Below are 144,179 nucleotides of genomic sequence, written 5' to 3'. Positions count from 1 at the left end.
CAAAACAACGAGACTAACCCGAATACGCAGCCCGTTCGTCTGCCACGCATCCCTAGCATAGCGAACACGCAACTTTCCCTCTCCGGTTCACCGGTCCGAAAACGCGAAACACTGGGGATACTTTTCCGGATGTTTTCCCCCTTCGCCGGTATCACCTAGTACTGCGTTAGGGCACACATAGCACCGTGTATTGCCATGTTATTCCTTGTGTTGCTTTGATTGCTCTATTATTTATTGTGTTCCCCCTCCGTTACTTCTTTCCGGTAGACCCCGAGACTGCCGGCGACCCCAGTTCGACTACGGTGTTGATGACCCCACCTTCTCGGCTGAGCTTCCAGGCAAGCCCCCCCTTGATCACCAGATATCGTCTATTCTTCTCTATACTGCTTGCATTAGAGTAGTGTAGCATGTTACTGCTTTCCGTTAATCCTATCCTGATGCATAGCCTGTCCTTACTACTACTGTTGTTACCTTTACCTGCAATCATAATGCTTAGTATAGGATGCTAGTTTATCATCAGTGGCCCTACATTCTTGTCCGTCTGCCATGCTATACTATCGGGCCGTGATCACTCGGGAGGTGATCACGGGTATATACTATATACTTTATACATGATACATGTGATGACTAAAGTCGGGTTGGCTCGAGGAGTACCCGTGGTTGATTCACGAATTGGGGGCTGGAAGGACATACTTTCCCAACGGCCCTCTGTGTGGATCTTTGTGGCGAAGCGACAGGGCAGGTTGAGACCACCTAGGAGAGAGGTGGGCCTGGCCCTAGTCGGCGTTCGTCGTGTCTTCAAGATAACACGTTTAACGAGATCTTGGTATTTGATCTGAGTCTGGCCACTGGCCTATACGCACTAATAATCTACACGGGGACAGTTATGGGTACTCGACGTCGTGGTATCAGCCGAAGCCTTCGTGACGTCAGCGACTGAGCGGCGCGCGCCGGATTGGACTGGAACGCCTGTTAGGCTAGGTCTGCTTCCGGCCGCGTTCGCAATGTGCAGGTGTGCAAAGGGCGATGGGCCCAGACCCCTGCGCCATAGGATTTAGACCGGCATGCTGACCTCTCTGTTGTGCCTAGGTAGGGCTGCGACGTGTTGATCTTCCGAGGCTGGGCATGACCCAGGAAAGTGTGTCCGGCCAAATGGGATCGAGCGTGTTGGGTTATGTGGTGCACCCCTGCAGGGAAGTTAATCTATTCGAATAGCCGTGATCTTCGGTAATAGGATGACTTGGAGTTGTACCTTGACCTTATGACAACTAGAACCGGATACTTAATAAAACACGCCCTTCCAAGTGCCAGATACAACCGGTGATCTCTCTCTCACAGGGCGACGAGGGGAGAATCATCGGTTAGGTTTATGCTATGCGATGCTACTTGGTGAGCTTACCATCTACTCTCTTCTCCATGCTGCAAGATGGAGGTGGCCAGAAGCGTAGTCTTCGAAAGGACTAGCTATCCCCCTCTTATTCCGGCTTTCTGCAGTTCAGTCCACATATGATACCCTTATTCCATTTGATACCAATGCATACATATGTAGTGTAGCTCCTTGCTTGCGAGTACTTGTGATGAGTACTCATGGTTGCTTTGCTCCCTCTTTTCCCTCTTTTTATACTCGATTGCTGCGACCAGACGATGGAGCCCAGGAGCCAGACGCCACCGTCGACGACGACTACTACTACTCGGGAGGTGCCTACTACTACGTGCAGCCCGCTGACGACGACCAGGAGTAGTTTAGGAGGATCCCAGGCAGGAGGCCTGCACCTCTTTCGATCTGAATCCCAGTTTATGCTAGCCTTCTTAAGGCAAACTTGTTTGACTTATGTCTGTACTCAGATATTGTTGCTTCCGCTGACTCGTCTATGATCGAGCTCTTGTATTCGAGCCCTCGAGGCCCCTGGCTTGTAATATGATGCTCGTATGACTTATTTTATTTGTAGAGTTGTGTTGTGATATCTTCCCGTGAGTCTCTAATCTTGATCGTACACGTTTGCGTGTATGATTAGTGTACGGTCAAATTGGAGGTGTCACATCGAGGTAGCCGTGCGAAGAACGCCGTGGTCAATGTCGAGTCGGGGTAGCCGATGTCGAGGGAGTCGCCGTGGAGCCGCGGGCGCAAGGAGACGCCGAGTTAGCATGGGCGCAGTGGTGTCGAAGTAGGGGTGCGCCAGGAAGAAAATGCCGTTGACGACGCGCCGTGGCGGATTTGCCAAGTCCGAGGACACATCATGGACGAAGGCACGCACAGGTGTTGCCAGCATCGGACATGCGTAGACGGACGAAGTTGACGAAGCGCCGACCAGGCTTGCCAGGCCCGGGGACACGTCGTGGATGAAGGCACGCGTCGGTGTTTCCAGCACCGGGCATGCGTAGACGAGGAACCTGCACGAGCTGTACGCCATGTCGGAGAAGTCGGAAAGGCCAGCAGAGAAGGACTCGATGACGGTTGCGGCACCAATCGGCGCGGGGCCAATGTCGCTCGCGGTTGTCGGAGTAGATGAAGCGGTCGGGGTAGATGACGGCGACGCTAGCGACGATCTGGTGCTGGACGAAGATGAAGGGGGTGGACGGGCGGCAGCGGCGGCCAAAGAAGAGCGGCGGCGGCGGTGCTCGAAGTAGCCGAAGAACCCTGACAGCATGACGAAGACCGACACGGACGATGGCGTTCCGCGCCAAGGAAGACGGCGCGGCGCATACCACGAGAGGTCGACACGCGATGACGGCGGAGCAGACCGCGGGCCGCGGCGCTACGGCCCGAAGGGGCGACACAGTGGCGGCTGGGGGGTCGGGGCGACGGCGGGAAGACCTCGAGGCGGCGGCGGGGACCGCGGGCCGCGACGCTGCGGCCCGAAGAGGCGACGCAACAACGGCTCGCGAGTCGGTACAGCCGCGGGGACGACTTTAGGACGGCGGCGTGGACCGCGTGCCACACTCGCCACGGCTGGATGAGGCGATACAGCGGCGGCGCGAGGGTCGGTGTAGCCACGGGACGCCCTGGAGTGGACAGCCTCGGGGCGACGGGAACCACGGGCCGCGACACTATGGCCCGAAGGGGTGACACAACGGTGACGCGGGTCGGTGCAGCCGGAAAAAGAACCACGGGGCGACGGCGCTGCGGCCCGACGGGGCGACGCAGCAATAGCCTATTGCTCGATTGGTGGAGAGACGCGCTGTACTCGGAGTTGATTTTCACGGAACCTGCGAAGGCGGGCGTAACGGACAGATCAGATTAGTCGCACGGTGTAGATGAGAAGATTGCATGCGCTCAGGTGATCAATCCAAACGTCTGCAAGTCGAAGCGCCCGTTCCTCGGTGTGCATCGTCGGACTTAGTAGCACACGACGGCCGGCCAGGGATCACACGTTGTGCCAAGCCACAAGTCCAAGCATCACGTTTGACCAAGCCAACTAGACTCCTGTATGCCTTGACGTCCAAGTGAATAAAAAAACGCGTGCTGGGCCAGCGTAGCACGCACGCAGGCACGGGCGGCCATGGTCGTTGCGTCCAACGCAAGCGTTGGACACGCGGTGACCTGCGGTTACACGGCATGGCGGCCACGAGTTGCACCAAGACGCGCCATCTTGCAGGAAGAAGCATGATGCAGCCGAGGTAGATGGACGTGGGGGTTGATGAAGAAGTCCCGATCCGATTGAGGTGACGACGGTTGGCACAGTGACTTGCGAACGGAGGCACGGACGGCGGCCGTTTGAGCCGCCGTGTGCCGCGTGAGGACGCTGAGTCGAAGAAGACGTCGGTGGAGTCGATGCCAAAGTCGAAGTAGAGGCGCGGGGGTCGACGACGGCGGCGGGCGATGCAAACCGATCGTAGATCGGAAAATCAAAAAAAAAATGTCGATCAAAACGATCGGCGAAAGAGAAAAACCCAAAGCAAGAGTTCGCGAAAAAGACTTTCTAGGGCAGCCGATCAACATGACCGGCGGACGAACCCTAGGTACAGGCAACGCGGCCCCCGACGGCGGTCATGAAGGCGGACTGCCCCGGGGGCGGCGTGGAGCGGAAGCGTCGGGCGGCGGCTAGAGTTTGAATCAGTTAGGCTAATACCATGTTAGAAGAGAGAGAGAGAATTGTTGCGAAATATGATGGATGTATTATTGAGTCTTAAGGATGAGTATATGATAAATTACAAATTCTAGACTACCAAAACATATGTAATCTAAATATCTCTACTCCTAATGGAGCAGCTGGTAGTCTCGCTTTCAGGTTTTTTTTGTTCCACCACTTTCGTCCGGATTTTTTTCGCCGGTTTTTTTCGTCTCCTCGTCCCCACACCCACCCAACCCCACCCACACACACGTAGCCCAAAGAAACAGCGCCGCCTGAGTCCATCAGGATCGCACTACCGCCGATCCCCTCGAGCAGACCCCGCCGGATCTCGCCTCCGCGTTACAGGATCGCCGACAGTTCTGGATCGCCGCCGTCGCGCGATCTGCGCACTCGACAGCGCCGCCGCCGCGGAACCCCTCGAGAAGACCCCGCCGGATCTCGCATCCACGTTTCTGGATCGCCGGCCCTGCTCACTGCCCTTGCCCCTCTCTCTCATGTTTCCTACCCCGCTGGTTGTTCCACGCTGGTCCTCGTCTTCCCCGCCGGTCGCCGCCTTGGGTTTGCGAACCTAGCCACCGTGGGATGGGATTCAAACGCCACATCAGTTTGGGTACGCGGCGACGACGCCTTGGCCTGATGCCTGCGATTTGGGGGAGCTAAGGCAACATGGAACTGCGCCGCCGCGCTGTTCGCCGTGACGCGCGGCCGCGCTGTGTAGATGGAGGACACGGGCCCAAGCCGTGTTGCGCTTGTCTTCCTGTGCGGATGTTCGCCAATAGTCAGGAGCTGGACGTGATCGGGGTCGACTTCGACGCCACCGAGCTCGGGCTTCCGGAAGACCAGGCACCTCCTCATCGCCCGTCGCACCAAAGGCACGTGCAGAATTCAGCACACCATCTACGCAAACATGGTGGTCGCTCTGGTTCTGGTTCTGTCATCAACATGTACCCTGACAAGGTATGTGCTACGGGCTGTACTCTCGATTTTATCTTTATTTTAGCTGTCGACTTCATCAAATGCTTTCCCGTTCCATAGGCATTGTCGTCAATCTGTTTTTCTTTAGTTTTCAGGAGGGTGCTGTTAACAATTTCAAGAACCTTATAGTAGGGTATGGCTATAGCTATTGGTCTTGCAGTATCGCGACTCGCGAGGCTTGACAAACATACTTGTTCTGCATAACATGGGATCTCACATAACATATCATTCAATGAAGAGTAGATCATAAAATGGTTTTGATTTGTGCTCTCGTAGGTTAAACCAATCTCTGTCAATGCGAAATTGGCATAGCTGAACATGATCAAGACTTCAGGAGGGCAGGGTTATTACTTTGACATTTCAGAACTCGTACTTTATGTGCCAAAATTTTGGATGTTGCACTCCTAACATAGGCTGGTATGGCTAATCTTTTTTGCTTTTCTTTCATTGCTCTTCACGGAATCTTCAGGTTTACAGATTGATAATTGTGATCTATGTTTCAAGTTGACTTCCCAATGTTTTACACTTTTACTTGATGAGAAAAGGTTCTAATTTTATTTTATTTTCTCACTTGATCTTCGGGTTTACAGGGTTAACAATTGGGGTCCATGTTTCAGCGACTTTATACAAGTACGTTTGCTTAGCTAGATTTCTGGCCTCATTTTCTATTTGGCATCCCTCAATCATTTTCTGCAGATTCACTTTGTTTGTATTATATATTGTTGTAAGTGCACCGGAGGGATATTATAGTAGTTCTTATCTGGCATTTACTACAACTGGTGACCACATCTCCATATTATCTTTGAAAGGTACTTTACAAAAAGTAAACTAACGTTAACCTTCAGTTCTGTAGAAACCACACATTTTAAAGCCAATAATCACTTTTTAGTGGAAAGGCAGTAATCAGTGATGGTGATTTAAGATGTACTCCTTAGAGTATTGACATTCACAACCCGCCGGTAATTTCTTGTTCATCTTTGAAACTTCTTGGCCAAAATGTTATATCCTTATGTATACATTTCATCATTGGTTGTTAATCTCCTCTGTATGGAATATTCCACATTCTTACCTTTTTTCTGTGATATGGAACACGACTTGTTTAAACATGTATGATTCTTTATTTTATAGAAAATATGAAGCTAACAAAAAAAGGACCATGCATTGGTGCATAATCCAACTTATGAATTATGTGAACATAACATTTTCATAGCAGCATTGATAGTTTCCAACTTGCCTGCTTTAGGATCGGATGAGAACATGAATGCTCTAAATTAAATTCATGGCCAATGTACACCGTGAGAGCTACAGAATAATATTTCTCAATAAATATGGATGGTTCAGTTAATACCGAACATGACTACAAAGAAAACTGAATTGCCATTGCCAATATTGTTAATAACAATCAACAACAAATGTCGTCGAGGAGGTCTATGGCCTGAGCGTCAAGGCGCTTGTCATGGACGAGGACCAGCAGGACCTCAAGAAGCCCATCGTCGCACCGCCCGGCGTCATGATGTTTGAGGTCGGCACCCCAGCGGACACAACCTCAACCCACATCTCCCATTCATCATAGCTAGAAGGTAATGACTAATGAGCATGTCATCTCTCCCCTTCTCAATTTCATCTTTGTGTTGTTTATTTTTCAGAGAATGTGGTATTGTGCAGAGTAGCCCCTCTTCGTTGATGAATCGAGTGTATAGATTATATATTACTAAAGGAATCCACCTTAAAAGGCGTTCCACTAAAAACGCAGTAGGGCCCTATTTCAAGTTCCTTGCACTTAAACTGCAAAAAAGGAAGGGCACCACTAGCCATCAGACTATAGACACTTTGCTTTTACCAGACTACTTGATGACCGTCGGATGAGGTGCATGGTGGCCGTCTGATCTATTAGTTAGGCCCGCGGGAGATTTGTTGACTTGGTTTATTAATTGATTGCGTCCTTACTTAACTGCATCCGCTTCGCTTGCCAGACTATCCCGCTAACCTCTCCCTACTCGTGTGATGCGAGCTTATCCAGAACGTGAAGCCCACACATGCAACTTGTGCGCTTGCTTTTTTTTAGGGTCACTTGTGCGCTTGCTAACAAGACTTTGTCCGATGTCTTTTGCTTCCTATTGATTGCATCGCATATTTGCATCGTAAATTTATTCAATCTAATATAAATTCATGTTTGATTTTAACACAAATTAGTGTTCATTATAATTGTTTATTTACTGCCAACTCTGTTTCCATGGACTAGAAATTTGCTTCCATTGCAACTTAAGTTTGCTTCTATCGATAACAATTAAATTTATTTTCGCTGAGACATAAATTGTACATTGTTTCCAAACAAATGAAAGTTTGCTACCAAAGATAGGGGGATATTCTTCCATACAATAAAAGCCTAATACAGTTAGAGCAACAAAAATTTATTTAGTTACAACAAAAAGTGTTACAAGGTCCATGTCTAAGATGGCTGGGAAGCAAGGTTATTGTTTTGGGTAGCAGCGAAATACTGCCAAATGAAAATTGACGCCATTGCGATGGCAGAAAACAGTAAGAACAATGTTGCCAGCACGTAACCGCGATATCGTGATATCCTGGTCGGTTTTGTTGGGGAACGTTGCAGAAAACAAAATTTTTCCTACTCGTTTCACCAAGATCCATCTAGGAGTTCATCTAGCAACGAGTGATTAGATGCATCTACATACCTTTGTAGATCGCGAGCGGAAGCGTTCGAAGAACGGGGTTGATGTAGTCGAACACGACGTGATTCAAATCACCGAAGATCCTAGCACCGAACGGACGGTACCTCCGCGTTCAACACACGTATGGAGCGGATGACGTCTCCCCCTTTCTTGATCCAGCAAGTGGGGAGGAGAGGTTGATGAAGATCCAGCAGCACGACGGCGTGGTGGTGGATGCAGGGCGTCACAGTAGCAGGGCTTCGCCGTGTACTACGAGGGAGAGATGTAACAGGGGAGAGGGAAGCACCAAAGGCTGAGGTATGAAGTCCTCCCTCTCCTCAACTATATATAGGAGGGCCAAGGGGGGTGGTGCGCCAGCCTAGGAGATCCAATCTCCTAGGTGCGACAGCCAAGGGGAGGTTTCACTCCCCCCCAAGGCACCTAGAGGTGCCTTCCACCATTGGGACTCTTCCCTTAAGTGGAACCCTAGGCGCATGGGCTTTTGGGGCTGGTGCCCTTGGCCCATCTAGGCCAAGGCGCACCCCCTATAGCCCATGTGGCCCCTCGGGACAGGTGGCCCCATACGGTGGGCCCCCGGGACCCCTCCGGTGGTCCCGATACAATACCGATAACCCCGAAACTTGTCCCGATGGCCGAAACAGCACTTCCTATATATAATTCTTTACCTCCGGACCATTCCGGAACTCCTCGTGACGTCCGGGATCTCATCCGGGACTCCGAACAACATTCGGGTTGTGGAACCCTAGGCGCATGGGCTTTTGGGGCTGGTGCCCTTGGCCCATCTAGGCCAAGGCGCACCCCCTATAGCCCATGTGGCCCCTCGGGACAGGTGGCCCCATACGGTGGGCCCCCGGGACCCCTCCGGTGGTCCCGATACAATACCGATAACCCCGAAACTTGTCCCGATGGCCGAAACAGCACTTCCTATATATAATTCTTTACCTCCGGACCATTCCGGAACTCCTCGTGACGTCCGGGATCTCATCCGGGACTCCGAACAACATTCGGGTTACTGCATACACATATCTTCACAACCCTAGCGTCACCGAACCTTAAGTGTGTAGACCCTACGGGTTCGGGAGACATGCAGACATGATCGGGACGACTCTCCGGTCAATAACCAACAGCGGGATCTGGATACCCATGTTGGCTCCCACATGCTCCACGATGATCTCATCGGATGAACCACGATGTCGAGGATTAAACAACCCCGTATACAATTCCCTTTGTCAATCGGTATGTTACTTGCCCGAGACTCGATCGTCGGTATCCCAATACCTTGTTCAGTCTTGTTACCGGCAAGTCACTTTACTCGTACCGTAATGCATGATCCCGTGATCAACCACTTGGTCACCTTGAGCTCATAATGATGATGCATTACCGAGTGGGCCCAGTGATACCTCTCCGTTATATGGAGTGACAAATCCCAGTCTCGATCCGTGTCAACCCAACAGACACTTTTGGAAATACCTGTAGTGCACCTTTATAGTCACCCGGTTACGTTGTGACGTTTGATACACCCAAAGCACTCTTACGGTATCCGGGAGTTACACGATCTCATGGTCAAAGGAAAAGATACTTGACATTGGAAAAGCTCTAGCAAACGAACTACACGATCTTGTGCTATGCTTAGGATTAGGTCTTGTCCATCACATCATTCTCCTAATGATGTGATCCCGTTATCAATGACATCCAATGTCCATAGCCAGGAAACCATGACTATTTGTTGATCAACGAGCTAGTCAACTAGAGGCTTACTAGGGACATATTATGGTCTATGTATTCACACGTGTATTACGATTTCCGGATAATACAGTTATAGCATGAATAAAGACAATTATCATGAACAAAGAAATATAATAATAATACTTTTATTATTGCCTCTAGGGCATATTTCCAACAGTTTGATGGTGCGGAAGCTGGAGCACACAAATTACGCCGAAAGCACATCCCCGGGGAGGGCCTCCATCACTATCTGCGCCCATGTCTCCAGCACCTCCTTTGCGCCTTCAAATCGGCGCCGCTCACATTGTGGGGATAGGTCAATCCAAGGCGTTTCAGAAACGAATGATGCATGATTGGCATCATGTGGCACAAAACATCTGTAGAAGCACACATGAGAAAACGAGATAAGGTATATATGAATCTATCGAAACAAAAATAATTGGCAGTGGAAGCATAGAAAAATGAAATAAGGCTTACACGAAGCAACAATTTGATCTACCATAACATACATGATAGGTAGGGGAAGCATGGAAAACTGGGATAAAAAAAGCATTGCTATCGGAACATATGTGAAACGTAGAAGTAGAAGCCATAGCTTACACAGAGTCGTGATTTCATCAATCAAAACATACATGATAGGCAATGGAATCATATAAAATTGACATGAAGGAAAAAATCAAGAGTATAGGAAAATACTCAAAATTAGGAAGCACGGTTGACACAAACCAATGAATTGATCTGTCAGAACATACACTGAGTTGTGTTTCTATTAAAATGGTGTTGACAATGACAACTATAGAAACACAAACAAACAATAGATATGGGGACTATGGAAGCAAACTACCTAGACCAAATAATAATACATAATATAATATGGGGCAAGGAATATTAAAATAGTGATAACAATGACAGCAACAACTTTTGTAAAAAAGGAGGAAATATGGAAGCATTCTATCTAAAACTAAGAGGAGCATATGAAGTATAATTTGGAAGCCCCATCAGTATGAAGCATCAAGTATGGAAGCATTCTATGTAAACTAGAGGAGCATATGAAATACAATTTGGAAGCCCCATCATTATGAAGCATGAAAATATGCTATCTCAATCTGAGTCATCTTAATTTGAAGCATAGAAAATTGAATACATGAATTAACTAAGATTGCCACCAACATGGGGATGCATGTGTCACCTACATACCAAATTCACAGAAATATTGGTTGAACTATGGATGCTAACTTTGTAAACTAAAGAAGCATATGTGGTATTATTTCAGAAGGTCCATTAGTAGGAAGCTTGAAAAGAGCGATATCTCAACACAAGTCATCTTAATAGGAAGCATATTTGTCACGTTCATGTAAATTTCACAAATATTTCATTTATGATTTGGTGATCCAGTACACAAAGGACAGAACAAAATCGGACCCAATAAAAAGGAATTGCTCAAGATGTGCACACAAGGATATGAATTGATACTCATAACATAAAACAAGAAAAAAGATCAACAAGTATTGGATCAACATGAGAGAGGACTCAATACCTAGATCATACGAGGACAGTGCCTTAGGGCGGATGGAGACGAATCTACAGTGGTCGACATGTGGTGGCTTCGTTTCCCAACCGAGACGGCCCTCCGGCGTGGTGGACTGGAGGTACCGGGCCCAAAGCTGGCGAAGATGACCAGGAGGACAAGGGGATTGTGAGCTTGTCTGTGCCAAATCATGGATAATGACAGCCACAATCACAAGATGATACGACACACCATCATGGATAAGAATGTAGGAAGCATGAAAAATAGCAAATAAAGATGCATGTATTGTGCCGGCAACATACTAACTGAACGAATTGCAAGTAAATATCAGGATGGCATGGAAGCATTTTTCTAAAGGATCGTAGAAAATAAGTATACAATGTAGAAGCACAAAAATATGAGTCGTAGGCACAGAAGCATTTTTCTAAACTACCGTAGCAAAACGATAACAATGTAGAAGTACAAATCTATGCAGCTGGCTATTAGTGCAAAGGGTGCACTATTAGTGTCTGGTGGAAGCATTAAATTTTGAAAAGTGTAACAAAAACAATATGCCGCTAACTATGGTCCATGGATGCATATTTTTGGAAGCACTTTATACAGGAAGCAACGAAACAATGTTTTCCTCAACATATTTCACCATCATTCGAAGCACTGCATATTGAAAACTAATTAATTAAGGAATAGCCACGAATGTCTGCCTACATATGTATAATTTATCTAATTATCTAAAAAGCTCGACTTGCAAAAGGATTGATGATAAAGGATCTAAAACATCACCGAACAATACTAGGCAGCCAATGAACATACAAACCCAGTGAGTACTTGGCTGTGGATGAAATATAAATAAAATCAAACATTTACAGAAATTACAAATGGAATCATCAAAAAGGAGCTGGTAGATGCAGTACAATACCTTCGATTTCAAGATGGGGTGGGGTGGGATTTTCCAATCCACATCAGGTTCTCCGACCGGCCGGTGCTACTCCGGCAACCAATTCAGCCGATGGAGCGGGGTTGGCCGGTGGGGTGACCATCCTGCTCGGCGACAAAGAGAGCATGAGGCTGTCCGAGGCGGGGGGGGGGTGGAGGGGAGTGATCTGGGCGAGGTGGGTGGAGGGCGGAGGCTAGCGCGTCTCTCGATTGATTGGAACGAGAGGGATTAGGGATAGGATTTTGGGCGGGGGTTGCGGCAGCGTGGTTAGCGTCTGCTGCTGTTTTTTTCTTTAATAGAAAGCACAATTTGTGAGGCGTTAGATTTCAGATGAATCGACGGCTTTGGATTGGTTTGACGCTGGACTTCTGCCAGACTATAGATAAGAAGCGTTTCCCAAAAAGGAAAGGCACTTTTCCTAACCTTTCCCGTTAAGGCCGAGCAGTCAAGTAAATAACAGTCTCCCGGTCTCCAGCCGCTGCCGCAGCCAACGCCCCACCCCAATCCTCGATCTGGCTCTTCACCTCACACCAACAAGGTGTCTCCCAGCGATGACCTCTTCCTCACGCCCGCACCCTCATCCTCCTCCTCAACACGTCATCGTCGCCTCCCTAGCCCGTGGCCATGATGACCGATCTGGCGTTGGCGTCGTAGATCACCCTGTGGTCCATGACCTCGACCAGGTATGAATCCCTCCTCCGCTTCTTCTGGTTTGGTTTATCTTCGCGTCTGATTCGGGCGTGCGTGCAGTTTGCTACGATCTAGCGACGGATATGCAAAGAGAAGCTGGTGCGTGTTCAAGGGGCCGTGAGGATGCCCACTATGAAGGTGCTCAACATCAGTTTCCGCCTCTCTCTCTCTTTTGATTTGGTTGGTGTGGTTTGCTGATGTTTCGATTTGTCTTCTATGTGCTTCTATTCTGAATAATGCTACTTATCTGACTGTCTATTTTTCTATTCTGGGTGCAGCATCTGTGTGCATATATGCAACCAATGTTTTTCTCAGGATAAGGTTTCAGAATGAGAACAGTGATAACTCTCAGCTGGTACAAAGTAATACATTCTCTCGGGATACTTAGGTATACTTTTCACATTTGAACACAAAACTGTAATTTTGCTTATGTTAATTTATCTTGAAAATGTGGAGTCAATATAACTGGTTGTCTACGAGTCCATGTTATGTAGAAGAGCATTCAGACTATGCTATAATACTATGAAGAGTAGAGCATTCAGAATATGTTTCCAAGTGTTAGTAAATGTATTGCCGGACTATAGTGCAAACATCTTCTATATTGGTTGCAGCAATTTCAAAGCTTTCAACGTATGAAGTGCTGCAGCATTTTTAGATCAATGAAGTGTTGCAGTTAAGAGTTAACTACAGAGTGCCAAGATACTAAACTCCAATTTCACATGGGCCTCATATATTTCATCAACTATTTTGCATACTAAGCATGGGAGGATCTCCTGGTGGATTTTGGGAGAGGGGATGCACTAGGAGGAGGAGACGTCATGGTGGCCAAGCCTGGATGCAGCAAAAGAGGTAGGGTCGTTGCCATAAACTATGCGGGTCAACGAAGTCTGTGAGGCAGAAGTACCATAGCGTACAGGTGAGTCTGTAGGTGCTCTTTTCTTATTTTTCAGTCGGTTCCGATTTTGTTGATCTTTTTGCATTCAAGTACAATGAATATTTATATTATTATCCCTTCTTTTTGCACATCAAGTTGTTTTTGTCCAAAGTACTTTGAAGATATAGACCAAATTGTAGAAGGCTATAAACGGTCATGTGTTATTGATGTGATTAACGTTTTAAAACTACAAATCTATAATCTGAACCGAACTAAGTTTTCATTCAGTAAGTTATAATTTTAGTCTAAGCATTGATTTTTAACTTCTCTCCAGCTATATCTTGGTTTTAAACATGAACATTACTATATTTTGATATGTACGGTAGTTACACATGACCAGACTGAGGATTAAGTATATTATCATGTAACCGATGTGATTAACTCTGCAATCTCATGTAAAAATGTAGCGCCATGACCCGCTTGAAAGAAAGAAGGAGAGGGGTTGCCTCCAGCCAGTCTCATTCCATCCCTTGTGCCAGCCATGAAAGAGAGGAGGGAGAGCAGAGAGCAGCGCGGTGGAAATGCGCTGATGCTCGTCGGTTGACGCATGGTTAACGTGTCAGTCAAGGGGTCCCTGCATCTGTGGTGGTCAGCTCGCTGTGGTGGTCGGCCATGGAAAACTTCTGAGGGAGAGAACCCCTTTAGTCCCTCTTCGCGTAGTTCCTCCTTCCCCTGCCACCGGTCATAGTACGCGATCCTCGTCCAATGCCGGTGTGCACAGCTTAAGCCTTGTTACCATGGATGACAAAAGTCTGCCTTGTCGTTACGACCATGTGCGGGTACACACATAGGCATACTAAGAGCGTTATTAATTAATCCATACAGTTTCATGTCCAGGCCGATGTTTATTTTGGGGAAGTGTTGTTGATTTTTTTTATTCAGCCACGAGCGTCAGTGTTGATGTTGAGGGCATTGTTAGGTGTTTTAGTTGAGCTAGAAAGGGGGCGTAGTGGATCTGTCATTATTTTTTTGAAATGGGTCAAAGATGTTCAGCGTTGGCTCTATATTTTCAAGGGCATGTGCTTCTCTGAAGATGCTTTAGCTGCATTTCTTTTTTACACATCATTAGGTGGCAAATCACTGATTCCTCACAGGCTGCAGATGATGATTACTCACATTTTTGGTCTTATTGATTTTGTCAGACTGATGGGTGCACGGCAATTTTTGGTCTTACTGATTTCGTCTGAGAGATAATCAGATAAAACGACACTTGACTCCCACGAACCGCACCTAGCTTAGCTTAACTAGCCGCCATTAACTAACCAGTCACTCAACTTGTAGCTTGGTGTCGTTCTGAATGATTCCATATCCGTTATGTAGATTCAACCGGATGCTCTTACTTGATCCCTAAATTATGCTCTACTCCTACCAAATTATTAGCAAGTACGTACTTGATCATGGAATCTGTCTAGAAATGTATGCACCTTTTCCTTGTATATCTATACTAGAGGCATCATTTTGAAATTAGTATTCATTCCGTGATACACTACATTTTGAAGTTAGTATCCATTCATTCTGTTCTTGCAAAATATTTATTTATATAGCTTGCTGTCATCTAATTTAAGGTTCATATGTGGGCAGCATGGACCTGTTGGGGAACGTAGTAATTTCAAAAAAAATCCTACGCACACGCAAGATCATGGTGATGCATAGCAACGAGAGGGGAGAGTGTGATCTACATACCCTTGTAGACCGACAGCGGAAGCGTTAGCACAACGCGGTTGATGTAGTCGTACGTCTTCACAGCCCGACCGATCAAGCACCGAAACTACGGCACCTCCGAGTTTTAGCACACGTTCAGCTCGATGACTATCCCCGGACTCCGATCCAGCAAAGTGTCGGGGAAGAGTTCCGTCAGCACGATGGCGTGGTGACGATCTTGATGTACTACCGTCGCAGGGCTTCGCCTAAGCACCGCTACAATATTATCGAGGATTATGGTGGAAGGGGCACCACACACGGCTAAGATTATGATCACGTGGATCAACTTGTGTGTCTATGGGGTGCCCCCTGCCCCCGTATATAAAGGAGTGGAGGAGGGGAGGGCCGGCCTCTCTATGGCGCGCCCTAGGGGAGTCCTACTCCCACCGGGAGTAGGATTCCCCCTTTCCTAGTCCAACTAGGAGTCCTTCCATGTAGTAGGAGTAGGAGACAAGGAAGGGGAAGAGGGAAGAGAAGGAAGGAGGGGGCGCAGCCCCTCCCCTAGTCCAATTCGGACTAGGCCTTGGGGGGGCGTGCGGCCTCCCTCTCCCTCTCCCCTAAAGCCCAATAAGGCCCATATACTTCTTCTCCCGTATTCCCGTAACTTCCCGGTACTCCGAAAAATACCCGAACCATTCGGAACCTTTCTGATGTCCGAATATAGTCGTCCAATATATCGATCTTTACGTCTCGACCATTTCGAGACTCCTCGTCATGTCCCCGATCTCATCCGGGACTCCGAACTCCTCCGGTACATCAAAACTCATAAACTCATAATATAACTGTCATCGAAACGTTAAGCGTGCGGACCCTACGGGTTCGAGAACAATGTAGACATGACCGAGACACGTCTCCGGTCAATAACCAATAGCGGAACCTGGATGCTCATATTGGCTCCTACATATTCTACGAAGATCTTTATCGGTCAGACCGCATAACAACATACGTTGTTCCCTTTGTCATCGGTATGTTACTTGCCCGAGATTCGATCGTCGGTATCTCAATACCTAGTTCAATCTCGTTACCGGCAAGTCTCTTTACTCGTTCCGTAATACATCATCTCGCAACTAACTCATTAGTTGCAATGCTTGCAAGGCTTATGTGATGTGCATTACCGAGAGGGCCCAGAGATACCTCTCCGACAATCGGAGTGACAAATCCTAATCTCGAAATACGCCAACCCAACATGTACCTTTGGAGACACCTGTAGAGCTCCTTTATAATCACCCAGTTACGTTGTGACGTTTGGTAGCACACAAAGTGTTCCTCCGGTAAACGGGAGTTGCATAATCTCATAGCCATAGGAACATGTATAAGTCATGAAGAAAGCAATAGCAACATACTAAACGATCGAGTGCTAAGCTAACGGAATGGGTCAAGTCAATCACATCATTCTCCTAATGATGTGATCCCGTTAATCAAATAACAACTCTTTGTCTATGGTTAGGAAACATAACCATCTTTGATTAACGAGCTAGTGTAGTAGAGGCATACTAGTGACACTCTGTTTGTCTATGTATTCACACATGTATTATGTTTCCGGTTAATACAATTCTAGCATGAATAATAAACATTTATCATGAAATAAGGAAATAAATAATAACTTTATTATTGCCTCTAGGGCATATTTCCTTCAGGACCACCAGATAGGTAAGCAAGAGAAGGAACAGTTCATAATCATCTTATTTGTTCTACTTGGACTATCGTTGTTACTTGCAATTGCCTCTGCTACCATGTGGCAACGCGCAATCACGAAGGGCTTGACGTTTTGGCTGTCAAGAAGCACTAGGTTGACGGCAGGCAAGGCATCCAGGAAGCCAGAGCACGAGAGAGCGATGCTGCTCAAAGGGTGAGGTTGCCAAATGGTGCGGTGACACTAGCTCGCTAGCCAAGCAGACTACATTCTGGACTATTTTACACATCATGGACTAAAATTGGACAATTTACACATCATGGGCTTAAATTGGACTTCTTTCTGGACTCACATCATTCTTTTATAATACTCAAGTCTGATATGTCTTATATTTATTCTGTAATTAAGTACAATCTTTTACAAGTGCTTCATGATTTTACCCTATCTGCAGAAATCTTTTAAGTTGCTATTGAAGGAAGAAGACATGGGGTCAGAAAAATGTTAAGATTGATTGATGTGTGGTAAGGAAAATCCAGTCAAATTTTTTTTTGATGCTTGAGCATCCACTACTCAGTTATTATTTTAGGTATGCATAATCTTCCAAGTTATAAGCAGTTCCTTTTATTTGGGCACGCACAATGACCATTCCGCAGCATCAGGTTCAAGAAAAAAGTTTTTCAAGGTTAGTAATTTTCTCAAAAAAAAGTTCTTCAAGGTTAGTAATTAATACTCCGCTCCCATATGGATATGCATGATGGTTGTTCATTTTTTGGGATAACTTACCCATCTTATGCCTTGAAAATTGAGCTACCTCCATGATTATGCATTTGGTCTCAGTAGAATTTTTTTTCCGCCAAAATACAGTTGTGAAGAGGAGTTCCTGATGATAGCTGAATATACCAGATACTTGCCTACAACCAAGGCAGAATTATCAGCGTGTATGTGAAACAGTCAGAGCTGGTGACTGGAGAAAGCCTGCAGATAGCGAGAAGACGCAGGTGCACGATGCATTGCATACTACAAAGTAGACATGTCTTTACAAACGACATGGCAGGAATATATATACTACGGTGGAAGCAAAGCATCCTATATCCATGAAAATAAATAGTATTCGGATTCAGACATCAAGGAAGAAAATGAGACATTAACATTTTCTGAATATGCAACTTCTTGATAGAAAGCAGGGCTGCTTATGAGGGGTGCTGGCGGTAATCAGAAGAAATTTGCATGTGGTGAAATAACCACCTTATAGACGAGTAATTAGTTTTGATGTAGGAAAAATCTGCAGCTGGTTAAGCTTTGATGTATAAATAGTAACACATCGCTCTGTGAAAATGTTCTTGTTAAGGTTATTCAATGGGCTAAGTTTTCTAAACAATGTTGACTTGATATTACACTAAAATCTTGAGAATACTTGATGGACCAAGGCATGAAGGCAAGTAGTGTTTGTAATGACTTGGTTTATGGTAGTGCAAAATAAATTATAAATAGAGTTCATAGATCATTGTTATGAAATCTTTTAAACTTGTAGATATTCTTGTTCATATCATCGCATCCACAACGACCTAACTATCTTGCTTACTATGCTTCACACAAATACTTTTTGTAAGTTTTCTTATCAAAACTGAAAAATTACATCACCATGTGTGTGGAGTGTGTTGTAGCGCTCCACAAAATATTTTCCATGACTCCAGAAAACTTTTAACGAATAAGGATAGAGTGAGTCACCCACAACAATTTCCACGAAAGTCCTTCTATTGTGGTGGCAAATCTAATTAGTCTTGAATCATTACATTGAAAAATATTATTGTGTGTATAATCAAACAATAACTGACTGAGGGAATTACAGAGGATGGAGGTGGAGAGAGAGAGAGAAAAAAAATAGGGAAATGGGTGGAGAGAGAAAGAAAGATAAAGAAGAGAGCTCAGGGATGAGAGACAGAGAGTGAGAAAGAGGGTCTTTACATCGAAAAAGGCTGACAATGGGCATAAGCATGATTCTAAAAGAACTTATATTTAGGAATTGAGGGAGTATTATATATAACTGAGGTTGAACCATTGTCATATACAAGGAGCCCGTAGCAGCGCACGGGCGTTCTACTAGTATCTCTAACACTCGAGAACAATGAGGACCAAGAAGGAAGGTGACACGGTCACATGTATAGGGTAGGAGACCATCGAGACCGTCCACCCAAAGCCGAAGAAGCTTCGAGCGACGACCCAAGCCTGCCCATAGATGCTGACGCGATGCGACCAAAAGGTACCTGGGCTCTATGGGTGGTGACTTAAGTCAGAGAATTTTCGTCCAGAAAAAACACTGTAATCACAAAAATACCACTTGAGTTATGAAATAAAATTATTATTATTAAAGTGATAGAGTTCATTAGAACTATTCCCCCATTAGCATTCTGAAAGTAACATAACCGTGTCTTTCTTTCCACCCTCACAAGGCGACTAGGGCAAAGCCTTCCTCCCCCTCGATCTTCATCGGCAAGCCCATGGATCCGCCTCCCTTTCACTTGCCACTCCGACAATAGGTGGCGGGAAGGGACATCTTGTGCCTCGGCTGGACAACTGCAAAAAAAAAGTTTGGAAGGTTGAGAAGTGTTTACAAAGGAAACACAACATAGTTCATGTTGCAAACCCCAAACCACGGCGGGCCAATCAAATGGCCATTGTGGGCGGGATCTAACGGCTGGGAAGTCAGCGGATTTTATCCTCACACCAGCCAACCAACGTGTAGCATCACTCATTAACAACACACACACAAACGACCTTTAGCATAGATTTTTTTGGATTGCCTATTTTCTCAGTCACGAGAAGTGATTTGCCTATAGCCTCGGAGAAAAGCTGATTTTCTCGCAACAAAGACGTAGACAGTTTCATGCCTCCTCTTTCCCCTCCACTCCACTCTCTTCCTCCGCCTCCCTCTTTTGAGGATCATTCATGGCTACGCGGCCCGATCCAATGCCTCGTTCGACGACATTGTCAGCCGGAGATGACTAAGGAGAGGTGCTCGGGCCTTCCTTGTGCATATTAGGGTAGCCGTAGTATTAGTTAGTCTTGGCCTCATGCCGTAGTCTGGCGATATGCCATCGGGACGCAAATCACCGGAGCTCCGAGCAGCGTCTGGTGGTTGCCGCCGTCGTCTTTTTTCCTTTGCCCCCATGGTGGAGGGAAGTGGAAGGCACTAGATTTGGCAGGATCCCCTTGAATAAACTCGGTGTGGCTCGGGTGTTCCCTGTTCTAAAGGGCATCCATCTGCTCTTGCTTGTTTTCTCGGGCCACCATGGTGGTGGATGAGGAGCAGAGAAGGCGTAGTAAACTGAAGCCCGCAAGTCGAGTTCGAGCCTATCAACATATGCCATCTTGGTGGAGTGACGACACACATGGATGGTTGCTGGTCTTCGTAGGTGATCTGCTTCTTCTAGTCGAATGACGGCTGACTCCATTCCTCTCGGCTTGCATGCCTAATGGGAGGCAATTCCAGTGGCGAGTCAGAGACCATGGTGAGCAGGTGATGCTTCCATGGCGATTTCGTCACGCCAAGTGGTTTGTCCCCCGCGGCGGTTGTCAAGGACCCGGTCGTGTTTCTTTCTTTCAGCCTGGGGTTCTCCTTGTAAATTCAGGAACTAAGTTGCAACACGCTTTTTTATTTGGGTCATTCTGTAATTTGTGCTTTCATGTTTATCCAATGAAGTCTGGGTCCTTCAAGACCCTTTTTGTGTTCAAGAAAAAAAAAACATTGAAGATAACCAGGACAACAAAATCACATGGCATTGCCACCCAAACACAAACTTATGCACCCCCTCTGATCCATATTAATTGACGCACGCTTAGCACAACTTTTATATAGATTGAAAGAAGCGCATTTTTCTTAGGGACCTTCTTGACATAGTTTGATAGCCAGCACACGGCAACATGGATCAGAGATACCCGCAAAAAAAAAAACATGGATCAGAGATGAGCTGCCGAGGGGACAACTCGTGCTCCACCTGTCTATCCTCTTCTCTTTCCCGCACCGTCGATGAGAGATCAGATCAGAAGAAGCCGCCTGAAAGTTGGACACTCCTGCCTAGCCAGCTCGACGATGACAAAGAGGATAAGGCAAACTAGTTAACGGATCACATCCCACGTGCCGCTTCCATTTAATCACACTCCCGCACCAGACACAATCACGCAAGTGCACCGAACGACGATCGTCGTGGCCTGTTCGGGCTCGCAAATCCCCACACGCCACTCCTCCTCGTCCCCGTAGAAAAGGACACGCGTAGCCTTCGTCCACGGCTCCACGAGGCAGAGGCAGCAGCCGCGGCACTCGAGCAAGCAAGCTTTTGTACTCTGCTCCAGTCATCCGTCGTCTCCCTTTCCGGCGAGCGAGCGGGCGAACGATCGCCGCCGAGATGCAGCGCCGGCTCCCGGCGCTCCTCCGCCGCGCGGCGGGCGCGGGGCCCGCGCGTCGGTGGCTCTCCGCCTCGTCCTCCCTCCTCTTCGACGACACCCAGGAGCAGGTAATTAATCAGCTAACTAATCAGCCCCGCCGCGCCGCGAGACCCCCGAATTCGCCGTTTGCGTTCCGCCGCCGCGGAGAGGGGCCGGCTGGCCCGCGATTCGCGCCCTCGCTCACCGCGGCTGGTGTGATTTTCCCTTTCGCAGTTCAAGGAGAGCGTGCACCGGTTCGCGCAGGAGCACATCGCGCCGCACGCCGCCGCCATCGACGCCTCCAACCACTTCCCCAAGGTAGGGAAGTCTAGGGTGTGCGATTCCTCGTACAGTACCGTTGATTGATTCTCCGTTCGAGTTCCGGTGTCTGTTAGTAATTAATTTGGTCTGTGCTTGGGGCGGGCGCGCAGGAGAAGAATCTGTGGAAGCTCATGGGGGACTTCAACCTGCACGGCCTCACCTCGCCAGGTAAAATGCCTCTATATTCCAACACCATTTCGGTCTTACAAGACACAAGCAGAACACAGGGTACCAGTACTACTAGTAAATGCTACTCCCTCCGTTCATTATTATGAGATGTTTTGCATATTTCAATATGGACTATATACGGACTGAAATGAGTGAACACATACATTAAAATGCATCCGATTCAGAAGAAAGTTAAAATATCTTATAATAGTGAACAGAAGGCCTGGGTTCACAAATATAAGATGTTCTACTCCCTCCGACCCACGTGAGTAACTTTTTTCTGAATCGGATGTATATAGAAACGTTTTAGTGTGTCAGTTCACTCATTTCAATCCGTATGTAATCCGTATTAAAATATCCGAAACATCTTATATTTGTGACCGGAGGGAGTACTATGTAATGTTTCTACCCTGGGCCATGTTTGAATATTGAATCTGATCCCCAATGCGTTAGTACTCCTTTGCTTGTGCCGCAATTGATAGGAACTAGTCAAATACTACCACTTACTACTACTAGTACACAATGTTTAAGTCCTCAGTAAAGTGAAAGTGCTACTCCTTTAATTAAGACAGGAGTAGGTGGGACTTCAGGGGAGGTTAAGGGAATAGATTAATCAAGACGGATGACGGATGGTCATCTTTGTTAAAGCCTCAGTGGAGTGCATTAACATAACTGCCGTTTTCAACACTGTCTGGCTCTGTATTGTCTAATGTTAGTTGATGGAATACATTAAGTAACACGGGGTTGTCATGTTCCATAGAGGAGTACGGAGGGCTCGGGCTCGGTTACATGTACCACTGCATCGCCATGGAGGAGATCAGCAGGGCGTCCGGGTCGGTCGGCCTTTCCTACGGTGCACACTCAAATCTCTGCATCAACCAGCTGGTACAAGTCTATTTTGGTTCTGCTATGTTATTAGTCATTAGTACATTGATTAAATTAACCCCTGAATAACACGACTGTAATGTTTGTGGTATTTATATGTAGGTCCGTCATGGCAGCCCTGCCCAAAAGGAAAAGTATTTGCCGAAGGTTCATTCCCATATAATCAATATTGTTTCAGTCAGACTCAGCCACCCAGGAGTGGTATATTTGCGATGATAATGGATTGTGACAATGTGCTTTCCTTTTTCTCTAAAGCTTATCAGTGGGGAGCATATTGGGGCATTGGCGATGAGTGAACCAAACTGTAAGTATTCTTTGGATACCGTACTGTTTAGTTCCACTTATGCACAGGATTTCACATTAGTTCCTACTTTCAGCTGGCTCTGATGTTGTCAGTATGAAGTGCAAAGCTGAGAAAGTAGATGGCGGCTATGTCATTAACGGGAACAAGATGTGGTGCACAAATGGTCCGTCTGCTCAGACATTGGTAAGCTTCTGAGGCTCTTGTACATTCATCCCCTGTATTATTTGCAGCCGTGCTTGGTTCACTATCTATTTTTTTGAGGAATGGTTCACCAGTGTCATTGGTTGTGTTGGTTTTTGTTTCTTTGGTGTTTCCTTTAGGTTCTGTCGATTTTCCCAACCGGAGCATGTACACATTCAGAACAGTTATATTTCATAGTGACACCTTTCACCTGGTTGTCAGAATTTTGAGCAACTGAATCTGTTGGAGCCTTGTTACAAATTAGTTATAGTTGTTATAATCCTATGTGGCCATAATAAGTCTGCTAGTTCACTGAAACTGAGATTTACAGGTTGTTTACGCGAAAACAGATATAACTGCTGGATCGAAAGGAATAACTGCATTCATAATTGAGAAGGGAATGCCCGGGTAATTAACCACTTCATTCTCTTCCCTTATGCTCTATTGCGCATGAATGCATATCTTGCTAGAATTTTGTGAAATGCATGTGTTGATGGTCTTTGATTGCTAGATTGAGGCTTGGATGTATAAAGTTCAGGATAAACATTAATGTTCTTGCTGAAACTACAAAAATGTTTACATGCTAGTATTATCATTACAGGTTCAGTACTGCCCAGAAGTTGGACAAACTTGGCATGCGAGGAAGTGACACGTAAGATGTTCCTATTTGAGCAGGCTCATTAAATGGTTTATAGGTTCTTACTCAACATATCTCGTTAACAGATGTGAGCTTGTCTTTGAGAACTGCTTTGTGCCTCAAGAGAATGTTCTTGGTGAAGAAGGGAAAGGTATCATCTCCTGCAGTCTTGAATTCTGTTCTATACTTCTGTTGCTATTCTGAGATCTTCACTTGGTTGTTGACAGTCAGTTCCCTATGCCAATGTAAACAAGGAAAACTGTGATTTTTGTCTTTTGGATTTTACCAACATATCCTTCTAAAAGACTTACTAAACTTCTAACTGAAAATGAAAATGACTTCCTGAACCGAAATTCTCATCATGAATATTCTCGATACGTTTCTTGTTGCAGGTGTTTATGTCATGATGTCTGGTCTTGATCTGGAAAGACTTGTATTAGCTGGGGGCCCTATTGGGCTCATGCAGGCATGCCTTGATGTTGTTCTTCCTTATGTTCGACAAAGGGAGCAATTTGGCCGTCCTATTGGTGAATTTCAGTTCTTACAGGTATAGCCATGCAGCCCATTGTATCGTGTTCCCCTGTTTCTAGGTGCAACGTCTTGTTAGGATCTTGGCGTTAATCGTAACTAGTGATCTTCCAATGCAGGGGAAAATGGCAGATATGTACACCTCCTTGCAATCATCAAGGTAGGGATACCAACCCAAGACTTCTACTGTGAAGTTTACATAGCTTCTTACTGGAGTTTTCTTTGTCCAGATCATTTGTATACTCAGTTGCCAGGGACTGTGATAATGGCAAAGTTGACCGTAAGGTACATTTCAAAGCCCCAACATGTCTCTGTTCTTTTCGGGTCACATTGTTGCATCACATGGCTATATTCATGTGTTCACTGTTCAAGACAAAATAAAACAACTAATTCCGTGTGTATCATGCTGATGCCTGGTAAACTGACTATCTCCATCTAATATAATATTTGCAACCAGGATTGTGCAGGAGTGATCCTCTTTGCTGCTGAAAGGGCAACACAAGTTGCACTTGAGGTCAGAACCCTCTCCTCAGTTCATGAGAATTTTGATTGCATGTGTTGTTCTACATGATTTCTTTGGAATGCAATCAAATATCCTGATATTTTGCTCTTATTTTTTTCCCTTCACTGGACATATAAGATATGACTGTTTGACCTCTCAAATTTTGCAATTCTTTCATCCTAGATCTCCTACTTTATCTTCCTTGGACAAAGTTCTTACTAACTTTAGTATTTGTAACCGCTTTGAGCTTAGTGAGTTGCAGTCAATTCTTTTCTGGTCCACTAATTGATCTTAAACCTTCCCCTATGGCAGGCAATCCAGTGTCTTGGTGGCAATGGATACATAAATGAGTACCCAACTGGCCGTCTCCTGAGAGATGCAAAACTGTTTGAGATTGGAGCTGGCACTAGTGAGATCAGAAGAATGATAATTGGTCGTGAACTGTTCAAAGAGGACTGAGATTATTCTTCTGGAAGCCAGCTATCAGTGCATATTCTAACTGGAGGAGGTGAGCAGGATTAGACCATTAGTGAACTGTCCCTGATGTTCAATGTTTGATGATGTTCTATCCAATCCTTCTCATACTTCTGTACATGTCCAACATTCTTGCAAATAAAGTTCAATCTTTTACCTGTGATCTGGTTCTAGTCAGTAGCTATAAGTTTGTTGCTATGATATACTGCGACTTGACACATAATCGCATTTGGCTCATAATTCACTATACAACCTTTTGGATTCAGTATGAACTAGAATGCCTAGAGACTGAGCCCTGCCACCTTTATGAGACAAGAATGCCATTTACACTTTCTACTTTCTATATGACAATTCAGCCCTATGGCGGCACAAATTTGGAAAGCTACAAGTCAAGGGAGCCTAAAAAACTTTGCACATGGTTTTCATGGGCTTTTTACACCCTGTTAGCTTCAGTAGGATCTGTAATGCACTGAGAATCAGTTGTCTTTCCTTGAGTTTGAGCTTTCTGTTTTTGCCTCATGGCGCCCCACTCGATGGCCTGAGCAACAACTCTTTGACGATCGAATGTGCTCTTATCTTGCTGAGTTCCATCAGATAATGGGGGATCTTCAGCCTGCTTCTTTTGGGGCGCGATACTAGGTTTCTCTTCACAGCTAGCAGGAACTTCTGCAAGGAATCCCAATGCGACAACAGCGTCACTCATGTATGGCCGCGCAGAGTCTTCCTCATGTAGGCACATTGCCGCCACAGCCACAGCATGGCTCAAGTCTTTTTCTGGGTATTCACCTCTAAGAAGAGGGTCTACTAACTCATGGTACCTCCTCCTATCTCTGATAATGGGCATTGCCTGTTGATCAAACATGAATTTAGCTCAACTGTCTGAAAGAAATCTTGTCGCAAGCATCTTTTTTGAAATTATTCCTAACTAAGCATTATGTATGGGGAAGAAGCATATAGGAACAATATTCGCAAAAAAAAAGAGAGCATATAGGAACAAAAGGTGCATACCCAGTTAACCAAGATTTGATCACTTGCTGGTTTAGTTGAATCGACAGCTTTTCTTCCTGTGATCAACTCAAGTAGGAATATCCCAAAACTGTACACATCAGTCTTGATAGTTAGCTGGCCTGTTTTTATATATTCTGGAGCACAGTACCCATATGTGCCCATCACTCGAGTTGAGACGTGTGTCTTTTCCCCAACAGGCCCAAGCTTTGCGAGCCCGAAGTCTGAGAGTTTAGGGTTGTATTCCTCGTCAAGAAGGATGTTGGGGGACTTGAGATCCCGGTAGATGACCGGCGGGTTAGCCTTCTCATGGAGGTATTCGAGACCCTTAGCGGTTCCGTGGGCTATCTTCATCCTTATATGCCAACTTAGTGGTGTTTGATCAGTAGTGATATCTGCGACAACAACAGTTCAACTTATAAGTTTTTAATGTATCTAGTAATCAAATGTGCTAACGGTGACAGCACTTGAAAGTGATGCTATACTGTTGCCTGAATACATTTCACATGTCCGCAAAAAATAATAATTTGTTTCACATGATTTTTAAGTTCAAAATGATGCATAGATGTTAATTCATGATCAATAAGAATCTAGATTTTCATTGTACGTAGTGTAATTTGGATGTTGTCAAGTTTGAATGTATTAATGAAGAAAAGACTAGCGCTTACCAAGCAGGTGGTCTGCAAGTGAACCTAGGGCCATGTACTCGTACACCAGTAGCCGTTGATCTCCGTCTGCGCAATAGCCTACCAAGCTGACCAGGTTTGGATGGTGTAAGAGGCTGAGCATCAAGACTTCAACCAGGAACTCGCGGTTGCCTTGAAATCCGTTCAGGTCTAGTTGTTTGACAGCTACAATCTGATCATGCATCAGAAAGATAATTGAAGCAAAATTAGCAGATTGTTACATGTCAATAGGACTATCCGAAGAATGTTTGTCATTGGGTTGTTCCTGTATATACCTGGCCATTTTCAAGCTGCCCCTTGTAGACCCTGCCAAAGCCCCCCTCTCCCAGAAGGTAGTCGGAGCGGAAGTTCTTGGTGGCTGTCGCTAACTCACGGTATGTGAATGCTCTTGCATTTTTGGCCATGCTAGACCTTTCGGCAGGTTCACCGTTTGCTCTTATTTCGGATGATGATTGCCCATGTTTCAGACCCTCTGCAAGGTGAGTTTTCAGTATTTGTTAGCGATCGAGAACTCCATTTTGTGCTTATTTGAAGGATCTTAGTTTTGCTCTCGACGAAATTCAAAGAGACTGCTGCAATAGTCTGCGGTCCATATTTAAATACCATTGTGACCCGTCATGCATTATTATCAGAATTCAACATGCATTACAGGGACAAGCATGCCAGCAAGATGGATTTGACAAATGGTACAAAACGAATCCTCCTTGGCCCTTACCAGATTCCGTGAGGGGTGCTCCAGATCGCGTCGAGACGGCGGCATTTGCGACAGGGGAGGTGGTGACCTCCCCTGATGCCGTCCTCCTCGGCGACGTCTTCTTCTCAGGCCTGAAGCATGAAAAGCATTTCACGGCCCGAATTCCCCAATGCATGTGCCTCTCAACCGAACCTCCTCCTCGTGCCCACCACGAGATCTCCAACCTCTCTGCTCTGTACAATCCAGAAGACTCCTTGCACATGCAATGGCAGCATGGACGAGGAGTTCTCCTCCCTTGCTGCGAGATCCTGGTCACAGATTGCCATCGCACTCGTCTTGCAAGAAGAATGCGATCCCTGTGGAGGGGATGTGATCGGGTAGGAGGAGCATTGTCACCGTGCCTTTTGTGGAGGTCAATGTGCTCAGCCAAGAATAGGACCTCTCTCGGTTTTGGGCCACAGTTGAGCTCTAAAATTAGAATGTTGAAGGTCGGCGTCCTCTGGAATGCACTGGATGTAAACGCCTTCCCTGATACCCTGAATTTTCTCATTTTTTGACCCCATGGTTGGAATTTTTTTTTTTAATTTTCAAAGGGGGGGGGGGGGGGGGGGGGGGGATTTCCCCATCTGAATGCCTATAAAACCACGACACTGCATCATCAACGCAATCGAAAGGCTCCGCACATCCGAGACTGCACAACGCCGCGACACCACCTGTGTCATGGGGCGCATTCGAAGGGTCACGCGGGGCCGAGACGACACCACGGAGCCTGTGTGTCACCGGCGTAGTTGAAGGGCATTGCCTAGCAGATCAAACCACGGCACTGCGTCGTCGACGCAATCGAAGGACACCGCACAGCCGAGAAAATACAACGCCACGACACCACCTGTGTCGGGGGTACATTCGAAAGGCCAGGCGAGACCGAGACGACGTCACGGCACCTGTGTGCCACCGGCAAAGACGCAGGGCATCGCCAAGCAGAGACACAGCAAAGAGCACCCGAGTACGAACACCGCCGAAGAAGAGAGACAAGGAACCACCGCCGACCCCAAAGGCCGCCGCACCACCGCCGTCATCAGGCACACTCCACCGTCAACCACATGAGCCGTTGGTCACCACCCACAGGTCTCCAAGATGACGCCTCCAAGGAGGTAGCAACGTATATGATGCCGTCGTCGCCCGATCTAGCAATACCAGATCATGAGCGTTTGCCCGGAGACACTGAACTCGAGGGATTTTGGTGGACTGGACTCCTCGGCGACGCCCCAATAGGGGGAACGACACCAAAAGGCGCCGCGCATCACCGGCACCAACCAGAGGTCTGTGCAAGGATTTCACCCGGAGCCAGACACCAAGCCTTGCCTCAAGGTCCAAAGACTGGGTCACCTCCGGCCGCCGCAGCAGGCCCCGGGAGGGGAGAGGAGCACCCCCACGACACCAGGAGAAGTAGGCCACAAGTGCCGTCGCCGTAGAGCCCGGGACCCCCTCCACCTCTATCCCCGCACAAGCTGGCCCGGCCCAAAGCCGGCAGCAGGCACCACCGGCGCAGAACGCAGAGTGGCGAGAGGGAGGCCGTAGAAACGCCGATGCCTGCCCAGATCTGGAACGACCCGACGGCGGCAGCACCAACCAGATCCGCGGCAAATGCCCGCGTCCTGAACAAGCCCAGGCCGAGCCCGGCACCACCTCCCGCGCCCCACAGCAGCCAGCACCGGCACCCCCTCGCGCGCAGCAGCTTGAAAGCGCGCCGAGCCGGACCGCTGCGTGCGCACCAACGCGGATCCACGCGCACAGGGAGCCCCGCGCGGAAGGGAGCAGGTCCCGTCGCCGCCAGCCGCCAGCGGGCTTCGCCCAGCGACGTGTGCCGGCGGCGGCGAGGGTGGAAGGGGGAGGAGGGGGTGCTTCGGCGACGGGGGCAGAGGTCCGCCCGAGTCGCCGCCTCCAAGGGAGACGACGCGGGGGTAGGTTGATAAATCTGAATCTGAATCGCAACTCAAATGTATTGTTTTTTCCATGGTTGGAATCTCAGAAGGGGAAATGGCCTGCTCACCTACCTTTCGTTGTCCCCGTTGTTGGAATAGTTGACAGAAAAAGGGCACCTTTGTCATATGCCACTTCAATTAGGTCGCTTCTAGCAGGTGCTTCATCACCCCTGGTGCTTGTCGCACAAGTGTACCTTTGAAGTCTGTTGCGACGTGTTGTGTTGAAATATATTATCCGTCTCTCTTCATCAGTTAGATTGATAAGTGAACTGATTAGGTGCATAAACTTGCAAGCAAAATGATTCATGCGAGGCGACCGACTAGGAATTGTGCCGGTCACTCGCAATGCACATTGTGTCTCGCGGGGCCCGCAAACCGCCCCTCACTTGCTCGCTTATCTCTTCGCGAATGAGAGGCGGGTTGTGATGTAGGGCGGCACTTCTATAGAGGCCAGCTGGCGAGTGACGTGACATGTGATGCAGGGCGACCTTGATCTCCGTTTGGCTATGGAGGCGCCGTTTAGCCTATGTTCCGTAGTTGTTGGCTCACCGCCACCCTCGCCCTGTACTGTACGTGGAGTCGCCATCTGAGAGCAGAGAGGGGTCGAAGTAGAAAGAGAGAAATGATAGGGCTTGCTTCCTTGGGTGTGCGTGCAAACAAGGCCCTGCACCCGGTCTCCTCGCCAGCGTCGACATCATCTATGCATTCGTCGCCGACACGGCGACATCCACCACCACGGGCTCCGATCACTCATATCCGCGACACAAAAGGGCTTTTGGCTCCTCGCCAGCGTCACAATCAATGCCCAATAGAAGGGGGTCAGGGGATCAGGGAAGAAGCCAGGCCATTCCTTATTCACCAGTTGCCGCCACCCCTTCTCCACTAGTGCGGAAAAGTCTAGCTATGGCATGCCGAAATTGCCTTGCTGGCGTACGGCTCCAAGGCCACCAATATGGTACTAGTGATTTTTTTTACTGGTGGCGTTGGGGAACACATCAGCAGTATTTTGAGTACTGATGTCATGTCACGTGGCCAATGCTAGCAATAAGTCCTTGTTAGCTATTTAGCTATAGCGTACATTGTCTGCCAACACCAGCAATTATATTTTTTGGTAATAAAAAATTATATGCAGCAATTTTAAACCAGGCCATTGCCATTGCAGTCAGAGGCTGGCCAAAGAGATAATTCTGTGTTGCTCCCAGGTTCCCCCTCCCCCCGCGAGCCCCCGCATCGCTCCCAGGGGCGACTCGGGAGGCGAAACCCTAGCCGCCGCCCAGGCTTCCCTTCTTCCCCTCCCTCCCCTCGCCGTCGCCGGAGGTTGCCGGCGGGCAAAGCCCTCACCGGTGGACGGCGGCGGCGGGGCCCTCGTTCGTGTGCTCGCGCGTTGCTGCTAGGCGCGCTGGAGCGGCGGGAGCGCGCGGTGGCGCGGTGGGCGGCCGTCTGCTCGCGGGGAGGTCGAGATGGTGTGGACTGCGTGCGCGGTGGCGCTGCCATGGCGGCGGCCGGCCGCTGATGCGTGCGGCGGAGTTGAGGGCGCCTAGATCTGGGCCGCACGAGCCCGCCCAGGCCGGCGACAATCACTCTGCCCCCACCCACCCCTCTCCCTCCTCCCAACCCTCCCGGCCACCGCCGGCGATTGGCGGTGGGTTAGTAAGCACGTGCGCGGCGACCTTGACGGTTGCTGCTCCGCTGTGCCCCGGCGGATCCTGGTGGCGGAGGCTGCGGGCCAACGCGGCGGCGGCATGGTGCAGGTGGCTTCTGCCGCCTGCTGGACGCGCTCCCGGCGGTGGTCGGCCTGCTGGAGCTGCGCTGGTCAGTGCTCACTCCTGCGACGACAACGTTTCTAGGCTTCCCCCATGTGTGTTGGTCTTCTCCGACGATTCTTCGCCATGCCCGGTCTACCATTGCATTTGAGGTCTTCGTCCTTGGGTCGGGGCGAAATCCCCGCGCGGCGACGGCCTGCGCTGTCAACGGCGACGCCTGAGGGTGCCGTCACCTCCTTGGAGGCGTTGGCATGACCCTGACCAGACCTCCTCCTCGAGCACCGGGAGAAATCCTAGGTCCGGCCTCCCGGACCGGGCAGCGGCGGCGTCTCAACGCCGTTCCCCTCTTGATGGCGCTGCTTTGGCTGCAAGTGGAGTACTTGATGCGGCAGATAGTGGTTGGCGATGCATCGCTCTGGCGTAGACTGCTACACAAGGAGCAGGTCGCAACGTTTGCCTGCGCCGGCGCTCCCCAATGAATGCTACACCAGTTCCAATCAGGCCCTGCTTTTCACCCGCCGACTCTCTAGGCACATGGGTGCAAGGTACGTCGGCTTGGGCGGTCCTGAAGCTGCATTCGTCCCTGGAAGTGCCTGGCAATGGCAGTGATGCTGCCCTGTTGCTCCGAGTCTCGGTGCTTCGCCATTTTGGCTGGAGGCAAGGCTGGGCGAGGCCTAATGTCGTTGCGTGTCTGTAGTTGAGGGCACCTCCTCACCTAGCTGTAGTCACTTGGTGAGGACGGTCGTGTGTGTGTGCGTGCGCGCGCGTGTGTGTCCCTCCTTTCTGGAGGTTGTACCCCTGATGTCTTCCTGTTCAATGCAATGAAACGCAACTCTTTTGCATTTTCTCGAAGAATTTTTTTTAAACCAGGCCATATATGCAGCAACTAGCTTCAACTTCACAAAAGGTCAGTAATTCACAAACTCCACCAACAGTACTACTAGTTCAACTACACAAACTACCTCACGTCTCTGTATGAAGAATTAAATTCATGTGGTGTAGCTTGTTCCTATGGCTCTGGCCCTCTCTTTTGAAGTGGGCTTTCTCCGTCTTCAGCTGAGTCCTCTCAGCCCTCAGGAGCTTGATGTTCTTCTTCAGCCGATCCGTCTTGTGGACTAACTGATTCTTCTGCTCATTTAGCTTGAGTACCTTGTCGTACAGATCAGAATTTTAGTCAATAATCTGATCCTTCTCCATCTGCTGGGAGGCATTCAACTCCCTGAGGGCCTTGACTGCAGTCTCATGTGATGCGATCAACTCCCTGGTGGCCTGCCCGGTTCGCCGCTCTCTGGACGTGCCCGTGGGGCTGGGCCTGTTGGGCCTGTCCACGGTATTTGGGCCAGTTCCTTGCCCTAGGCCCTCCACACCCGCGCTTGCTATTTGGCTACCCTACGGATTCCCTCTTTGTCCTGCTCGCCACCTCGCCGCCCCCGACCCAGCCTGCCGTTTTGTCGCTCCCCACCGCGACCACTCCCCCTTCCCACTCTCCGGCCCCTCTGCCGCCTCCCCGCGACCTCTCCCTCCGGCCATGTCCCGCGCTTGGGAAGAGGGGGACGCCGGGTGCAAGCGGAGGTACGACGAGTACCGGGATCCGTCCCGTCCTTCCCAGGACGCGCTCCGTCGCAAAGCGGACCTGCGCCGCGAGCTCCGTGGCCGCGACCGCGACGACTCCCGCCAGCCTGCCCGGGACGAACGTTGTTGAAAGGATCGATATGGTTGACTAGAGGGGGGGGGTTTGAATAGGCAACTAACAATTTTTAGCTTTTCTTTAGCAATTTAAACTTTACATCAAAGTAGATTGTCTAGATATGCAACTAGATGAGCAACCTATATGACGCAACACAAATAGGAACACAAGCAAGCAAGATATATGAAACAAATAAGCTACACAAGTAAAGGCATGAGATAACCAAGAGTGGAGACGGTGGAGACGAGGATGTGTTGCCGAAGTTCCTTCCCTTTGAGAGGAAGTACGTCTCCATTGGAGCGGTGTGGAGGCACAATGCTCCCTAAGGATCCACTAGGGCCACCGTAATCTCCTCACGCCCTCACACAATGCGAGATGCCGCGATTCCACTATTGGTGTCCTTGGAGGCGGCGACCGAACCTTTACAAACGAGGTTGGGGCAATCTCCACAACTCAATTGGAGGCTCCCAACGACACCATGAAGCTTCATCACAATGGACTATGGCTTCGCGGTGACCTCAACCGTCTAGGATGCTCAAACACCCAAGAGTAACAAGATACGCAAGGGATTAGTAGGGGGGAATCAAATATCTCTTGGTGGAAGTGTAGATCGGGGCCTTCTCAACCATTCCCGAGCAAATCAACAAGTTTGGTTGGCTAGGGAGTGAGATCGGGCGAAAATGGAGCTTGGAGCAATAATGGAGCTTTAATGGTGGAAGAGGTAAGTCAATGGGGAAGAAGGAGACCCCTTATATAGTGTGTGGAAAAGATCCAACCGTTACCCACCAACCAGCCCGCGGCCAGCGGTACTACTGCGCCTGGCCAGCGGTACTACCGCAAGGCCGTGCGGTACTACTGCTTGCAACCAAGCGGTACTACCGCATGGCTGTGCGGTACTACCGTACCGACCCACGGTACTGCCGCGACCCCAGCACAGAAACAGACACACAGAAGCTGGGGGCGGTACTTCCGCACGCGCGGTACTACCGCGCCCCTCATGCGGTACTACCGCAAGGCAAAAGTCCCAGCCAGGGGGAAGGGAAACTTCCGTGCCTACTTCCGCAAAAAACGGAAGTAGCAAAAACCCGACACAGTAGTACTGCCGAGGGGCGGTACTATTGCCTGACCGCATAGCGCGGTACTACCGCACGGCGAAAGCGGTACTACCGCAGCAGGTGCGGATGTAAAAAATTACATCCGCTCCTACTACCGCAAAGGGACGGCACTAGCCTGGTGGGCAGCAGTAGTGCGGCTCCAGGGGAGCGGTACTACCGTGGGCACCAGCGGTACTACCGCACCACCGCGCGGTACTACCGTGGATGCCTACGGTACTACCGTTGATCCAGGAGCAGTACTACCGCAACCACAACAGCAGCCAGTCACAGGAGGCAGGAAAACGGAGGAAGCTCCAAGGAAGAAGGAGGGGATAAAACGAGACGTGTACGTGATGATTCCACCCAAACCTTTCCAACACGGACCCCCTCTTAATAGTACGGCTTTCCTACGACTCAAATCCACCAAAAAGAAACGTAGAAAAGACGCCGTCTTCGTCAGTCTTCGAGGGGCACCCAGTCGTCTTGTGCCTAGCAAAGAAGTGTCTGGAATACTCATGGCACATGATTAGTCCACAAATGCATTGTCATCAATCACCAAAACACTTAGGGATAAATATGTCCTTACAATCTCCCCCTTTTTGGTGGATTGATGACAAAACGGGATTTGCACAAAAAAATACTATTAAGTAAATGCAAACCCCTCCTTTCTATAATATAGACGGGCTCCCCCTAAATGTGTGCCACCTAGATGAGCACGAATACTAGGAACAGAGCTCCCCCTATATTATAGAGACAAGGCATATCTATCACTAGACAAGATAGTACAAACAAGAGATAACTAAGATAGATAGAGTGCATTTGTCTTACACCATATGGAGGATAGGTCTCGAAGGCACAAACCAAACAAAAGCAAGCGAGGTCCAAACGACAAAGCAAACAAACACACCAAGCACGACACAACGCAAATCCCTACACTCTCTTCCCCTTTGGCATCAAAGACGCCAAAAAGGCAGAGAGAACACCTACACACACGGGGTGGCTCAGGCAGAGAAGTCGTCCCACTGCTCCTCGTGCTCCTCGTCAGACTCAGCGGCGGGGATAGTCTCCTCGAGGTCATCCGCTGAACTGGTCCATTTGTAGCCCTGCTTTGACATCCAGGCAGCCTCAGGTGTGATGACGTCCTCAGACCCGCCAGACACATCCTATCCAAAGAGCCTCATCACCTTCTTGTCACGGCGGCGACTCTCCTTGTCAGCCACGTGAGCCCTGTACTGTCCCTTCGCCTGCATGTAGAAGAGAGTCTTCATCTTGTCCTTCAGCTTCTTGGCCCATGACGGCTCAGAGGAAGAAGTGGTGGACCTAGCAACACGGTCCTCAGCAACAGTCTCAGCAGCAGCAGCCTCCCCCTCACCAGCAGCCCTCCTAGCAGAAGATGCCTCAACACGGGTAGTGGTGTTGGCCCAGTTGGGCTTGACGTGGAGGCTAATGGACTCATGGCGAATCTAGTCTGGAGCAAGGAACTCATCACCTGGATACGTCTTCTCCCAAATGGTGGAGAGCAGCAGAAACAGGTACGGTCCATAGATAGGTACCTTGCGAGTGAACACCGCAAACCGAAGCTCACACCACATGATGTGTGAGACATCAAGTGGCTGAGTCTGAGAAGAACGTGCCTCTGCACACAAGAGCAACATGTCCACTAGATATGCATGTACCTTGTCCTTGTCGCCAATGCGTGGGAACAGAGTGTTGCGGAAGATGCGATGCATGATATCCAGAAAGGAGTTTAACACCCAAGATGACTTGCCATTGGGGAGTACCTTCTCAACAAGGAAGGGCTGAAGTTGGTTCTTGTTGGCAGACTCAGAGTTGGCATGGGGGCGAATGCCAACGGGGGTGTGAAGCCCGTCATCAGGAATGTGCAGCAGATCCATGAACTCTTTCCATGTAGCAGACAGCTGACGGCCATTGGTCATCCAGGTCATCCTCCGCTCCTCCCCGGGATGAAAGTACACTGAGGCAAAGAACTGCAGATGAGCTCAGGGTCATAGTCAAGGTGAAAGGAGATCACCGGCTCAATAGCAAACTGCTCCACCAAGTCCAGAGCCTCTCCAAAATAGTCACAAAACTTGTCCTTCCGCAGGTGATGCATGTCTATCCACTTGACATCCACGAAGGTATTCTGCTTGTTCTTGATCACATCCAGATAGATGAGAGCCTGTTGCTTGGTCCAGAACAACTCGGTGCCTCTGAGGATAGCCCGAGGATTCACATAGGGATTGATCTTCCGGCGCTCGACATACTCAGTGGTTGAAATCTCGTCCATGCCCTTAGCCGGTTCCTTTTGCTTGCTGGCAGTGGTCTTGACATTGCGCTTGGGGGCATTGGAGCCCTCTGGGGCTTCATCTTGGGGGTTGCGCAGATGCTTGGAGCTAGTGTCACGACTGGGATTGGAACGGCGAGAGCCACCACCTGAGACACAGAACGCAAAAACACCCACAACAGCCAAGAGAGGTTAATGCAAAGACCACAACAACGCAAGTGAAACAAGCAGAAAGCACACATGATAAATGCCTAGAGAGAGATTTGATCCCTACGGTAGTACTGCCAAGTGATGCGGAGCTAAGATAGTAGTACAGCTCTTAGATGCGGTAGTACCGTGCAAGATCACGGTAGTACCGGGTGTAGGAGTGGTAATACGACCTTAGCGCCGCGGCCGGTGCGGTAGTACCGCATCTGCAGAGCGGTAGTACCGCACGGAACGGTAGTACCGCACCTGACGGGCGGTAGTACCGCACATTGGGCACGGTAGTACCGCACCGCGTCAGATCTGAACAGGTTCAAATCTGAAAAAGCCCGCGAAACCATGGCGGTACTACGGTTGGACAAAGCTACCACAAGACAGCATATCAAGTATGTTTCCTACGCATCACGACTCTCCTACATCCTACTCTTGCATAGATTTGGCCTAAAATCTCAAGAACGACAAGTTTCTCCCCAAAAACCTAGAAGCAAGAGAACAACCAAGAAAAAGAGGGATTTGGGGAAAAACCTTGGTCCATGGCAAGAGGAAGTGGTGGGGAACGATCCCACCGGTCGGAATCCGAGGAGAGTGGCCGGAGACGGAGATCCGGCGAGGGCCTCCGGCGCCGTTCTTGAGAGGGAGAGACGTGGAGAGAGAGACAATGAATGGGTATGGGGAGTTGGAACTCCCCTGCCCGAGTCATAACCCCCACGCGCCCTTGACGGCGCGGTAGTACCATGCCCAGACACGGTAGTACCGCACGGCACGGTGCTTCCGAAGTACCGCACCAGAGCGGTAGTACCGTGCTGTGGCGCGGTAGTACCGTGCCTCCCAAAGCGGTAGTACCGCGCCCAGATGCGGTAGTACCGTGGGCTCAAGAAGATGCACGTTTCGAGCGCACGAAAAACTGAATCTTTGCACAAACCACTCTGAGCCAACACGACACCACAAGACCACGCAACACACAAAACCAGAAAGACACCACCTCTCCAAAAGAGAGGGCGGTGGCCGTAGCCACCTATGTTTGAGTCAATTGGTATGGCACCGCGAAGAATTATCCTTGGGTCCATGACCAAAACTCGTCTTTGAAGCACAAGTACCATCAAACATGGCTAATGTGAAAGACTTGATTGATTTATGCATAATGGGGGGAGGGAGAGTTCATTGAGAGAACATCACTCCCCCTATGTCCATGCCTACATCTAAATAGGACAACACGTTGAGTATGGTGGGGTGTGCAAGGGTTCAAGCAACATTGCTCGAATTGATGATATTTAGCTCATGCCTTAACTCGCGAAATCTTGCTTCATCCAAGGGCTTCGTGAAGATATCTTCAAGGTTATCATGAGTGTTGACGTAGTTGAGCTCAATCTCTCCTCGCCTAATGTGATCCCGGATGAAGTGATACCGGATCTCAATATTCTTCGTTTTGAAGTGTTGCACCGGGTTGAGAGAGATCTTGATGGCACTTTCATTGTCACACCAAAGAGGCATTTTGTCACAAGTGACACCGTAATCCTTTAAAGTTTGCCTCATCCATAAGAGTTGTGCACAACAACTACCAGCCACCACATACTCCGCTTCGGTGGACAAGAGAGAATTCAACTTTGCTTTTTGGAAGACCAACTTACCAAAGAGCAACCAAGGAATTGGCACCCTCCGGAAGTGGACTTCCTATCCACTTTGTCTCCCGCCCAATCGGAATCCGAGTACCCTACAAGCTTGAAGTTTGATCCTCTTGGGTACCATAAGCCAAAGTTTGGGGTATGAGCCAAATATCGAAAGATTCGTTTGACCGCCACATAGTGACTTTCCTTAGGTGTGGCTTGAAACCGTGCACAAATTCCCACACTCAACATGATGTCCGGTCTAGATGCACAAAGGTAAAGCAAGGATCCAATCATGGAACGATATACCTTTTGATCCACCACTTTACCATTGGGATCTAAGTCAAGTTGGCACTTGGTGGGCATTGGAGTGGAAGCCGGCTTGACGTCACTTAGCTTGAATCTCTTGAGCATGTCTTGAGTGTATTTGGATTGATTGATGAAGGTTCCTTCTCTTCTTTGCTTCACTTCGAACCCTAGAAAGAACTTCAACTCTCCCATGGAGGACATCTCAAACTTTGAGGTCATGAGAGCGGCAAATTCCTCATTGAAAGCTTTGTTAGGAGAACCAAAGATAATATCATCAACATATAATTGGCACACAAAAAACTCCCCTTTGACCTTCTTAGTAAAAAGAGCGGGGTCGATTAGCCCAACTTCAAAACCACGGTCTTGTAACAACTCGGTAAGGTGGTCATACCACGCACGTGGGGCTTGTTTAAGGCCATAGAGTGCCTTATCAAGTTGATACACATGATCGGGAAAGTAGGGATCCTCGAACCCGGGGGGGTTGCTTGACATAAACCAATTCATTAATGGGACCATTAAGAAAAGTACTCTTCACATCCGTTTGTTGTAACTTAAAGTTATGATGAGAAGCATATGCAATCAACATTCGAATGGATTCAAGACGAGCAACGGGAGCAAAGGTTTCACCGTAGTCGATACCCTCGACTTTGGAGTAGCCTTGTGCTACCAGACGAGCCTTGTTGCGAATGATAATCCCATGGGCATCTTGCTTGTTCTTAAATATCCACTTGGTTCCTATGACATTGTGATTTCCGGTCGGTCTTGGCACCAATCTCCACACTTTGTTGCGCTCGAAGTTGTTGAGTTCTTCATGCATGGCATTGAGCCAATCCGGATCTTCTAGCGCCTCATAGACCTTGTGGGGTTCCACACAAGAGACAAATGCGTGATGCTCACAATAATTTGCTAATTGTCTACGAGTGCTTACCCCCTTTCTTAAGCTTCCAAGCACATTTGTCATGAGATGATCCTTGGTGGAGAGCTTGGAAGCAACCTTGGCGGCACGACGCTCTAATTCCTCCTCGGTGGTGAGTTGAGGAGCGGTTACTTGATCATCTTGAGCGCCGTCATGAACTTGTTCTTGATCTTGAACTTGCTTGGGGGAGAGAACTTGACCTTGGGCATCACTTGGTGTGTCCACACCGTCTTGAGTATGAGCATGCCCTTGGTCTTGTTCATGAGGTTGAGGGCCTTCACTTTGTTCTTCGGAAGCGTGTGGGCCTAGGGTTGGTGATGGCTCCACTTGAGTGGAGCATTTCCTTCTCCTTCGGCCACAAGGGGTTCCTCAATGGGTAGGATAAAACCAACACCCATTCTTCTTATGGCTTGAGGAGGAATTTCATCACCTACATCACAAGTGCCACTTTGCTCCACTTGGGAGCTGTTATTCTCATCAAACTCCACGTTACACGTCTCCTCAATAAGTCCCGTAGATTTATTGAGGACACGGTAAGCATGAGAGTTTGTAGCATAACCAACAAATATGCCCTCATAAGCTCTAGCCTCAAATTTAGACAACCGAACACCTTTCTTGAGAATGAAACACTTACACCCGAATACCCGGAAGTACTTGAGGTTGGGCTTGTTACCGGTGAGTATCTCATATGGAGTCTTGTTTAAGCCCTTGTGGGGGTAGAGCCGATTTGATGCATGACACGCGGTGTTGATGGCTTCGGCCCAAAATTTGTACGGAGACTTGAACTCCGCCATCATGGTCCTTGCCGCGTCCATCAACGTCCGGTTCTTCCTCTCCGCAACACCGTTTTGTTGAGGGGTGTAGGGTGCGGAATATTGATGCTTGATTCCCTCGTCACTAAGAAACTCATCCAAGGTGTAGTTCTTGAACTCGGTGCCGTTGTCACTTCTTATTGTCAAGATCTTTGCATTGTGTTTACGTTGTGCTTCATTTGCAAAGTCAATGACGGTTTGTTGGGTCTCGCTCTTCCTCTTGAAGAAATACACCCACGTGTACCTTGAGTAGTCATCCACAATCACCAAGCAATACTTCCTACCTCCAAGACTATCGAAGGATGGAGGCCCAAAGAGATCCATGTGAAGGAGCTCCAAAGGCCTCTTTGAATAAATGATAGTCGTGGGAGGGTGAGCCTTCTCATGTAGCTTTCCTTCGATACAGGCACTGCAAGCACGATCTTTAGCAAAACTAACATTCATTAGTCCACGGACATGGTCCCCCTTGAGGAGACTTTGCAAAGATCTCATATTGACATGGGCTAAACGGCGATGCCAAAGCCATCCCACATCAACTTTAGCCATTAGGCATGTCACGGTCTTAGAGGGTCGCTCTGAAAAGTTAATCACATATAGACCGTTCTCGACATGCCCAACAAAAGCTACTTTAAGAGTCTTGCTCCACAAGAGGGCCACGGTATCGATATCAAAGAAAGTGGCAAAGCCCATGATAGCAAGTTGACGAACGGAAAGTAAATTGTATGCAAGGGACTCAACAAGCATGACCTTCTTGATCGTGAGATCATGAGAGATGACCACCTTGCCAAGTCCCAATACCTTAGAAGATGAGGCGTCACCCCACTCGACATTGGTGGGCATAGATGGAACCTTGTGCACGTCCACCACCAAGTCCTTGCTTCCGGACATATGATTTGTAGCTCCGCTATCGAGCAACCATGATCCCCCACCGGAAGCAAACACCTACAAGAGATCAATGCTTGGTTTTAGGTACCCATTTTGTAATGGGTCCTTTGATGTTAGTAACAAGGGTTTTTGGAACCCAAATAGACCATTCAATGTATTCATGAAGAGAACCAACAAATTTGGCATAAACATGCCCATCACTAGCACGGCATAACACATAAGAAGGGTTAAAGTCGCCGGCTTTGTTGAGAGGGGTGGCATTGCCCTTCTTGACATTGTTCTTCTTCTTCTCCTCGGGGGCACTCTCTCCCTCCCTCACAAAGGTTTGCATGAGGGGAGGAGGTCGTTTGGTCTTGTCATTCTTCTTGTTCTTGGAGTCATGCACGTACCCAACCCCTTCCTTGGCCACACCTCCCTTTTGGTTGATCAAGAGATCGTTGAGGTTCTTCTTGCCTTGTATGCAAGTCGCAAGACCTCTCTCAAGTTGCTCCTTCAACTTCGCATTTTCCTCAACAAGATGTATATGCTCACAACACGGGTTAGTAGCATTTGCATTATCAATTAAAACCATATGAGGAAAAGTTGCTTTCTCCTTAGTTAGCTTCACTTGGAGTTGATCATGAGACTCCTTGAGACTAGCGTGAATACCCTTCAAGGCCTTGTGGGCATTGTCAAGTATATCAAACTCCTCTTTGAGTCTAGCAAGATCAACCCCGAGTCTGGCCTTCTCAGAATTTAGCACACGAGAAACAATGAGGACATGATCATAATCTTTCTTTAACTTAGCATGATCAACGTTGTGTGACTCCTCAAGAGCCAAACAAAGACCACGCTCTTCCTCAAGCGCATTGGAAAGATCCGAAATCTCATCGGCATAGTCATGACTATGCCCTTCCATCTTAGAGATGGTGTCTTCGTGAGCCTCGATCATGTCATTGGCTTCACCAAGTTGTTCCAAGAGAGCAACAAAGTGCTTCTTGGATTTTCCCTTGAGTTTGCCCATAAAGGCCTCAAACTCGTTAGCCTCCACATTAGCTCCCTCAAGTTCATTAATGCTATCCATCGGGGAAGGATTATTAATGATGGTAGTTTTGATGTTGGAGGTTACCTTGTTGGTGGCTTTAGCCATGAGGCACTTGGCGGTGATGCTCTCATTGGGTGAGTCGAAGAGAGACACCCGTGACGTTGTTGCAATTGCAACAGAGGCCATGGCAACCGACTCACCATCTTCATCATCGTCATCATCCTCATTGTACTCTTCTTGCACAACCAAAGCCTTGGGAGGAGTCTTCTTGGTGAAGTTGTTCTTGTTGGGGAACGACTTGGCCTTGTCCTTTCGGATGAGCTTGCCACCATTGTCTTCCCTCTTCTCATACGGGCATTCCGCAACGAAATGACTCACGTTGCCGCAATTGTAGCAAGTCCTTACACGTTGCTTGCCCCTTGTGCCACTCGAGTTGCTTTTGCTAAAGTTTGGCCTCGAGTTTTTCTTGCTCCAAAATTTTCTTGAAGCAAGTGCCATGTGTTCATGATATGCATACTTCATATCTTCGGGGTTGCTCTCCTCTTCTTCCTCTTCTTCTTCTTCTTCCACGATGAGCTTGGCCTTCAATGCTAGGTTAGGCTTCTTTGCCCGTTGAGAACGGAGCACCGCATTGTCGGCGGTCTTGTCCAAAATGTTCATGGCCACAAACTCATCCAACACTTCGCTTGAGGTCAAAGTGTGGAAGTTCGGTCTTTGACAAATGATGGAGGACATGGCCTTGTGATAGGGCATCATTTCCTTGAGGAATTTTCGCTTGATCCAATTGTCATCCGTGTCCTTGCTCCCGTGATCTCGTAGTGAGACCGCGAGTTTGGTTACTCTCCGATAAAACTCACGAGGTTCTTCATCTTCTTTCATTGCAAAATCATCGGCCTCATCTTGTACCACTTCATAATTGGAGCGTTGAATGCTTGCGCTTCCCTGGTAGAGAGAGACAACACAACGCCATGCATCTTTGGCCAAGGCAAAGGGACAAAGATGAGGTAGGTCTTCGGGTGGAATTGCATCTTGAATGATGAAGAGAGCATTCTCATTGAATTGATTATCCGCGGCTTCTCGAGGAGTGAAGTTGCTTGGATCATGTGGATAAAAACCTTCTTCAATGATTCTTCAAAGGTTAGTGTTCACATGATTTAAATGACGTTTAAAGTGGTAAACCCAAGAATCAAAGTCCTCATTTTTCACAATCTTAGGAGGAGGACCGGCATGATTCAAGTGAGTGGAAGGAATCGGTCCACCATAAACAAGTGGTGGTTCCACATGGGCAAAGATGCCAGTGCCATTCTTACCACTAGAAGAAGGAGCCTTTTCACTACTAGCTTCCCCCTTGTCGGGGATAGCATCCGTCACCTTGTTGGCGGGATCACCCACTTTCAATGGTGCGGTGGATAGTTTAAGCCCCTCAAGAAATTTAGTAAACATGCTCTCAACTTCGGTCGTCATGAAGGTTTTCAATGTCTCCAAGGCCACATTGAACTCCTCACGAGAGACCGAGGTTCCCCCATTGCCCGTAGACGAGATAGGATTCACACCGGAGTGTTCCTACGCACTGTCTACGGTATCAACCATACTCTTTGGATGGTAAAGTCCTTAATAAAGAGACGAGGCTCTGATACCAATTGAAAGGATCGATATGGTTGACTAGAGGGGGGGGGGGTGAATAGGCAACTAACAATTTTTAGCTTTTCTTTAGCAATTTAAACTTTGCATCAAAGTAGGTTGTCTAGATATGCAACTAGATGAGCAACCTATATGATGCAACACAAATAGGAACACAAGCAAGCAAGATATATGAAACAAATAAGCTACACAAGTAAAGGCATGAGATAACCAAGAGTGGAGACGGTGGAGATGAGGATGTGTTGCCGAAGTTCCTTCCCTTTGAGAGGAAGTACGTCTCCATTGGAGCGGTGTGGAGGCACAATGCTCCCCAAGAAGCCACTAGGCCCACCGTAGTCTCCTCACGCCCTCACACAATGCGAGATGCCGTGATTCCACTATTGGTGTCCTTGGAGGCGGCGATCGAACCTTTACAAACGAGGTTGGGGCAATCTCCACAACTCAATTGGAGGCTCCCAACGACACCACGAAGCTTCACCACAATGGACTATGGCTTCGCGGTGACCTCAACCGTCTAGGATGCTCAAACACCCAAGAGTAACAAGATCCGCAAGGGATTAGTAGGGGGGAATCAAATATCTCTTGGTGGAAGTGTAGATCGGGGCCTTCTCAACCACTCCCGAGCAAATCAACAAGTTTGGTTGGCTAGGGAGTGAGATCGGGCGAAAATGGAGCTTGGAGCAATAATGGAGCTTTAATGGTGGAAGAGGTAAGTCAACGGGGAAGGAGACCCCTTATATAGTGTGTGGAAAAGATCCAACCGTTACCCACCAACCAGCCCACGGCCAGCGGTACTACCGCATTTGGCCAGCGGTACTACCGCAAGGCCGCACGGTACTACTGCTTGCAACCAAGCGGTACTACCGCACGGCTGTGCGGTACTACCGTACCGACCCACGGTACTGCCGCGACCCCAGCATAGAAACAGACGCACAGAAGCTGGGGGCGGTACTTCCGCACGCGCGGTACTACCGCGCCCCCATGCGGTACTACCGCAAGGCAAAAGTCCTAGCCAGGGGGAAGGGAAACTTCCGTGCCTACTTTCGCAAAAAAATGGAAGTAGCAAAAACCCGACACAGTAGTACTGCCGAGGGGCGGTACTACTGCCTGACCGCATAGCGTGGTACTACCGCACGGCGAAAGCGGTACTACCGTGGCAGGTGCGGATGTAAAAAATTACATCCGCTCCTACTACCGCAAAGGGGCGGCACTAGCCTGGTGGGCAGCAGTAGTGCGCCTCCAGGGGAGTGGTACTACCGTGGGAACCAGCGGTACTACCGCGCCACCGTGCGGTACTACCGTGGATGCCTATGGTACTACCGTTGATCCAGGAGCAGTACTACCACAACCACAACAGCAGCCAGTCACAGGAGGCAGGAAAACGGAGGAAGCTCCAAGGAAGAAGGAGGGGATAAAAGGAGACGTGTACGTGATGATTCCACCCAAACCTTTCCAACACGGACCCCCTCTTAATAGTACGGCTTTCCTATGACTCAAATCCACCAAAAAGAAACGTAGAAAAGACGCCGTCTTCGTCAGTCTTCGAGGGGCACCCAATCATCTTGTGCCTAGCAAAGAAGTGTCTGGAATACTCATGGCACACGATTAGTCCGCAAATGCGTTGTCATCAATCACCAAAACACTTAGGGATAAATATGTCCTTGCAGTTGTGATGCTCGCCGGTCTCCTGACCGCTCCTCTCGGCGTGGCCGCTCGCGCTCCCCACCTCCCACCTCGGGTGGCTGGCACCCCCGCCACCGCCCCCTTCTTCGCCGCGGCGCCATGCGCACTTCTCGACTCCTCCCTGACAGCCGCGTCCTCCCTTCCCGCGCCACCTACTCCGACTTCGGCCGCCCCCGCCAGGCCGTACGTCCCGCTGCATGCCTCGTCCACGGCCGCGCTCCCTGCCTCGGGTGCCGCGGGTGGTGGGCAGCCCCATGGGCGCCAAGGCCACAGCAAGAAAAAGAAGCGGCGGGGCCAGGGCCGACCCGCTCTGAACCAGGCCGGCCACCAACCCACCGTGCCCGGCTCTTCTCTGCACCCGGGTCCGGTGTCCGGTCTCCCCGGTCCACCTTGCTTCAACTGTGGCATCACGGGCCATCTGCAAGTCAACTGTGTCAACCCCGCTCGCTGCTACATCTGCAAGGACCCTGGTCACCCCGCTGCCCTCTGCCCGGATACGCCTCTCTCTGACAAGCTCCGGATGTATGGTCATGGGATCGAGGGTCTGGGGTTCTTCCACATTGAGGTCCCCGACGTCTCACCCCCCACAGCATGCCTCCGGGAGGTGGTCTCAGTGATCGACGGTGTAGCTTCTCCCGAGATGATCGAGGCAGAGCTTAACCACCTATGCCGTCGCCAGTGGGACTAGGCGGTCACTCCCATCTCCAGCTCCGAGTTCTCTGTGGTCTTCCCCGACGCCGTCAGCCACGGCTATGCCAGCCGCAGTGACCAGATCACCCTTGCCCTCAACAAGCTCGTCGTCGACATCTCCGAGCCGATCCTCGACCCGAAGGTGGTCGCCGTCCTTGACACTGCTTGGATCCTTATTGTGGGACTCCCAGACATCGCATGCTCTGAGCGTGTTATCCGTCAGATGTCTCGGATTATGGGAAAGGTGATCGTCGTCGATGAGCTTTCCCTCCACAAGGAAGAGAAGGTGAGGGTTAAGGTCAAATGCCTCAACTCCGACAAACTCCGAGCCACGGTCCGGGTCTTCTTCAATGACTAAGGCTTCGACATCCGCATTGCTCCCGCGCCGCCCAACCATGTGGGGCGCCCCCGCTTCTCCGATGACGGCCCCTCCGGTGGCCACCCGGGCCCTCAAGATGATTACCACGGTCGGCACCACCCCTACTCGCCCCGCTCCGATGATGAGGACGGCTCGGCGGATAGCCCTTCCCACTCCCCCTCACCGGTCCCCCCGCCCTCTACCTCGACCCAGGGCGGGCGGTCGGCTGGCCGGGCACTGGCTCCTCTGATGGAGGGGCTCCCTCCGCTCATGTCCTCGCGTGCCGGCGGAGAGGCCGAGCCCAAGGCCAGTGACACCTCTAGCGTGGGGCTCGACGTCATCCCGGCCTCCTCGCCTCGCTCGCCTGTGGTTCTGGACGCTCCCCCGCCGCTCCCTCCGACGGCCAGCTCGCCCGTCATGGAGTCCCCACCTGGCCTGCTAGCCTCCTCCACTCCGGCGACTCTCTGTGCCTCGGGACCCATCCCTCCCCCGGCGTCTGCCATCGCCCCAGTCCAGTCGCCCCCTCCTGCGACCCCTGCTGTGCCCCCCGCCGACGCACCGACTTCGCCACCTCTGGTCCCGATGGTCTCCCCTTCGCCTCTCCTGCTTTCACCGGAGCTATCCATGCGGGACGGGTGCTGGCCATCGCCTCGCCACCATCTTCACCCCGCCTGCAAGCCGCCCCCTCCCCGCTGTTGGCTGCTACTGGCTATGCGGGTGCGTCCGCTGTGTCTACTCCTCTGGCGGCCCTGCCCAACCCGCCGCGGTCCACAACTTACGCCAAGCGCAGCCGCTCGACGTTGACGCCGGTGACGTCTTCGCGGCGCAGCGCCCGGGTCGATGCTGCTCAGCCGGTTGGCAACCCCGCTCTTCCCATCTCGGAGCGGGCTGAGCTCCGGGCCGCGGCACGCAACCTCGAGCCAGGTACCTCGGTCATCCTCCCAAATTCTTCTACATGCTCGTTTTCTGCTTTGGAGTCGGTCCCGCTTGGACACCTAGCTAAAGTCGCGGCCGACTCCGATATGGTGTTCAGGGGGGAAGTTGATCCCCCCTTAGTCCAGATCGAGGCTATTCGCGCTTGGGAAGTCCTGGATGGCCGGCTGGCGGAGGCCCATGCTCGCTTGGCCTCCTTTTCCTCGAAGGCTAGCGGCCCCCTTCCGTCTGCCCCGCCATCCCGCCCGGCTGCACCCCCTTGGAGATCCGCGGCCGCACCCGGTCTCGCACCGCTGCCCTTTGCGCATAAAGCGCCTCCCGTGTCCTGGGGTCAAGCAGCCCCTCAATGGCGGTTTAATGCGGACTCTCTTCTGGAACATCCGCTGTTTTGGTTAGGATGGCCGGCGCCGCCAACTCATCGAATACATGCACGAGGAGCGAATTGACATTGTAGCAATCCAAGAGACCATGCAAACTGACTTCACCCTGGCCGAGCTCGAGCATCTGAGCACCCACCTGTTTGCCTGGCATTGGCTCCCTTCTAGTGGGATCGCCGGCACTCGGGTGGCATCCTACTAGGTGTCAAGGATGCCACTTTTGAGGTTGGTAGCATGGATAGGGGCGAGTTCTTCGTGAGCATGGAAATTTTTGAGCACGCCCTGAACTTCAAATGGGAGATCATTATAGTTTATGGTCCCGCCGATCACCGACGCTCGGCTCTCTTCCTCGATGAGCTCAGGAGGTAGGTGTCAGCGGCCCTCCTCCCGGTCGTCATCGGTGGTGACTTCAAGCTCCTCCGGTTTGCGGAGGATAAGAATAATGATCTAGTGAACTTCCTGCGCATGCAGATGTTTAACGACTGCATCGCTGGCCTCGGTCTGCGGGAATTAGATAGGATTGGTGCCAGGTTCACCTGGACCAACCGCCAGGCTGACCCAACTTGCTCTATGGTGGATATGGTCTTGGTCTCTCCTGAGTCGGAGCTGAGGTGCCCTCTTGCCTCTCTCCGCGCCATCATGTGTATTGGCTCGGACCATGTTCCTCTGCTTCTTTCGTCTCAGGACGAACGCCCCCCACTACCCCTAGACTCTGCTTCGAGACTTTCTGGCTTAACCATAACGGATTTGCTGAGGCCATGCGCATCGCTGGCTCGAGGCCCGCCTCGCATCCCACAGGTCCATCTCTGTCATGGACGACTGTCACTTCTGTGCCAAGCGCTCTCGCCAGTTCATGAAAGGGTGGGGCTTGAATCTTGGGCGGGACCTCTGTCTCCAGAAGAAGGCCCTCCTTGACTCCATTCAGGCCCTGGACCTTCGGGCTAACACGGTGGGCCTCTCTCCTGACGAGTGGATGCTGCATTATGATCTCGAGGACCAGCTTATTGTCATCTACACTGACGAGGAGGCTTATTGGCACCTTCGGGGTACCCAAAAGTGGGTCCTCAAGGGGGGCGCGAACACCGCTTACTTCCAGGCGATCGCTAATGGTCGTAGGCGGCGTAATACCATTCCACTTCTATGGGATGGTGAGACCCTCTTGCAGCGGCCTGCTGACATCCGCGCCCACGTTAACGGTTTCTATCGCAACCTGTTTTCAGCCCCCCTAGGGGGGGCTTAGCTCTTGCGCCCCACTTATGGGAGGGCTCGCAGTGCATCTCGGCCGCAGACAATGCGATCCTCACGGCCCTGTTCTTCGAGGAGGAAGTGTGGCTTGCGATTAAAGGGATGAACCCCTCGTCCGCCCCGGGACCTGATGGCCTCCCGGTTAAGTTCTTCCAGACATTCTGGCCCGTCATCAAGCATGAGGTCATGGCTCTCTTCGAGAAGTTCTATGTTGGCTCCATCGATCTCAAGCGCCTAAACTACGGGATTATGACTTTGATTCCAAAGGTCCCCCGCGCCTCCGACATCCGCCAGTTTCGCCCTATCACGGTGATCAATGTGATCTTCCGCATTCTTTCCAAGGGGTACGCCAATAGGGTGGCCCCTTTAGCTGACCGAACCACCCATCCGAACCAATCCGCCTTTATGTAGGGCCGATATATCTTGGATGGGGTACTGGTCTTCCACGAAGTCCTGCACGAGGTCCGTTCCAAAAACCTCAAAGCAGTGTTCCTGAAGATTGACTTTCATAAGGCGTATGACATGGTTAGCTGGCCCTTCCTTCGGGAGGTGTTGCTGAGGAAAGGGTTTGATGATCGCTGGGTGTCCCGGGTCATGCAGATGGTTTCATCGGGTCGCACCACGGTGAACACTAATGGGGAAATTGGGCCCTACTTCCCCACCTTTTGTGGGGTTAGACAGGGAGACCCCTTTTCCCCATTCCTGTTCAACATGGTGGTTGACGCCTTGGCCTAGATCCTGGATAAGGCCAAGGCCGCCGGACACATTCTAGGCATTACCCCGCACTTGGTGGAGGGAGGCGGCGTATCCCTCCTCTAATACGCCGATGACACCATCATCATGGTGCAAGGCTCGGCGCCAGAGGTCTCGAACCTGAAATTCCTTCTCCTATGTTTCCAACACCTCTCAGGCCTCAAAATAAACTTCGATAAGCACGAGGTGATGGTCCTAGGATATTCGCCCTCTGAGTGCCAGAGTATCGCTAACCGGCTTAATTGTCGGTTGGGGACATTCCCTACCACCTACCTAGGGGTCCCCATTAGTGACTCCCGTCTGTCCGTGGCAGATCAGCGACCCTCCATGCTCAAGCTCCACCATCGCATCGAGCCGTGGCAGGGGCGATGGCTCTCTAAGGCAACTCGTACGATCCTCATCAACTCGTCCCTCTCCAGTCTCCTCCTGTTCATCATGAGCTTCTACAGCCTCCCTGAGACGCTTCACCATGAGATCGGATCGATCCAGGCCCGGTTCTATTGGGTTGGCGAGGGTGACAAGCAGAATTATCATATGGTTCGCTGGACCAAAATATGCAAGCCCCGCAACCAAGGTGGCCTTGGCATCATGTCCTCCAAGCGCATGAACTTGGCCCTTCTCACTCGTTGGCTCTGGCGCATTGCTAATGGTGATGGTGGCATGTGGTTGCAGATCATGCGCCATAAACCTGCGCGGCCATCCCCTCGCCTTTTGCGTTAGGTCTGGTGGATCCCAGTTCTGGCAGTCTGTCATTCAGCTCCTACCGGTCCTCCACATTGGGACATCCATCTTGATCGGAACAGGGACATCCACGTTGTTTTGGCTTGATCCCTGGGCTAGGGACCTCCCCTTCGCGGAGAGGTTTCCTAACCTCTTCTCCATCGCCGTTGAGTCTAGGATTTCCGTTGAGGCGGCCCTTATTGACTTAGGGCGGCTCGCATTCCGCCGGCCCTTTGGGCCCCCGGAGGTTGCTGCTTGGCACGACCTCCTTGATGTCGTGGCTCTTCATGAGCCTGACCTTGCTCAGCCCCTCGATCGCCTGTCCTGGCGCCTCGAGCCTTCCGGCCGCTTTTCTACAAAGTCCTTATACTGCGCCATTGCTCCCTCCCCTTGCCCGCCTGTTTTTGAGTATATTTGGACCATTCGCCTGCCACTAAAGATCAGAATCTTCGTGTGGCAATGGATCTGTGGCCGGCTTCCTTCTGGCGTGGAGGTGATTAAGCGCCATGGTCCGGGTGATGGCATCTGCCCCCTATGTGGGACAGAAGAGACCTCGAATCACATCTTGTTCTCGTGCGTGTCCGCTCAGTTCCTCTGGGGCTTCCTCTGTGAGGCAATCGGTGGCGTTTGGTGTAACACCAACTTCCCTGATCTCCTTGCCGAGATTCAGGCCTCCCCCATGAGGGGCCGCCACATTAGGTGGTTGCTCAATGGGGTGCTTACGTGGATGCTCTGGACTGCGCATAATAAGCTTGTCATTCAGCGGGTTCCTCTATGACGCGCTACTAATGCTGTGTTCAAATTATGTGGTTACTTGCAGCTTTGGCGGCCGCTTAGCCGTCACCAGGATCGGGACGCCATCACCACCATCATCTCCGACCTTCGAACGATGGCTCTTCGTTTGGCGCCGCCGCTCCTCCTCCACCGCCCGAGCCGGATTAGCTCCTTCCTGGATGCCGCGGTTGTCCCGCCTTCGCTTTTTTTGTTTCTCTTGTTAAGGCTTATTGAGCTGTGCCCTCAGCTACACCTATTTGTACTCTTTGTTCGTGTGACTGTGTGGGTGAACTCTTGTGTACCGTTTGGCTCTGGTGGTTTGCTTTATTTATAAAGCGGGGCAAAAGCCTTTTTCGGTATAGTTAATAGTTATATGCATTTGTTTGGAATCTTACCTGGTTCGTGCTTGCTTCAGCAAGGCATACGCCGCAAAGCTGGGTAATGGCTATTGTAGCTAGTCATGACCGATCGCCGACAACTACAAAATAATAACAAGTGTTATTAATGAACAAAAGGCTTGCCAAAGTGAGATGCAAATAGGATCATTATGAGCTGTGTTATTAATGGCTAATGTGGGCTAACTAGTGTTATTAATGAACAAAGTACCTTGACATATGAATATGAGAATTGAACAATATGACAACAATACAAAAAGCTAGTGTGGGCTAACAAGTGTTACTAATGAACAAAATAATAACAAGCGTTATAAATGGCATTTGACAATGGAACTATATATGACAACAATACCATGACATGACAATCGAACAATATGACAACAATATATGACATATGACAACAATAAGATAACAAAATTTGAATAGTATGTAACAATAAGTATAAGATGGGCATAAATAATAAATGCAAAAATGCAACTCCAACTCATAACCTAAACCGTTGAACAAGGTTAAGCAACCACAAGGATAAGTATAAGTTTTGACACTCTTTTGGCAGCGTCAAAGCACTGCTTTAACAGAAATTTTGGCCATGTTTTGGTAGTGTCAAAGCTTTGGCAAACAACCAATTTTGATGAACTTAACTAGTTCAATGTTTTGGCACTCTTTTGGCAGTGTCAAAGCACTACTTTAACAGAAGTTTTGGCACTGATGTGGTAACATTTTGGGCAATGTACATAAATTGTAGTTGAAATTTGGCAAACATGGGAAATATACACATTTGGCAAGCATGGGTAGTGTACAAATTTGGTAAAGATGGGCAGTGTCGAAGCTTTGTTACAGTAGTTGGCACACATGGGCAATGTACACAAGCTAATTATGAGCTGCCAAAAATGACAACGACACGTAACTAATTATGAGCTGCCAAAAAATTATGATCTGCCAATTTTTAAAAATTCTAAAATTTTAAAAAATACTACAGTATAATATATAAATGATCACCACCTACCAAAAAATTTAAAAAGGTAAAAAAACTGAAGTCTTAAAATATAATATAATAATGTTTACATTGACAAACTAATATTACTAAACACATTTTAATCAATTAAGAATAAATAATTATAAATAAAAGTAATTCCAAAAGTTAGACCCTACGGCATATAGTGCTGACGAAGCAACCAATGACACGACACAACTAAACATAACAGTGTCGTTGTTCCATGTTATACTACATGACCACTATATTATGCCTTGTACAAATTGTGGGTCCCACATGCATGTGGCGACTGAGGGAGTCCTGGACTAAGGGGTCCTCGGGCGTCCGGTCGGTTATCCATGGGCCAGACTGATGGGCTGTGAAGACATGAAGGCCGAAGACTGCACCGTGTCCGGATTGGACTCTACTTGGCGTGGACGACAAGCTTGGCGACCGAAGATTCCTTCTTATGTAACCGACTCCATGTAAACCCTAGATCCCCTCGGTGTCTATATAAACCGAAGGGGATAGTCCTGAAAGGACACCACATATACTCATTACCATACCCACATAGGCTAGACTTGTAGGGTTTAGCCATTACGATCTCGTGGTAGATCCACTCTTGTAATACTCATATTCATCAATATCAATCAAGCAGGACGTGGGGTATTACCTCCATAGAGAGGGCCCGAACCTGGGTAAACATCGTGTCCCTCGTCTCCTGTTACCATCGATCCTAGACGCACAGTTCGGGACCCCTACCCGAGATCCGCCGGTTTTGACACCGACATTAGTGCTTTCATTGAGAGTTCCGCTATGCCGTCGACAAAAGGTTCGATGGCCCCTTCAATCGTCAATAATGACATTGTCCAAAGAGGAACCTTCCTCCCCAAACAGATCTTTGTATTCGGCGGCTTCGCACAGCGGGCCAACTCGCTTGGCCATCTGGAGCAGATCGACAGCTACGCCTTGGCCATCAGGTCAGATTCGGAAGCTTGAACTACGTCATGGATATCCATAAAGACTTGATCTTCGAGGGATTTAAACCCGCGGCGATCGCTTCCCCTCATCCCGATGAACGTGACTAAATCTGTCATCGGATCACACCCAGGAGATGGTCCCTGCGGCTGCAATGACCTTAGAGCCGAAGCAGATCGAGCCATCCGAGGCCGCATAGTCCGCGGCGTTGGAGCCGCACATGGACTCAACGGCCTGCAATATTCGCTTTAACGGAACTCCGGACTCGTCCCGGTTATAAGTTCTGGATTGTGTACGCCGCGGACACCGATCTAGATCGATTATCGATCTTCGAGTTCAGCGCCGCTGATGTTTTCCAGCACTCGCCTTTGGGTGATGTGCTAAAATCTTTAAAGAATTTTTCCTTGGAGAAGGACTCACAGCCGAACTATGTCCGGTTCAAGCTAGAGACGGATGATGAGGAATCTTGCTTCCCACCTGCCACCCACTTCATAGCCACCGTCGATGACTTAACCGATGTGCTTGACTATGGCTCCGAAGACATTGACGGTATGGACGACGATGCCGACAAGGAGCAAGGCCAAGACCCGCCATTCACTAGACGTTGGACGGCTACCTCTTCGTACGGCGTGTACATGGTTGATACACCTAAAGGATCTGGCGACGACAAAGAAGAGCCAGATGCGAATAAAACCTCCGAGACACAGTCCAAGCGCTGGCGGCCCAAGCGCCGCCCCAAGCCTCGCCGCTCAAAGGACGGCAACACTGGCATCGGAGAAAATAGTACTCCGGGCGATGCCGAAAACAATGAAGACCCTTTCGGGGCTACATCCAAACAAGAACACGACAGCAGGCAAGACAACCCTGATGAACAGGCCATAGAAGATGACTCGAAGGATGATAGTTACCGTCCACCCTCCGAGGAGGAGACAAGCCTTGGCAACAAAGACTTCATCGTGCCTGAGGATCCTCTCGAGCAGGAGTGCTTTAAGCTTCAGCTCACAGCCACTGCAAGGAGCCTGTAAAACAAACAACAACAACTTCAAGCTGAACAAGACCTGCTCGTCGACAGATGGACTGATGTCCTGACAGCCGAGGAATACGACCTCTACTGCCCAGCCAAGAGCTACCTGAAACGCAGACTGCTACCTCAATTTGATGAGGAGGCGTCGGAGCCCATATCTTCCTCGCGTAATGCGGATCGACCACCACGTGGTCGGGACAGGGCGGCAGAACGGCCACCCCGCGGTCGGGATAAAGCGGCAACTCAGGCCGAACAGCAGACTGCTCCACCACCCTGTCAAAATAGGGACAGAAAAGTCTGGAGTCATATGTACGACCTTCGACAGACCCTGGATAGTAGAGCAGGACACAAGATCGATCTACGGATCACGAGGACGTGCCTCGAGGCACGACGACGGCTACCTATTCGGACGTGACAAACCTAACCACGCTCGGGCCGAATGCCGCAGACGGACTCCTTCAGAGCTCCGCCACGATGCGGCCCGATATAGAGGCGCCGCACACCCGCTCTGCTTCACAGATGAAGTACTGGATCATGAATTCCCCGAGGGGTTCAAGCCCGTCAATATCGAATCATACGACGGCACAACCGATCCTGCAGTATGGATCAAGGATTTCATTCTCCACATCTACATGGCCCGAGGAGACGACCTCCACGCCATCAGATACCTCCCATTAAAGCTCAAAGGACCAGCTCAGCACTGGTTAAATAGCCTGCCCGAGAACTCCATCGGCAGCTGGGAGGGTTTGGAAGAGGCTTTCCTCGACAATTTCCAAGGAACTTATGTCCGGCCACCAGATGTCGATGACCTAAGCCACATAGTTCAACAACTCGGAGAATCAGCCAGAAAATTATGGACTATGTTCCTAACCAAAAAGAACTAGATCATTGACTGTCCGGACACCGAGGCCCTAGCAGCCTTCAAGCACAGCATCCGTGATGAATGGCTACCACGCCACCTCGGACAAGAAAAGCCGAAGTCGATGGCAGCCCTTATGGCACCCATGACCCGCTTTTGCGCAGGCGAGGACAACTGGCTGGCTCGTAGCAAAAACACAGCCAGCGAGGCAGGCCCCACCGAGGCCAAGATCAGGACTGGCAAGCTCCGGCGCAATAGAAACAAACGCCGAAGCAACGGCGACAACACCGACGACACCACAGCCAACGCCGGATTCAGTGGCTCCAAGTCGGGCAAACGGAAGAAACCCTACAAAAGAAACAACGATGGACCTTCTAGCTTGGACCGCATACTCGACCGTCCGTGCCAAATTCACGACACCCCGGATAAGCAAGCCAATCATACCAACAGGGATTGTTGGGTCTTCAAGCAGGCTGGCAAGTTGAATGCCGAAAACAAAGAAAAGGGATCACAAAGGGCGGACGAGGATGAAGAGCCCCGGCAGACGAACACCGGGGGACAGAAGAACCCCCCCAAGTCAAAACGGTGAACATGATATACGCCACGCACATCCCTAGAAAGGAGCGCAAACAAGCACTCAGGGACGTCTATGCGGTAGAGCCAGTCGCCCCAAAGTTCAATCAATGGCCGTCATTTCTGATCACCTTCGACCGACGAGATCATCCGACTAGTATCCGCCATGGCGGTTTGGCCGCACTGGTCCTTGACCCAATCATCGACAGATTCCACCTAACACGAGTCCTGATGGATGGTGGAAGCAGCCTCAACCTGCTATACCAGGATACAGTACGGAAGATGGGCATTAATCCCTCACGAATCAAACCAACAAAGACTACCTTTAAAGGAGTCATACCGGGTGTAGAGGCCCGCTGTACGGGCTCAATCACGCTGGAGGTGGTTTTCGGTTCTCTGGACAACTTCCGAAGCGAAGAGTTAATCTTCGATATCGTCCCCTTCCGCAGCGGTTACCACGCACTGCTCGAACGAGCCGCGTTTGCTAGATTCAACGCAGTGCCACACTATGCGTATCTTAAGCTAGATGCCCGGTCCACGCGGCGTCATAACAGTCAATGGCAATACGGAACGCTCCCTCCGAACAGAGGAGCAAACCGCCGCCCTAGCAGCAGAAGTACAGAGCGGCCTTCTCAAGCAGGATTATAATCCAACTGCCGAGCCCTTGGAAACCATTAAGAGGGTCCGGACTACACTGCAACAGGACAGCGCAGCTCGTCAAGAGCTCGACTAGCAATTCGGCCTCCGTCCCAGCCCCAATGAGGTAGTGGCATTCGTACCACGCGTACACAATTACGCACTCAAAATTCCATGGACATCGACGGAGGCACGAGATAACTCGGGGTCTACAATTCGGCAAAACCGATCCCGGACACACATACTTTCACTTCTTTTTCTTGTTTCAGGCACCTTTTTTCCGCGGGCCTGATATCAAGTCCTTTAGAAGGACTGGAATACAACGGAGGCAAGCAACACATGTGTGTAGGGTAACCTTTATATGTTCTTCTTGATGGTATTCATACTTATTCCTCAGGACCCGCACGCTGCGCCCTATTGATTCCGGCATGTTAAATGGCCGGATACTTCTCGCACCATCTGTACAAGATACGCCTTGACGTATCCATCCAGTTATAATAAAAATGGTCCGTGGCCCAGTTTTTGTGGTTTTCGCTTCTTACTTCGTTTTATTTCGATCTGCTTATTTGCTGCATCGACACTCCTTTACGTTTCATATTCGCCATGGGCTACCTGTCGCCCCATAATACGGCAGCACAGTCCAAACACTTCTTATATATAAGTTCGGCACCCCGAATTTAGCATTATATGCATTGGCTCCGAATCATGTCTTTGATTAATAGTTGGGTTGCCCGGCTCCTGTGCTTGCTAACCTATGTTCCGCTCCATCGACTAGGGTAGTAAAGGGAGAACTACTGCGATTGTGCCCTAGCTTTGACCAGACGAGCACCTCAGTAGAGAAAGCCGAAAACTGACTGTCATGATGTGGCGAGAGCCGGTCAGCTACTCGAGGGTTACAAATCGTTGGAGATTTTTTCTGCGTTACGCGAGAGATCGACACTTCCTGATCAGATGCTGACAGTACTCTGGCTTAAACCAAGGGCTGCACCCATGCTTTATTATAAAACTCCTATGGCTAAATGAGGTGTTAAAGCCATAAAGTCTGATTGCCTTGTTTGTCATGCTAAACAACTCCTTCAAGGACCATGTAATTGGATCAAGATTGTTTAGATTCCATCCCGAACACCTCCGTACTATCTACGTGAGGGTAGAAGCCGACGACTGGCCAACCCTCAGATTACACACAACACGGCCGTACAGGAGGAAACAATTCAAAGCATAATAAAATTACTTTACAAAAACTGGCTTTGTTCCTATAATACAAGACAAAGGCAACATAAATGCATTTATTCAAATACAATGTCCTGTGAACATTGCGCCGCTACAAGTCGAGACCCTTCTACGACATCCTCGAAATATCGCTCGGGTGTGCGGTGCTCCTTGCCCTCCGGTGGCCCGCTGGCGACTTCAACAACGTTCATCTTCGCCCACCATATCTTGCAGTGAGCGAAGGCCATACGGGCACCTTCAATACAGATGGAGCGCTTGATAACGTCCAGTCGAGGACAGGCGTTCACCATCCGCCTCACAAGCCCGAAGTAGCTGCTAGGCATAGTTTCGTTTGGCCACAACCAGATTATCAAATCCTTAATGGCTAGTTCGGCCACCCTATGCAGCTCCACCTGCTGTTTCAGCTGATCGGTGAAGGACACAGGATGCTCTGGTGCCGCATACTGCAACCAGAAGAGCCTCTTCGAAGAACCCCCTCCTCCGGCTCGATAAAACTCCACATCGTCATATACACTGCGTGGCAAATCTGCAAAAGCTCCTGGGGAACTCCGAACCCAGGTTAGTAAAAGGTATTGCTTCTCTGCATACTTGCTTTGCATCTTAAATGCCTTACCCGCTGTGATCTTCTTGGCCTCCTGGATCTCCTGGAGGGCGGCCTAGGCCTCATTCCGTGCGGTCTCCATGCTCTGACGATCCTTGGCAAGTTTGGTCCCTCGAACCGACGCATCATGCTCCAAGGCCTCACATTTTTTCACCGCATCCTGGAGCTCCTGGTGGACTTCTTTGACCCGGGCCTTTAGCTTCTTACGGGTGGCTTGCTGCTGGACAGCCTGCTCCTCGGCCTCGCCCAGGGCCTTCCTCAGGGCCTCGACCTCGGTCGCGGCTTCTGCACATATCACAATACCGCTGTCAATATACAGCGCTTATCCTTTCCCGAACATATAGCAAGTCGTTCTTCACCTTGCTTCTCCTGGAGCCGAACCCTAACCTCGCCGAGCTCGTTCTCAGTCCGCTCCAAGCTCCTCTTCAGCTCGGAAACCTTGGTAGCATGCGAGGTCGCGGCCAACAGGGACGTTGATACGTCTCCAACGTATCTATAATTTTTGATTTCTCCATGCTATATTATCTACTGTTTTGGACATTATTGGGCGTTACTATCCACTTTTATATTATTTTTGGGACTAACCTATTAACCAGAGGCCCAGCCCAGAATTGCTATTTTTTTTTGCCTATTTCAGAGTTTCGCAGAAAAGGAATATCAAACGGAGTCCAACGGAATGAAACCTTCGGGAACATGATTTTCGGAACGAACATGATCCAGGAGACTTGGACCCTACATCAAGAAATAAAGGAGGAAGCCACAAGGTAGGGGGCGCCTACCCCCCCTAGGCGCACCCTCCACCCTCGTGGGACCCCTGTTGCTCCACCGACGTACTCCTTCCTCCAATATATACCTACGTACCCCCAAACGATCAAATACGGAGCCAAAAACCCTAATTCCACCGCCGTAACTTTCTGTATCCACGAGATCCCATCTTGGGGCCTGTTCCGGTGCTCCGCCGGAGGGGGCATCCATCACGGAGGGCTTCTACATCAACACCATAGCCTCTCCGATGAAGTGTGAGTAGTTTACCTCAGACCTTCGGGTGCATAGTTATTAGCTAGATGGCTTCTTCTCTCTTTTTGGATCTCAATACAATGTTCTCCCCCTCTCTTGTGGAGATCTATTCGATGTAATCTTCTTTTTGCAGTGTGTTTGTTGAGACCGATGAATCGTGGGTTTATGATCAAGATTATCTATGAACAATATTTGAATCTTCTCTGAATTCTTTTATGTATGATTGGTTATCTTTGCAAGTCTCTTCGAATTATCAGTTCGGTTTGGCCTACTAGATTGATCTTTCTTGCAATGGGAGAAGTGCTTAGCTTTGGGTTCAATCTTGCGGTGTCCTTTCCCAGTGACAGTAGGGACAGCAAGGCACGTATTGTATTGTTGCCATCGAGGATAACAAGATGGTTTTTTTATCATATTGCATGAATTTATCCCTCTACATCATGTCATCTTGCTTAAGGCGTTACTCTGTTTTCATGAACTTAATACTCTAGATGCATGCTGGATAGCGGTCGATGAGTGGAGTAATAGTAGTAGATGCAGGCAGGAGTCGGTCTACTTGTCTCGGACGTGATGCCTATATGATGGAAGATAGACCCGGGGGCCATAGGTTTCACTAGTGGCTTCTCTCAAGAGCATAAGTATTTACGATGGGTGAACAAATTACTGTTGAGCAATTGACAGAATTGAGCATAGTTATGAGAATATCTAGGTATGATCATGTATATAGGCATCACGTCCGAAACAAGTAGACCGATTCCTGCCTGCATCTACTAATATTACTCCACACATCGACCGCTATCCAGCATGCATCTAGAGTATTAAGTTCAAGAGAACAGAGTAACGCTTTAAGCAAGATGACATGATGTAGAGGGATAAACTCATGCAATATGATATAAACCCCATCTTGTTATCCTCGATGGCAACAATACAATACGTGCCTTGCTGCCCCTATTGTCACTGGGAAAGGACACCGCAAGATTGAACCCAAAGCTAAGCACTTCTCCCATTGCAAGAAAGATCAATCTAGTAGGCCAAACCAAACTGATAATTCGAAGAGACTTGCAAACATAACCAATCATACATAAAATAATTCAGAGAAGATTCAAATATTGTTCATAGATAAACTTGATCACAAACCCACAATTCATCGGTCTCAACAAACACACCGCAAAAGAAGATTACATCGAATAGATCTCCACAAGAGAGGGGGAGAACTTTGTATTGAGATCCAAAAAGAGAGAAGAAGCCATCTAGCTAATAACTATGGACCCGTAGGTCTGAAGTAAACTACTCACACTTCATCAGAGGGGCTATGGTGTTGATGTAGAAGCCCTCCGTGATCGATGCCCCCTCCGGCGGAGCTCCGTATAATTTTTGATTGTTCCATCCTATATTATATTCTGTTTTGGACATTATTGGGCTTTATTATACACTTTTATATTATTTTTGGGACTAACCTATTAACCGGAGGCCCAGCCCAGAATTGCTGTTTTTTTTTGCCTATTTTAGGGTTTCGCAGAAAAAGAATATCAAACGGAGTCCAAACGGAACGAAACCTTCGGGAATTTCAATGAAAGAATATCCCAAGCTTAATTCCTGCTCGTCCTTGAGTAGGTAAATGATGAAAATAGAATTTTTGATGTGGAATGCTACTTGGCATAATTTCAATGTAATTCTTCTTAATTGTGGTATGAATATTCAGATCCGAAAGATTCAAGAAAAAAGTTCAATATTGACATAGAAATAATAATACTTCAAGCATACTAACTAAGTAATTATGTCTCTTCAAAATAACATGGCCAAAGAAAGTTATCCCTACAAAATCATATAGTCTGGCTATGCTCTATCTTCACCACACAAAGTATTTAAATCATGCACAACCCCGATGACAAGCCAAGCAATTGTTTCATACTTTTGGTGTTCTCAAACTTTTTCAATCTTCACGCAATACATGGGCGTGAGCCATGGACATAACACTTTAGGTGGAATAGAATGGTGGTTGTGGAGGAGACAAAAAAGAAGGAAGATAGTCTCACATCAACTAGGCGTATCAATGGGCTATGGAGATGCCCATCAATAGATATCGATGTGAGTGAGTAAGGATTGCCATGCAACGGATGCACTAGAGCTATAAGTATATGAAAGCTCAACAAAAGGAACTAAGTGGGTGTGCATCCAACTCGCTTGCTCACGAAGACCTAGGGCATTTTGAGGAAGCCCATCATTGGAATATACAAGCCAAGTTCTATAATAAAAAATTCCCACTAGTATATGAAAGTGATAACATAGGAGACTCTCTATCATGAAGATCATGGTGCTACTTTGAAGCACAAGTGTGGTAAAAGAATAGTAGCATTCTCCCTTCTCTCTTTTTCTCTCTTATTTTTTTATTTGGGCCTTTTCTTTTTTATGGCCTCTTTTCTTTTCTTTTTTCTTTTTTTTATTTTTTGTCCGGAGTCTCATCCCGACTTGTGGGGGAATCATAGTCTTCATCATCCTTTCCTCACTTGGGACAATGCTCTAAAAATGATGATCATCACACTTTTATTTACTTACAACTCAACAATTACAAGTCAATACTTAGAACAAAATATGACTCTATGTGAATGCCTCCGGCGGTGTACCGGGATATGCAATGAATCAAGAGTGACATGTATGAAAGAATTATGAACGGTGGCTTTGCCACAAATACAATGTCAACTACATGATCATGCAAAGCAATATGACGATGATGGAGCGTGTCATAGTAAACGGAATGGTGGAAAGTTGCATGACAACATATCTCGGAATGGCTATGGAAATGCCATGATAGGTAGGTATGGTGGCTGTTTTGAGGAAGGTATATGGTGGCTGTATGATACCGGCGAAAGGTGCGCGGTATTAGAGAGGCTAGCAATGGTGGAAGGAAAAAAAGTGTGTATGATCCATGGACTCAACCTTAGTCATAAAGAACTCATATACTTATTGCAAAAATCTACAAGTTATCAAAGCAAAGTATTACGCGCATGCTCCTAGGGGATAGATTGGTACGAAAAGACCATCGCTCATCCCCGATCGCCACTCATAAGGAAGACAATCAATAAATAAATCATGCTCCGACTTCATCACATAACGGTTCCCCATATGTGCATGCTACGGGAATCACAAACTTTAACACAAGTATTTCTCAAATTCACAACTACTCGACTAGCATGACTCCAATATTACCATCTCCATATCTCAAAACAATTATCAAGTATCAAACTTCTCATAGTATTCAACACACTCATAAGAAATTTTTTATTAATCTTGAATGCCTAACATAATTAAAGCAAATTACCATGCTGTTTCATAGGACTCTCAAAATAATCTAAGTGAAGCATGAGAGAACAATAGTTTCTATAAAACAAATTCACCGACGTGCTCTAAAAGATATAAGTGAAGCACTAGAGCAAAAACTATGTAACTCAAAAGATATAAGTGAATCACATAGAGTATTCTAACAATTTCTGAATCATGTGTGTCTCTCTCAAAAGGTGTGTACAACAATGCTGATTGTGGAAAACTAACAAATAAAGACTCAAATAATACAAGTCGCTCCAAGCAAAACACATATAATGTGGTAAATAAAAATATAGCTCCAAGTAAAGTTACCGATGGAAGTAGACGAAAGAGGGGATGCCTTCCGAGGCATCCCCAAGCTTTGGCTTTTGGGTGTCCTTAGATTATCTTGGGGTGCCATGGGCATCCCCAAGCTTAGACTCTTTCCACTCCTTGTTCCATAATCCAGCAAATCTTTTACCCAAAACTTGAAAACTTCACAACACAAAACTTAAAGTAGAAAAATCTCGTGAGCTCCGTTAGAGAAAGAAAAGAAAACACCACTTCAAGGTACTGTAATGAATTCATTCTTTATTTATATTGGTGTTAAAACTACTGTATTCCAACTTCTCTATGGTTTATAAACTATTTTACTAGCCATAGATTCATCAAAATAAGCAAACAACACATGAAAAACAGAACAGTCTGTAGTAATATGTAGCTAACACAAGATCTGGAACCCCAAAAATTCTAAACTAAATTTCTGGACGTGAGGAATTTATCTATTAATCATCTGCAAAAAGAATTAACTAAATAGCACTTTCCAAATAAAAATGGCAGCAATTCTCGTGAGTGCTAAAGTTTCTGTTTTTTACAGCAAGATTAAAAAGACTTTCCCCAAGTCTTCCCAACGGCTCTACTTGGCACAAACACTAATTAAACACACAAAACACAACCAAAACAGAGGCTAGATAAATTATTTATTAAATAACAGCAAGGGAAAATATTGGGTTGTCTCGCAACAAGCGCTTTTCTTTAATGCCTTATAGCTAGGCATTGATAATTTTAATGATGCTCTCATGAAAGACAAGAATTGAAGCACAAAGAGAGCATCATAAAACACGTGATAAACACATCTAAGTCTAACATACTTCCTATGCATAGGCATCTTATAGGCAAACAAATTGTCAAGGCAAGCAAAAACTAGCATATGCAAGGAAGCGGAAAGAAACAATAGCGATCTCAACATAACGAGAGGTAATTTAGTAACATGAAAATTTCTACCACCATATTTTCCTCTCTCATAATAATTGCATGTGGGATCATAAGAAAATTCCAAAATAGCTATCACATAAAAAAAATTCAACACGATCCACATGCATGCAAAGTTGACACTCTTCCAAAATAGTGGGATTGACATTAACTAAAGTCATGACCTCTCCAAACCCACTTCTAATAATATTGCAAACACTATTAACAATCTCATATTCATCATGGGGCTTAAATAAATTTTCAAGATCAAAAGAAGAATCACCCCAATCATGATCATTGCAACAAGTAGTAGATATAGCAAAACTAGCATCCCCAAGCTTAGGGTTTTGCATATTGAAATTAATAGAATTTATACTATCATTATTGCAATCATGCTTTTTATTCAAAGATTCATCGTGAATCACTCCATAAAGTAATTCATCACACTTTTTAGATTCACGAATTTCAAGAAAAACCTCATAAAGATAATTTAGTGCACAAAACTCACTAGCAATTGGTTCATTATAATTGGATCTCTTAAAAAGATTAGCAAGCGGATGAGGATCCATATATCTTAGGTTCTCTGTTTAGTAATAAATAAACAACTATTCCAACCAAACGAGCAAACGTGCCAAGTTAGACATCAAAGCAAGTGGAAAGACGAAGAGAAGAAGGGTAAATAAAACGGCAAGGGTGAAGTGGGGGAGAGGAAAACGAGAGGCAAATGGCAAATAATGTAATGCGGGAGATAAGGGTTTGTGATGGGTACTTGGTATGTCTTGACTTGCAACGGCACCACAAATGACTCGTTGTCGGGAGTCAAATCTTGACTTGTCTTGCGCGAACCTCCCCAGCAACAGCACCAGAAATCCTTCTTGCTACCTCTTGATCACTTGCGTTGGTTTTCCCTTGAAGAGGAAAGGGTGATGCAGCAAAGTAGTGTAAGTATTTCCCTCAGTTTTTGAGAACCAAGGTATCAATCCAGTAGGAGGCCGCGCACAAGTCCCTCGCACCTACACAAACAAATAAATCCTCGCAACCAACGCGATAAGGGGTTGTCAATCCCTACACGGTCACTTACGAGAGTGAGATCTGATAGATATGATAAGATAATATTTTTGGTGTTTTTATGATAAATATGCAAAGTAAAATAAATGGCAAAGGAAACAACTAAGTATTGGAAGATTAATATGATGGAAGATAGACCCGGGGGCCATAGGTTTCACTAGTGGCTTCTCTCAAGATCATAAGTATTTACGGTAGGTGAACAAATTATTGTTGAGCAATTGAAAGAATTGAGCATAGTTATGAGAATATCTAGGTATGATCATGTATATAGGCATCACGTACGAAACAAGTAGACCAACTCCTGCCTGCATCTACTACTATTACTCCACACATCGACCGTTATCCAGCATGCATCTAGAGTATTAAGTTCAAGAGAATAGAGTAACACTTTAAGCAAGATGACATGATGTAGAGGGATAAAATGATATAAACCCCATCTTGTTATCCTCGATGGCAATAATACAATACGTGCCTTGCTGCCCCTACTGTCACTGGGAAAGGACACCGCAAGATTGAACCCAAAGCTAAGCACTTCTCCCATTGCAAGAAAGATCAATCTAGTAGGCCAAACCAAACTAATAATTCGAAGAGACTTGCAAAGATAACCAATCATACATAAAAGAATTCAGAGAAGATTCAAATATTGTTCATAGATAAACTTGATCATAAACCCACAATTCATTGGTCTCAACAAACACACCGCAAAAGAAGATTACATCGAATAGATCTCCACAAGAGAGGAGGGAACTTTGTATTGAGATCCAAAAAGAGAGAAGAAGCCATCTAGCTAATAACTATGGACCCGTAGGTCTGAAGTAAACTACTCACACTTCATCGGAGGGGTTATGGTGTTGATGTAGAAGCCCTCCGTGATCGATGCCCCCTCCGACAGAGCTCCGGAAAAGGCCCCAAGATGGGATCTCATGGATACAGAAAGTTACGGCGGTGGAATTAGGGTTTTGGCTCCGTATCTGGTAGTTTGGGGGTACGTAGGTATATATAGGAGGAAGGAGTACGTCGGTGGAGCAACAGGGGGGCACGAGGGTGGAGGGCGCGCCTGGGGAAGGGGGGTAGGCGCGCCCCCTACCTCGTGCCTTCCTCGTTGATTGCTTGACGTAGGGTCCAAGTCCTCTGGATCTTGTTCGTTCCGAAAATCATGTTCCCGAAGGTTTTATTCCGTTTGGACTCCACTTGATATTCTTTTTCTGCGAAACCCTAAAATAGGCAAAAAAACAGCAATTCTGGGCTGGGCCTCCGGTTAATAGGTTAGTCCCAAAAATAATATAAAAGTGTATAATAAAGCCCAATAATGTCCAAAACAGAATATAATATAGCATGGAACAATAAAAAATTATAGATACGTTGGAGACATATCAATCACTTACGATACGGCCTGGGGCCTAGTACGGGGGCGACGTTCCGGGCTACTGTCAACGTCCCACGCGGTGTCAACCGTTGGGGCGCCCTTCCCCTTTTTGGGCGCTTTTTCCTCGAGATGTGTCGAGGCCACCTGCTTCTTCTTCTTCTTCTTCTCCTCGGGAGGAGGGTTGTTTTCCTCCTCCTCCTCCTCTTCCTCGTCGTTGTCCTCAGGGATAGAGGAATGGGCCTTGTCGTCTTCGGACGTCGCGTCCGAAGTGCCCTTGCGATGGGGGCCACTCTTGGCCCCCTTGGCTTTCTTCTTGGACTTCTTCTCCGGCGCCGTATATGGCGCCGGTACCAGCATCTTCGCCAAGCGCAGGATGACTGGTTCTTCGGGCAACGGAGCCGGACACTAGATGCGCTTCGCCCTATCCACCCAGTCCTAAGAGAGCAATACTAAGGTCTCAGACATCATCCTCGAAACATTTAAGTTGGGAGTACGTCAAAAGTAACATACCTCGCTGGCGGGGCGGTTACAATTGTAACCACGGTCTGAGTCCGTGGCCGGTGGCTTCTCGTTGCCCTTAAAGAGCAACTTCCAGGCCCCTTCGTGAGAAGTATCGAAGAGCCTTTTTAGGGTCTGCTGCTTCTTCGAATTGAACTCCCATAAAGGGCGGCTTCGGCGCTGGCACGGAAGAATCCGGTGGATTAGCATCACCTGGATAACGTCAACGAGCTTGATGTCCTTGGTCACCATGCTTTGAACGCGCGTCTGCAGCGCTATCAGCTCGTCAGGTGAACACCAGTCCGAACTCTTCTCGACCCAGGAGGTGAGTCGCATGGGAGCACTGGAGCGGAATTCGGCAGCTGCGGCCCAGGTGGTGCCGCGAGGTTCTGTAATGTAGAACCACTGCTTCTGCCATTCCTTTAGTGTATCCACAAAGGTGCCTTTGGGCCAGGAGATGTTAGATAGCTTGCTCGCCATGGCCCCTCCGCACTCCGCGTGCTGGCCATCCACCACCTTCGGCTTCACGTTGAAGATTTTGAGCCACAGCCCGAAGTGGGGATGGATGCGGAGGAAGGACTCGCACACGACGATAAATGCCGAGATGTTGAGGAAGGAATTCGGGGACAGATCATGGAAATCTATCCCGTAGTAGTACATCAGCCCGCGGACGAAAGGGTGGAGTGGAAACCCTAGCCCGCGAAAGAAATGGGGGATGAATACTACCCTCTCTGTGGGCTCCGGCATGGGGACGACTTGTCCCTCGGCTGGCAGACGATGGGCGATCTCCTTCGCCAAATATCCGGCTGCCCGGAGCTTAGTAATGTCCTCCTCCTTGATGGAGGAGACCATCTACTTGCCCTGACCACCAGATCCGGACATGGTTGCTTGAGTGGAAAGGAGATAAGAACTTGGGCGTTGGAGCTTGAGATCGGAAAGGCGGAGACACAGAGAGAGAGAGAGCGTGAGGAGAGAAAGAGGGAATTCTTATCCCCTTATAAAGGCAGCAAATATTAAATGCCTCCTCACTCGCCTTAGGATTCTCCTATTCCCTAGGGCTGTATAAATGGCACGGTCGAGTTACCCATACCCGCATTGATGAGAATCCCGCAATAAGGGGGGCACGATTTCTGTTTCGACAAGACGTGCCAATAGCAACCGCGTCTTGAAGCGTGGAATGGCAGAAGAAAAATGGTTCGAAATTATAACCGGACAGACGTGATGTCGTGTTGGAAAACAAAGCTGCCAACAGATTAGACTCGTGCAAATATTATATTCTCTCTGTGGTTGTGTATGGTGTGTGTAACAGGTCAGGATACTATCATTGCATCCGAAGACTATCTTGGAGTTCGGAGAAAGGGGAACCCACCTTACAATGCCGAAGACAATCAGCGCGCCAGACTCCTCATCATTGAAAGTCAGGTTCAGGGGCTACTGAGGGAGTCCTGGACTAAGGGATCCTCGGGCGTCCGACCGGTTATCCATGGGCCGGACTGATGGGCTGTGAAGACATGAAGGCCGAAAACTGCACCGTGTCCGGATTGGACTCTACTTGGCGTGGACGGCAAGCTTGGCGACCGAAGATTCCTTCTTATGTAACCGACTCCATGTAAACCCTAGATCCCCTCGGTGTCTATATAAACCGAAGGGGATAGTCCTGAAAGGACACCACATATACTCATTACCATACCCACATAGGCTAGACTTCTAGGGTTTAGCCATTACGATCTCGTGGTAGATCCACTCTTGTAATACTCGTATTCATCAATATCAATCAAGCAGGACGTAGGGTATTACCTCCATAGAGAGGGCCCGAACCTGGTTAAACATCATGTCCCCCGTCTCCTGTTACCATCGATCCTAGACACACAGTTCGAGACCCCCTACCCGAGATCCGCCGGTTTTGACAGCGACAGCGACCAACTATTTTCGATGCTACCACGTAGACGAAAAACGGGCCCGCCTGTCATAAACTCACTTAACACGGCCGATCCGCCAATCAGTTGTTTTTGCAAAACAATTACGCTAGACGTGGTGCTATCTGTAGAGAATCTGTATCCTAGTGTTTTTCGCAAACCTAGCCTTCAAAGTGGTGGTTTTATGCAATTTACTCTAGTTAAGGTCTAGTTGCGTCACAGCTACAGGCTGTAGCATCAGAAAAATAATTGAAGCAGTGAGCGATTTGTTGCAAGGCAGCAAGACTTTATCTCAATAATGTTTACCATTACATGGATTTTATAATCAAGGCACTGCTGTATATATTTTGGCATTTTCAAGCTGGCCCTTGTAGACCCTGTCAAAGCCCCCATCTCTCATAAGGCAGTCATAGCGGAAGTTCTTGGTTGCTGCCGCTAGCTCATGAAATTTGAATGCTTTTGCAGTTTTGGCCATGGCAAAACTTTCTGCAGGTTCGCTGTTTGCTGTTATTTCAGGTGATTGTTGGTGTTTTGGAGACGCGGATTATGGCTCATTCGACTCCGCAAGGTGAGTTTCTGCATTTGTTAAGAGAAATCCCACTGTTTGCTTGCTTCGGGCATCTGATTCTGTTCTCAACAAATTCAAACTCAGTGTGGTACAATAGGTTGCAGCCATCGATATTGTATCTTTAAGTATCATTTTGATCCATCATGAACTTTTTCAGAACTAAACATGGAACATGAATTACAGGGATAAAAGTATCTGAGCAAAATTCATGTTACACTGATACAAAAGAAATAATGTGTAATATAGTGGCTAGTAGATTCGATTTTGCAAAATACACTCAGATATCCAAAACGGGCCAATGTGGCACAAGGGGTGTTGTTTTCCTTCAATAGAGATACAGTGAACGACCTATACATCGAAGCTTAAAAGTAATACTCCCTCCGTCCGAAAATACTTGTCATCAAAATGGATAAAAGGAGATGTATCTAGACGTATTTTAGTAGGACTTTTATAACTACCAAACGTTCGGATTTTAGCAATAGGCAAGAACGATCCTTACTCCACTTTAATTATATACATATGCATGCATTAGAATGACTAATTTTCCTTTCACGTGCACTCCTTCCTCTAATTACATGCATATATGCATTAAAGGATGAAAAGTTGATGTCATTCTAGATTCTTTCTTTGTTTCAAATTTCAAAATGTTTTGTAGCTCAAACCGTCACCCCGATTGAAAAACCGTCTTAAAAAAATCGTCTCGATGAGATCTTCAAAACTAAATCCCATGTTGATATGTTTTGATGACTTTTTTCCAGACCAAATGTTACCACATCTAGGCTACATAAGTTATCACGTATGTCATACATAAGTTACCGTGTCATTTACACAAAAGTTTTCGAGGGTGTGTTTTCAACAAACTTTTATCCCAGGGTCAAAAAGATGATTATGATGTTTGCAGTGAGTTATCAACTTTGTTGTGTATATTACCATGTTGCGCAAAAAGTTATCGGGGGTATATTGTTGGGGAACGTAGCAGAAATTTAAAAAATTTCTATGCATCACCAAGATCAATCTATGGAGTCATCTAGCAACGAAGGGAAGAGGAGTGCATCTACATACCCTTGTAGATCGCGAGCGGAAGCGTTCAAGAGAACGGGGTTGATGGAGTCGTACTCGTCGTGATCCAAATCACCGATGACCGAGCGCCGAGCGGATGGCACCTCCGCGTTCAACACACGTACGGTTGGGAGAGACGTCTCCTCCTTCTTGATCTAGCAAGGGAAGAGGATAGGTTGATGGAGATCCAGCAGCACGACAGCGTGGTGGTGGAAGCAGCGGGATCTCGGCAGGGCTTCGCCAAGCACCAACGAGAGGGAGAGGGAGGCGCCAGGGACTTGGGGTGCGGCTGCCCTCCCTTCCCTCCACTATATATAGGGGCCAGGGGGGCGCCGGCCCCTCTAGATCCCATCTAGATGGGGGGGCGGTGGCCAAGGGGGTGGCTTGGCCCCCAAGCCAAGTGGAGGCGCCCCCACCCCTAGGGTTTCTAACCCTAGCGCAGTGAGAGGCCCAAGGGGGGCACACCAGCCCACCAGGGGCTGGTTCCCTTCCCACTTCAGCCCATGGGGCCCTCCGAGATAGGTGGCCCCACCCGGTGGACCCCCGGGACCCTTCCGGTGGTCCCGGTACAATACCGGTGACCCTCGAAACTTTCCCGATGGCCGAAACTGGTCTTCCTATATATAAATCTTTACCTTCGGACCATTCCGTAACTCCTCGTGACGTCCGGGATCTCATTCGGGACTCCGAACAACTTTCGGGTTACCGCATACTAATATCTCTACAACCCTAGCGTCACCGAACCTTAAGTGTGTAGACCCTACGGGTTCGGGAACCATGCAGACATGACCGAGATAACTCTCCGGCCAATAACCAACAACGGGATCTGGATACCCATGTTGGCTCCCACATATTCCACGATGATCTCATCGAATGAACCATGATGTCGAGGATTCAATCAATCTCGTATTCAATTCCATTTGTCAATCGATACGTTACTTGCCTGAGATTCGATCGTCGGTATCCCAATACCTTGTTCAATCTCGTTACTGGCAAGTCACTTTACTCGTTCCGTAACACATCATCCCGTGACCAACTACTTAGTCACACTGAGCTCATTATGATGATGCATTACCGAGTGGGCCCAGAGATACCTCTCCGTCATACGGAGTGACAAATCCCAGTCTCGATTCATGCCAACCCAACGGACACTTTCAGAGATACCTGTAGTGTACCTTTATAGCCACCCAGTTACGTTGTGACGTTTGGCACACCCAAAGCACTCCTACGGTATCCGGGAGTTACACAATCTCATGTTCTAAGGAAATGATACTTGACACTTAGAAAAGCTCTAGCAAACGAACTACACGATCTTGTGCTATGCTTAGGATTGGGTCTTGTCCATCACATCATTCTCCTAACAATGTGATGCCGTTATCAATGACATCCAATGTCCATGGTCAGGAAATCGTAACCATCTATTGATCAACGAGCTAGTCATCTAGAGGCTTACTAGGGACATGTTGTGGTCTATATATTCACACATGCATTACGATTTCCGGATAACACAATTATAGCATGAGCAATAGACAATTATCATGAACAAGGAAATATAATAATAACCATTTTATTATTGCCTCTAGGGCATATTTCCAACAGTCCCCCACTTGCACTAGAGTCAATAATCTAGTTATATTGTGATGAATCGAACACCCATAGAGTTCTGGTGTTGATCATGTTTTGCTCGAGGGAGAGGTTTAGTTAACGGATCTGCGACATTCAGGTCCGTATGCACTTTACAAATATCTATGTCTCCATTTTGAACATTTTCACGAATGGAGTTGAAGCGACGCTTGATATGCCTGGTCTTCCTGTGAAACCTGGGCTCCTTGGCAAGGGCAATAGCTCTAGTGTTGTCACAGAAGAGAGTCATCGGGCCCGACGCATTGGGAATAACTCCTAGGTCGGTAATGAACTCCTTCACCCAGATTGCTTCTTGTGCTGCCTCCGAGGCTGCCATGTACCCCGCTTCACATGTAGATCCCGCCACGACGCTTTGCTTGCAACTGCACCAGCTGACTGCCCCGCCATTCAAAATATACACGTATCCGGTTTGTGACTTGGAGTCATCTAGATCTGTGTCGAAGCTAGCATCGACGTAACCCTTTACGACGAGCTCTTCGTCACCTCCATACACGAGAAACATATCCTTAGTCCTTTTCAGGTACTTCAGGATATTCTTGACCGTTGTCCAGTGTTCCATGCCGGGATTACTTTGGTACCTTCCTACAAAACTTACGGCAAGGTTTACATCAGGTCTGGTACACAGCATGGCATACATGATAGACCCTATGGCCGAGGCATAGGGGACGACACTCATCTTTTCTCTATCTTCTGTCGTGGTTGGGCATTGAGCCGTGCTCAATCTCGTACCTTGCAAAACAGGCAAGAACCCCTTCTTTTACTGATCCATATTGAACTTCTTCAATATCTTGTCAAGGTATGTACTCTGTGAAAGACCAATGAGGCGTCTCGATCTATCTCTATAGATCTTGATGCCTAATATGTAGGCAGCTTCTCCAAGATCCTTCATTGGAAAACACTTGTTCAAGTAGGCCTTTATGCTTTCCAAGAATTCTATATCATTTCCCATCAATAGTATGTCATCCACATACAATATTAGAAATGCTACAGAGCTCCCACTCACTTTCTTGTAAACGCAGGCTTCTCCATAAGTCTGTGTAAACCCAAACGCTTTGATCATCTCATCAAAACGAATGTTCCAACTCCGAGATGCTTGCACCAGCCCATAGATTGAGCGTTGGAGCTTGCACACCTTGTTAGCATTCTTAGGATCGACAAAACCTTCCGGCTGCATCATATACAATTCTTCCTTAAGGAAACCATTAAGGAATGCCGTTTTGACGTCCATTTGCCATATCTCATAATCATAGAATGCGGCAATTGCTAACATGATTCGGACGGACTTCAGCTTGGCTACGGGTGAGAAAGTCTCATCGTAGTCAACCCCTTGAACTTGTCGATAACCCTTAGCGACAAGCCGAGCTTTATAGATGGTCACATTACCATCCGCATCTGTCTTCTTCTTAAAGATCCATTTATTTTCTATGGCTCGCCGATCATCGGGCAAGTCAGTCAAAGTATATACTTCATTTTCATACATGGATCCTATCTCGGATTTCATGGCTTCCAGCCATTTGTTGGAATCTGGGCCCGCCATTGCTTCATCATAGTTCGAAGGTTCACCGTTGTCTAACAACATGATTTCCAGGACAGGGTTGCTGTACCAATCTGGTGCGGAACGTGTCCTTGTGGACCTATGAAGTTCAGTAGCAACTTGATCTGAAGTTTCATGATCATCATCATTAACTTCCTCTCTAGCCGGTGCAGGCACCTCAGGAACATTTTCCTGAGCTGCGCCACTCTCCGGTTCAAGAGGCAATACTTCATCAAGTTCTACTTTCCTCCCACTTACTTCTTTCGAGAGAAACTCTTTCTCTAGAAAGGATCCATTCTTGGCAACAAAGATCTTGCCTTCGGATCTGAGGTAGAAGGTATACCCAATAGTTTCTTTAGGGTATCCTATGAAGACGCATTTTTCCGATTTGGGTTCGAGCTTTTCAGGTTGAAGTTTCTTCACATAAGCATCGCATCCCCAAACTTTTAGAAACGACAGCTTAGGTTTCTTCCCAAACCATAATTCATACGGTGTCGTCTCAACGGATTTCGACGGAGCCCTATTTAAAGTGAATGCGGCAGTCTCTAAAGTATAGCCCCAAAATGACAGCGGTAGATTGATAAGAGACATCATAGATCGCACCATATCCAATAGAGTGCGATTACGACGTTCGGACACACCATTACGCTAAGGTGTTCCAGGCGGCGTGAGTTGTGAAACTATTCCACATTTCCTTAAGTGCGTGCCAAATTCGTGACTCAAATATTCCCCCCCACGATCTGATCGCAAGAATTTGATTTTCCTGTCATGTTGATTCTCAACCTCACTCTGAAATTCCTTGAACTTTTCAAAGGTTTTAGACCTGTGTTTCATTAAGTAGACATACCCATATCTACTCAAGTCATCAGTGAGGGTGAGAACATAACGATAGCCACCGTGAGCCTCAACACTCATTGGACTGCACACATCAGTATGTATGATTTCCAACAAGTTGGTTGCTCGCTCCATTGTTCCGGAGAACGGAGTCTTGGTCATTTTGCCCATGAGGCATGGTTCGCACGTGTCAAATGATTCATAATCAAGAGACTCCAAAAGTCCATCTGCATGGACTTTCTTCATGCGTTTGACACCAATGTGACCAAGGCGGCAGTGCCAAAAGTATGTGGGACTATCATTATCAACTTTACATCTTTTGGTATTCACACTATGAATATGTGCAACATCACGTTCGAGATTAAATAAGAATAAACCATTGACCAGCGGGGCATGACCATAAAACATATCTCTCATATAAATAGAACAACCATTATTCTCGGATTTAAATGAGTAGCCATCTTGTATTAAACAAGATCCTGATACAATGTTCATGCTCAAAGCTGGCACTAAATAACAATTATTGAGGTTTAAAACTAATCTCGTAGGTAAATGTAGAGGTAGCATGCTGACGGCGATCACATCGACCTTGGAACCATTCCCGACGCGCATCGTCACCTCGTCCTTCGCCAGTCTCCGCTTATTCCGCAACTCCTGTTTTGAGTTACAAATATGAGCAACCGCACCGGTATCAAATATCCAGGAGCTACTACGAGTACTAGTAAGGTACACATCAATAACATGTATATCACATATACCTTTGGTGTTGCCGGCCTTCTTGTCCGCTAAGTACTTGGGGCAGTTCCGCTTCCAGTGACCACTTCCCTTGCAATAAAAACACTCAGTCTCGGGCTTGGGTCCATTCTTTGGCTTCTTCCCGACAGCTTGCTTACCGGGCGCGGCAACCCCCTTGCCGTCCTTCTTGAAGTTATTTTTACGCTTGCCTTTCTTGAACTTAGTGGTTTTATTCACCATCAACACTTGATGTTCCTTTTTTGATTTCCACCTCCGCTGATTTCAGCATTGAATATACCTCAGGAATGGTCTTTTCCATCCCATGCATATTGAAGTTCATCACAAAGCTCTTGTAGCTAGGTGGGAGTGACTGAAGGATTCTGTCAATGACCGCATCATCCGGGAGATTAACTCCCAGCTGAGATAAGCGGTTGTGCAACCCAGACATTTTGAGTATGTGCTCGCTGACGGAACTATTCTCCTCCATCTTACAACTATAGAACTTGTCGGAGACTTCATATCTCTCGACCCGGGCATGAGCTTGGAAAACCATTTTCGGCTCTTGGAACATCTCATATTCTCCGTGTTGCTCAAAACGCTTCTGGAGCCCCGGTTCTAAGCTGTAAAGCATGCCGCACTGAACCAGGGAGTAATCATCAACACGGGATTGCCAAGCGTTCATAACGTCTTGGTTTGCTGGGGGTGGTGCTTCACCTAGTGGTGCTTCAAGGACATATGCTTTCTTGGCAGCTATGAGGATGATCCTCAAGTTCCGGACCCAGTCCGTATAGTTGCTACCATCATCTTTCAGCTTGGTTTTCTCTAGGAACGCGTTGAAGTTGAGGACAACATTAGCGTGGGCCATTTGATCTACAAGGCATATTGCAAAGATTTTAGACTATGTTCATGAGAATTAAGTTCATCTAATCAAATTATTAATGAACTCCCACTCAGATAGACATCCCTCTAGTCATCTAAGTGATACATGATCCGATTCAACTAGGCCGTGTCCGATCATCACGTGAGACGGGCTAGTCATCATCGGTGAACATCTTCATGTTGATCGTATCTTCTATACGACTCATGTTCGACCTTTCGGTCTTCCGTGTTCCGAGGCCATGTCTGTACATGCTAGGCTCGTCAAGTCAACCTAAGTGTATTGCGTGTGTAAATCTGGCTTACACCCGTTGTATGCGAACGTTAGAACCTATCACACCCGATCATCACGTGGTGCTTCGGAACAACGGGCCTTAGCAACGGTGCACAGTTAGGGGGAACACTTTCTTGAAATTATTGCGAGGGATCATCTTATTTATGCTACCGTCGTTCTAAGCAAATAAGATGTAAAACATGATAAACATCACATGCAATCAAATAGTGACATGATATGGCCAATACCATTTTGCTCCTTTTGATCTCCATCTTCGGGGCGCCATGATCATCGTCGTCACCGGCATGACACCATGATCTCCATCATCATGATCTCCATCATCGTGTCTTCATGAAGTTGTCTCATCAACTATTACTTCTACTACTATGGCTAACGATTAGCGATAAGGTAAAGTAATTACATGACGTTTATGTTGACAGGCAGGTCATAAATAAATTAAGACAACTCCTATGGCTCCTGCTGGTTGTCATACGCATCGACATGCAAGTCTACAAGAACATGATCAATCTCATACATCACATATATCATTCATCACATCCTTTTGGCCATATCACATCACACGGCATATGCTGCAAAAACAAGTTAGACGTCCTCTAATTGTTGTTGCAAGTTTTTACGTGGCTGCTATAGGTTTATAGCAAGAACGTTTCTTACCTACGCCAAAACCACAACGTGATATGCCAATTTCTATTTACCCTTCATAAGGACCCTTTTCATCGAATCCGATCCGACTAAAGTGGGAGAGACAGACACCCGCTAGCCACCTTATGCAACTAGTGCATGTCAGTTGGTGGAACCAGTCTCACGTAAGCGTATGTATAAGGTCGGTCCGGGCCGCTTCATCCCACGATGCCGCCGAATCAAGATAAGACTAGTAACAGCAAGTAAATTGACCAAACCAATGCCCACAACAACTTGTGTTCGACTCGTGCATAGAAACTACGCATAGACCTAGCTCTGATACCACTGCCTAGTTGGGGAACGTAGCAGAAATTTAAAATTTTTCTACGCATCACCAAGATCAATCTATGGAGTCATCTAGCAACGAAGGGAAGAGGAGTGCATCTACATACCCTTGTAGATCGCGAGCGGAAGCGTTCAAGAGAACGGGGTTGATGGAGTCATACTCGTCGTGATCCAAATCACCGATGACCAAGCGCCGAACGGACGACACCTCCGCGTTCAACACACGTATGGTTGGGAGAGACGTCTCCTCCTTCTTGATCCAGCAAGGGGAGAGGAGAGGTTGATGGACATTCAGCAACACGACGGCGTGGTGGTGGAAGCAGCGGGATCTCGGCAGGGCTTCGCCAAGCACCAACGAGAGGGAGAGGTGTCACGGAGGGAGAGGGAGGCGCCAGGGACTTGGGGTGGGGCTTCCCTCCCTCCCCTCCACTATATATAGGGGACAAGGGGGGGCGCCGCCCCCTCTAGATCTAGATGGGGGGGGGCGGCGGCGGCCAAGGGGGTGGCTTGGCCCCCAAGCAAAGTGGAGGCGCCCCCCATCCCTAGGGTTTCTAACCCTAAGCGCAGGGGGAGGCCCAAGGGGGGCGCACCAGCCCACCAGGGGCTGGTTCCCTTCCCACTTCAGCCCATGGGGCCCTCCGAGATAGGTGGCCCCACCCGATGAACCCCCGGGACCCTTCCGATGGTCCCAGTACAATACCGGTGACCCCCGAAACTTTCCCGGTGGCCGAAACTGGTCTTCTTATATATAAATCTTTACCTCCGGACCATTCTGGAACTCCTCGTGATGTCCGGGATCTCATCCGGGACTCCGAACAACTTTCGGGTTACCGCATACAAATATCTCTACAACCCTAGCGTCACCGAACCTTAAGTGTGTAGACCCTACGGGTTCGGGAACCATGCAGACATGACCGAGACAACTCTCCGGCCAATAACCAACAGCGGGATCTGGATACCCATGTTGGCTCCCGCATATTCCACGATGATCTCATCGGGTGAACCACGATGTCGAGGATTCAATCAATCCCGTATTCAATTCCCTTTGTCAATTGGTACGTTACTTGCCCGAGATTCGATCGTCGGTATCCCAATACCTTGTTCAATCTCGTTACTGGCAAGTCACTTTACTCGTTCCGTAACACATCATCCCGTGACCAACTACTTAGTCACACTGAGCTCATTATGATGATGCATTACCGAGTGGGCCCAGAGATACCTCTCCGTCATACGGAATGACAAATCCCAGTCTCGATTCATGCCAACCCAACAGACACTTTCGGAGATACCTATTGTGTACCTTTATAGCCACCCAGTTATGTTGTGACGTTTGGCACACCCAAAGCACTCCTACAGCATCCGGGAGTTGCACAATCTCATGGTCTAAGGAAATGATACTTGACACTTAGAAAAGCTCTACCAAACAAACTACACGATCTTATGCTATGCTTAGGATTGGGTCTTGTCCATCACATTATTCTCCTAATGATGTGATCCCGTTATCAATGACATCTAATGTCCATGGTCAGGAAACCGTAACTATCTATTGATCAATGAGCTAGTCATCTAGAGGCTTACTAGGGACATGTTGTGGTCTATATATTCACACATGTATTATGATTTCCGGATAACACAATTATAGTATGAACAATAGACAATTATCATGAACAAGGAAATATAATAATAACCATTTTATTATTGCCTCTAGGGCATATTTCCAACATATGTTTTTTCAACAATTTTCATTAACTCGGGCAAAAAATTACCACGATATTTGTATATGAGTTATCAGCTCTCATGTGCGTGTATTATCATGTGGTTTTACACATGAGTTATTGGGAGGTATCATGTATGGATTAAGTAAGTTATCAGCTCTGTTATATGTATATTACCATGTTATTTACACACAAGTTATCATGGTACAACAAACTTTTATCCCGGGGTCAAAAGTTACTGTAGAGTTTGTAGTGAGTTATCAACTTCATTGTGTGTATAATACCGTGTTATTTGCACATAAAGTACCGGGAATATGTTTTCAACAAATCCCCCCCCCCCCGCCGCGCGGTTCACCTAAGTATCAGGTATGATGTGCTTCTATTACCATGATATTCACGCAAACGTTATTAAGGTTATATTTTTCAACAATTTTTCCTGGGGGTCCAAGTTATCATGGTGTTTGTACCTAAGTTATCATGTATATGATGCATTATTATCATGATGTTTATACAAACCGGGGTGCATTTTTGACAACTTTTTTCCTTTAGGTCAAAGTTGTCGTGGTGTTTGTGCCTAAGTTATCAGGGTTGCCATGCAGAAATTACCGTGTTGTTTGCACATAAATTATCGGGGAGATGTTTCAATAATTTTTTTCACCCCTGGTCGAAATTACCATGACATTTATACGTAAGTTATCAGGTCCTGATGCACAAATTACCATGCCATTTGCACAGAAGTTTCCGGGGTATGTTTCAACCAAAAAAATCCCTCATGTGAAGTTGCCATGATATTTACAACGAGGCTACATACCATGCTATTTACATAGAAATTACTGGAGTATTTTTTTCAACAAGATCGAAGTTACCACATAAGTTATCAATTATCTACTTATTTACAAAGAAAATATTGAAGTAAGTTTTCAATAAATTTTTATGGGATGCATTTTGTGGCCGACATGGTAGTCAGAGAAGCATAAAGAAATCTAGTTTTCAAATAGTAAATAACAACTAAACTTCGTTTGGTTGGTTATTGGGTTGGATAATATCCCAGCCGACCTGAGTTCAAATCCTTGCATGCACTTTATTTTTCTTTTCAATCTATGGAACCAGCCATGCATGCAGCGAATAATTAGGGGGGAAATCCGTCCTTCTGGAAACGGTTAATTTATATGCACAATGAATAATCAGGAAACAAATCTCGTAGTTAATGTCATAGCTAATGTTTCGCATGCAAGTGCCATTTAATAGATGCATGCAGAGAAATAAATCTCATAATTAATATGGGGAAAGGAGAGAAAACCGAGCGCATTATATGTGAAAGGTGGACCGCGCGATTGAGATCCGATGGTGATCCAGTTCGTTCGGATCTAATCACAAGATCGGAACATTTGGTAGTTACAAATTTCAATTTTAGTAATAGATACATCTCTTTTCATCCATTTTAATGACAAGTATTTTCAGACGGAGGAAGTATAATATTTGGAGTAAACTGTTCAACAATTTGATGGATTACTTGACTGCAAACATCTACAAAAATACTAGGAATCTGTTAAGTATCTGACGTCACATGCACATGACAAATCAAACGTTTTCGATGGCAAATTTATTGAAGCGAGGATGACAAATTTAATTGGCAAGCATGCCAACTTCGTGCTTCAGTTTATTTTTTGACAGAAAATTGCCGTGTGTGTCAACTAAGTTGCCATCCTTGTGTTACTAGAATTGCCATCGGAAACGTTCAATTTGCCGTGTGCACGTATCTGACGCCACATCCTTATCATTTCCGAAATAAAAAAACTAATACATGGATTTCCTCTTGGTAACTGACAGGCTCACAGCGCTGACTGCTCAGTGGTTACAATACACACGTGCAATGTTGTCGAGCTTCTGGAAAGTCGAATCTAAGGGCCTGTTCTGCAACGCCCCAGCTTCTGCAGAACTTCTCAAATCTGGCTTCTCGCGTGGCTTCTCGCTTCTGGTGGCGATCTGGAAATCGTTTGGCAGCGTGAGCTTCTGAAGTTAGCGTTTTGGAGTGGGCTGAGAGCCCAAGTGGCTGTGAAAGAGGCATGGGCCTGGTCGGATTGGTGGGTGTGGACGTTATTTTCAGCCCATGTGGAAGGTTGGTTGGTGAATCGTTATGTTCGCTCGTGAAGTTTTCCTCATACCGGTTCGATCATTCACTTGGCGGTGGCATTGCTTTGTAATTTCACCCAACTCTGTCTTCTCTGTTTTCTGGGAGCTGGCAAATGCTAGCTTCGGAAACTCCTCAGTTTTTGCACGTAGACGCCCGCCAGCTTCTCAGATTTCGACTCCGTGAAGCTAGAGCGTTCGGCTCAGCTTCATACGTGAAGTTGACGAAGCTGAGAGCTGGAGCGTTGCAGAGCAGGCCCTAAGTCATGGCAGCTTCTTAATATATGTCACCTGGTAGCCACACACTGCAGCAAATCATTTTATGTTGATAGCTAGTAGCGCTACTAGGAAAAGGCATGCTAGTGGCGCACCAAATTTGCCTTCTAATGGCGCACTACCGGTGCGCCACTGGCATCACGCCATTAGAATTAAATTCTAATGGTGCATCACCGGTGCGCCATTAGTATCTGGTGTTCTAATGGCGCACCACGTAGTGCGCCATTAGTATAGCCTGCAGTGCGCCATTAGAATGCCTCCCAGGGGGCCATATATACCCATGTGCTTTGGCATTCTAATGGCACACCAGCAGTTAATGCGCCATTACTGTGATGATCACAGTGCGCCATTAGTGTCTTGTGTGGTGCGCCATTAGTATGAATATTAGGTTTTTTTTGCTTTTCTGATTTTTGCACAGATTACAAAATATATTATTGGACAGAATATAGACAGCAGCACACAGCAACATCAGATTCATCGAATACAATAGAAGATTAGTCTCCGAATACAATTCATCATATTAGTCTCCGAATTCAAAAGACCGAGCAAAGATAAAACATTACAAGTCTCAAGACCGCGAATATCGAGTTTGCCTTCACATTACAAGTCGATATCGATCATCTAAACTACCATCACATAGAAGAGAGCTGTGGTCATCACGATGAGCATCATCGCGATCAAACTGGTCTTCATCTGGTTCCTCCAACGCTCCCTCCTCTCTCCCTCTAGATAGCGGGCGTATCTACATTCGGCCTCCGCCCTAGTGGTGTACCCTTTGTAACTGTTACCGCTGAAACGGTGAACCTGTCTCCGACACTCCTCCCAGTCGTCGTAGACTCCGGAAACCTTACCCTTGTACACGACATACGACGGCATCTCTATGCACAAGCCAAACAACAGACAATACATAAGCAATATGTAAGTATGCAACAAAAGGATCGGAAGAGAAAAGCAAGACATTAATAGCACGATTCATGGTCCTACTAATAAATAGCATCGATTACATCTAAGTTGAACGACTGTCCAAACCAAAGAGACATACGAATTCATTAAAGTATAATTACAACATGAGACAATCAATGTTTCAGAACTACACATCACTACTTTCGACTCGACTCATCGGACAGGAACGTGGATGAAGCCGTCGTCTGTCGTGATGGTCATGAAATCACGGTCGTTGTCACCCTGCATTTGTAGCATTTCATCTATCTCACTGTTGGACGGTGATATCTGAGGAAGAACTGCCCCGAGGTATGAAGGACATCTTGATGGATGATGTCCGCAAACTCCGACTGGATGCGAAAGAATTCTTGTCTAAGGTCCGCGTCCTGGACTGCCGACAAGCTCGCGGCCCAATCTTTGAGATTATCTGGTAGCAGAAGTTGATGATGGTCCCTTACGATCGCCCGCATGTGATGGAGGGCGTAGTAGGCATCCTTCTGACCGCCAGGCGGCTGCTTGACGCAGCAGAACTTCGTATTGTGTGAGAACATGTGCTTGCCGTACTTACGAACTGCCTTGGTGAAGGTGCCTCCAGATTTGGCGTAGGCGGGGAGAACATCATCAAGAACTTTCTTGACATTTGTGTAGTCTATCTTGGAGTTACGGTTCGGGTCTAAATACGTGGCCATGGAATATTTCGAGCTTAAGAGGATGAGTGTGCAATGTGTGTCACTGCACAGAACACGGAATGTTAGAAAAAAAAGAACGATCGAAATCTAAGAAATCATATGTTACGGGGCGGTTAAGGGATGACTTACTCGGGAAAGTAAGCCACAAGGAAGTTATCCTTATCTGGGTTTGCCAGAATGACGCCTTCGAGGTGTGAACTCGCAACTTGGCGGTCCCCAGCGCCGCTCAAGTGCTTGGCACGCATGTAGAAGGGGTCGACTATCACGATGTCCGGGGTCTTGTCTCTAATGATCCGCATCTCCATACTTAGCGAAAACAGCCGAACGAAGGTGTAGTGCAGTGGATGAAGGTTAAACATAGCAAAGATGTCATCAAACCGTAGGACGATCGTACCCCCGATGTCGCCATCCACAAAGCCCTTGCCCTCTGGCACCTTGGCCACGAAAACCGGGTATGCCACATCCTTCTCTCTGAGACGCTGCTTCTCCAAAGAAAGAACACTGTCGTGCAGACTCCGCATAGCACCGGTTGCAACATTCAGCATATTTGGCGGTAGCATCGCCCTACCCGCCACATGCACCCTCCTCGAGATATCCTTAGGTGAAGGTGTCCCGTCCTGAGCACGGATCGAACTCGGTGCCGGCTGGCTCGCACCGGCGCCCTTGTTAGTCTTTCGTTTCCGTCCCTTCTTCTTGATCTCCTGTAATGGGACCGAGTTCTGCTCACAGACCGCCTTCTTGAGCGTGTTGGGGCTGATAATATTTCTCACCTCAGCTATCTGAGGCTCGGTGAAGGCGGGAGCTGGAGGCGTGTCCTGAGAACTGAACGCCAGACGACGCCTGTTGCAATTGGATTTCTCCGCCGTACCAGCTAGATCGCGGTCGTCTTGGTTGGGTTCTTGAGAAAGAGGCCCGCAGAACTCGTCAGCGTACCCATGTTCGGCAAAGTACTTATCAACTTTGGTAAATGTACCGTCGTCGTTGTCGTCGCCGTCCGGATCCTGTGCCATAGGGCTGTCCGGATCCTGTGCCATAGGGATGTCCGGCAGGTCCGATAGCGTTGCGGCGTTCTTGCCATGGCTTGGCGCCGGCACGACTGGCGGTCTTGTCTGTGGGGTGGTGTCCCCCGCCCCCAAACGAATCTGGCTCTTTGGCCAAAGCAGGGGCCAGTTTACACAGGTGCTGAGGGTCATCTCATCTTCTTCGTCGGCCCCAGCGGGTCGAATCGGAGGTAACAGCTCGTCGCAGCCTGGCAGCACCCGAACCACTTCAACCCTATACATTGTGGGTGGCATCGGATTACCGTGGAACATGGGGTTGCCCGGTTGAATGATTCTGCCCTTGGCGACATCGACCAACTCGGCGCCCACGAAGTGCAGAAGTGCAAGGAACGTCGGCGGTGCCCTGCAAAAACATGTACAGGGCGTCAGGGATGCCCAGTCAAAGGCAAGGAGATGAAGTCATCGGCCGAGAGGCTTAGTTACCATGATGCCGTCGAGCTCGGCTAATGTCGAGGCACCGCCAACGGTGGGCGTGCAACTGACGGAGGGGGCGCTTGCTGGCGAGGTGCCGGCCGGCGTACACCCGGGTGCATTAAGCTCCAATGCCCGTCCCGGCGCCGGAGACATGAATTCCGCCTCCGCCGGAGACACCAATGGCGCCGCCGCCGGAGACACCAATGGAGCCGCCTGCGCGCTGTGCGAGTTGCTGGCCGTGAAGCTGGGAACCGGGGGAGGCCCCTATTGGCCGCCCGCAATCCACGTCGTCAGCCCATGAATCAACGTAGGCACCATGGCGTTGAGCGTCGTTCCAAGTTGTTGTTGCACTTGCTCTTGGACAAGCTCCGGAATCCGCGCCACCTGTGCCTTGAGTTCTTTAACCTCGCGCGTCTGGCTTTCCGAGCTGGTCTTTTTCTCCTTCCGCACACCAGCGGTATAGTATGACCCCCATTTTGTGGACAAGCCTTTGCCGGCCACACGACCAGCTGACGTCGGCTTAGTGAGCTTATCCTTGTTTTTCATTACGTTCAACACCCTATTTAAAGGGGTGTTGAAAGGGGAGCTCTTAGACGACCCCGCGCTACTACTTTCAGTGTCCTGCGAAAGGAACGTGAACCATTTAGAAATATTGGGGATTAATTAGAGTGCAACCATATGGAGCTAATTACGCGGGGGTGTATTCCTTACCAGAAGAAGCTCAAGCGCCCTGGTCTTCGGATCCGTGGTAAGCTCCTTTGTTATCGGGTCCTCCTTGTACCGGGCCCTGACATAGTTCCTGGTCTGCTTGTCACCGCTGTATTTCTTGAAGCGGGGCGGTAGGCCTTGCTCGGCACGCTCCGCGTCCTCCTTGTCCCATATAGGCTCCGCCACTCTGTAATCGCCGGGACCGAGTTTGTGTTCCCCTAAGTTCAACTCCCGCATTTCTTTCCCCCACTGACTTGATTCGGAGGTTGCACTGCTCTCGCACTTGATCTTGAACTCCTTGTACTCATCTTCGCTCATCAAAGGATATTTCGCCTTGATCTTCTCATAACTATCACCTTTATCAATCATTCTCTTCACCGCGCTTTTCCAAGTAGACAGGGCCGTGCTCATCTTCGTGAGGGCGGCACTGTTCACTTTATTCCCTGAGAGGCGTGTGTTTTCAAATTCGGCGGGGAACTTGTATCGTTCGTGCAGCTTCGTGAAGAGGAGGTTGCGCAAATTCCCTCGGTCCTTATGCCTAAGGTTCTCGGTGTTGATCGAGACGGTGCTCCGGAGAATGCACCCAAGCTGAACCGAGTACCCCTTGACTATATGTTTGGGCTCCGTTGGATTCCCGTCGGAGTCCACTTGAGTGAATTCCTCCTTGAGGGTGCGGAGCGCATTCGGGCGCCGGTCCTTCCTTTGCTTCTTCGGTTGGCTGCCATCTGTGTGTGCGCCGCCATCATCTGTGGTGGCATCCTTAGCGGCACCATCAGTGGTGTCATCCCCGACGCCACTAGGGGTTGTGTAGTCAGGATCGGTGTCTTCCGCGGCGTCCTCATAGCGGTGAGGTTCTTCCTCCATCTCCTGGGACAGCTCCCAGAATTGCTTGCCGCCTGAACCGCCGGCCTCATCGTTGTGGGCCATGTTTTGCTCTAAATAGGAAAAAAGTTTGGTCAAAAAGTTGGTTATTGTCAAGGAACAAGATCATGGTCTCATCATTTAGGGTTTGTCGACACCGAGGCAGTCTAGGAAAAAATAAATCCGCAAGTCAATATATCAGGACCCATCACATCTTCATAGACTCGATGGGGCCTCAAATGCCCTTCCTCATCTACAACTAGTTGTCCGCCTCAATCGATGGGTTTTCTCACATTTTTCTGATTCAAACTAGATTTCGATGGCTGTTAGGTTATTCAGAAGCAGTAGCAACTTGTAGAGGGTGCAAACTAGCCAGCATTGGGAAGTTCCAATCTACTAGTAGAGGGAAAAACATGAGGAGCAGCTTGTAGGTTTGCTTTCTCCGGTGGGATGGGATGGAGGATATAGCTATAGCACCCCTATATCGTACATAGATTTATTTTTTGCCCTGTTGCTCTTACTAGTTTTAGCTTATCAAAGTGGGTGTATGTATCACATGTTTCTGAAACTAGATTTGTATTGCTGGTAGGTACTAGATTTGTATTGCTGGTAGGTTATTTTGTGTATGTGATCTAAAATAAATACAAAAATTATTTTTTGCCCTGCTTCTCTTACTAGTTTTAGCTTATCAAAGTGGATGTATGTATCATATTCTTCTGGTGCATGAGAGAGTGAGGGGTAAACCACAAGCTAGACAAGTGAAGGTGGTAGAGTGGTGCTGCATCCCCATCCATCCATCTATCCATCCATCTGCATCATCTCTTTTGACTTGACCACATTGGCTCATAGCTAATCTAGCCAAGCTACCTAGCTAGATCCACCTGCTTGCTTGTTGCACATTGTGTGGAGGGAGCAGATCTCGCCACTGCTTAAGTGTAAAGCTAGATAGTGTGTGTGTGAGAGTCCACTTAGCTGAAAATGTTGGGAGACATGATTTATCTGTTCAGTCACCATCACACACACTCAGATTAACATTCAACACCTGAACTAGAGTTAACAAATTGGGCATCTTCTAGGTCAAACTATAAATGTTGATTAATTTTTGTTTCGGTTGAGAATCGGGCACCTTCTAGGTCAAGAAAATTGGGCATGACCTTTGCTAATTTTCTTGACCTAGGAGTGCCCCATTCTCAACCGAAACGGAAATTAATCAACATTTCAGGAGAAAGGGGTCATTTCAGAAGATCACAAGTAGCAGCAGCATCACAAGTTGACAAAATCACAAGTAGCAGCAGCATCACAAGTAGTACATCAACAGCAGTGAATAAAATTTAGCCAAGTAGCAGCAGCATCACAAGTAGTGCAGCAGCAGCATCACAAGTAGTGCAGCAGCAGCAGCATCACAAGTAGTACATCAGCAGCAGTGAATAAAATTTTTATATGAAGTTTCTGAAATTTATGGAAGTTTCTAGTACACTAAAGGAGAGAAAGGAGAGGAAGTACCCTAGCAATCTATGAAAGTGTCCAGTACACTAAACTCCAACTCCGGTACCAGAGGAAATGGGCAGTAGATGGGCAGCACTAGACCACCTACAACAGATGCAACAAATTACTCCAGTTAAGTTAAATTACTCCAACTCCTATTTGCAAGATCACAAGTACAACAAGCAGTACTCTACTTCTATTTGCAACATCACCAATTATACTAGCAGATTACTCAATCACACAATTATACTAGCAGATTACTCAATCATAAAGCAAGATTTCGATGACAGTTATTTCTCATAGCATAAAGATGGAGTAGAAGCAGTAGAGAGCGGCAGCAAGAAGGATTTAGAGAAGTGGAGTAGCAGCACTAGGGGCGAGGGGAGAGGAGCAGCAAGGACGAGGAAAGGAGGCGGCGATAGCAGCATGTAGAGCAGCAGAGCAGCGCAGCGGCGCAGGCGTGCAACCACGACAGAGCAGCGGCAGCAGGGTCGCGCGGGCGGGGTCGGGGCTCAGCCGGCGGTAGGCCGAGCGCGATGCGTGGGGCGAGAGCAGAGGCGGGGGCCGGTGCAGGTGGGGCGAGGGCGGGCAGCAGCAGGGCAGGTGCTCATCCAGTGCAGAAATCAGGGGGGATTTTGAGCGGGCATATGATGCAATAGGGAAGGAGGGAGGGGGAGGGAGGAGGAAGGAGGGGTGGTGGCTACCTGCCTATGGACCGGTCACCGATGTAGCTTCGGCGGCGGCATTCGTGGGCGGGGGCGGCTGCTCCGGGGACAGGGAGGAAGGTGCTGCGGTGCCGGAGTCGGGGCCGCGGAGGCTGGGCGCGTGTGGCTGCCCGACTCGAGGAGGCAGGGCGACGACGGTGGAGCCCGAGGAGGCAGGGCGGCGACGGTGGAGCGGGCGGTGGAAGGAGGGGGTGCGCGTGAGGGTGTGGCGAGGGGGTAAGTGGATCTGGCGAGGGGGGAAGTGGATCTGGCTAGGGGGGACATTACTAATGGCGCACCCCCTGGCGGTGCGCCATTAGAATGTTTTTTTGATAGCAATGGCGCACCCCCGAGCGGTGCGCCATAAGTAATCTTTTTTTTTGCAATGCAATGGCGCACCAGCCAGCGGTGCGCCATAAGTAATTTTTTTATTATTTTTTGTTGCATCTAATAATTTTTTAGAAAATGCATATGAATATGAAACACTAATAATTTTTTATAAAAACAGTAATAATTTTTTAAAAAATATCATCAAATTTGTTATTTGAAAATATCATCAAATTTGTTATTTGAAAATATCATCAAATTTGTTATTTGAAAATATAATCAAATTTGTGTTTTTGGATTTTTAGTTGCATTCATTTGTGACGGTGGAGCGGGGGAGGGTGCGGGTGGGATCGAGATGGAGGGGGTCAAGATCGAGATGGAGGGGGAATCGAGATCGAGATGGAGTGGGATCGAGATCAAGTGTCCTCATGAATTCAAAAGTGCCCATAAAATTTAAAAATATTCATAATATCAAAAAGTGCCCATGAAATACAATCGAGAAATGAAGACTACGATTTAAATACAATCGATCTTAGCTAGCTATCTCACTACAAGAGATCGGACCTACTGTGACGAGCTCAAAAATGTCACGTAATAGCTAAAAACGTCACAAAATACTCACGTGTGACGCTTTTCAGGCGTCACGAGCATCGTCACAGAATCCCCGTCACAGATTATTCCTAGTGACGTGGTGCGCAAAAAACGTCACCGGATATGGGACCTTCGGTGACGAAAGTGTCGTCACTAGATTTTTGGTAGGCCAATGCGCACTGGATTTCCAAATGGGCCAAGCCCAATAATTTAGTTGATTTTTCTATTTCGGGTTCTAGTTTTTTGGTGGATCATAGCCTATTTATAACTCAATTATGGTTGATCCAGCCCGCCCTTTTTTATGGAGCAGTTGCCATTTTCTGCTAGCCTTTTCAAGGATTATTTTCTTTATAGTTTTTGCCTGTAATAATACCTCAACATTGTGTGATTCAAAACATATTATGGGCTTGTGGTCTTTTTAAGCCCATCTTTCCATTGACCAATTTCACATCACATTACAAGCTAACTAGTCTCTAAACAATGTGCATATTACGCATCACAGTTACATGCCCCATGCAAAGTAACCCAAGCTACATAACCATCGGATACAATTTTTTTAACTTTGTTGGTGTGACTCTTAGCTCCCACCTTCATCAAAACATGGAATTTTTGTTGGATGCCTGTTCTCGTGACTTCTTGAAGACAACTAGACTTGTTCTGATCCTCCATTGTCCATATCAACTTCTTGAAAGATGACTTATGAATCAGCCTATTAGAAACAAAGACATAAATATAACATTATGAATGAGTTACAGAAATAATCTACAATTGCGACAAAGAACGACATCCAAGTAACTCGGAGCTCTAGGTTGGAACCTTAACAAAAAAAATACATGTTAGTAATTGTTTAATAATTGATATGATCAAAACTAAACATGTCGTATTCGTGAGCAACAAAGGTCATCTGAAATATTAGATTGGAATAAACACATATCAATACATTAGAAAAGAGAACTATTGGTAAGTGGACACGCTTAAATAATAGCTCAACACAAAGTTAGAAATCCTGAGAGGAACAAATTAGCATTTGTAGTAGGTACTCCTTCACAAATTAAAATGGTGCAAAAACAGAATATTCGACAAAGCCTCAAAGGAAGAAACCTTGAAGCAGCCTAGAACGGTGAAGGAAGCATGAAAAACTTTTGCATAGCTTAGTTGTTGTCCTGCACATATAGTGTGATCAATAAGAAACTTCCATCTGAAAATAAATTACATACAATTATGCTATGGTCACAGGCCTAAAAAGCTCGTTTAGGCTTTGATCTTTAGTTGTAAAATTGTCATATATCTGCTTACTTGGACAGTAATCTGCATTAACATATGGTCACTATCACTTCAAATTGCCTAAACCAGTTCAATGAATTAGTTCTCCATTAGTAATTTGCCAAAATCATGTTGAATCGCTCATAAAACTACGACTGCAGTTCTACAACAGCAATTCACTTGCAAATCTCTTCACATTCCCTGAAACAGAATTGCCACGAGATCAGAACTACAAAATAATACTATAACAATACTGGGGGAGCATCAGCATAATGAAAATATTTTACTGTAGCTAATTATTTAATTACTAACCCATTTCACATGTACTATCTAGGTTCTCATAATAATTTCTCTAAAAGATAAATCAGAACATGGACAATTCGGTTTACAATTTTCAACTTAGTGACAATATAAACTAGCTTCCATATTCTAGCTCAACACTACTGACAGTGTGGCACAAAAGATGACTATCAAACCTAGCAAATATTACTATAGAAGCATCTCACGATTGACCAATAAGAACTCACAAACAGGGAGGAACAAAACAAAACTAATATCTCAATCAATCCCCGCATGTAAGCGGTTCATCTAAACTGAGAGCGGATAGCTGAGCGCCGTACACATGTTAACCCAGCCACCCAGGTTGCTGGTCGAGCTTGACGGACCTCCCGCAGAACTCAATTGCCACATGTTGCCCCTGTTGTCCCTGTGGTCTGTGCTCAATGTAAATCTGTCGGACAAAACCAAAGAAGAAGAAAAACAGAGGGTCAACGAGATGTATCTGGCGTTTTGCTGGGCTTGCCAGGCTATGGGCTGTGCTACGCCCGTCACATACGAACTTATGAAAAAAAAAATGCCGCCAGCCGGAACCATGTTGCCTTGCCGCAACGTGACGCCTGCTAGAACCCGGAATAGATGAAGGGAAACACTTTCTATCATCCGTCCTATACTAAGGAATCATCAGACCGATCTCTCGCCGTTCATTCATGTACCATCCCACGGTCCACAGCTCGCAGAAAAACCTGATTCTAACCTCCCGGTTACCACGCACCACCTTCCCATAATCTCGTCTTGTACCTCCTATCCGCAGTTGATAGCAATCTCGTTCCTCTCCCCTTCTTCCACCTCATCGCCGGCGAGCTCACCGTCCATCGCGTCTCGCCTGATCTCTCCGCCTGCTTCTGATCCACCTCACCGGCGAGCTCACCATCCATCTGCTTGCCGCTATTCTTTCCGACGACGCCGCCAGATTGGATCCATGCACCGTCCTACTCCTTGATGCGACCCGAATTCCACCTAGCCAGTGCACCATCATGGCATTAGGTAATCTCACTTGCCATCACCAGTGTTTGCCTTGCCTCGCCGGGCTGCCCGAATGATTACCCAGCGGCCGAAGTACCACCCCATCTCCAGGTTCTTTCAGGAATTGCAACTGATATTTTTTTTCTCCGGTTCGTTTAGCCTTTCAGAATCCAAGACAGCGGAATCATGAATCGCCTCGATACCATCTTCACCTGCCATAGGTTTCGATCATTCTCATCTTGATTATTTTCAGCAATGCTTCCGTACATGTACAGATATTTTCGCTTCAACAGTCCTACGTGCGTGCTTCAACCCTTACATGTGTTGCTTCTTTTAGTGGATTTTAATATAATGTTTTCTTGCAGGTGGATTTTAATCTAATGTGGTTCTACACGAAATCATGGATCACATCCTAAGCTGACCTACTTCGTTTTCAACTAGGATGCATCAGCTTCGCTCCATCCATGCCACTCCTTGTTGACGCCCCTCATCATGTGGCAATGGAAGGAAGCACACCCACCATCAGAAGGAAGCACAGCTACCATTGCAAGGAAGCATGCCTAGCGTCAGTACGAAGCATGGCCAAAATCGAAAAGAAGCATGGCACCTGGTGGTGCCTGGAGGCTGGAGCCCTGGACAACGCTAGATGCCACTTTTTTTTAAACTGTTGTAGTCTCAATGGTAAATAATTTTGGTTGTGAACAAAATATTTGTTTCATTGGAAGCAATTTAATTTTACATTAGAAACAATTATATGGTCCTCTGAAATACATATTCATTGAGTGGCAAAAGAAAAAAAATACTTATGCACTAGACATATAATTTCATCAAATTGAAACAATGTACGAGTGACATGGCAGCAAATTCTCTAGCGGACGGAAATGAATTGTTCAATTCCTACCCGGTACTAAGCACCACACAAGTGTTTAAAAAAAATTGATATATGCTTCCAAATTTAGTCAACCATATTTCCACCTATCACAATAGATGCTTCCTTCCTAGGTCAGCACCACACAGGTGCTTGTACATAAGTATGGATCCACTTTCAAGTGATATCGCTTGCATCTATGCGTCCACGTTCAAATAATATAGTCTATATGAAGCAAAGGAAGGAAGCATCGAGCTACAGGAAGGAAGCAGCGAAAATGAGAGCCATATAGCCCTAATTAAATCTGACGTGATTTTAGGGACATGATTGTTACCGCTAAATATGCATAGGGTCCACATCCGACTAACCGCACACGCCCATGTTTTACCAGTCAATCTCCACGCTCCAGGAAGCTTAATCCAACGACACCGGAGTAGTCTGATAGGACGCTAGGAATCAGTAGTCTGATTCCTAGTGGTTCATAGATGAACAGATGGATCATACACCCCCAGGAAAGAAATAACTAACCAGCTTGCCCTAAAAAAAATTAACCAGCTAAGTGCTGTAGGCGTATATATACAGTCCAGAGCCATATTAAATATTTTTAGTACAATATTATTTTATCCGGGTTCAAACTCCCTATACCAACTTTTCCCCGTTAACTTGTATATCTATTTTTCAAATAGCATCAGCTCACGAACGCATGGATTCATGTTTTTTTTTTTGCCCGGCCAGTGTCTATTTATATTCGATGGAACAAAATAAGCTTTTCCCCGGCCATTACCTATCTAATATTAGATGGAATAAAATAATACGGTGCTCAGTAGATTGTGAAAAACTAGAATGGGTCCTACTGCCAATAACCCGTGAACCAGTTATGGCGGGTCCCACCAATAGACATTACAAGACAAACAAATAATTATCTCATATTCATAATATTAATTCGATGTCTAGTCGGTTCATCATGGAAATTACCAAACCTTCATAGAAATTGGTAGCCATGTGCGCTCAAAGTCTGAAGCTGACTCGTGATGTCCATCGTCACTGACTTGCGATAATCAGTGACGCCACCTGCAGAAACATCACACATTAGGTATTTCCATGACGTTGTCCATCTTCGTCACCAGAATTTTCGTCACAGTATGTCAGTTTTCTTGTAGTGTCTGTTCATAATCTTCTTGCCCTTCTTTTTCGCAAATGGAGTTCTTCTGTGAAATGGACGTCCTTTAGGTAGGGTGGTCCTGCTTCTTCTTGTGGTGTGTGCTGCTACTTCATCGTCGTCGTCATGTTCGATCTTCGGGTCGCCGTACTTGTCGAAGTCTTACTCATTGGCTACTCCATCCATTCCGATGATCTTCCTTTTGCCTCTCCTCATGACAACGCGACTGGGCTTTGACGGGTCGGTAATGAAGAAGCATTGGTCCACTTGGAAAGCCAGTACCCATGGCTTATTTTTCGCAGTGACGTTTGCGCCCGCGGTCTTGGATTTGGCTTCGGGTATAACCATGGTGGTGAAATACCGGTCTTCTTTTAGGACGCTCTTGGCCCATCTGACACGGAACATCGGGACCTTCTCTCCAGCGTAGCTCAGCTCCCATATCTCCTCGATCCTTCCGTAGTATCTGTCCTTGTCGTTACCGGTGTAGGATTCCATCGTTACCCCGGAGTTCTGATAACCATCGCTCTTCATGTCCTTGTTCTCGGTGTAGAATGTGTAGCCGTTGATATCGTACGCCTCATAGGTCATCAGGTTGTGCTCGGCGCCCTGTGACAAGGCGAATATGAGTTGTTCTTCCGCGGAAGAATCCTCATGTAAAGGGTACGACAGAAGCTTCTGCTTGAACCAACGCGTGAAACATGAGTTGTGCTCTTTGAGTATATCTCCGTCCGTCCTCTGTTGGCCTCGGTCATTGTACGTCTTCTCAATAAAGGTTTTGTGCTCTACCACCCAAGGATCGATCACGTCTATGTGTTGTAGCGCGACTAGGTTTGCTCTTTCAAAGTCGGCGAGTCGACCCTCGAAGTCGACATGCATTTCGCAGCGACCCTCACGGTGACCCCATCCAGCGAGCCTGCCGAGGTGCCTGTTGACGGGCAGACCAACGGGGTTCTCAATGCCTAGATAATTCGTGCAGTAGGAGATGCACTTTTCGGTCAGAAAGCCCCTGGCTATACTTCCCTCTGGACGTCACATGTTGCGAATGTATCCTTTGATGACAACATTCATCCTTTCGAACGGCATCATGCTGTGCAGGAACGTCGGCCCGAGTTGGATGATATCCTCCACGATATGGACCAGCAGATGCACCATAACGTCGAAGAATGCGGGCGGGAAGTACATCTCAAGCTCGCATAGTATCACCATGATCTCTTCCTGTAGCCTTCTGAGTTGCCTCACGCCAATCGACTTCCGAGAGATGACGTCGAAAAAGTTGCATAGGCCAAATAGTGTTTCACGGACGTGCGCGTCCATGATCCCATGGATTGCAACTGGAAGTATCTGCGTCATCAGCACGTGACAGTCGTGAGACTTCATCCCGCTGAACTTCTGCTTCGCTGGGTCTAGGTATCTGCTTATCTTCCCCGCGTAACCGTAAGAAAGTTTTACTCCTAGGAGGCTGGTGAAAAACTGCTCGATCTCCTCCTGACTTAGAGTGAAGCACGCGGGAGGGTAGTCATTTCCGGTCTTCTTGGCCTTTTTGCCTTTGCGACGACTTTCTGTGTCCTGCTTCGCCTCATCATCATCATCATCATCATCATTAGCGTGAAGCTCCTGCATGATGCCCATTGATTTCAAGTCTGCCCTTACTTTCGGCCCATCTTTGGTCCTCTCTGGCATGTTGAACAGGGTACCAAGCAGACTCTCGCACACGTTCTTCGTGATATGCATGACATCAAGGCTGTGAGGCACACGGTGGATCTTTCAGTACGGCAAGTCCCAGAAAACAGACCTCGTTTTCTATACCTTCAGCAGCGGCTCTGGCGCCTTTCGCTTCTTTCCCGGCTCTGGCGCCTTTTGCTTCTTTCCCGGCAGTGGGCAGTCTTTCCAATTTTTCAACAGCTCGTCTATTTCCTCGCCGCTCCTCATACACGGGCGTTTTCGGGGTTCGGTTTCACCATCGAACAGATCCTTGCGTTTCCTCCACGGGTCATCGCCGTGAAGCCACCTTCGATGTTCCATGAACACGGTTTTCGAAGGCCCGGGATCTCTATTTAGCTGGCGATACGTTGTGTCATCCATGCACCTTACGCATCCAGAAAATCCGTGGACTACCTGCCCCGTGAGATATCCGTAACCGAGATAGTCGTGCACCGTCGTGAGCAGTGCTGCTCTCATAGGGAAATATTCTTTCTCTGCGGCGTCCCACGTATTGGCTGGCGTTTTCCACAGCGTGTCTAGCTCCTCCTTCAGCAGCCCCAGATACAGATTGATGTCGTTCCCTGGTTGTTTCGGCCCTTCAATTAGCATACTCATGTGAGTGTACTTCCTCTTCATGCACAACCAGGGGGAAGGTTGTACATCTACACAAACACAGGCCAGGTGCTATGTGTGCTTCTCTGGCTGCCAAACGGATTGACTCCATCGGTGCTCGCGCCCAGCACGATGTTCCTTGGATCCTTCCCAAATTCTGGGTATTTGAAGTTCAACGCTTGCCACTGGCTCGCATCCTTAGGGTGACTCAGCATCTTGTCTTTTTTATTTATCTCCGGATCATTTTCGTCATCTTCCCGCTTCTTCTCCTCCCTATCCGCGTGCCAACGCAGGAGCTTTGCTACCTTAGGGTCCGCGAAATACCGCTGCAGACGAGGAGTGATCGGAAAGTACCACACCGATTTTCGAGGAGCTTTCTTTCTCTTCTTGTATCGAGTGACGCCGCACACCGGACATATGGTAGACTCCGCGTGCTCGTCCCGATAAATGATACAATTGTTCATGCACACATGGTATTTCACGTGCGGTAAATCCAGAGGACACACGATTTTCTTCGCCTTCTCGAAACTGGTCGGGCACTTGTTCCCCTTGGGAAGACGTTCGTGCCAGAATGACATGTTCTCGTCGAAGCATGTGTCGGTCATTTTGTGTTTTACCTTCATCTCCAGAGCCATGAGCGTTACTTTAAGGCGGGTATCCTCGGGCCTGCATCCTTCATACAATGGAGTAACCGCGTCTATCTCCAGTTGATCCAGCTTGGCTTTCTCTCGGGCGGCAGCTCTTGCGTTATCCGTCTGCTTGAGAAGCAGCTCTTGAATATGAGGGTCCTGCACCCAGCCTCCATCGTCGTCTGCTCCGGCATCTTCATCTTCATGATCATGCCCTTCGTCTTGATCTTCCTCATCATCATGTACGACATCTTCTACATGATGACTGTGTACAGCATCACCGTCGTGATCATGTCCTGGAGATTCTTCGTCTTCTCGCCCGCCCTCGCCGCGGTGGTACTTGTCTTGTTGCCCTTCCTCATTTCTTGCCCGGCCCCCATGGACGACTTCATAGTCATCTTCATCACCTTGCCACCGATAGCCATCCATGAAACCACGCAAGAGCAAGTGGTCCCGCACCTGCCCGGAATCCGGGTCCGCAATAAGGCTCTTCAGCTTGCATCTTCGACACGGACATCTTATCTCCATCTCGTTCTTTTGAAGCATCTCGGCCTTCGCGGAGCTCAAAAACCTATTCACGATGCCTTCAGTCATCGTGCGGACCATGGTCGCCTGCGGGGTAGAGCAAAACGATATTTTAGAACCAAGAAATTTTTTGGCATGACCTTCCCTAAAAATAGGACCAAAAAGAATGCATAGTGCCAAAATTCTCGCCGAAACGGAAATGAATCAAAACATTCCGGCAAAATATTGGCAACTATCGCATTTCAAATACCGGTACCTTCAAACACAAACATATATGCAACACCACAAACACATGCAACACCACAAACATACATAGATCTAGCTAGGCCACAAAAAGTGCATGTGCACGTTGTTGGAGCGAGCTAGGGAGAAAAAAAGTAGATCTACATCATGAAGATAGCTTTCCCCTTATTTACCTATAAAAAAGGTAATTTCACCACTTAATTTTGATGAATCTATGGTGGAAATGAGGTGAGGAGGAGGAGATGGCCGAAAGCTTGGAGAAGGAGGTGGAGGGAATGAAGTGGGGAAAGTGAGTGGATAGGTGTGGGGCTATCCAAAATATCTTGTTGGGGTCCCAGGTTACTAATGGTGCACCACCAGCAAATGCGTCATTAGTAACCCTGGTTACTAATGGCGCACCTGCAGATGATGCGTCAGGTGCGCCATTAGTAGTTTTGCAAAAAAGTAAAAAAAATAAATATATATACTAATGGCGCACCGGGTAATAGTGCGCCATTACTAGTTTAAACTAGTAATGGCGCACTATGAAACGATGCGTCATTAATAGTTTTGCAAAAAAAGAATAAAAAAATGTTTACAGTAATGGCGCACTGTCTACTTGGTGCGCCATTACTAGTTCTAAGTAGTAATGACGCACTTCGACCTGATGCGCCATTAGTATGTATGGAAAAATGAAAAAATAATAATTTAATACTAGTGGCGCACCCTGTTTCTGGTGCGCCATTAGTATATAGTAGTGGTGCACTGCTTTTATGGTGCACCATTAGTATCAATCCTATCTATAGCCTTTTTTCTAGTAGTGTAGATGTGGGTGAAAACCGCAGGTGGACAGTTTGGTTCGGACTGAAGACTGGGTTAGGTTGGGGTTGGATTGTTTTGACACCATTCCCAGACCTGCACAATTTGAGCGACGTCTGTATAAATTGGAGAGACGAATACCATGGAGTCTCTCATCTCGAAGGGCAAAAACATGTTTCTGTACCTACTGCTGTTTGCTGGGTGGAGCGGTGATGGGGAGCGCCTGGTCATCGTCGTCGTCCTCGGCTGCTGATCCGGTCATCGACGGGATCGTCAAGTCCAGCCTCTACGGCGCCGGGTGCAGGCAAAGCTTCGTCAGGGTGTGCAACCCCGACGCGCCGGTGCGGGACGTGGAGGCCTGCGCCCAGGCGGCGGAGGCGCTGCGCAGGTGCATGCAGGCCAACGCTGTCATGTACGAGCAGCTACGCTGGTCCAGGCGGACTAACTAGCTATAGGTTGCTAGTACAGTCGCCTCCATCATGTCCTGTTCGTGTTACTCCTAGCTACTTGCGTTTAGACTCGCGAGCGCTAGCTCAATATATCGCCAGTATTACAGCTAGCCTGGTAGCTGCCAATTAAACACTTCACTTATATTTTATTAATACCAGAAGAACTGTATCGATCCTTAGTTTCCATGTAAATTTATTATAGAACAAAATGCTTCCTAGCTACTCCCCGTCCCCAAATCCCTCCGTCCCGAAATGTAAGATGTTTTTTGATACTACTATATGATAGTTGTCAAAAAACGTGTTACGTTTTAGGACACAAGGAGTTTTTTTTTTTCGAACCATGCAGAAGACATGCATCCCGCACATAGGACTCAGTTGAACACCAAGAGAGCAAGCAAGGAAAACATGCTACACAACCATGCAACACTTCAAAACCTCTAGACCAAAATGACACAAGTGGCAGGAAGTGGTTGCCAAGGTTTTGCTAGTCACACTTCAAAGCCTTCAGACCAAAACGGCCTCTCGTGGCAAGTTTGTGAGAGAACTTCTTATTTAATACTGGCTTAATTTTTTGCCCTATTTAACACCAGAATTTTTTTCTGCCTTATCTAACATAAATGCTAAAATGTGTTTGTTGGCTTTTGATCACTAAACCAAATTGCCCAGGAGCTACACAAGATACGTGCAAAGCTAGCTAGCTATCAAGCAAGCAGCTTGATCGATCTGGCCGTGCGTGCGTACACGAGGCTGGCTTGTACGTGGGTGCGTAGCCGGCGACACTCACACGTAAAGTTGCGAAGGAACAGAAAAAATTCTTTTTGCGGTGCGATCGACTTGCATCTTTTCGTTTATTTGCTCAGTATATAAAGGGATACAGCCACCCCATCCAACACATCGCCGAGTCGCAACCAACACGACGGAGACCCGAACTCGTACAAACACTTATCCGATTTACTTTCATGAACATTAAAACGAGTAGTACTAGGACTCTTTGGACTACTACGTGACCGGGAGATTGGATCATATGCCTCAGTTTACTTGGGCATTTGATAATTTGCCCCACTTTACATAGGATTAGATGATTTGCCCTGCTTTTTTTTTTCTCTTTAGATAATATGTCTTTTTTATTTACTGTAATCATTTTTGACTTTTTATCCCTATTTTCACGACGCGAAATGACTCTACTGCCCCTGTGACAAATTTGCAATTCTTCTTCTTATCTTCTCTGCTGTGTGTGAGTTCCATCGACCAGCTCGCCTTTTCTCCAGTTCAACGCCTCTACTCTGTTCTTTTTTCCCCAACCTACTGGAGGATGACGACAACGGCACCTTGGCCCCCGGCAGCAGCAGCTCAACGTGGCGGCTCCCGGTGCAGCTTCTCGGCCCGGCGCGGTGGCTCCCGCTGCAGCTCGGCGCCCCGCGGCGGCGGCTCCCACTGCAGCTCCTCGGGCCGGCGCGGTGACTGCCGCTGCAGGTCGACGGCCCGCGGCGTCTCGCTCCGGCTGCAGGTCGGCGGCCCGCCGCGGCGATTCCCGCTGCATGTCGGCAGCTCGGCGACTCCAGCTGCAGCTCGGCGGACCAGCAGGTCCCGGGGCACCGGCTGCAACTCGGAGCTGCGGATGGCGCCCTCGTTGCTGGTAAAAGCTAACTTTTTAAGTGATTGATGGATTTACAGATTTTTTGTGTGTGAGTTCGTTGCTTCGCCGGTAATATCCATGGCTGGACTACAGTGTTTATATATAGTACTAATAATTACCCTAGCAGTTGTTGGTCCTGCTTCAGTCATGAAGCTGGGTGGGTTGTTTAAAATACTTCGCTGAGTGATCTCCTCCATATGCTTGAGACTTAAATTGTATCACACACTAAAAAATGCGTAGATGCTGAAGAGTACTTTCTAACTAAATCACATATGATTTTGAGTTCATCTCTTGCTGGATCTCCTCTAGTCACAGGTCAGGGGTCTGTATATATGTTGTGCATCCTCGCATATGCACTTCGTTGGAATTTGGCAGCATATAACAATTTCATAGATTTTAAAAATAAAGTGACAACATATGTTCACTTAGCACATGGAATTGGCAGAATATATCACACCGAAATCACAAAGTAATGTCACAAAAAGGTTGCTCGGTTCAAATGACATGACAAATTAATCCGAGTTTACACCAAGCAAAATAATAATTCTTCCGACTCCATATCTTTGAAACTGACAGATGTGAACATCTCTCAGAATTTAAAATAGAAATTTAATGCACTAAAATTGGAGCTTCTTCCTTTTTGGGGTCAATTTTTTCTTGCGCGTCGTAGAGCTTGAAGGGAGGTGAGAGGTAGGTGATGCTACAGAATTAATAGTTGTCCCAGATGGTTGTGATTCATCGTCTCCAGCTATGGCCATAGCAAGCCTCCTACATGTTTACACACCAATGTTATAAAAGTAGGAATCAAATGTGCATATGAGAAATATAATTTTTACCTCCTTGTGATAGGCCCAGGGCTGTTATGAAGGCTGGGAGGCAGTGTGATTGTTGTTGTGTGTGTAGGTGTCGCAACAACAGCTGGAGCGAGCTCGTGAGTAGACACGTCACTAGAAAGTCCAATCACACCGGATGTTATAGATGGTATAATAGTACTAATTTGATACTAATATAGATGAGATACTAGTGCATGGGTTACCTCTCTTTAGCTTCATTTTGTTTGCAAGTTGCTTTCCTGTGCCCCAATATTCCACATTCTTTGCACCTATTTTTGCTACCAAATCTCTTCTTTTCTTTTTCCTTCTCTTTGTCACCTCCTTGTTGGTCATTTGTTTTGCCATTATCATCTTTCTTCTTCCGTTTGCTGCCACCACGACCACCGTCTTCAAGGCAACTTCTGATTCTCTGCTTCCTCCGTCTCCCAACAGAGCTCTTTAAAACTGGTGGCACCATCTCAATATCTAGATTAACATGAGGCCATTGAGACTTGTCTGTGATTGGTTCAATCTCTCCAGCATAGGCAGCCCGGAACCTACTCACGGAGTAGTACTCATGTACATATGGTTCAAAGTTTACATCTGCTGTCTCTATAAGGAATGCAATTGCATGCTCACAGGGCTTTCCAGTGTGTTGCCATTCTAGGCAAGTGCACTCACGGCTGCCTATCTTCACAACATGCCTAAGATTATTCTTGCTAGTGTCCTTGACCTCACAACTTTCTCCGGTTGATCTTCCAACAACCAAATGGTCAAGTTGCCTAGTTCTATTATTTATTTGTTGAATGATGGCAGGCAACATCTTTCCCTGGAGCATTTCCCCAATTCTTCTCCTTCTATAAACAAGTATCATAATTTTCTCTCTTATTGTATCGGCTAGCTCATCCATGGGCAGCTCCTTTGTTCCTTTGATCCAACTATTGAAGCACTCGACCAGATTATTGTGAATGTAATCACATTTGATTTCTGTGTTGAAGTCACATCTCATCCACTTTAAGTTATGATAGGTACACAAGTAGGCACTCACTGCAGGTTCAGCTTCAAATATCTTGCCCATATGATAGTTAAATGTTTCCAGACGGTAAGCCTTGGCTGCTGGCCACATGTGACCAAAAACATCTCCATGAATTATTTTTTTAAGTTTGCCATCAGATGCCTAAAGCATTCTCTTTGCTCAGCTTGGGGAAACACAATTTTAACTGCATTCTCTAACCCTTTGCATGCATCAGTACAAACAGCTAGAGTTTGAATATGTCCTATTGCCCTATGCAGTTGTTGCATAAACCAAATCCAGTTATCCTCGGTCTCTGTACCAAAGAAACCAAATGCTAAAGGAAACATCCAATTTTGCCCATCTAGTGCTGTACATGCTGCTAATTGACCATTCCACTTTCCAGTCAAAAATGTGGAGTCTATACTGACATATGGTCTACAACCAGCCAAGAAGCCATCAATGCACGGCTTAAGTGCCATAAAAAATCTGCGGAAATGCAGTTCACCTCCTTCCCTCTTGACATCAACCTCGACAATGCTACCAGGAGATCTTTTATCAATCTCAGCTTTGAAGTTCAATAAAGACTGAAAGCTTTTTCCCCAGGTCCCATATAAACTATTCTTGGCCCTTTCTTTTCCCTTGTTAACAGTATGATACCCAATAGTACATTTGTACTCGACTTGTAGCTTTTTTTGGAGCTCCATGGCACCAATGTTTGGTTCAGTTTGAAGATACCCCATTGCCTTTTCTGCCACCCATGCTTGGTCTGTCATGCTTGTAATCACTGCAGCGGTTGATGAACACTTATGAGGCTTTACTATCTTGTTAACCTGCACAAAACATAACACCAACCATCAGTTGCAAGTAAAATAGTTTCAACATAAAAAATGATTCATGTTGGATAAGTTTGTACCCTGACTGTTTTTCCATCTTCTATTGTCCTAGCAGTTATTCTCCAAGGACATCCATTCCCTTTACAGTGACCCAAAAATCTAGTAGTGTCACTATCCTTGATCTTGATGTCAAACTTACCTCTAATAGCAAATGTTCTCATGAGCATCCTGAACTCTTTCATTGAACGAAACAAAGATCCTTCCTCTATCACAGGATGTTCCTTATCATACCAGAAGTGATTCTCTTCAGGCATATGGTCAGGCACAGGAAGAGCCGCATCAGCAAGTAAATCCTCATCAATATCAGCCACACATGCATCAACATGTGCAATGGAGGCTTTCATAGCTGCTTCAGATACAATTTTCCGATGCTCAGGTTCGTCATTGATGCCAAGAACCGTGCACATGTTCTCTTCTGTTATAGGAACATCAATTTCGTCATCATTCATCGGTGCTATCTCAATCTGGGACCAATCAATGCCTCCTTCCATTGTTGATACATGTATATCATTTGTTGCAACCACCGTTGGCCTACTTGGAGAACAAATAAACATTTTAACATAAGGGCATCATCCAATTAGTTACAGAACATTTTATCAAATAACAAAACTATGCTAGATCTGAAGGTTTGTTTTTTCATGCTTCATCTTAGCTTACTCTACTTTCTGTACAGGTTCATTAACGGCGGAGAAGTGTTGTGCTAGCTGCAATAACCATGGGAAATGGGATCCTAGGTTAATCAAAGCCAGGATCCATGTACAGGCGCACACATGTACACCATGAAGCGAGTTCAATAGGATTAGATGTACGTGACTGATGATGTTGTGAAATGCGGGGTCTGCTTGTGTTGTACTGGGAAGTGGGATCTAGGATCATGATCCTCAAGGTGTTAGTGCTCGCTGCAACAGCCATGGGAGAGGAGGGTGTGGGTTGATCAGATACTAACCAATCTGCAGCATCTCGTGATGATCCATGGATGCAGAAGTCGTCTGCCCGACCGGTAGTTTGAGGAATCACCTTCTGCCGGCCTGTGTGAGCCCTCCCTGTCCGGGAGGCGCTGGAGTTGATGGCTTGGTGGCCGGCGGTGCATTCGCCTCTCTGCTGGGCGCGGACATGGAGATAAAAACTACAGTTTTGCTAAAGCACATCTAGATGTGCCATAAGTATTGCACATCTAAGTCATATGTCATTGATCTTACATTGAGATTCGTGTGAATATTTTCTTTCTTTCTTTTTCTTTTTCTCTTTATGTTTGATTCACTCATTTAGATGTGCAATAACTAGAGCACATCTAGATGTGTCCTAGACACACCCTAAAAACTAATAACAGAATCAATCTATGATTTCTTGATCTGTTTGTTTGGTTGGGTATAGCAACGTAGGGAGAGAAGATAAGAAGAAGAATTGCAAATTTGCTACAAGGGCAGTAGAGTCATTTCGTGTCATGAAAATAGGGATAAAAAGTCAAAAATGATTACAGTAAATAAAAAGGGCATATTATCTAAAGAGAAAAGAAAAGCAGGGCAAATCATCTAATCCTATGTAAAGTGGGGCAAATTATCAAATGCCCAAGTAAACTGGGGCATATGATTCAATCTCCCGGGGGCGGAGCGGTGGAGTGGGATTCCGACGCGGCGGAGGTAACTGAGCGCGGAGGCGGCGCCTGGAGGAGGAAATCTTCTCGCCGTCTCGCCGGTAGTACGCTCGCCGCCTCCGCCTCGGGGGCGGCCTGGCTGCCTCATTTCGGCCGGCGGAACCTGATGCCTCGCCGCCTCTACTCCACCAGGCCCATGTCCTACACCCGCCTCCGTCGCCGGCTGTCCTCCTCCTCCACCACCACCTCTTCGTCGTCACCCTCCTGGTGTCCCCATGCCGCCTTCGCCACTGCCACAGAGCGTGTCCGCGCCGGCACGCTCAGTCCGGAGCACGTGCACCACCTGTTCGACAAATTGCTTCGGCAGGCCACTCCGGTCCCCGAGCACTCCCTGAACGGCTTCCTTGCCGCCCTCGCGCGCGCGCCGGACTCCTCCGCGTGCAAAGACGGCCCCGCCCTCGTCCTCGCCATCTTCAACCGCGTCTCCCGAGAAGAAGCCGGCCTGCGGGTGGCCACGCCCGCCATCTGCACCTACTGCATCCTCATGGACTGCTGCTGCCGCGCGCGTCGCCGGGACCTAGGGCTTGCCTTCTTCGACCGCCTCGTGAGGACGGGCCTCAAGACAAACCAGATCGCCGCCAACAACCTCCTCAAGTGCCTCTGCCACGCAAAACGGACCGACGAGGCTGTCAGCGTGCTGCTTCATAGGATATCCGACCTCGGTTGTGCGCCTAACTGCATCTCATACAACACAGTTCTAAAGAGCTTGTGCGAAGATAGCAGGAGCCAGCAAGCGCTCGACCTGCTTCAGATGATGGCAAAAGAAGGAGGTGTCTGCTCCCCTAGTCTGGTCAAATATAACACGGTCATCCACGGCTTCTTCAAGGAAGGACAAGTAAGCAAGGCATGCAATCTATACCATGAAATGATGCAGCAAGGGGTTGTGCCTGATGTGGTGAACTGGTGACGTATAACTCGATTATTGATGCGCTGTGCAAGGCCAGAGCTATGGGCAAGGCGGAGTAGTTCCTAAGGCAGATGGTTGATAACGGTGTTCGACCAGATAACCTGACATATACTGCAGTGATCCATGGATATTCTTGTCGGAGTAATTGGTCATGGATACTTCGAAGACGACGAGACAATAAATTAAAACATCAGGGCTAGCAAAGCCCCTCAGTCCGACTGCGCGGCCGCTCCTGCCGACTCCCTGTCCGACTGCTCTGCCCGTCCGACTGCTCTGCCTGGCCGGTTGCCAGCTGCCGACTGCACCAACCAGCCGGCTGCCGACAGCGCCGACCACTGTAGCCTGACCCGACACTGACAAGACACCGACACGATGGCCATACCACGGACAAGATGGTTGTATCCGAACACTACTGAGCAATAATAATACACTGTAGCAGGTGTAAGATGTCACATCGTTGTCTTCCAAATAGTGAAGTCGGTCACGTGAGCCATCCCTTATCCTCTGGGCTTCCTTTTATAAGGAGCACCAGGCGAGGCTCACACACATGTATGGCCACAATACCTCGCACAGGCTAGCAAGCTAACAGCTATCCATCCATCCATCCAGGATGAAGACACCCTCTCGCGTGCATACTAGCTAGCTAACACACATATATCATTCGGCCACTGAAGCTTGCATGCTCATCCAGCTATCCACATATATACAAGGCCAGATGCCTACGGCACTGACCTCAGATACAGCTTCAAAAGCATTCTGTACCAGATATACTCAGACATGCAGGAGTAGGGGTTTATCTCTCCGGAGAGCCCCGAACCTGGGTAAACTAACGCGTATTACTCGCATACCCGTCCCTGGATATTCCGGCAGCAGTCTTTCCCTCACACTCAAGCCATCTTGTGGCATCTGTCGTCTTGCATCCCCCGTGAGAATACCACGACAGTTTGGCGTCCACCGTGGGGCGGTACTATGCTACCGCGCTGCTGCTGTTTTCGCAGTTCGGGCGGGACCATCTTTGTCATCACCGCGGCGTCGCCACCGTCTCTCCGGTAGCACTCGGAGGCCCGACGTCGACGCGCCCTCGGAGCGGCCGCGAGGGGCGGCACGTCCTCGCCGTCAGCCTCTTCGTCTTCACCACCACGGCGTCACGCCGTCTCTCCGATAGCGGTCGGGGGCTCGACATCGGCATGCCCCCGGAATGGCCGTGAGGGGCGGCGCGTCCTCACCGTCGGCCTTGCCTTCTTCACCACTACCGCAACACCGGCCGTCTGTCTGCGCGCGGGGCCTCGCTTTGGTCGGCCATGTCCGTCCACGCATCGCTCGCGTCTGCTTTCCTCCGCGTTGCGCCTTGCTCCAGCTGACACGCACGTCCGCTACTCCATATATCATCTATGCTAGCTAGCTAGATGTGAGTCAAACCATTGTTAAACCATTAGCCAAACACGCATCAGACAATGACCATACATTAGTCAAAGACTACCCAAACAATCTCCAGAAATATCATGGTCTCTTGCACCAATGCTGCTGCACTCGCTTACGGCCATGGCCTAGTCCTGTGCACGCACGCACCGGCCGCATGCGTGTTGGTCGTGTGCGGGACTGCACATGCGCGCATAGCCGGCTGCTTGGCCAGCCTTGGCCGGCTTCCCACCACGGCGTATACTGGATCAGGCCGCCCGGCTCCGACCTCGTCCAACTGCGTTCTACTTTAGCTGTTGCTCCGCGGCCCGGCTGTTGTGCCGTCTGTCCGCCTGGCCTCGGTCCTCGCTGGCTGCACCTTACCCGTCGCACGCGCCCAGCCTGCTGTGCTCCTTATGCGGTCGCCGACTGCTCCATTCGCGCGCGCTTGTCGTCCCGGCCGGCTGCTGCTACGCACCCACATCCGTGCGCCTCCGCGTCGCGCGCCTGGCGATGGGCCTGGTCGCCGTGCCCCTTCGCCTGCGTGCTAGCTCGCCCAGACCGCCTCCCGCGTGTCATCCGTCGCCCCCGCCTCGCTCCTCCGCGGCTCCGACGGGCTGGCCGGCTTCCCCGAGCTCGAGCCCAGCTCTCCTTCCCTGCGCGCTGGGCCCGGCCGCACCTCGAGCGCCGCTACCAGGCGGCCAACTGGCGGGCCGCCTCACGCCGCGCCAGCTGTCACCTCGGCCGCCTGCACCGCTTGCTCCGACCGCCGCCCGTGCCGGTTGCCGCCCCGGCCGCCATCTTCGCGCCGGCCACCCGCGCCTCCTCCGCCTCGCCAACCCGGCCCCCCCACTCCACCACCGGGGCTGCACGCTGCAGCTGGCCCAGCCCCCTCCGCGCTGGCCCCGCCAGGCGCCGCGCCTCCGGCTGGCTCCGCCAACCCGGTCGCCGGCTTCAGCCTGCACCCGGCGCGCGCTGCTCGCTGCTGCCGCCTTCTGTGGGCAAAGAAAAGAAAGGAAGTCAGACGCCGGCTACTGGCTCCAAAAAAAAACCAAGATGTCGGGTGGAGAAAAGTCAGTGGTTGGATGCTAGAAGAAGGAAAAGATAGAAAAAAAAGAAAGTGTGTGTGCATCCGGCTGCTCAGATCCGGCTGAAGAAAATGACGGACGCCCACGGTCCACTTGCGACAAAAAAATAGAGGTGTGTGCATTCGGCTCCCAGAGCCGACTGAAGAAAAGGCCGGATACCCACATTCGGCCAGCTGACGAGAAAAAGAAAAGAAGACAAAGTAGTCGTCGGGAGATCCGGCCCGACTGCTCAGCAGTCGGCCCGAATCTCGGGGGCTACACCCAGCGGGTGCGCTGACGCGCCCCGTGAAAAAGAAGACAAAGTAGTTGACGAGAGATCCGGCCCGACTGCTCAGCAGTCGGCCCGAATCTTGGGGGCTATACCCAATGGGTGCGCTGGCGTGCCCTCACGGAAGATTGCAAGAAACAAAAATAAGAGACAAGAGAAGAGTTTTGTCCGGCTGTCAGCAGTCGGCAGAAGAGAAAAAAAAGAAAATGGGCGCTGCAAGACGCCTCGCCACCTAGCCGGTCGAGTCTGACCGGCCGGGACTCCCCTTCGAGCACCTGGAGGCTCGAAGGTTGCACCCAGCGGGTGCGCCGGCGCGCTCCACGAGCGCCGAGCCGCGCCGGCTGTTTTCAGCAAACTCCGCCTCGGCTACACGAAAAACCAATGTGAGCTTCTCATCCGCATATTTTTGCACCACGCAAGCATGGATAACCCCGAGCGATACTCGGGAAAGTATCTCCGCATTTTATTACAATTGCAGCTTGGCCTGAGACGTTAGTTCCCGCAGACGGCTTAGTAGCGTGCGCGGTACCAAAAGCCCACTCTTAGTAACAGATAGCAGAGCGGTTGTCCGACTAGCAAGAGTAAACGCTGGAGGCCACCCACGCGAAAAACGTCCGGGAAGAAAAATGGTTCGGGCGACCCGGCCATTTCCTTTACAAGTATCTGCTCGGTCGAATCTGCTCCTAGACTCTGAGTACTGTACACTCCACTTCGCGGCCCACTCTCAGCCACAGACCGCAGAGCGGCTGTCCGGCAAGCGAGAGCACAAGCCAAAGAGCGGAGGGAACACGAAAAAGATTAAGGGGGCTCGGACGAAACCGAGTCGTCACCCTCCGCATAAAACTTGCAATGCTAAAAGTATTCATTTGATATATCTACGTGGACTAACTTTGTCTTTTGCATGATCATTTCCGCGAACACCCGCCAAAAAACCTTCGCCCAACTTTGCCAAGTTGCCCGGAGGCTTAGGGGCTACTGTCGGAGTAATTGGCCATGGATACCCCGAAGACGGCGAAACAATAAATCAAGACATCAGGGCTAGCAAAGCCCATCAGTCCGACTGCCCGGCCACTCCTGCCGGCTCCCCGTCCGACTGCTCTGCCCGGCCGGCTGCCAGCTGCCGACTGCGCCAACCAGCCGGCTACCGACAGCGCCGACCAGCCGGCTGCCGACTGCAGCCTGACCCGACACTGACAAGACGGACACTGACACGATGGCCATACCGCGGACAAGACGACTGTACCCAGACACTGCTGAGCAATAGTGATACACTGTAGCAGGTGTAAGATGTCACATCATTGTCTCCCAAATAGTGAAGTTGGTCACGTGAGCCATCCCTTGTCCCTTGGGCTCCCCTTTATAAGGAGCATCAGGGGAGGCTCACACACACGTATGGCCACAAGGCCTCACATAGGCTAGCAAGCTAACTAGCTATACATCCATCCATCCAGGATGAAGACACCATGCATACTAGCTAGCAAGATAGCCAGCTAACACACACATACCATTCGGCCACTGGAGCTTGCATGCTCATCCGGTCATCCACGTATATACGAGGCCAGATGCCTACGGCATTGACCTCAGATACAGCTCCAGGAGCACTCTGTACCAGATATACCAGATATACTTAGACATGCAGGAGTAGAGGTGTTATCTCTCCGGAGAGCCCCGAATCTGGGTAAACTAGCGCGTGCTACTCGCATACCCGTCCCTGGATATTCCGGCAGCGGTCCTGCCCTCACACTCAAGCCACCTTGTGGTATCTGTCGTCTTGCACCCCCCGTGAGAATATCACGACAATTCCACTTTGGGCCAGTGGAAAAAGGCAACTAAAATGTTCAGAGAAATGACAAGCCGCGGTCTTGTACCAAATACTGTCACTTGGAACTCATTCATGGCCTCCCTATGTAAGCATGGAAGAAGCAAAGAAGCTGCAGAAATTTTGCATTCCATGGCTGCGAAGGGCCACAAGCCTGATGTTGTCTCGTATCGTGTTCTGCTCCAAGGGTATGCTACAGAAGGGTGCTTTGCAGATATGGTTGATCTCTATAATTCAATGGCAAGCAATGGTATTGTACCCAATTGCCAGGTTTTCAACATATTAGTTGATGCATATGCTAAGCGTGGAATGATGGATGAAGCTATGCTTATATTTACTGAAATGCGGGGACAAGGACTGAGTCCAGATGTATGAACCTATTCAACTCTTATATCTGCACTTAGAAGAACGGGTAGGCTGGCGGATGCCATGGATAGATCCAGTCAGATGATTTCTATTGGCATACAACCAGACGCAGTTGTTTATTAAGCTCTAATTCAGGGTTATTGTACAGTTGGTGATTTGGTGAAAGCAAAGGGATTGGTTTCTGAAATGATGAACAGAGGTATTCCTCCTCCTGACATTGTGTTCTTTAATTCAATATAATGAGTAGTCTATGCAAAGAAGGAAGGGTTACAGATGCACACAGTATCCTTGACTTCGTTATACACTTTGGTGAGAGGCCTAGCATCATTACATTTAATTTGCTGATTGACGGATATTGCCTAGTTGGCAAGATGAAGAAAGCTTTCGGAGTACTTGATACCATGGCCTCAGTTGGCATTGAGCCTGACCGTCCTCATTAATGGCTGTTTTAAAAATGGAAGGATCGATGATGGATTGACCATATTCTGAGAAATGTTGAAGAAAGTTAAACCTACAACAGTTACATATAACATCATACTGGGTGGGTAATTTTGTGCTAGGGAAACAGTTGCTGCAATGAAAATGTTCCATGAGATGATCGAAAGTGGAATAACAGTGAGCAGTTCCACATACAGGACAGTCCTTGGAGGACTTTGCAGGAATAGTTGTGAGGACGAAGTGATCACCCTGTTCCAGATATTAGGAGCAATGAATGTGAAGTTGGATATTGCAATACTCAATACCATGATCAATGCAATGTTCAAGGTTCAGAGAAGAGAAGAAGCTAACGATTTATTTGCTGCAGTATCAGCCAGTGGATTGGTACCTAATGCTTCTACATACGGTGTAATGATAAAAAATCTTCTAAGAGAAGGATCAGTGGAAAAATCTGAAAATATGTTCTCATTAATGGAGAACAGTGGTTGTGCTCCAGACTCTCGTCTTATAAATGACATCATCAGAATATCATTAGAGAAAGGTGAGATTGTCAAGGCTGGAAATTATATGTCTAAAGTTGATGGCAGGAGCATCTCACTTGAAGCTAGAACTACTTCGTTGCTGATACGTCTCTTTTCAAGTGAAGGGAAATATCGGGGACAAATAAATTTGCTCCCTGTAAAGTACCAATGTTTCGATGGATTTAGTTGAGCACTAGACAGAAAACCATTGCTGTGGTTTGGAGCTTCCTCTCAGTGATGTTGATATGAGTTCTCTTCCATGTGCTCACCAAGATCGAGCTTGGCGTTGGTGGCTTGGTTCCACCATGGTGTTTTGGCCCAACGTTTGTGGCTGCTGGGTGTGCATCCTATGGACATTGCCCCTAGTCTGCACGCCATGTCCATGCTCAAGGTTCACATCCTCTCCCTGAATATGCCAGGGATGTTTGTACCCCAAGGCCTTTTTTTATTCTACTGTTGCTGTTTTAAGATCTTCATGTTTACAGTTAGTTGCATGTGTTCAATATCAAGTTGGATATCAAATAATCTCAATACATTTTCTTGGTGCAGGTGTTTATGTTATGATGTATGGTCTTATAATCTGGAAATAGCTCTTGCAGGCATGCCTTGACGTGTTCTTCATCATGTTTGCTAGAGGGAAAATGTGGCCATCCAGTCAGTGAATTTCGTAATTTCCTTCTCTGCTCAACTCAAGTTGCAGCTCACTTAAAAACCTTCAATTCATTCCATATGATGTCGCATGTGTTGTTCTTTTTTATGATATATATTTATTTGGAATTCAATCTAGTACTGTGAAATGCCACCCTTCATTTGACAGATAATAGTTGACTCTCAAGTTCTGCACCTGCATCATCCAAGCACTCTCATTTTTTCTTCCTTGGGCAAAGTTCTTTTTACAATATGCACTTGTGTCATCCAACCACTCTCAAGCTTTCTTCCTTGACTATGCACCTGTGCTATCCAAGCACTCTAAAATGATTTCCTATTGATCACATGTTCTTATGTTCCTAAGCCCCCCCCCCCCCCCCCACCCCCCCCGCATGTGGGCGACCCGGGGGTTTCCCAAAACCCTAGAAAAAAGTCCCTTGCGAGAGGGTTGTGTCGTGTCCTGGTCACTGCTCGGCTGCGGTGCTCATGTTGTCTACCCTGATCTGATGCGGGGGCGGTAGGGTCGCAGCCCTGGGCAGGTCGTGGTGGCCGGTAGTCGCACGACATGAGCAAAGTGGTGTCGCTGTGGGACGGGAGGTGGCGTTGCCGGCTGGCACGACTGGAGTTAGCGGAGGCTGCCCTTGATCGACTCATGGGGCTCTCCTCCTCCCTCTGGTGGTCACGAGGTGTCCCCACCTTTTCTGCTCAGTCAGGGTATGCCCCTAGGGTCAGCTTTCTCCACGGCTTCGCAGACAGCGGCCAATTGTGGTGACGCGCTCCCTACGTGGTGGGCCGTCGTGGCTGGGTGTTGAGCCCTGTCCATCTTGCTACCAATGGTGGAGGACACTGTTTCGGCCGTCCTGGAGAGTTCCATGGATCTACAGATGGTAGCCATGGTGGTGGCAACCTCCCGATGCTGGGCGAGCTGTGGCAGATGTGGTGGTGGCGCTCCTTGCTTGTTTCTTGCCTCATCCAATTTTTGTTACAGCTTTGTGACGGGCCTGACATGGGTAGTCTCTGGCGTGTTCTTGGTTAGCCTGCCCTTCTGGTACACCTGACCCAGGTGGGATCGGTGATGTGGCCTCCGTGGTGCTATGGTTCGACTTCGCCAGCAGCCCATACGTGTGGGAGCGAGCACTCTATGGTGGGTCTCTGCTCGGTGATGCCCTTCGACTACGTCGGTGGTACACAGGTGCTGTCGCGTGGCCTTTCAACCGCATCCTGCGACACAGGTGATGTTGCGGCGTAGTGCAATCTCGGATGCACGTCACTGTTCGATTATGTCGGCGGTGCAGTGTCGTGGTTTGATCTTGGTTCACCGTTCACCGATGCCTTTCGATTACGCCGGTGGTGCTCCTTTCTGTGACTTGTTTCCCGTTGTCATATTCTGTTGGCTCCTCTGGGTAGTAGTTGTGCTTGGGCCATGACAGGTTTTTTCAAGTCGGGCAGCTGTCTCCGAGGCTTCTTGGAGTGACCCCTTTGTTTCTCCCTTGCTGTATGTGTTTTCAGTTTTTTTTTTTTTGATTTATCTCTTCTTCCTTATCTACTGTGATGCCAGGAGGGGATGAACCCCCCGACTATTCGGGGGAAAATGATTTACTATTTGTAACTTGTTTAGTGTATAGTGAGTTGCAGATCGACTTCTTTTTTGGTCCACTAATTAATCTTAAACGTTTCCTATGGCAGGCAATCCATTGTTTTGAATGCAATGGAGACATGAATACGTACCCAACTGCCCTTTTCCTGAAAGACGCAAAATTGTTTGAGGTTGGAGCTGGCACTATAGTGAGATAAGAAGAATGGTAATTGGACATGCGCTGTTCAAAGAGGACTGAGACTATTCTTTCGACAATCAGGTGTGGGTGCATATTGGTGAATCGAGGAGGTGAGTAGGACCTTAAACATTGCCGAAATGTCCCTGAGTTTCATTGTTTGACGATATTCCATCCAAACCTTCTCATTATCTTGTACTCATATATGTATGAAATATTTGCAAATAAGGGCTTGTTCGGATAACCACCTGCTCCCTGAAATTTCGGAATCTGGAAAGTACCCACATGCGCGCTCCACGATTTTTAACTGGAACTCCGCCTGCTCCGGGAGTGGCCTCGTGGAGCGGCGGGTCTTCGAACAGGCCCTAAACATCAACATTTTTTTACTTACTATCTGATTCTATTCAGTATATGCAAGCTTGTTGATATGATACTGTGACTTGACACATAATCACATTTGACTGACTATTTAGTTTGTTTTTCGTCCAAAAAGAAAAATGTTAGTTCCTCCCATCTTTTTTGCAGGTAGCGTAGATCCCTGACACAGTAACATATTTGTGCAGCGTATATAAGCATAGGCCATACCGATTGTTACAATCCTTTGGATTCTGTATATGGGCTATAAGTACTTTTCAAAAAATCGCCAATTTATCGCTACTCAAGGCGTGACTGATACAATTAGGGCATATTGTTACCATTAATCGCTTGGGCCGATTTATCGCTCTGAAAAGTGATTTATCCGGAATCTGTTGACCCATTGTAAAACGAGGAGTTTACATCCATGTGATGTACTTTTTATGATTCCTGAACCGCGAGAGCGATGAGTAATCTCACCGACTCCATCTTTGCAATGGGAACGAACACTTCTTCGAAATCCACACCTTCCTCTTGCATGTATCTTTTGGCTACTAGCCTTGCTTTGTGTTTCACACAATTTCCTTCGACATCTCTCTTGATCTTGAATTCCTACTTGAGCTCTATGACATTATCATTGTTGGGAAGATTCACAAGCTCCCATGTTTTGTTGTCTTGGATCAACCTCAACTCTTCTTCCATAGCCTGACGCCAACACTCCTTCGTATTTGCGTCCTCAAATTCTGCCGGTTCCTCGGCACTTCCTAGACACCGTCGTCCATTTCTTTTCATCTTTACCGGGTCAATCGTCTGAAGAGTTTTCTCCAAATATAGGTGTAACATCGGCTGTAGCTGTATGGATGTAGGTGATGGTGTCCTTTCCTCCATTACTATCGGAGACGACATTACTTGTGTGGCTCCTTGTACATTCAGAAGCGACACCTCGCTATTTGCTTTGCACGTTGCAATTGGCAAAACTTGCCTTCCAGGTGAGCTAGCTAGCCCTCGTGGAGCACCACATTCAGTGAGTGGTGGAATGCCATAGTTCCTTAGCCTGTCCACCACAGCAGCTGCACGTGATGGGCTGCCTTCCTCTACTGGATTGATGCTTGCTGGACCACTGCTATCTTGTTGCCTGCTGCCTGGTGGAGCACTGCTTCCTGATGGGCCAAGCCCATCTGTTGTGTGTACTGAGCCACTGCTGATATTGCCGTCTGCACTGCTTGGTATGCCTCCAGCACAAGGGCACTTCTTACTTGCATGTGCGGCTGGCACTACACCGTCAGGCCGATGACACGCAGCTCCCGCTGCCCTCACGCGGGTTACACATCTTCCCAGCACATCCGGTCTGCACCGCGACACAACACCAGTGCTCCTCTTTTCGTGGACTTCTGACGCCACATACGTCTTCGATTTTTCTGGACGCGTCACACAAAGACTGCTTCTTCATGGCCGAGCACACGCGGCAATTGCTGCATCCATTCCAGCAAAGTTAGCACTTATGCCCGTAACATCAACATAACTTTCGAAATCACTTCCCGCGTCTGTAGCTTTGACATGAGTTTCCGAACCATAATCTTGATGGCAAACTTTTTCTTCCGCAAGCTCGACAATTTCTTTAGTCAACACTTGTGAGTCTGGATCCTCCTCGTCCACGAGTTCGCTCATCAACATCATGTTACCATCATCTCCTTGCTGAGCCATGAGCGTCTTCTGCTTCGGTGCTTTCTCGCAGTCAGCCTTGAAGTGGTCGAGGAGTCCACAGTTATAACACCTCACTTTCGTGATGTCAAACTTTCTCCTCGGTGGTGGTGCAGCCTCATTGTCTGAGTCATCATCCCAGTCGGCGAAGTTCTTTCTCGCCGAACGCTGCTTCCCCTTCTTCTTGCTGCTGCTTTTGGACCTGCCTTGCTTTTCAAGGGCGATCCACTGCGCCTTTGTGAGCATCACAAGCTCGTCGTTCCTCCCGTCCCCAAGACTGTACCGCATCCGCTCATCGTGAGCCTTATACCATCCGACAAGATTGTCGATGGAGAGAGTCGCGAGATCGAAGCACTGCTCGATCGCCGTGACAATTTGCAGGTACCTGGGAGGGGCCGCGCGCAAGAACCGCCGGACAACTGAGGCCTCCGTGATGTTTTTTCCAAGCGCACGGATCCGATTGACGAGAGTAGCCACCCGTGAAGCGAACGCATCGACGGACTCATCGTCGCCCATGACCAAAGTCTCATAGTTCCTTAAGAGAGTTTGGAGATTAGCTTGCTTGACGCGGGTGTGTCCTTCGAACATGAGCTTCAAAGTATCCCACACCTCCTTCGCCGTTTCTTTGGCGATCAGGTGCTGGAGGACATCCATCGGCATCACCGAGTAAATCGTCGACGCCGCCTGCCGATCCTTGCGGTGCTCGGCTCCCTCCTTCTTGAACGCGTCACCTTCGGGATCCACCACGTCCCATAGCTCGTTGGCGCGGAGACCACACTCCATGAGGGCCTTCTAGACCCTGAAGTTCTCGCGATCAAATTGTGGGTACGACGAACTCGGCGGAGCAGCAAATACTTTAGCCGCACCGGAGTACTCCGCCAGCTATTTGTCCTTCTCGTCGTCCGCCATGATCCTCTGTTACTAGAAGATCAACCTTGCTCTAGATACCAATTGTTGGCCCGGACCTGACGCCGAGTACTTTCCGGCGACGGTGATACGACCGACGACAAACGACGATGAAGCGAAGCAACGCTGACTGTCTTGGTTTCTGCCCCAAGCTGGCTAGACCTTCGAGCAATGAATTAGCAACACCGAGATAAGACTCGCACGTACACAACCCGCTGGACGATCTTGATCGTTACAGCGCTACTAGTAATAACGTACGCGTAGACGATTCGGCTGATTGCCACAGGAGCGTATCGCTCCTGGTTTGATTTGTATTACTTTACAAATCCAAGGTACAAGTTACATGGCTGATTACACGCGTATAAATAGTACTAGCACCTAGCTATCCAGGACAATACTACTCGGAGACCAAGTCTTGTACTACTCGGATACATGCATGCAAGCCAACTTGAACACGTACCGGCTAACAGGGGGACTGAGTCGTGTTTAACTCCAAAAGAATCTACCGATAAATCGGGCCTATTCCACTGTGTGTGTTGTACTGTTGTTTGCTAGCAATTTATTTTGTTTGCGACTATGAGAGAATCAGAGAACCTGAGATTTTAGTATTGTACAATGATTTAAAGGCAAGGAATCAAGGTAACACTTCTGTTTAATATTGTTTTTGTGTTAAGTATAGCATATTTTCGTGCTGGGAACCTGAGATTTGCATAAAATGACCGATTAATAGTGGACCGATAAAATTGATTAATTGTCCGAGTTCTGATTACTCTCTAATCCCCAGCCGACCAAGATGCTAATGATAAGCAATATCCTTAAGATTGGCCTATAATACATTGAGAATGTATCCTGCCACTTTTTTTTGAGTGGATGTATCCTGCCACCTTTATGAGACAGGAAGGTGATTTACAGTTTCTAGTTTCTAGATGACGATTCAACTCTAATGCGGCGCAAAATAGGAACCCAAAAACCTTTGCAAATGGGTACCATTGCCTTTTTCTAGATTGTTTTCTTTTCAGCTGGGGTTATAATGGACTGAGTCTGAGTTGTCTTTCTTTGAATCTGAGCTTCTGTTTCTGCCTGAGGCCAACACACCTCGTTAACCTTCAACCTGTTTCTTATTTACTCCTCCATTCCCAAATAAATGTCTTGGTTTTAATTCAAATTTGAACTAAAACCATGACACTTATTTTGGAACGGATGGAGTATTACAGTGGCGGAATAGAGTCTTCCTTCCATAAGCACATTACTGAATGCCCACAGGCCGTCTCACATCTCTCTGGGCATTCACGTCTAGGAAGAGGGTTTACTAAACTCACGGTACCTCTTCCTATATCCCTGATAATGGGCTTTACCTCCTGTTCAAACATGGATTTTACCTAGCAGTCAGAAAGAGATCTGGTCCAGGCATATATTTCAAATAAAATCTAACTAGGCATTCTAAATAGGGAAGTACTCCCTCTGTTCGAAAAAGTGTGTCCCAATATTGTCTCTCCATTTGAGGGGTGTAGTACCTATATGTGTCCGTTACTATTTTTTGCTGAATACACAAAGCTTGTGTATCTTTTCATGATAGGTAGAAGAGAACAATAACAACAACATAGAATAGATATGAAAGGAGGACACCACACAAGGTGTGGGAATGAGCAGAACAAGGGGTGCTCGGCCCTCGGACAAGCTAGCTAAACCCGCATTGCCAACCTCAAGCCACAAATGGCAAAGAGATAGGACACAGAGCACGATGGCCGCGTCACAACCAAAGCCGAAAACCTCGAAGGCATGACCATGACATCGAGCCAAACTGGATTAATGCACCATCCACCGAAAGCGCCAAGGAACGACAAGTGGACAGCTGGAGCCAGCTAGACCCGAGGAAGATGTCATCCAAATGGCGCCAACAATGGTGTACATTGCGCCCCAAAAGCTCATGCCCACGGCAGTGACCACCGGGCGAGCGCACCGCCCCAAGCCTTGCCGCCAAACATCTTCCGCTCCGGTTGGCTTCACAGACACCTAGGCAATGCCCAACAAACTGGACCTAGGGTTTCCCCTGGTGCACAAGAAGGGAGTGGACCATGCCAAGACAATGCCTCCAAGAAGAATACAACACCCACAAGCGTTGTCGTTGTCCGCATCAGCAACCGCCTGCAGGGATTTGTCGCCGGCCAAGTCCAACCACCCTCAAAGACCGTTGGAGCAGTGCAGACTGGAGGATGGGAGGTAAGTCGCCGTCTTGGGCCATAGCTGCGGGAACTAGAGCCGCATCCGGCGGCTGACAATGAAAAGGAGCACCAACGAGCGCCGACCACAGCAGACACCGCAACAGCCCGTTCAGAAGAGAGGAGAGGAGCATCAGGGTCACCACACCAGCGCCCTTGCACCGGACCATGAGGCGTCGGCTACAGTGTTGCAGGTGTTTGGATCTGAGGGAGAGAAGTTGTCGACGCCGGGAAGCGCGTGTCGCCTGTATGTGCTCGTTACTAGAGTTGAGATGTATATCTTCAACAATTAAGATAGAACTTGTAGGCATGGCACTGATTAATTATTTTTCAAATTTTTTTCTTCTTCCTTTTTTCTTTTTGATTTTGTGACCATTTTTCATACACGCGAACATTTTTTGAATTCGTGAACAAGTTTGAATTCATGAACATAATTTCCAAATTTGTGAACATTTTCAGATTTAGCAAAAGTTTTTTAAAAAATCATGGACATTTTTTAAAACTCGCAAAGATTTTGAATGCGTGAATACTTTCTTTGAATTAGCAATCCTTTTTTGAAATTCTTGAATATATTTTGGAAGTCGTGAACATTTTTTTTTGAAATGGAGAACAATTTTTTTAAATTCATGAACATTTGTGCGCACTCACGATCATTTTTTTGAATGTCGTGATTTTTTTAAACTCGCGGACATTTTTTGAATTCATGATTTAAAAAAAACTCACAAACAATTTTTGAAATGAGTGAACATTTTTCAAACTCATGAGTGTTTTTTTTAAATTCATGAATATTTTTTAAAGTCTTGAATATTTTTTCAAATTCACAAATATTTTTTAAAAATTGTAATTTGTTTTGAAATTTGGGATTTTTTGAAATCCTGAATCATTTTAAAGAAGAACAAAAAAGACAGAAAAGATAAAACAAAAGGTTAAAATAATTCGCAAAAACAGGGGCATCCGGCCTCACACATGTGTGAACCAAAAAACACGTGCGGGGAGGGCAGGGTGCGCGTTTCCTGGTTGATGAATAGGAGCACCCGAGGCAGCGGTTTGATGGAGATTTTTTTTTTCTGGGTCGAACGTAGCGTGGACGAGCAGCGAACCTCCATCGACATGTTCCTATGAGCATGGCTATCGGCCTGTTTGGGTATGAGGCGAGCATGGCTAAGGGACTTATACGGAAATACTTGTAATTTAGGGACTTGTACTAGTTTTCCCCGAAAATGCCAAACGGTGACCGAGCTCTATGGAGGCCTTTATTTGGAAACTTCAAAATTCAAACTTTTCAGTTTAAATTTTTTTTTGAAAATAAATACACATACCTAGATACATAATGTACATGTGTGCAAATTTTCAGGTCGAAATACATTAAAATATGAGCTACAAAAAAAACAAATCTGGGACTTTTTAGCATATGTACTGTTTATCTTTAAAGTCCCTGATTTGTTTTTTTTGTGCAGCTCGCGGTTCAAGGTATTTTATCATGAAATTTTTAACACATACACTTTACATCCCTGCATACATGTATAAAAATTTTCGGATTTTTTGAAACTGAAATTTATGAATTTTGAATTTTTCAAAATAAAAGGTTTCATGGAGCTCGGTCTCCAAAATGCGCTACTCTAGTTTCCCCCAACTATAAGTATTTCGGTACGGAGAGAGTACACCCTACCAAACGTTGAAAAATGGGTTAAGTAGATAATAGATAAGGGAATGCAGGCTATCAAACACACCTACATCTCTCTTGTGCAGGAATAATGGCCCAGGCGCTGTCAAACGAGGATCCCCTTAATTAGGGGAAATATTATTTATGTGGGCTCCTCCTAAAATCTCTCGTTCCCTTTTCATCATCTTAGGATCATCTTAGTATAGGGAAAATATGATTTATGTGGGCTCCTCCTAAAATCCCTCATTCCCTTTTCATCATCTTCACATTCTGCAACACGATGTGGGAAGGAATAAAAAAACTCACAACGTCTCTGTCGAGCCACTCATAATTGGTATTTTGAATCACTAAAATATGTTTGCCTTGGTTACGACGTGCAGGCAATTAGCTAGTACATAACTGTATAGTATATGTGTATGAATTTCCAGCAACATACATTTTCATACCTGAAGTACACAAAATGGACAAATATGTGTATAAAGATGGGCCTTCCTTCTGTTCTTCCTGGGCCAGGAATTTTTCTTTTCTGCGTACAGGCATGAAAAAACATCTAAAACTTGTAAATAGATTTTTTTTTGTTTTCTTCTTCAATATACCAGGTTCCCTGGAGCCCGGTCTCCAACACGCCTCACTCCAATGTAGCAGGGCCTAAGAAGTAAACATAAATTCAATGGCATGTACAATGAACCTGTGGCACTGGCAACTGTTAATTCACAGTATCGCCGACAGGGCGAAATGACAATCATACGCTTTTTGTTCCCATACATCCAAAATTATTACAAAATTTTGGAACTTCCTGAGACAAGTGATAACAGAAAAAGGAAAAATCATATGTGGATGGCCTTAGAATGGGTTTGCAAGCAAGCCTCCTTGAGGGCTTCGCTCACAGTGGGATGTGCATGGCATATTCGGGCAACATCCTCGCTGGATGCTCCATACTGTAGGGCAAGCACAGCTTCATGGATGATCTCTCCAGCATTCTGCGCCATTATGTGCACACCAAGAATCTTGTCGGTTTCCTTGTCAGCCACGACCTTAACCATCCCCTCGGCATCATCGATAGCCTTCGCACGGCTGTTTGCCATGAGCGGGAATTTGCCGACTCGGTAGGCAATTCCTGAGGCCTTCACCTGCTCCTCCGTCTTCCCAACGGATGCCACCTCCGGGTGTGTGTAGACCACACCAGGCACCAAGTCATAGTCGACGTGACCTTCCTTGCCAGCGAGGAACTCAACACATGCCACACCATCCTCTTCGGCTTTGTGGGCAAGCATGGGCCCAGGGATGGCATCGCCGATCGCATAAACTCCACTCACATTGGTCATGAACCGCTTATCGACGAGGATCCTGCCAGCCTTGTCCATCTCAACCCCAATGGCATCCAGCCCGAGCCCGGCAGTATATGGGGTCCTTCCAGCAGAGACGAGAACGATATCTGCTTCAAGAATGCTCTGCTCACCTCCAGCTGAAGGCTCAAGTGTTAGCTTCACCCCGTCTCCAGAGGTATCAACTCCGACCACCTTTGTCTTGAGCATAAACTTCATTTTCTGCTTCTGCAACATGCGCTGGAACTGCTTCCTGATTTCACCATCCATTGATGGGACTATGTCTGGAGCAAATTCAACAACAGTGACCTCTGTCCCAAGACGGTTCCAGACTGAACCCATTTCCAGGCCAATGTAACCAGCTCCAATGACAACCATTTTCTTTGGGATACCTGACAAGCACAGGGCGCCAGTAGATGAGACAATCTTCTTCTCATCAATTGTGATCCCAGGAAGTGATTTTACATCAGATCCAGTGGCAATGATGATGTTCTTTCCTTTGACAACAGTGTTGCCACCATCAACCAAATCAACCGATACTTCTGAAGGGGAAGTAAGTTTCCCAAAGCCTTTGACATATGTCACTTTGTTCTTCTTAAAGAGGCCTTCGATTCCTTTTGTTAACCCGGCCACGGCCTTGTCTTTCTGCGCCATCATGGCTGGGAGATCCACTTCCAGATTAGAGATTTTCACTCCATGGTGTGCAAAAGAAGTCTTTGCTTCATGGTACATATGAGAAGAGTGCAACAGAGCCTGGCAGATCAGAAGCATCAAAGAGAGTTAGAAGTGTTCCCAGTCACGTCTGCAAGGATATATAACCAACGTACATAATTCTCTAGGTGCACTAGTTCACATAGAAGAAATACATCAAATGTTTAGATTCCGGATAAAGGTGCTCATCTTATGCTAAGATTTCTAACAGCATAAAGCTTAGGAGCTATACAGATGATAGGCCTGAAAGAAAGATGTTGTAGACATATATATTAGTAATATCCAACCTTGCATTAGTGTGTCCAACTATGCTAGAGTTTGTATACAATTAAGAGTCCTTGTCTTGGGGTCAAATTATGTTGTTGACTTTGTATGTTAGGATATGGTTCCAGCTGCTACAAACTGGACTTGCTGTTCAGTGTAACCGACTTAGAATGTCTATATGAGAGATGTATCCCTATTGTAAGAGGGAAGCAGGAAATAAACTCTTTCCCTCCTACTCCCTCCGTTCGGAATTACTTGTCTCGGAAATGGATGTATCTAGAACTAAAATACATCTAGATACATCCATTTCTGCGACAAGTAATTCCGAACGGAGGGAGTAGTTGGCTAGTTGCTATCCCTACACAGCTAACTTATCTATCCATCCCAACCACGTCTCTTCCTAAGTCCTAACCAATCTTCCTACCTTATGAGAAGTTGAGTTACCGTGTAGATATTTATCTCGAACAAGAGTAAGTTTAGCTTGTATTGTATAGCCTAAATCATGTACATTGGACATGTAGGAAGGATAAACATGTAAGAAAGATGTTTCGCTCTCACGTGTAAAGATGAGACTTGATACTTTTGTTTTAGCAGGAACAGTATTCTGGTCAACTGTTTGGGGAAAAACTGCAGTAAACCCTTCACCATTTATGACGTACTATATTGTTAGCAAGGTAAAAAATAGACCCATTTAACTGATTGCAAATGAAGTCCTCGCAAGTGTACTGTATACAGAATTTATAAGGGTACAAAGTCTAACTGGAACAAGAATTAGCTATAAAGCAAACAAAATTAATCTACTCAGATGATGCTCACAAGTTGGAATAACAAATATTATGCCTTATTACCCAAGCTTAATGAAAACCAACCAAATCTCGCAGTGGAAGAAATTTACAAACACATAATAAAACTGAATTTGACGTAATTTTGATTCCGGGCCACAAAAGATACCGCATAAAGACCTCTAATCATGGCGGTAGATTGCAAAAGACCTCTAATCAAGGGATCTCAAACCCTAGCTGCATAGCCCAAAATGCTACCCCGCTGCAAGACCAGAGTTGATGCATCGCAAACAGGCGCTTCATAATCACATCAATCAATAAAAGTGACACCACATGAGCTACAACGAACGACAATAATCTACTCCCTCCGTCCCATAATATAAGAGCGTTTTTGGGTAATAGCCATGCATCACAGATCTAAAAACACTCGGCGTCACCTCTTATCGCACGGCGAATGAACGGGGCAGCAAACAAACGGAGAGGTCAATCACCTTGGAGGGGATGCAGCCGACGTTGAGGCAGGTGCCGCCGAGGGTGCCCCGCTTCTCGATGCAGGTGGTCTTGAGCCCCAGCTGCGCCGCCTTGATGGCCGCCACGTACCCTCCCGGCCCGCCGCCGACCACCACGACGTCGCTCTCCTCCGCCGCCGCCGCGTACGCCCTCCACGCGGACAGCGCCGCCGCCCTCCGCCTCGCCAGGATAGCCAGCGCCATCTTCCTCTGTTTCCTTTCTTCGACGGGAGAGAGGATGGGAAGCGTCGATGAAAGTTATTTGTTCTCTACCGGGCCCGGGCCGTACGTGGCGGGAATGTGTTTGTGTTGCCGCCGTACGTTGGGCCGAGAGGGATGTTGCTGGCTCACAGCCAACGCCCAATCCTGCAAAGGATGGATATGCCCTTGTAGACCTCACAAGTCAATTTATTTTGCTATCCCCACTTCTCTTTCAGAACCACTAGAAAAACATGACATGCTTCTCATTCAATCAATCTATTTCAACAGCGGCATTTTCGTAAATCTATCATTCTCAAGTTGAAATTTTGGAGTTATGCATGGTTTATTTACCATTAACTTCATCGCTGGGAACAAACATATCAAAAGCTCAAGATCTCTAGTTAGCAATATCTTTCAAAGTATCATTTGAGAACAACATCCATATGCATGGATCAACACTCTCTTCCGTGAAACGAAATGTTGATCGGAACAAAAGAACGATGGTCGCCGGTTGTTACAACCGTTACACACAAACTTCCCACCAACATAAAAATGCTGGATGCACACCACCACCACCACCATCACCACCACCACCACCACCACCAACAACAACAACAACAACAACGCTACCTAATCTATCACGTCCTTGCACAGCCCCTTGCTGACGCCGATTCAGAGTTATTCGCAGCATACCGCTTGAGATTCCTTCTGGAGCTTCTCCCACAAGCACATCATGAGCCTCGGGCTCTGATAGTGGGCGAGGACGTAATCAGAGTCGCATCCTTCGTTGTAGAACCGCTCATCGTTGGCGTAGTTCACTTGCTGACCACTGTCTTTGTATTGCTGGATCCATATTCCCATGGCCACATCCTCAAGTCTAAATAGCTGACGCAGCAAACGAGACCAATCAAGAGGTTTGTCATCAATGGGTAAGCACAAGAAGAAGTTTACGAATGTATTGCGAGATGATTTATCTTCGAACCTGAAGTGTTCGTTCTTGGTGACCTTGAACCACAAATTTAGCAACGTCCCTTGAAATTATGTATCCGGGACCATGAGCCCACGGCGGATATGTTTCAAGAGGCCATTCCTGTGTTCCTCAAGGGTAAGAAAAGCAGCCTAAGAATGAACGTGTGCAGGGCAGGGTAACTGGAAACATGCCGTACCTTTGGACTGATAAACCACTTGCTATCCTTGTCTCTGTGTGGTGAAGACTGGAAAGACATAAGACCATACAAGAGACCATGGGGGTTCGCCTTCTTCAGGCTAGAGATGACTTCATCGATCCTAACAAAAGCATCGTCATCTGTTTTCATGATGTACTTTGCAGGCATAATTTTGGTCTGCAAATTTGTAGACAAAATATAAGTTTATGTTGCCAGGATATGCATACATTACTAGATATAGGCTATAGCCCATATCTGGAATTTGAGAACGTGCTAAACCCATGGTGATTTCAGGTTTACTTAACACATACAAGAACATGCATAATAAGAAAACCACGACAAAGGTGTTTGTATCCAGTAAATACCATAAATTAATATACTGTGTGTTTTCCAAAAACCATGGTAATTTTGGAGTACTAAAAAAAATCTAGTTATGCCCTACAGAGAGCAAGGAAAATAAAGTTCGTATAAGCTGCAAACCAGAAAGAGAATACATACCCCAAACATACAAATTGCAACAGTCTTTAGAGTGATCAAGGTATAGTAGTCAACAAATGGCATAAACTGGATATCACCATACAGCTGAGCTTCTCTCCATAATTCCATATTGACCTGCTCATTCTTATGCTGCATTTGAGGCCAAAAAAATAACGATCACATTGGATGAAACCAGTACTAGGTCATAGTAACACTTGAGCACCTTATTTGTTATGGATGAAAAAAGAGCTTAAAAAATATTTGTTCCTTCAATTTAGCATTGTCGTGTTATTCTTCGCGGAAATTCACCTTGGTTACCCAGTGCTAATTTAACCTTCATCACTGCCATGAATAAAACAAAACCAAGGAAAAAGAAGATCTGCATTTTTGGGATATAGCTGGATTTTTAGTAATCTTTCGCCATTTTAAATTTTATCTGCAACAACTTAACTACTGAACAAGGTGCTAGCTGGATTGTTAAGGCTATATAAGCCCACTTCAAATGTAAGAGGTAGGAAACAGTAAATATATAAATGGCCTAATCTATTCATTGGTGCATTAGTATAACAAGAAGTTGTTAGTCCAATAAGAAGCAGTGTAAGGGTCTATTTGCATCTTAGGTCCAAAACATTCCTATACGGGATTGACTCCCCAAAATTATTCTATTATCTTCCCCTTCCTTTAAAACTTTTTCTCACATTAATCAGCGTTGAAGTAACTAAGTAAGCAACTACTCCCTCTGTCCCATAATGTAAGACGTTTTTTGACACTAGTGTAGTGTGAAAAAACGTCTTACACTATGGGACGGAGGGAGTAAGTGACAACCCATCTGTCAAAACGTGTGGATATAGTAACTAAACGTTCCTCAGTCCAAAACAAAAATTTATCAAGTTATCCAACACACTGTGATGTTGTTTCATCTAATATTCATTTTCAAGAAACATAGTCAGTCTCTCACAGAATGGTACCCTCTTGAATGGAATTGGTGTTCATGTACTACTACGTAGAAGTTAGTCTGTGTAGATATAATAACTGCCTACAGGAAACTGGAGAAATTAGGATTAGGAAGATCCAAGAAATAAGCAAGTGGCACTCAATCCAATAAGCAATCACAACTGAACAGAAATATTCCCCCGCCAAAAAAAAAACTGAACAGAAATATTGATGCAAAAGAAAGAACCTGAAAAACTGTAACTGCACTCAAGGCGATTGAAGTAAGCTTACAAGGCCAGTGAAAAACCGCACGGCTACTTCGCCTGAGCGGACAGACTCATATTGCATCCATGTTCGCCTCAAAGCCATCCGGCGCTTGAAGTTGTTTCCAGTAGAGAAAACACCAACAAGAAGAAAAATCCGCTTCTTTGGAACAGGTGGGGCCTTCAGAAGCTCAACACTAGCCATGTCTACATCTTCTGAAACTGGCAATCCATTAGCCAAGATTGATAGGAGCTCCAAATCCCCAGAGACCTTGACTCCTGCTACTGACCATGGCTCCAACCTCTATCAAAAACCTAACAGCATTCATAAGTATCCAATACCCATGAACATTTATGAATGCAATCTTATCACGTAGCGTAAGCTTACCTCTCTGTATGCAAACGATGTCTCGTGCCTCCCATTTACTGTCAAATGGAACCCCTCAGCACCAGCCCACAGTGTTGCTGTAAAAGGTTCTCCTTCGACAATTGCAGTACTGCCACTGAAATGTGCACGTCCTTTGAGCCTCTTTTCATCTTCAAGCTGGTTCGCACTAACATTCTGTGTGGTGTTGCTACTCCCCTGAATGTTATTCACACTCACTTGCTGATTGCAACGAACAAGGGCATCGACCGGACTGATCAAAAGAAAATTTTGTTTTATCATAACCACCAGAAACTATAAGAACAAGAAAAATATTACATAATTCAAATAATACATACAGATATATTTTTATTTGTTGAGGGAATGGCTAAATTATACCGGAGAGCCACTTAAGTCCTACATGGCATGGCATCCACATGGATGGTCAACGCAAGTACAAGACTGTCAACACAACTCCATGCAATCTACCATGGGCCCAAGCAAGCAACCATATAGTCAACAAAAGTCCAAGCAAGTCCTCGTGGTCAACAAGTCAAAGGAAGAGAAGAAAAATAAAAGACCAGGTCAAAAATGAAGGCAAACAAGCAAAGGAGCCCAGGCCCAAGAGGAAAGCCTTTATATGGTGATGGGCTCCCATGGGCCACAATTCCCCTCCTAGCCCACCATGAGCGCATGGACTCATGGACAAAAGATTACCTAGTTCTGCCCTTCCATGGTTCCACTTCCTTAGTTCAATGGTAACCTCGGTTAGTTGTCAAAGACCCCTAGCCTATAAATAGCCCCCATGGCATGCAACTCATTCACTCACACTTGAATAAATTCAAGAGGAGAGACACTTTGCCCTCAGAACCAAGGTTGAAGGAGGCCAGGGCCAGGTTTTGGAGTCCGAGGGACCTTTTAAGGCTCGGACTGTCGGGAGTTGTGGGACTTTGGAAGTGGCAACGTTCTAAATGTTCCGTGCGCAGAGCACTTCTCCCAACGGCTCTCTTCATAGGACGTAGGTCACCCTCCCACGAGGCGGCTGAACCTATTTAAAAAACATAGCCGTGTCACTTTGTCGGTGTACAATGACCTTCGCTATAAGGCCGTTGTACACAGCCCTAATTACATTTCTCTAACCACCCTACTAAGGATACACTAGCCAAAAGTTGTTTCCATAACAAGAACATCATTAATAATAAGACCCATGATAGAGCCATAAAAGGACGCTAGAACAAAACCATAACGTTCATTCGGCATATGGGATTACTGCACCTTTTGGTCATCACCACTGCAGCTACTCAAATAGCAAATCCAAGTCCTAAGGGCAATTAACATATTGCTTTTACCCAAAAATTATTTGGATATAGATATACTTAACCACGACCATCAACAACTAAAACCCCAACAAACAATGAAAATAAAGACTGTTCACTGGTAGCCTGGTACCAACTAAATCCGTCCATTTGGAAGCTGGCAGTAGAATATTCTGATCTACTGTCTGTTCAAAATGACATCAACCACCATTAGAGGCTGGTCGTGATAAATTTGCTGAGGACACAACATGGCATCTAACCGAGTTATTATGGCCCATTTGTCGATCGCTCTCATTGTTAGCATACATAATTATTGTGAATCTGTGTTATGATGAACTGAAGATCAACACAATGTTTAACTCAGGGATCCTAAATGCAGGCTATCATATCAAAAGTGGCGCCCGCATACTCTAGGATGATACCACAGAGAAATACTGCATTATCATCTTGCATAACCAGTCAAAATCTAACCACTAATATGCACTGATGCAACATACCAGTCTTTTATGTAATGTATTCCTTATAACAACCTAAGTTTAATAGCATGGCATAGCACAATGTTTAATAGCATGAGATAATCTCTGCATTGAGTAATATACCAACACACCCTGATATCTCTAGACGCATCAACTGAAAGCATGATAACTGGTGGTAAGAGCGTGCCTCAAGAGTTCAAATTTGCAGATCTCAGCAACACCGACGAAAAAGTATCACCTTAGTTGCCAACTGCTGTTGCTGCCGATGTGACCAAGCGGCGGGCACCGCTCCCACTCCCCCCAGCCGTCCTCACGGGTCCAAGAACTCTGCTCCACCACCATCCCAGAAGGCCCGAGGCTCACATTGAAGCACGCCACCACCTCGCCGCCTCCCCCCACCAACTCCGCCTGGAACCTGGCCGCCCCTTGCTTGGGCACCGCCACCACCGTCACCGCGGCGCCCTCCGCGAGCCCGCACGGGATCTTGACCCCACGGGCGCGCAGATCTCCATCCACGGACGCCCGGCAGCTCGCGTCGCGGGTCTCTTGGTTGCTGCCGGCTGCGACGGCGACGGTGAGGTTGCGCCAGGCGGCGGCCGCCTCGAGGACGCCCGCGGCGGTGCCCGGGATCGCATCGGAGCGGGAAAGGATGGGGCGGAGGAGGTGCCAGGAGAGGTGCGAGGTGGAGTTGGCGGGCGCCGGGTAAAGGCCCGAGAGCCCGGGGAGGGAGGGCAGGAGGTCGGCGACTGAACCGGCGGGGTAGGTGGCGGGCTGGTGGGTGGTGAGGGGGGACGGCGAGAGGAGGAAGAGCAGGGCGGCGAGGGAGACTATGAGGATCACGCCGGAGCAATTCCTCATCGGAGCGACTAGGACTAGTCCACAGAGTTAGGGGAGACCTCACGCTCCATAGTTTGAGCTCGTGTGTGTACGGCGTAATAAACGGCGCCTGCTCTAAACTGTTAAACTGTTATAGACTGATAAGTGAGTTTAGATAGGACTAGCAAAAATGTCCGTGCGTTGCAACGGGAGAAACAAATCCTTACACTTCCCTACTGACCCTCTGCATTACCACTTCTTTCCCTTCGCCATCATTGTTCATGGTGGTCTTGTTGTGCGCATATTCATAACAAACATGATCAATCCCAAGACGATGAGCTTGATCATCATATTTGAACATGATGTTTCAACAGCCCCTTCCCGTGCCGACTTGTAATTTTGCGAACTTGTAATGATGGTGAGTTATTTTCTCAACTGCACTTGATGCATGCACCATCACCACACCCATGCTCCCTAGCACAACGCATGTGTTTTGCAACGGTGAAAACACTGATTCATATGATCCACAATTGGTCTGGTCAAGGAACTGCCCCGCTACACAGTTATCATCAAATTTAAGGATAATGTGGTCTAACATTAAATGTAAGTTTATGAATAAGTTCAGGTTCAGACATTTCATGAAGCATCTCAAAGAAATCTAGCAAGTGTGAATTAATTGTCTCAAAATAATTTTGTACTTGACTAAACATATGTTTACGATATCAAAACAAAATATGGAACATCATTTGAATCAATTTTAATTCAGAGTACAAATTTTAGAATAAATATTATGTAAATCTTTTTAACTTTATAGTTGATCTCCGGTCAGTTGCATGACACATTTTGTACATGAATATGAATAAATATGGTTATGATATCAAAAAAAAATATGGAACATCGTTTGGATCAAAAGCAAAATAGCAATTCAAAAAATAAAGAATCTTTTTAATTGACCTAAAATATTAGGTAAATCTTACGCATATGTGACAACCTGAATCCAATGGACTTCCATCTTCCTTCAGACTTCACACCACCTAACACAAATTCATCACCTTCGTTCCTGCTCATGGATAATTATTTCCTTCCTTGCTCTTTTATTACGTGGCCTCGCGCCTCTTTAAATCCAAATTCATCACATTCGTTCCTGCTCATGGATAATTATTTCCTTCCTTGCTTGGATTAAATCTCGTTGAATTAGCCAATGGCAGGGAGGCCCCAACACTCCTCCTCATGCATTAATTCCTTCCTGACTCATTTTGTGGCCTCCCTTCCTTAAATCTCATTTAATTAGTCCACGAATCAAGGCCTTCCGTTCCTGACTAATTCCTTCCTGGAAGGTAATTATGTGTTTCCATACACCTCATATTGCTCCTGAGCCAGCTTGTTACCTAGGCCACTTGCGGACATATTTAAACAGAAGTGATTCAATATATGTGGGCGAGGTGGGATTATTTACTTTTTTTATGCTATCTCGCATATGTATAAATATATATATATATTCCCTCTTTAATAAGACACATCAGTGGTTTGGCCCTGTGGCTAGAGATTGCAACCCCAAAGTTGCTGGTCGTGTGTTCAACTCTTGTGCGTGCCATTTTGCCATTTTTTTTTTTATTTTTCCAGCAGCTGCGTGTGGCCTATGAAAAAAAACAATTAACATGAGGTGATATTATTTGTTAAGAAAACCAAGCGAAGATAAATAACATAGGCCAATCTAGTTCAGTTGGATGGTGCTAGAGGTATTGCATGGAAGGTTGCGAGTTCAAATTCTATCGCAAGCATGCATGCTTTATCACAAGCATGTATTTTTTACCTCCGTGCGTTATACTGAAGATGGGCCAACGTACAGCCAAAAGGCCTAAGTGTTTTTTCCTCCCTGAGTTGCAAGCTGGGCCTTTTTTCCGGAATTCCCTATTCGCCGCTTACTGCGGCAAGTAGTCGCCGCTTCGCATAGGGGCGCAGATCAACCTGGGCCAGCCCATTTGAGTGGTTTCGCTTCGCGAGACTAAAAAACCGCAAAAAATGATCTCGCTAGGAATCGAACCCACGACCTACAGAAGGGGTACACGCCGAGGTGGCCACAACGACTGACTCGTTTTTTTCCTAAAGAAACTAAAGAAACTAAGAAACTAAGAGGGACGACAAAACCTAAAACCAGTTCGCGAATATATACCAAAACACTTTTTTTTCCTTCTACTGGTTCTTTCTGGTTTTTCTTCACAGTCTTATTCTGTTCTATTATTTCTCGTTTTCTATGTTTTTTCTTTTTTAATATTTTCCTTTTTCTTTTTAAGCTTTTCAAAAAGTTCAAATATGGTTCAGAATTTTCAAAAATGTTCTTTTTGTAAAAAATTGTTCATATTTCAAAATTGTTCTCTATTTTTAAAATGTTCTTTTTTCCTCCCTGCGTTGCAAGCTGGGCCAACGTACGGAGGACCAAGTTTTAATCATACCGGCAGGATCGTAATGTTTTTGACCTACAGGAATAGTACCACCTCGAATAAGTTTTAAAATTCAAAGTGAAAGCGTAAAATAACAGGAAGAAGCGCATTATGACGGTGAACCCACGGAGTCAATCCGTGCTTTATTATTAGGGAGAGATTAAATGGGATGTTTTATTAGAGAGAGAGAAAATCACATCGTCCAAAGAGTGGCTCCCCTGAATTTTTTTTACCTACACCCCTTGTTTCTACTAAATATAAGATGTTTTGACAGTTAGGTTTACCATCAATTCAGAAACTCAATTAAAATATAGTACTTTCATCATTTTTTGAACTAACTAACATTGTTAAATGGCACATGAAATGTCAATTACCGTTGATAGCATATGACCAAATTTTAACCCTTCTTCTCCAGTCTCCAGTCTAACACTGCAACCCAGCTAGCCCAGCAAGGCAAACTCAGCACCAGAAGCGCCTCAAGCATGTCGTCTTTTTCCTCAGGCAGTCGTGTGGCAAATAGCACGGTCGCGCCATGCCACCTTGTGCTTCCCTCCCTTGTTGACCAATCGAGTTGTTTCTCAGCACCAACGTGATCACTAGGATGACCATTCCATGGCTGACTCATGCGCCATGATCATGCACTAACCGTGACAAAATTGAGCTCGCAAGCTATACCGATATTGGCTTCATCGATGGTGTCTATCACCTGGAGCAACCCTATCCACCCCCTCCCGATTGTTGCGATCAAGCCGCTCGATGACGCTTTCCACCCCCCTTCCAAGTCTCTACCTCTTTGTTGTCCCAAGCACTGAGTTTGACACCTAGAGCACGCATGTTGCCATCCTCACCATAGCACACGGCCTTCCTCGACCCAACCACAATGTCTCGGAGATTCTCCTCATCCTCCTTGGTATTCTTGTCGAAGGAATCGGCGAGTGAACCCTCCATTCAATCACGCCATGGCCGTCTTACTCACCTCTGGTCAACCACCATCGCACCCCAATCTCCTCCTCCAGTGGCCCTAGCTTCTTCTTTTATGTTTCTGTAATTGCATCTAGCACTCCTTATAGGTTTTGGTTGATTTTGTCAAAAGTGATCAAGGAACTAATATGTATTTAAGTGCATACAGAGGTATTAGACCCTAAGGATTTTGGTTTAACCAAGGATTGTGACCCGTAAAATGTTATGGAAATATTGGAGGCTTCGGTGCACCCTTTGATGAATTAGCCGAAGAACTAGAACGTGAAGAGTTAGCTAGTTTATAGTTTCTTTATTATTCTCTGAGTCAATAGGGAAAAATGTGCTATTGACAGGGTCCAAGTGTTACTAAGATAGTGTGTCTTCAGTTGTGCTTAATGGAACCAATTTCTTCAGAGTTGAAGACTTGGAAATCTCCTTTTCAGGCAAAGTCTTCAAGCTTGCGTGTTGAAGGTGATTCTTCAGTACATGTGGGTTTGAATTCTTCGTTGAGGAGTTAGGGAACCTGTTGTAAGTTTATCCTACCGTGGGGAATTTGAGAGTTCAAATTTCTGACCGTTGAGACAGATTGCAACAGCATGTTGGTGGGCACATCCCATCTAACTATCGCTTCGGCCCTCGGGTTGCGACCCCGACTATAAATAGCCCTTGCCGACTATAAATAGCCCTTGCCTCCACAATAAGTTGGTTGGTTGCTCAACCTGTTTCGAAACAAGTTGTCTAAGCACCCCGTCCTTTCTAAGAATTCGAGTGAATCCTAAGTGGGGGAAAACCCAGAGCCTAAAAACCTAAGTGGTTAAGCATCGTTGAAGAAACTGATTGTAGTTCACTGAAGACTTGTTACTGTTGAAGATTGTGCATCTTCCATGCAGTTAGGTGTTCCCAGAACCTTCAACATGTGGACTAACCGAAGAACAAATTTATGAAAGTTTGGAGGTCGCCTTGAAGATCCGCCACGCATGATTCGGTGAGGTCTAAGTGATCTTAGCTCAAGGAGAATAGGGGGGGAGTCTTCTGTGTCTTCGGAAATCTGTCTCAGCCCCTACAACTAGGCGCAGAGTTGTATCAACAAATCCATTGTCTTCATTATGCTTACAAGTTATAATTTCTGAAGGAAATATGCCCTAGAGGCAATAATAAAGTTGTTATTTATATTTCCTTATATCATGATAAATGTTTATTATTCATGCTAGAATTGTATTAACCGGAAACTTAGTACATGTGTGAATACATAGACAAACAGAGTGTCACTAGTTTGCTTCTGAAAGTGCATTATATCGACTAGAGGGGGGTGAATAGGCGATTTTTATGAAAGTCTTCAATACATGGGAGTTTTGGAGACAAACGATAGAAATGAACCTATAACCATGCACCGGAAGGTAGACTACCCTAGACAAGCCATAGTCAAGTATTCAATGAAGTGAAAGCACAAAGACTAACAGCAGCTAGGCAGTACGGATCAGGATGGAAGATAATATGAAACCGATCTGAACAAACAGTCACACAGTGAAGACAAATGGACAATGCAAATAGGCAATGACTTCACAAGGACCAACTGTAAATAAAGAGATGGGAAGGATAGAACCAGTGAGCTTGGTGAAGACAAAGATTTGGTAGACCAGTTCCAACTGCTATGACAGTTGTACGTCTGGTTAGGGCGGCTAGGTATTTAAACCTGAGGACACACAGTCTCGGACACCCAGTCCTGAACACGGAGCTCAGGACACTCAGTCCTCACCGTATTCCCCTTGAGCTAAGGTCACACAGACCTCGCCCAATCACTCTGGTAAGTCTTCAAGGTAGACTTCCAAACCTTCACAGACTTCGTTCACCAGCGATCCACAATGACTCTTGGATGCTCAGAACGCGACGCCTAACCGGCTGGAGGATTCACAGTCCTCAAGTGTAATAAGTCTTCAGATCACACAGACAGGAGGACTTCAGTGATGCCTAACACTCTTTGGCTCTGGGTGGTTAGGGCTTTATCCTCGCAAGGAATTCTCTCTCAAAGGCTTCGAGGTGGGTTGCTCTCAAACGACAAAAGCCGTGTACTAACTCTGAGCAGCCAACCGTTTATGGTTGTAGGGGGTGGGCTATTTATAGCCACTAGGCAACCCGACCTGATTTGTCCGAAATGATCTTGGGTCACTAAGGAACTGACATGTGTTTCAATCGTCAGATTTCAAACACACACGACAACTTTACTTGGGCTACAAGCAAAGCTGACTTATCCAACTCTGGACAAGATTTGCTCTCATAGTCTTCACTCGAAGACATAGGATTTTGGTTAAGCATCACTTCAGTCATTCTGACTGGTTCTCTTGGACCCCACTTAACAGTACGGTGGTTCCTATGACTCAACAAGGAAAAGCACAGAACGACGAAACAACTAAGTCTTCGTGCTCCATAGTCTTCACACAATGTCTTCTCTTGTCATAAACTTCAATGTGAATACCTTCACATACCACCTTTGTCTTCAATGTCTTCATACATTTTTAGGGGTCATCTCCGGTTGGTAAACTGAATCAGTGAGGGACTACTACCTGTGTTATCCTGCAATTCTCACAAACACATTAGTCCCTCAACTAGGTTTGTCATCAATACTCCAAAACCAACTAGGGGTGGCACTAGATGCACTTACAATCTCCCCCTTTTTGGTGATTGATGACAAACTGGTTGAAGTTTTCAACGGGGATAAAGTATGTGAAATTGTAAAGGATTTAAGTATTGTCTTCGGAAGTACCAGAAAGGCTCCCCTGAAGATGTGCATATAAGTATTTTGCTTTTGAATGCAAATGCACATGGCAGGTTGTACTTGCGGAGCTCCTCTTTTACTTATGAAGACAATTCATCATACATGAAAGGATATATATCGAAGATAATGACATGCATAATAAAAAATGGATGTCTGCAAAATGACTTCATGCGGAATTTATCGTCGCACATGCAGAATTTATCATCGCATCACATAGTGTCGAAAAAGGTAGCAGATGACCATCAAGTTTAAGTGTTACAACTCAAAACGAACCAAATGTTTCAAAAACGAGAATTGTAAGCACTTGGCAAAAGTGGCAAAAAGTAAAGCAACCACCCATATGGACCCGCTTGAAGACTATCAACTCATATGCTTCTCCCCCTTTTGTCAGTAATGACCAAAAAGGTTTGAAAACATAAAGCTTCTACTCGTTCCCATGAGGAGTAGGCGAAGCAGCAGGGTCATCGTTGAGGTCCGGTGGTGCAGAAGAACTTGGTGCAGTGTCGAGACGCACTGAAGGTGGAGGTGGTGAAGTGGCATCATCTTGATCATCGATAACTCTGGCATTCACTGTTGCAGCTGAGGAAGAATAGTCAGAGTCTTCAAGGGAGGGAGTCCGACGCAAGTGAGCATTCCTTGGAGGAGTGGAGTCAAACTTGAATCTTTCTGTGAAGCCATCGTCTTGAAGATCTTCTTCAGCGGTGAGCAAAGTCAAACTCTTCCAAGACCTCCGACATGTTTCATGTGTGACAAAGGCATTCTCGGTAGCAAGATTTCGAATGCGATTGACATCCACCAAGAGGCTTTGCATATGACGCTTAAGCCAGTCATGATGCTTATCCTGTTTCTGATGTAGCGCGACGAGAAGCTCTCGGTCATTGAGAACACGAGATCACTTCCGAGGCCTTTGGGCAATGGTGCTTCTAGTGGCGTCAGTTTGGGCGCGAGGGGCACGTGTGTTACCAGCCAAGGGATAAACACGAGAGACTGCCTGAACTCCTTCAATGGGCTGGGTGAAGCTTTGACGATCAACATTGTGAAGATAGATTGGATCCTTAGCGGGCTCTGGGTAAATAGCTTCAACAGACAGATCAACCTCTGGCAAGAATACAAGATGATTGCGCGGAGACGGCTGATAGTTGAAGGCAGAGTGAAGCTTGATAAGGCGCATTACCCATGGAGCATAGAACTTCAGACCAAAAATGTCGGAGCCAGATGCAGCCAACTGCCTGATGAAGAAGTCTTGAGCATTGAAGCTTATGCCATTGAAGATATAGAAAACCAAAGTCTTCATTGCTCCTTCAAACTTCGCTGCAGATGAATGTCATTTGACAGGCCATAGAGTCTTTCTGATGATATGATAAATGGTGCGGGGCAGATACTCTAGGTCTTCAACAAAGAATTCGGTTGGGTATTCAGTGTCGTGAGGCAAAGGCTTCATCATGCTCACAATTTGGCTCATGTTGGGTTATGGCTTCTGGAAAATGCTCTCCAAAGCATTCTGGTGTTGGTGACAACCTGGTTCATAGTATTCACCAGGAGTGGGCAGGGTTGTGAGCTCAATGATGTCTTGAGCTTTAGCTTCATGATGAACATCTCCTGTCATCCACTCAAGGATCCAAATCTTCGGATCCCTGTTGTATCCACGAATGTGGAGGGTAGCATAGAATTGAAGCAAAAGTTCTTCATTCCAGTGTTCCTTGGCAGTCACAAAATTAAGCAGACCCGCATCACAGAGGCAGTCAAGGGCTTCTTCAAGGCATGGCAGTCCAGAAATTGCTTCACAATCAAGATGCGTGTGAGGGAAGATGCGTCCCTGATTGTACAAGATGCATGAATAATAGCTTCGCTGCTGGTAGCTCCAGAATCGGTCCGAAGAGATTCTTGGCCTTGTGTAGGGGTTCTTGGCACTGTTGAAGAATGTGTTGTGTGCCTTGAATCCATTCAGATTAAATGATCCTGGTGAAGTTGCAGTACATGGAAACCGTGGTAGCCTTGGCTTTGGCTTCTGGACCTGAGGCATGTGCTCCACATGATAGGCAAACTGAGGTCCGGGAGCAGGCGGAGGAACCAGGATTGGCCATCGGACGGTAACAAGCTATCCACGATCATATGCTTGATCGATGGTGTGTGTGGCCTTGGAGGAGGTACAGGAGCAGAGGCATTGGCTTCAGGCAGCAGATTTGCTTCGGGTGCTACATTGGCTTCAGGTGCATTCACTTCTGGCACCACATTAGCTTCAGGCGCCACATTAGCTTCAGCCATGAAAACGTCATTGGCTTCAGTCTTGATGTTGGTGGCCGCCTCAGTATTGGTAACCTCCACTTCAGGAGCTGGAGGGTCGAACACGTTCTCCTCGAGAACAACTTCAGGGTTGGACGGGGTGTACCAAAACGTTCTTCTTCTCTTGGTTCTTCTTCATGGTCATCGGTTGATGCAGTCGGAATATCTTCAGCTGTTTTGGCTTTAGATTCAGGAATGTTCACAGTAGGAGAGGCTTCAGGAAAGACTTCGCGTTAAACGGATTGGCGCTCTTCTCCTTCTGGAACACTTGACAATGTGACCTGTGGCCTTGGTCCTTTGCGAAGCCTGCGAAATGCTGGCGACGCCTGTGGAGATGGAGTTGGTTGGGCCTCAAAGTCTTCACTATCAATCACCGGAGTGGTGACCTGTGGTGGGGGAGTGACTGGTGTTTCTTCAGCACGAGGGGATTCTTGAGGGTGATCAACCCATGAGTCATCCTGAGCAATTGGCGTCAATGGACGACCAATGCTGATGAGTTCGCTGTTCGTGAGAACAGGCGATGATACCAAATTATGCTCGATCTGAGGAAGGACTTCATCATCTTCAAAATTGTCGTGAGGACCAATGTCTTCAGCTACGGTGGGGTCAACAGCTGGATTCTCTTCAGCTTTAGGAGCCTCTGTGAAAGCAGGCTCATGAACTACCAAACGACGTTCTCGATGTGCAGAGGAAGGACGAGCAATAGAAATTGGCTCGACAACAAGGGGCTCTGTGGAAGCAGCCCGGTCTCTCTTCTTTGTTTTTCTTTTCTTGATTGGGGGAGCATCATCAGTGGTGTCTTTGGTCTTGCGCTTTCTGGCTTCGGCTTCAGCTGCTCTAGTTTTCTTGAATTATGAAGCCAATGTGGGGACCTTAGGCTTCGAGCCTGTCATACTGGCTGGGAAGACAATGCGAGGTTCTTCCTGCCTTGATGCTTCTGGTTCAGCCACAATTGGCTTCTTCTTCTTCTTGGCAGCCATTCTGGCGTCGATGTCTGGTCGCCCCAAAGCCTTGCGCTTTTCAGCTTCATTGTAGCCTTGAACACATTTGGCAGCAAGATTCTTCATGCGCTCACGATAACCTTTTGCTTCTTCTCGTTTCTTGTGGAATGCCTCCTTGAGCTCATGCATTATGACCTTGAAGTTTTGAATGTCTTCAACATTGAGCTTGGCCGTGTGCCTCTTGAACTGAGCCTTTTCATAATCGATCTTATACTTCAGCTCAACAATTTTCTGAGCAAGAGCCAGCTCAGGAGCAATGGCTCCATGGAAGGAGATGCTGAGGCCAATTGGAAGCTGAAGATCATCAAAACGGACATCTGGGCTGTCAGACCACTCATCAATAAACTTGTATAAGATTTCCACATCAAAGAGGGGAAGAGCATTGAATATTTTTGCCTCTTGCTTGCTCTTTATCAACTGCTCAAGAGCATCATTGGCAAGATCATCATCGCTGGACAGATCAATGGCGTCATTCTCGTTTCTCAAAACAGTAGCAGGGGTCAGTGCGTGACCAGTGGGTTGCATGGGATTTTTCAACTTGGCAGACTTGGAGATGCGTGAGAGATCTTCAGACTGCACACTGGCTTCAGGAGGTGCAGTGGCCAGAGGCTTCGCCCGTGAGACCTTTGGTGCAGAGGGGGGCTTTGAAGCCTTTGGTTTCTATTGCTTCACAGGCTTCGGAGGTGCAGGCGCTTCATCAGAATCAGATTCATCTGCAGAGTGGTCCACGGCTGCCCCTTGAACCTGAATGTGAGTGATGAGACCTTCTAAGTTCTAGAAGGGCCCAATAAGATTGGGTTCAGCTTCGCGTGTGCCATCAGCTCGTGGTGCAGAGGGGCCTGGGTTGAAGTCTAATCCCAAACTTCTTGTTTTCCTTGGTCGAGTTCTTTGCAGCCTGATAGTTGCGCTTGAACAGACTATCTTCACGACACCATAACAGAGAGGATGGGTCGGCATTAGCAGGCTGAGGTCCACGAATCATGCAGGGGTAGAAGCCTTGAGCAATAGCTTCGGACTTCGACTTGGGCTGAAGACCTTTGTAAATTATATCTCCCCAGGGGCCCTTTAAGGCATTCTTCTCAGCATACTCCTTGGTGACGAATCTGTACTTGAACCATTCCTCTGCCCAATGTCTTCGAATCCATTGGATTCGGTTCTTGCGTTCTCCATAGGTTTCTTCTGGATCTGACTTGTATAACTCATAGAGATCCGGTGGTAGGTCCTTAGCAGTGTTTCCACGGTGTTGTCTGCCGCCCTTCCTGACTGATTTTTGAAGTTTAGACTGAAAGGCTTCAATATTGTCGAAGTTTTCCGTCTACTGGTCAGACAGGAACTGGCTTCAGGAGAATTTATGTGACGTTGTAAGAACTCTGCAAATGAATGCAGACTATGAGAACCAAGGGATTCTCCCACGGACATGTACCTGTGACAGCATTAGAGATGCGAGGGAAGGGGAAGAGGTCATATGCATTCTTAGAAGATTTTGAAGATATATCAGTTTAGAAGACATTGACCTCATAGTGCGAAGACATTCACTCATATGTAGAGAGTTGGTTCCAGATTTGTACGAATCCACGGATAAGTATAAGTGAGTAATCTAACTACTTTATGAAGCATAAGTGAACATACTAGGCATGCTATGAGATGCAGAATGAGATAGATCCAACTTATAGGAACAGAAACCACTTGTGGTTGAAAATGGATGAATCTATCGGATCAAAAATACTATAAAAAAGGTTTTATTTACCACACGAGGAACTGCTAGACGGAGTGGGAGAGGAGGCCGAGCAGTTCGATCTTCCGTGCCCTAACTTGGCGACGGAGGACACCTACGGCGACGATGGAGAAGACGATGTCCACGGCCGGCATGAGGACGGCGTCGGTGAGGTCGCGGCAGCTAAGCGCTTCGTCGCCAGCGTCGTCGAGGGCTAGCGGTGGCGCTAGGGTTTGTGCGAGAGTGGAAGAAGAGATAATGACTGGGATGAGGCGTGTATTTATAGGGACAGGGACGACACAATGTTATTACACAGGTGCCCCTGGCGGTTCACATCTGAAGGACACGTGGTGATCATGCAACACATTGGAGGTTGTTCCATGTTCCCACGCACACCTGGATTGTCGGGTGGTCGTTCCCACTTCTTCGGGTTTTAGGTAAAAAGGATTGAGCATTGAAAACAGATTAATGTTTGTCTCTGTGTCTTCTGCTGACAAGGACGCAGAGAAGACGTTTTGACAGTTTCAATAGAATGCATATGATTTGGATAGATAGACTTAAGACGGGAGCATAGAAAGGTCAGGGTCCGATCACATTCACTTAGTTCAAAAGATTCAACTAGAAGACATAGCTATAAGTGAATACTGTAGAGGACAGAAACCAAATCAGTACATTGAAGATAAACATGAAGCTGATACGTCAACTTTGCATCATGCTTTTATATCGATATTTATTGCATTATGGACTGTTATTTCACTTTATGTCACAATACTTATGGCTATTCTCTCTTATTTTACAAGGTTTACATAAAGAGGGAGAATGCCGATAGCTGGAATTCTGGTCTGGAAAAGGAGCAAATATTAGAGACCTATTCTACACAACTCCAAAAGTCCTGAAACTCCACGGAACGTCTTAAAAGAAATAAAGAAAAATCCACACCAAAGATGAAGGCCAGGGGGCCCACACCCTCCTCACGAGGGTGGGGGGCGCCCCCGCCCCTAGGGCGCGCCCCCTATCTCGTGGGCCCCCTGGTGGCTCTCTGATGCCTATCTTCTCCTATATGAGGTCTTTCGATGAGAAAAAATAGGAGGGAACTTTTCGGGACGAGACTCCACCGCCACGAGGCGGAACCTTGGCGGATCCAATCTAGAGCTCTGGCAGAGCTGTTCTGCCGGGGATACTTCCTTCCCGGAGGGGGAAATCATCACCATCATCATCACCAACGCTCCTCTCATCGGGAGAGGGCAATCTCCATCAACATCTTCACCAGCACCATCTGATCTCCAAACCCTAGTTCATCTCTTGCATCCAATTCTTGTCTCAAAGTCCGGGATTGGTGCTAGTAGGTTGCTAGTAGTGTTGATTACTCCTTGTAGTTGATGCTAGTTGGTTTAATTGGTGGAAGATCATATGTTCAGATCCTATATGCATATTATTACCCCTCTGATTATGAACATGAATATGCTTTGTGAGTAATTACGTTCGTTCCTGAGGACAAGGGAGAAGTCTTGCTATGAGTAGTCATGTGAATTTGGTATTCGTTTGATATTTTGATAAGATGTATGTTGTCTAGCCTCTAGTGGTGTTATGTGAGCGTCGACTACATAACACTTCACCATTATTTGGGCCTAGAGGAAGGCATTGGGAAGTAATAAGTAGATGATGGGTTGCTAGAGTGATAGAAGCTTAAACCCTAGTTTATGCGTTGCTTCGAAAGGGGCTGATTTGGATCCATATGTTTCATGCTATGGTTAGGTTTACCTTAATACTTTTGTTGTAGTTGCGCATGCTTGCAATAGAGGTTAATCATAAGTGGGACGCTTGTTCAAGTAAGAACATCACCCAAGCACCGGTCCACCCACATATCAAATTATCAAAGTATCGAACATGAATCATATGAACATGATGAAAACTGGCTTGACGATATTCCTATATGTCCTCGGGAGCGCTTTTTCCTATTATAAGAGTTTGTTCCGGCTTGTCCTTTGCTACAAAAGGATTGGGCCACCTTGCTGCACTTTATTTACTTTTGTTACTTGTTGCTCGTTAAAATTTATCCTATCACAAAACTATCTGTTACCACTTATTTCAGTACTTGCAGAGAATACCTTGCTGAAAACCGCTTATCATTTCCTTCTGCTCCTCGTTGGGTTCGACACCCTTACTTATCGAAAGGACTACGATATATCCCCTATACTTGTGGGTCATCAAGACTCTTTTCTGGCGCCGTTGTCGGAGAGTGTAGCGCCTTTGG

General features: G+C 47.4%; 6 protein-coding genes and 1 pseudogene across 6 annotated transcripts; 4 read left to right on the top strand and 3 right to left on the bottom strand.

The window, feature by feature from the left end:
• Positions 1 to 21,059: 21,059 nt before the first annotated feature.
• On the top strand, positions 21,060 to 25,462 carry LOC125546154 (isovaleryl-CoA dehydrogenase, mitochondrial). Its single transcript, XM_048710322.1, has 15 exons — positions 21,060 to 21,394; positions 21,540 to 21,623; positions 21,737 to 21,794; positions 22,555 to 22,679; positions 22,782 to 22,826; positions 22,935 to 22,983; positions 23,057 to 23,166; positions 23,495 to 23,571; positions 23,765 to 23,815; positions 23,887 to 23,951; positions 24,193 to 24,347; positions 24,448 to 24,488; positions 24,559 to 24,613; positions 24,786 to 24,842; positions 25,143 to 25,462. Exons 1-15 carry the CDS (start codon positions 21,287 to 21,289, stop codon positions 25,287 to 25,289), a joined length of 1,227 nt encoding a protein of 408 aa, XP_048566279.1. The 5' UTR covers positions 21,060 to 21,286; the 3' UTR covers positions 25,290 to 25,462.
• Positions 25,463 to 25,695: 233 nt separating this feature from the next.
• LOC125546146 (probable serine/threonine-protein kinase PBL25) lies at positions 25,696 to 28,239 on the bottom strand. Its single transcript, XM_048710313.1, has 5 exons — positions 27,711 to 28,239; positions 27,271 to 27,467; positions 26,978 to 27,167; positions 26,313 to 26,704; positions 25,696 to 26,151 (listed from the first exon to the last, which is right to left on the bottom strand). The coding sequence occupies exons 1-5, from the start codon at positions 28,237 to 28,239 to the stop codon at positions 25,738 to 25,740; spliced, it is 1,722 nt and encodes a 573-aa protein (XP_048566270.1). The 3' UTR covers positions 25,696 to 25,737.
• A 2,573-nt stretch (positions 28,240 to 30,812) lies between these two features.
• On the top strand, positions 30,813 to 32,370 carry LOC125546162 (annotated as a pseudogene).
• A 67,760-nt stretch (positions 32,371 to 100,130) lies between these two features.
• On the top strand, positions 100,131 to 104,628 carry LOC125546143. The gene is made up of 2 exons (XM_048710306.1): positions 100,131 to 100,708; positions 104,102 to 104,628. Exons 1-2 carry the CDS (start codon positions 100,385 to 100,387, stop codon positions 104,108 to 104,110), a joined length of 333 nt encoding a protein of 110 aa, XP_048566263.1. The 5' UTR covers positions 100,131 to 100,384; the 3' UTR covers positions 104,111 to 104,628.
• A 154-nt stretch (positions 104,629 to 104,782) lies between these two features.
• LOC125546134 (protein Rf1, mitochondrial-like) lies at positions 104,783 to 107,854 on the top strand. The gene has a single exon (XM_048710294.1). The coding sequence runs from the start codon at positions 105,015 to 105,017 to the stop codon at positions 105,987 to 105,989; it is 975 nt and encodes a 324-aa protein (XP_048566251.1). The 5' UTR covers positions 104,783 to 105,014; the 3' UTR covers positions 105,990 to 107,854.
• Positions 107,855 to 121,828: 13,974 nt separating this feature from the next.
• Positions 121,829 to 125,046, bottom strand: LOC125546125 (dihydrolipoyl dehydrogenase, mitochondrial-like). The gene is made up of 2 exons (XM_048710284.1): positions 124,724 to 125,046; positions 121,829 to 123,228 (listed from the first exon to the last, which is right to left on the bottom strand). Exons 1-2 carry the CDS (start codon positions 124,943 to 124,945, stop codon positions 121,978 to 121,980), a joined length of 1,473 nt encoding a protein of 490 aa, XP_048566241.1. The 5' UTR covers positions 124,946 to 125,046; the 3' UTR covers positions 121,829 to 121,977.
• Positions 125,047 to 125,322: 276 nt separating this feature from the next.
• Positions 125,323 to 130,869, bottom strand: LOC125546121 (hydroxyproline O-galactosyltransferase GALT3). The gene is made up of 7 exons (XM_048710269.1): positions 130,176 to 130,869; positions 128,170 to 128,419; positions 127,810 to 128,085; positions 126,607 to 126,735; positions 126,109 to 126,285; positions 125,925 to 126,032; positions 125,323 to 125,827 (listed from the first exon to the last, which is right to left on the bottom strand). The coding sequence occupies exons 1-7, from the start codon at positions 130,793 to 130,795 to the stop codon at positions 125,621 to 125,623; spliced, it is 1,767 nt and encodes a 588-aa protein (XP_048566226.1). The 5' UTR covers positions 130,796 to 130,869; the 3' UTR covers positions 125,323 to 125,620.
• Between the last annotated feature and the right edge of the window lie 13,310 nt (positions 130,870 to 144,179).

This window comes from Triticum urartu, chromosome 1 (genome assembly GCF_003073215.2).
Source record: "Triticum urartu cultivar G1812 chromosome 1, Tu2.1, whole genome shotgun sequence".
Classification (NCBI taxonomy): domain Eukaryota; kingdom Viridiplantae; phylum Streptophyta; class Magnoliopsida; order Poales; family Poaceae; genus Triticum; species Triticum urartu.
Note: the sequence above shows the minus strand (reverse complement) of the source record. Positions and strands in the feature narration are given on the sequence as shown.

What these genes read in the sequence shown, in the direction of transcription:
- LOC125546154 (XM_048710322.1), top strand. Translation starts at nt 21,287, where the DNA reads ATGCAGCGCCGGCTCCCGGCGCTCCTCCGCCGCGCGGCGGGCGCGGGG. An exon ending in AGGAAAAGTATTTGCCGAAG is followed by an intron (nt 22,827 to 22,934) that starts GTTCATTCCCAT and finishes TTTTCTCTAAAG; the next exon opens with CTTATCAGTGGGGAGCATAT. An exon ending in TCTTGGTGAAGAAGGGAAAG is followed by an intron (nt 23,952 to 24,192) that starts GTATCATCTCCT and finishes TTCTTGTTGCAG; the next exon opens with GTGTTTATGTCATGATGTCT.
- LOC125546146 (XM_048710313.1), bottom strand. Translation starts at nt 28,239, where the DNA reads ATGAGAAAATTCAGGGTATCAGGGAAGGCGTTTACATCCAGTGCATTC. An exon ending in GGCAGCTTGAAAATGGCCAG is followed by an intron (nt 27,168 to 27,270) that starts GTATATACAGGA and finishes ATGCATGATCAG; the next exon opens with ATTGTAGCTGTCAAACAACT. An exon ending in ACTTGCAGACCACCTGCTTG is followed by an intron (nt 26,705 to 26,977) that starts GTAAGCGCTAGT and finishes TTGTTGTCGCAG; the next exon opens with ATATCACTACTGATCAAACA.
- LOC125546143 (XM_048710306.1), top strand. Translation starts at nt 100,385, where the DNA reads ATGACGACAACGGCACCTTGGCCCCCGGCAGCAGCAGCTCAACGTGGC.
- LOC125546134 (XM_048710294.1), top strand. Translation starts at nt 105,015, where the DNA reads ATGATTCAATCTCCCGGGGGCGGAGCGGTGGAGTGGGATTCCGACGCG.
- LOC125546125 (XM_048710284.1), bottom strand. Translation starts at nt 124,945, where the DNA reads ATGGCGCTGGCTATCCTGGCGAGGCGGAGGGCGGCGGCGCTGTCCGCG. An exon ending in TCGGCTGCATCCCCTCCAAG is followed by an intron (nt 123,229 to 124,723) that starts GTGATTGACCTC and finishes CTGATCTGCCAG; the next exon opens with GCTCTGTTGCACTCTTCTCA.
- LOC125546121 (XM_048710269.1), bottom strand. Translation starts at nt 130,795, where the DNA reads ATGAGGAATTGCTCCGGCGTGATCCTCATAGTCTCCCTCGCCGCCCTG. An exon ending in CATCGTTTGCATACAGAGAG is followed by an intron (nt 128,086 to 128,169) that starts GTAAGCTTACGC and finishes GGTTTTTGATAG; the next exon opens with AGGTTGGAGCCATGGTCAGT. An exon ending in TTGCAATTTGTATGTTTGGG is followed by an intron (nt 126,286 to 126,606) that starts GTATGTATTCTC and finishes ACAAATTTGCAG; the next exon opens with ACCAAAATTATGCCTGCAAA.